General features: G+C 43.3%; 5 protein-coding genes across 8 annotated transcripts in view; 1 reads left to right on the top strand and 4 right to left on the bottom strand.

The window, feature by feature from the left end:
- SOS2 (SOS Ras/Rho guanine nucleotide exchange factor 2) overlaps positions 1 to 34,314 on the bottom strand; it is a 55,515-nt gene extending 21,201 nt beyond the window's left edge. Inside the window, exons 1-10 of one of the 2 annotated variants that reach the window (XM_074583577.1) lie at positions 34,264 to 34,314; positions 33,910 to 34,145; positions 21,013 to 21,138; positions 17,809 to 17,940; positions 15,800 to 15,964; positions 14,915 to 15,118; positions 13,252 to 13,395; positions 8,279 to 8,389; positions 6,279 to 6,377; positions 193 to 320 (exon numbers count right to left, since the gene is read on the bottom strand). In XM_074583577.1, coding sequence (XP_074439678.1) covers positions 193 to 320; positions 6,279 to 6,377; positions 8,279 to 8,389; positions 13,252 to 13,395; positions 14,915 to 15,118; positions 15,800 to 15,964; positions 17,809 to 17,940; positions 21,013 to 21,138; positions 33,910 to 33,996 — 1,196 coding nt within the window. In that variant the 5' untranslated portion in view covers positions 33,997 to 34,145; positions 34,264 to 34,314. Of the gene's footprint in view, positions 1 to 192; positions 321 to 6,278; positions 6,378 to 8,278; positions 8,390 to 13,251; positions 13,396 to 14,914; positions 15,119 to 15,799; positions 15,965 to 17,808; positions 17,941 to 21,012; positions 21,139 to 33,909 lie in introns of both variants that reach the window. The other variant, XM_074583575.1, reaches the window with a different exon arrangement.
- A 763-nt stretch (positions 34,315 to 35,077) lies between these two features.
- L2HGDH (L-2-hydroxyglutarate dehydrogenase) lies at positions 35,078 to 51,662 on the bottom strand. The gene is made up of 10 exons (XM_074583578.1): positions 51,352 to 51,662; positions 51,073 to 51,188; positions 48,747 to 48,898; positions 45,933 to 46,064; positions 43,595 to 43,757; positions 43,015 to 43,049; positions 42,171 to 42,338; positions 40,144 to 40,301; positions 38,781 to 38,912; positions 35,078 to 37,815 (listed from the first exon to the last, which is right to left on the bottom strand). Exons 1-10 carry the CDS (start codon positions 51,432 to 51,434, stop codon positions 37,620 to 37,622), a joined length of 1,335 nt encoding a protein of 444 aa, XP_074439679.1. The 5' UTR covers positions 51,435 to 51,662; the 3' UTR covers positions 35,078 to 37,619.
- Positions 51,211 to 55,790, top strand: DMAC2L (distal membrane arm assembly component 2 like). Its single transcript, XM_074583580.1, has 4 exons — positions 51,211 to 51,877; positions 52,986 to 53,194; positions 54,205 to 54,376; positions 55,207 to 55,790. Exons 1-4 carry the CDS (start codon positions 51,771 to 51,773, stop codon positions 55,319 to 55,321), a joined length of 603 nt encoding a protein of 200 aa, XP_074439681.1. The 5' UTR covers positions 51,211 to 51,770; the 3' UTR covers positions 55,322 to 55,790.
- Positions 55,791 to 55,934: 144 nt separating this feature from the next.
- CDKL1 (cyclin dependent kinase like 1) lies at positions 55,935 to 70,531 on the bottom strand. Its single transcript, XM_074583579.1, has 9 exons — positions 70,235 to 70,531; positions 66,505 to 66,626; positions 64,481 to 64,553; positions 62,064 to 62,154; positions 61,102 to 61,302; positions 59,316 to 59,398; positions 58,721 to 58,777; positions 57,929 to 58,084; positions 55,935 to 57,045 (listed from the first exon to the last, which is right to left on the bottom strand). Exons 1-9 carry the CDS (start codon positions 70,400 to 70,402, stop codon positions 56,938 to 56,940), a joined length of 1,059 nt encoding a protein of 352 aa, XP_074439680.1. The 5' UTR covers positions 70,403 to 70,531; the 3' UTR covers positions 55,935 to 56,937.
- Positions 70,532 to 75,724: 5,193 nt separating this feature from the next.
- On the bottom strand, positions 75,725 to 143,536 carry MAP4K5 (mitogen-activated protein kinase kinase kinase kinase 5). Of its 3 annotated transcripts, XM_074583573.1 has the most exons (33): positions 143,286 to 143,417; positions 142,780 to 142,983; positions 121,222 to 121,279; positions 107,905 to 107,995; positions 106,695 to 106,759; positions 105,797 to 105,852; positions 104,512 to 104,559; positions 104,375 to 104,417; positions 102,528 to 102,600; positions 101,462 to 101,593; positions 100,916 to 100,978; positions 99,530 to 99,611; positions 98,773 to 98,886; positions 98,358 to 98,436; positions 97,261 to 97,319; positions 96,164 to 96,228; positions 93,547 to 93,591; positions 92,608 to 92,650; positions 91,942 to 92,152; positions 90,970 to 91,067; positions 90,827 to 90,868; positions 90,122 to 90,206; positions 89,952 to 90,031; positions 86,518 to 86,578; positions 85,371 to 85,485; positions 85,177 to 85,235; positions 83,680 to 83,783; positions 83,104 to 83,281; positions 82,067 to 82,135; positions 81,308 to 81,400; positions 79,399 to 79,469; positions 78,603 to 78,658; positions 75,725 to 76,132 (listed from the first exon to the last, which is right to left on the bottom strand). In XM_074583573.1, the coding sequence occupies exons 2-33, from the start codon at positions 142,885 to 142,887 to the stop codon at positions 76,045 to 76,047; spliced, it is 2,634 nt and encodes an 877-aa protein (XP_074439674.1). In that variant the 5' UTR covers positions 142,888 to 142,983; positions 143,286 to 143,417; the 3' UTR covers positions 75,725 to 76,044. The 3 variants fall into 3 exon arrangements, 2 of the variants coding, with proteins under 2 accessions (XP_074439674.1, XP_074439675.1); XM_074583574.1 differs by lacking the exon at positions 93,547 to 93,591 and having other exon boundaries at positions 143,286 to 143,536; XR_012586588.1 differs by lacking the exon at positions 75,725 to 76,132 and having other exon boundaries at positions 79,399 to 79,559.
- Between the last annotated feature and the right edge of the window lie 200 nt (positions 143,537 to 143,736).

Raw genomic sequence — 143,736 nt, 5'->3', positions numbered from 1 at the left:
TATTCATAGACATGGACCGTGAAGGTTTTGGGCTGCTACTCCATTTACAATGAAAACTGGCATAAAGACATGCCTTGAAAAGGAAAATATGCACATTATCTAAAAAGAAAAAAAAATTACAATTCCTTCCACATCATTTATGTCCCTCTGTGCCACCTTTGGGAAACCAGGGGTAGTTCTGTGGATTATTACCCAGGCCGACGTCTTGGGGAGTGTTTGCTGTAAATGCGCTCCATGCTGCACTGCAGGTTCAGAAGGGCAGTAATAGCTTGTTTTAAGCACTCCCGATCCTCTTCGTCTTCACTGCATTCCTGCAATTGCTGTGACATAACAAACATTTTTCTTTCAGATTTGTCTAATTTATAGAAGGGGAGGAAGACTGACAAACGCTCTCACACACTTACCTACAGTACTTGGGGAAGTCAATGACTTCAAGTCAATGAAAGAGTTATTACTAGAAGCATGCTCAAAATTCGCTATGCATATAAAACCACTCACTGAAGACATTTGTCAGATATTCAGGAAAGTCAGTAGATACTCAACAGGAGAGAGCAGGAGGGAGTTTAGAAAGATAACCTTCTACCCTTTTACGGAGAGCCAATGCTAATTGTCAGACACTGTTTTTCCTGTTACCTTTTCAACAACGTCCTGTTTCACAACTGATTTTATTAAATAGTTTGGAGGTTTGAAATAGCTGAGAATTAAATGCTGCTTTATGTAACTACGTGTAGTATTCCTTCAATGAGTCAATTAATCTCAACATTTCAGAGCCAATTTGAAAGACAAAATGACCAAGATTCTCTCTTTCCTTCTTACCTATATTCTGCCATCTTCAGCAAACTCATCTATTTCATAAAGAAATATCAATTTTGCACAGTGCAAAAAAAAATAAAAATCTGAAATTCAAGATTTGCTACTAATAGCAAAATGTAAAGACAGTGAGAAACAGCGTATTTTCTTTTTATAAAGACTTGATCTGTCTCTACCACTAGGCAGAAACTTATTGAATTAGGAAATTCCACAGGCTTTCAGATCATCTCCTTACACTTGGCAGCAATACGCCTAGAGCAAAACCTATTCACAGAGTTCCTCTTTTTGGTTCTTGAAGGTGATCCCTCCTAAAATACCCCTGATATAAATAAAAGAGATTTTTCTTTTTAACCCCTTCCGTGTTCAAGATCCTATGAATTTTTTAAAAGAAAATTCAAGCAAATAGACTGCTGGGCAAAATCAAGACAATACGCCATGCAGTTTTGCATAAACTCTGTTTTACCTACATACTTTAAGAGAAATCTTACTTACAATCACTCAGCATGGCAGAAGCCTTCTTTTCCTTTCCCCACTACGTTCCCTCAGCAAGGATATGTAGCTTCCTCTAAAAGTAATTGAGAGAACAGGATTTGACCAGATTGGTCCACTCTCTTCATGGAATTTAAGTTACTAAAATTTTTCTTTTTCAGTGTCCAAACAACCTCCATCTTGTATATTAGAGAAATGAAAGTTTTATGGCCAAAAATTTCTGGGAAGTTTATGAGCTGAGGAACAGTACAGGGAAGGGAAAAATCTCTACCTCTCCGTAAACCCTTCTTTTCCTTACTATTGGCCACAGAAATGCATGGAACATAAAAATGGTGTGAAAAGATGACAAATGCAAAATCCTAAAGGTGGGAAAAGCTACTGAGTCTGATAAAATACTCTTTCTCTTCACATGTCCTGAGCAGAATTTCTTCCATCCCCTTTCCAAAGGGAGCTGCATTTGGCAATTAACACATCAAATGGCATGTTTTGCTTTTTTTGTTGTATTAAAAAAGAAAAAAACCTGACATTTGGATGTAATCCAATCCATTTCTACCCCTTAGTGAATAGATTCCTGAAGATCAGGTAGATTCCCTGAAGCATATCTCATTCTCTGTAATCTCTGGACTAACACCTGCTTTCCCAAAGGCCGGTTCTTAACAAACATCTTTCCGATTAAGCAGCAGATGCAAAAGCATAACACGCCAGACAGAAAAAATACGTAAACCTTTAGGAAATGGGGTCCCGCTTATGCCAGATGTATTTAAAATACCACTGATTATAAACTGAGAATATTAACTATTCAACTTATTGTACAGAAAACTGTCAGAAAAGAGTAATGAAGAACGCTGTTCACTTAAAAAAATTATATTGTGGTGATCCTGTAGAATACTGACCGGGGATTCTCTGTCAGTCAATGATTAGGTAACAGCGGAAAAGATCAAAAGGCAGAATTTCATGCGTTTCGGATTGCTTGATAACAACACAGCAAGTCACATGCAAGAATTAGGAATAATCTTCTGCCTGCAAGTGAGAGGAGGGATACACTCTATAGTCAGCAGAGGAAAGCCTTCTCGGGCTTGAACATGGACTTGATCAGACCTCTGCTTACGTGCCGGATTTTAATGACCTCCCTAACAGGCACCTTGCTCCGGATTTGGATGACTCCTTGAGTTCTTTGCACTGGCTTCAATGAATAATGTTTTCCTGGAATGCTGGTATCAACGGACACATTTATGAAAGCATACCTGGAGCTTGAACATCTGATGAAACATTAAACTCTCCTCCACACTGCCTGCATTAAGGTGTTCATGCTTGGAAATGTCAAGCATAGTGTTTTAAACCCAAATACACTGATCATCAATTAAGGATGTCACAATCAGAATATATTTAGATTACCTGACTGCAAGATCTAACAACTTCTTATTGCTACCACTGTTTTGTCCTTCAAGATAGTTTCATTTCTTTAGCGTGGCTTCCTTCAACCTTTGCTACCGTCATTCATTCTGACTCAAGGTACGGCAGGTCCATTTTCTGTCAGTGCTTGAACAAGCAAGCAACATTAAAGTGACATGGGGCCTGCCTCTGACTCAAGGTGTTCAAAGGCAGTTTCCTGGTGATCAATGAAAAGCTGCCAAACCAAAGAAATTCAACATGGGAGTCTCCAAACAACATCCAACCCTTTTGCCTCTTGCTGAGGCAAAGAGTCTCTGATGCAGATCCTGCATCAGGTTTTTGCACCAAGAAGAAAAATTCTGCAGCTTGGTTCTGTAAATCGTTATTTTATTTATCTCCCAGTTGAATAGGAAGGGCTTAGTAACCTTATTTGGGAGTAACAGTCTCAATCGTAGCTTCTCTCCCTACTGAAGCCACGAAAATAATGAGTATTCTGTTGCTTTTCTGCTTCCTTTTTCGCTAGGTCTTTTTCAACAAAGGTTCCTAGAGACAAACACAATGGTAACAGAGAAGCAGTACAACAGTTTATAATATATCAATATTGTTGAATAAATAGTTTCTTTATCCCTAAAAACACTCTGCTTTTTAAAAATCAGTGCATAAATTTAGGATGTTTTCTAAGTACAACATAAAATTAAAATTTTAAACCTGCAACTAAAGCGATCACAACAGAAGACTGTATTTACCATTATTCACTATAGAGTGCTATTTAAGATTTCATTTTACCATTTCTCGCTATAGAGTGCTATTTAAGATTTCTGCTCTGCTCAATCCTCACAAGGTTAGAAAGATTCAAGACAGCCAAGCATCAGCCTCTGCACCCGAATTCTAGTTCTACTCAGAAATCTTGTATACTGTGGATAAAGGTCAAATTTAATCATTTTCACTGCTAAAATTCCCTAGTTAAAAAAGGCATTGCCTAATATTATCTTTCATGCAGCAGCCTGCTGTGTTATCCAAGTTAAAAACAAATAAAAGAAACAACAAAGTGTTTCTGCACTATCTGCCAGACTTCATTCTTCAAAGACATGAGGAAATTTAAGACTGTGCATGTATAACCCGATCCTATCAATATTAACGGGAGTCAGGAGCAGACTCAGAGCCCCAAGAGACAGAAGACTCTTGCAGCATTACAGATTTAAGACAGGCCATCAAAACCAAATTGTCTTCTCTGTGCCATGGGTTAAAACATAAATAGTAACCGTCCTTTCCTGTCACTGAAGAAAAAACTACCAAGTTTGCATGCAAAGCATTTAATCTGAAGTTTTGAAAAAGCACAAAACCCTGCTCAATAAGGCATACATTTTAATGTTTCCCTAAAAAGCGGACAAACGCTACGCAGCTTGTAAAATCAGTTAAATGTTTAGATTCTCCCAAAGCTGCGGCATGTGATTTCAGTCTTTAATTTCACACTGATGCATTCCATTTCCCAGCTTTAAGACACAATGGGTCATTAATTAGCCTGACCTTCAGCATAATACAGGTCACTAATCCAATTATGTCTTCTAAACGTGAAAGAAGAACATTTTAAGAAGTTCCAGGGAATTATTGTATGCAACTGACCCTTACAGAAAGGGAATTTACACTATTTTGAAAGAGATGTATCCATGAAGCTATCAGTGCTCACTTCACAGCAAGGCTGGCAGAACCGCGCCGTATTTCTGCTGTCACCCTTCAGCTCTTTGACCAGTTTATTTTTTTTTGGAAAATGTCCTTATAGAAACGTAAGCTTTATGAAGGCAAATATTGAGACTACGGCAATGTAGTTTCTCTTCTCAATAGAGACAGTGCAGTAATCTAGAGAAAAGTTCACCGACCGTTAGGGTTGCTTTAGGTTGTTGGGTTTTTTTTAAGCTTTGTTAACTGTTTACTAAACTGAATGCTTAAATATTTGAAATTTATTGAGACCACTTGGATTTAAACCTTTCTACAAAATATTGGTAATCCATATATTGGAGATGTGTGGTTCACGAGTCAAAATTAATCATCCTTATTTTTACTTATCAAAATGAGGATATGCAAAAAAATCACAGTAGACATAATGAAACCAACTTAAAAAAAAGAAAAAAAAGGAGTATGTGTGTCAGATATTAACTACAGACCTCGTCTTAAAACAATTGCTATTTTTTGGCCTGAGATTCTTTTGAGAAAATTTTAGATTGTATTATACATAATTTCTATGTTGCAAAGTCTCCTTTTCTTCCTTCATATAAGTAAATCCTTTGAAATACAAAGCAAGACAATATAACAGACCTGTACCACAGCGCTAGTATCACTTTTTACATTGAGAACTCAAACCCGTCATTTGTGTTGGTATTTCAAAATGTCAGCTATAGCCACAGGATATTTCACCTGTTTAATTTACATATATCCCAGTTAGTTAATAATTCACTTACCCTCATAAGCATTACAAACTCTCCCAACACTGTGGGGCAAATAGAAGCCTTTTTTTACATTATCCCCAGCTACTGAAAAAAAGCTCTGATCTAAGTATTTTTCAAGACACTGCGCTTTCTACAGCAACGTTATTTTTTCTTTTTCAAGAATGATGATTATAGATCTCAGATGTTAAATTTCTGCTGACTGCTGGCCTCTCTTCTCATAACTCACAGCAAAAACATTTGCTTGTAAGCAAATAGATACAGGCTTAGTTACTTTTTGGCTTTTAGCTTTTATACCCAAGGGAAATATCTACTGATGTGAACCACCTTCCTAGTGCACGTCAGAATAAAATATGTGCGAGCGATCTGTGGTCAAACCAATAGAGGCTGTTCTAAAATAAGTAATGCCTCAACAGGCAGAACTGCTCATGAATACAGACTAGATGCCAACCTAAACAACTTGTATGGTAAGACCCCTGAAATACGTCCTACAGTAATAAATTTTTATCATCTGAATCAGAATTCCATAAAGCCTGACATTTCATCAATGTCATTTCTTAGACAGTAGAAAATAAGGAAATAATAGTGCTTATTTTCATTCCTCAATATGGAGAAAGTGTGGTATTCTATGAAAAATGGTATTTTTTTACCATATCTCTTCCATTTAGGATTCGGGACAAACGGTTGAACATTAAGAACAGTCTGACTCTGCTGAAAAGGAGATGCCTGCCCAAGCCCCAAAATAAGATCAGTTGAGCTACAACTGGAGTGTGACTTCAGACAGGGAATACTGATCTGAATTATGCTTAGATTTTTCTGAACGGACCAAAAAATTCAGAACTGGAAGAAAGAAGAAATTAGATTTGCATATTACATTTTAAACTATATTAGAACTCAAGTTCACTAAGGGTGTGTTTAATCAAATATAGTTACTTCAAGTGTTCATATCAGAGCAACAGAGGCTTTCGAAGATTTTCTTTTTTTACAGAATTTTACTTTTCAGACATACTAACCAGTGTCAAATTAACGTTTTCCTACCTTTTAATTCTCAGAAGCAGTAAGTAAAATCAAATCGCCTATGTAAAGCTCAGATTCTCCACATTAAGAAATGTTTTTGGCAGGAAAGAAGAATGTGGTTTCATTTACCTGTAGTAACTCAAAGTAGTGCAAACAATGATAGACTGGGATAAGCATGAGTCGTGGGAGGACGTATCGTACAGCTTCTTTAAACCCTTCAGCAGTAGACTGAAAAGGAAAAATAAACAGGATTATTTACACTGAAATACTCAAAATGGGACTGGCCAAGGCCCAAGGCCTTGAATTTAGCACTGCTTTGAGCAAGATGGCTGTGCCAGACACATCCAGGGTGTCCCCTGCTGATCTACATTACTCTATGCTTACATCTAGTAGTAAGGAAGACAATAGTTTGCAAAAACATTTTTGTCTAATGAGACTCTCTGTAAGACTCAGAGACGCATAAATGCTCTGACATAAAGCAAACAAAACCTGTGAACACCCTCTCCCAGGCACTGCAAGCATCCTTTTCCATCACCAGCTTCGCGTGGATTTTGATCCATACTCACCAGTGAACCCACAGCTCTGAAGACACCCCTAACCCCACAACAAATGTTGGCACAAATAGCCTCCTTAAAATGGTAACCAGTTGGACAGTCCATCTTTTTGCCAGAAATAGCAAATCAAATGTAAGAAGCTAGAGGACCAGGTTACCCACAAGCCATTTTATAAGCATCCTTAAATTCACGCAGAGGCACTCATATCGCAATCCCTAGCACCTTTATATTTCAGTGCTGCCGGCAGAACTCAATTAATAACATTAGTTCAAGGTGACAACACCTAAAAATAGTGCACTGTCTGTAGCTAAGCTGCACACCTTGTTCCCCAGTCAACAGCCACATCCCAGAATGCAGAAAATGCTTGAATATATTTTGAAAAAATCTCATACCCTTTTCCAAAATAACACATTTCACCCTGGGCCACAGTTTGCTGCAGAATTTAAAGGAAACACTGGAATGTTAAAGATCAGCCAGGACTCTCATAAAACCCATTAAACTTGTCACCAGCTTCCCTCTAACATCCTCTCGTCCCAATTATGTATTCTGTGCTTCAATTTACACCCAATACACCACAGAAATATGGAGGACTCATCAAGTACTGAAGAAGTTTGTATCTGTGTCTCCTCTCCCTCAGAAACTGAGAATCACAAGTTTGTGACATAAAGAATGAGTTAGAAATCTTTTTCCATTCCCGGCGGTTAATTAACACAATAATTCAGGTTGTAAGAGGTTTTCCAAAGGATGGTGAAATCCCTGCCATCTTCCGTATCAAGATGGATTGAACACAAACTGAATTACCTGATCTGCCTTTCGGAAATGATCTCTCCCTCCCATGCAAGATTTCTGGCTGCATCTCTCTGCAATTGCCAGAGACAGGTCATGGCCCAGAGCTTGGACCTCCGCCTTCGCTCCATAGCTTGGAGAAGAAGCGTGAAGGAACATCCCTAGGAAAGCCCAAACCTCCCTATGGTGAGGAGAGCCAGAAAAGAGGCCAGATTCACTGTCAAATGACTCAATTATCAATTTAATCTGCAACAGGGCTTTGGGCTTTAAATTTTCTAGGGTGGCAGGTAAAGGGCCTTACTTCATTCACCAAGTAGTATTTAAGAGTGAGATGATCCAGCTTATGAAGTGCTCAGAACACCAGTCTAATAGGTCTGCCACGCTGGCAGAAGGAAGCAATAAGAAATGGAAAAAAAACAAATCACAGATGGTCTTGCTGGATGGTCCTATTAAGAAATGACTCGAGAAAAACTGCCAGTCCCAGCCTCAATGCTGAACAAGAGGGCCTGGGATCTGTATGAAAGAAAATTAAAATATTATGCCTGGGTGCCTGTGTTTGGCATTAAAAGGCAAAACAGAAATAGCAGCAGCAAGTATGAGAAGTCACCCTCTATTCTCAAGCAAGAGAGCCTGATGTGAGGACAAAAAAAACACCGCAAAAGACTTATGGATGGGTCAGAGAGAATCTAGTGGATTTCTTCCTCAGTAGGAAGTAAAGAATTACTGACAAAATTCAAACCTTTGAAATATGAGAACTAAAGAATTCAGTTATTTCTCATTTGCACTCACCTGAAAGTGGAGAGCAACAGCAGGTTTTGCCATTAAGTTATTAAAATGCTCGTGAAATTGTGGAGAGAGAATGTCCTGGGACAAGGTTTCATATGGATCAAAGGCTTGCTCCTGAATAAAAACAGAGAATGATATACCTACATGAAGAATGCAAGACATTTCTGTCCCAGCTGGTACAATTAATTCCTTTAATAAGCTGATAGATACACAAGTGTAACTTTTCAAGAAAAGATCGATTTTGCAAAACAAATATTCAGTAAACCACAACCCGTTTTCACATCCAGATTTTAAACGCACACAACATTTTCTCAGCATTCCTCAGATCTCACCACACTTGTCACTAACACAAGCTTTATTTCACTGAAGTAGTGGGAAGGAAGAGAAATTCTTGCTTTCAGTCAACTGAATGGCAATTTACCTCCTTTCTGCCAATAAAAAATGGCACTTTGGAAAGAAGCGCAGGTAGAGATGAACTTCAGAGATTGTCAAAAGGAGGCATTGTTGTACCACTACTATTGCAGGGTACATCACATAAGAACGGTCGGTCATAAGCACTGGACTTCTGCACACTTTACTGGCCATGTTGGAAAGTTGGGGAGATATCTCACACCGGGACAAAACAGCGAGTCTGAAAGTCTTGGAGGAAACTCCTCTAAGGGCTTCAGGTGCAAAAATTACTACTCTAGATGGAGTATCTGGCTGTGATTCTCTATTATAAACTACAGCAGGATGGGATGAAAACCTGACTGTACATGAATCTCTGCAGGAATAATTTATTCCTGCTCATAGATTACCTGCTCCAGAGCCCGTCAGGCTGTTCCCCAGTCTCTGCAGATTCACTGGGCTGAATCACTCATGAATCACAGGGTTATCCGGTGCTGATGGCACCATGCCCAGAAAAAGCGCATACCTCTTTTCACCTTAACCCAGTCGTGCTTGTCAGAATACAGGCTGCAGAATTCCGGAGAACCAACCACCACAAGGGCTCGCTTGAACATTCAGGGTAAAAATTTCAAGTTTTCCATCTGCAGAGGGTCCAGGGGATTTCCTACCTTACTCACGGGGCAGATGCAATTAAAGTCTTTGTGGGGAGGAGAGGCACAGAATGCACTCGCTTTTCACATGCAAATTGTAATCATCACTCTCAACTCTCCTCATCAAGTTCTAATCATCGCTGTCCATTCGAATTAGATTGTATCTGGGAGGGGGGACCAGAGGAGGGGGAAGGTTTGGCAAGTCAGGAGCAGCAGCAGCTGAATAGAAAATGATCAGAGGCTCTCACTGAACAGGATGGTTTTAAGCAGAATCTGAATCCAGTTTACAGCCTGGTTGTTTTTTTTTTTTTTTTTTTTTTTTGTTTACTCCATGCCTGCCCACTACCTGCAAGAATACAATAAGGGGTCTTATTTTACAACATCCAAATTAAAGACAGGGAACAATAACACTGCATATACAGTTTCTCTTTGCCGTAACAGCCAAGCAAAACTGAACATAAACCTCTGCAGAAGCAGTAGGTCAGCCATGGGGTGTGGGTTCAGCTCACCCAGAGGTAGTAGGACGAAGGGAGAGATGGCAGCATCCTCCACATCACGGGACACGAGCTCTCAAAACTTCACCTTGCATACAAATCTACTGGGGGAGCCAGACCAATACATATTTATTCTGTGCCGTCTTTTTAAACTTTTAAGTGCATTTTAGAAGTGCTTTCAGTTTCTTCCATTCTGATTTGATCAGTATGGAGCTTTTGGTTTTGTTTTTTGAAGACAAGATTGAAACAAACCGCGTTAGCTATCTTCCCCAAGAGACTAATATAAAAAAAAGGGATTTTACACTTCATACAATGGCTAGAGTTAGAAAGGACCTTAAAGATCATCCAGTTCCAACCCCCCTGCCCTGGGCAGGGACACCTCCCACCAGACCAGGTTGCTCCAAGCCCCGTCCAGCCTGGCCTTGAACACCTCCAGGGATGGGGCAGCCACAGCTTCTCTGGGCAACCTGGGCCAGGGGCTCACCACCCTCATCATAAAGAATTTCCTCCTTATATACAGTCTAAATCCACCTTCTTTTAGTTTAAAGCCACTACAACTTGTCCTATGGCTCCCCTCCCTGATCCGGAGTCCCTCCCCAGCTTTCCTGGAGCCCCTTTAGGGACTGGAAGGTCTCCCCGGAGCCTTCTCTTCTCCAGGCTGAACCCCCCCAGCTCTCTCAGCCTGTCCTCCCAGCAGAGGGGCTCCAGCCCTCCCAGCATCTCCAGGGCCTCCTCTGGCCCCGCTCCAACAGCTCCGTGTCCTTCTGCTGTTGGTGCCCCAGTGCTGGAGGCAGCACTGCAGGGGGGTCTCCCCAGAGCGGAGCAGAATCCCCCCCTCGCCCTGCTGCCCACGCTGCTGGGGATGCAGCCCAGGCTGTGGGGGGCTTTCTGGGCCAGCACGCATTGCAAAAGTTACTGAAATATACAGACATTAACTTGATGCCCATGTAAGTTATCTTAATGCAGTGTATAGTTCTGGATTGGTGTTTGCATGTTTCAGCCTCTTTTGCTGTAGCGCTGGTTTCCACTTTTTGCCTTGTGGATACCTAAACCTTCTCCTATGGAAACACAAATACCAGCATAACAAATTTACGATCTACTGATAATAACCTTGTTTTATTAGCTGCCTTCTGAAGGTCACTTCCAAATAGGCTCAAAGACCCTCTGCCCTCGGTCCTGAGGCTCTCCCACCACTAGCTAAAGAGATTATTTAAGGCAATCAGTAAAACACACTGTAGTAGTTAAAACTGTATAAGTTACCACCAAGTAAAATTTTTTTTACCAGTGTATTAACAAATATCCATCTCCCACTCATCAAGTCTTTTAATTTCCTCCACACCAGGAAAAACAATGCTTTATTTTCCCCCTATATACTTCCTCATCTCAAAAACACTGCAATATTTATGTTAAAACCTTCCCAAGATCTGATGCAGAAAAACAGACAAAGCAGGAAGACTCCAGCTTGCAAGGGTTGTTTGTTTTTAATTATCCTTCCAAATAAGTCGAAGGACCTTTGTAATGGAAACACTAAGTGAACAAGCCTGGCAGTAAGATAGGCAGAGCAAATAAACACTTCACTTTCATATCTCTCTTTAATGATCCCTTTCGCAAATATACACAGAAAGATGATCTCAACATGCGAGATGATCAAATGAACAGCCTAGTTATTAAGCAGGTCTTGCTCCATATTAACGGAAATATTAAATTCAAATTTACTACCTGCATAAAAAGAAGGTTTGAAGAATGATCTGCTCTTCGTCTCCTACTTGAGTTTTTCAGTTAATGAAAATCAAGTGAGATTTTTACTCATTGAAAAGGATTTGGTTCCTTTAAAGCACAGGATGTCTAAAAGTAGCTTTTTCAATAAACTGAGATACGTATGTTTTCCAGGATAGTGCTGTACTATTTCAAATTTCAAGTCTTGTTTCAGTTTTAATATAATAGCTACTTACTTTAATTAATTGTTCAAATGCTTCTCCTTATCATTATATAAGCTACTATGCTTTAACAACTCATGAGCTAAGACCTAGTCAACTGGACTTTCCTACGGATATGTCACGTGAGTGGTTTATTGAAGTAGCTCCAGGAAAACTTTATCTTTACGGTACATTCATAAGTGAGTGGCTCATGGGCTGAAGAACCCGTATTCCTCACACCCACAAAAATGTAATCATTTTCCAAATGGTACTGGTGTGGTCATGCAATCCTCAGATTTTAAAAATTGAACATACGTAAAAGTGAAATGCAAGTTTTATTGGTTGTCATTTTCTTTACATAGAACATAATTTTAAGATAGAAACCATAAACTTCGCATTCACCATGTGGTTCATCTGAGATATTCTCTCTCTCTGTCAATCCAAAACATCTCATTTGATTTCCTCTGTGATACAGTCCATGTGGTTTATATGATCACCCTTACATTTTGGTTCAAAAAACTGGGCTCAATACACCTCTCAAGAAAAAGCAGACTCTATTTAAACATGTCCAAACTCAGCAAAAACTCCATGCCTACCATAGTACTTTGTTCCAAGAATTAGCTCCTCCAACAAAGGTGTGCTGTATTTCTAAGCTGAACTGTCCTGTTGCCTTTCAGATACTGCTTTTTTGCTGTGCACCTCTCTGCTGAATTCCAGAGTCACTTTGTACTCTATTTTCAGGTGTGAAAGTACCTATATACCGATCCTATTTTGACTAGACTGAGCTCTATCTCACTGTAAAGCACTTTCTCAAAAACTTTACTTTTATGACTCTCTTCTGTAGTTCTTCCTCCACTTCGATGTCCATTAAAAGAAAAAACAAACAAAAAACAAATGACAAAATAACTGTTAATAATGTTCCAGTATGAGCCACACCGAATTCATATGCAGTGTCTTCCCGTATTCCTACTCTTTAATATTGATTTTATAGGTCAATGGGTATCAATAGCACTTTTGCTACAATACTGAAGACCTTCTGTTCAGTTGCACGTCTGTTTTGATACTTCATTCCTTCCCAGACTCACTGCTTTGCAGAAACATTTCCCATTCCAGATGTGTAACAATGCATTTGGCTGAATTAAAGAACACATTTTGACTGAATTACCTCACTGTCCAGCGTAATGCAAGTCACTCATCTTGCAGATCTACGACCAACTGCTATGAATTTTGGGTAGCCCTGAGCTTGTTACCAACGCCTACAAAAACTAAGGCACCACTTTCTTTCAGTAAGCAATCCCAGGTAGTTACTTTTCAAATCCCCATCCCTACAGGGTAGAAAACACGCTTTAGTTTACCTACTGAAGAATGGGTAGGGAAGATCTGCGTTCAGAGCTTGTTAAAAGGACATTTTACAACTGCAGATTTATCGGAGATATCAGAGTCGTGACCAAAAGTATACTAAGAAAACAAAACAATCAGTGATTTAAAAAAACCCAAAACAATCCAACAAAAAAGACAAAACACCGTACCTCTGCAAGATCTTCAAAGCAGCTGCCAGCCAGAGGATGAGGACTACTTTCATCAGTCATTTCAACAGTATCCTCAATCAATCCTAAAAGCTTCACTGTCAGCTCATGAATATCTGAAATGTTGCTGAATATGACATCGATATCCTGCAAACATAAAACGTATCTTAGTAGCGTTCAGAATAATTGATTTTGCTTATGTAAATATGGGAGCATTTTTCGTGAAGTTTGAACCAAGAGGTAAATGGAGAGGAGCCAACAAAAAGCTAGGAAGAAAGTTAAATTACGTGGTCTTCCCAGGCCTGCGGGCTTGCCTGGGCACATCCAGCCTTGCACAGTTCTCACCCCAGCGAAAGCAGACACACCATCCTTCCCAGGCCGGAGCAGCGGCAGCCCTGGTACAGGCTGTTCAGGGCTTTGGAAAGAAACGCCTGGCCTTTTCAGCCACAACTCACAGCTGTTATTTTCCCCTCTGCTGATTCTTGTCTCTCAGGACGCAACAGGAAGGAGGCAATCTAAAGCAGCTCCAAGGTCAGATCCTCTAAACCACAGGTAAAACTCAAGCAGCTACTTGGCTACTTTAGCAGAATACTACCTGGGTACAGAGGAATAATCGGTAGCTTCCTTTTCCAAATGCTACTTTTAGATTTTTCAAATTCACACACCACAAACACACCCAACTAGGCAGCCCCTTCCAACGACCTGCATTCTTCTTCTGACCTCTCTGAAACACACTTCTTGGAAGCCTTCTCTGCCCCAACCTAGCACTGCGAGCTTGCTTGACCTCCTGCCAGCCCCGAGACCATGGCAGTCTCTTCGTGGGAACAAGCAATCTCAAAATTTCTCATACCCGTTCCCATACAACAAAAGAATATTCCTCAGCTCCAAACTACCGCTCCCTTCTCCTCCCATCATCTTCATGTGAATTCTGTCCTCACATTTCCACAGTTCTCCGATATCCTATCAGCTACTGAGGGGATCCTATCAGCTGTAATGGGAATGTCTCCTGCTGCCTCTCTTTTTAACCTGCTGGTATCACCTAAAAATCACAGTTCAGGTTCTGCTGCCCTGGTCCCCTTTCTCCTTCCTCCCACAGGATTCACTAATTTCTCATTATTACTTCTCTTACAAGAACTGTTTCCTTTTTAGACTCCAGCATCCTGAAAACGGAATCTGCCAGACATACAATTTCAATCGAATATTTCAATAATTTATCAAAGCATGATGCCCTTCACAGTCAGTCACGTATGCCAGAGAAACCAGAGCCAAGGGCTGTTGTACTTGTAGTTTCTGCAGACAGGGGTGCCCCAACTTCAAACGTCAATTCAAGCATTCGTCTGCATTCACTGTACATGCAGGTAGATAAATGTTAATTTTTACACTAAGCAAAAGCATAACTATTACCTACACGAGAAAAGGACTCCAGCTATTGCTGGCATCCGACAGGGAATAGTGCTGCTCTCCGAGTAAAGCTTAGTGGACACGATTCATACTATTAATGGCAATTCCTCCATTGTATTTCATATACAGTCAACACTCATTATGCACTGACATACAATAAATCAAATTTAATTCTATCTCCAACGCAGTGAATGTAATATTGATATGTTATGGCTGCTAATGGAGCAACTAGCGTTACACATCAATAACCTATTAAAGGACTTACATTAGGTGTGAACAGTTTTCTGTTTGATAGGAAAGCTTCCCGAAATACTTTTATTATCAGATTCAGCTCCCGCAGATATTGCCTTTCTTCTGCAATTTCGTTTCTCACTAGGTCATAGTAGTTGAGTTCCCCAGAAGAAGAGGGCTCGTCTTCACAGAGAGAAACCAAACCAATGTCATCCTGATCAAACATATCCATCAAAACCTAGCAAAGAAATTTTAAAAATTACATGCAAGCCTGATTTACACTTGGCTCACGCTCAGCTATTTCAATGTGTTCAGAGAAATCCTTTGAGTTTTTAATACAATACTTTCTGTGATCACTTTCACAAAGGAGTAATATTTAAACTTTGGCAGCAGAAGGCTGGATCAGTTGCCAAAGCCATTTTCCCCTTTATAAGTTAGTACGACCTAGAAAACAAGTTACAATTCATGCAGAACCAACTTTGAAAACAAGGCATCTTGCATAAGACTTTGACAAAACCCTCCTGATAAAGAGAAAATTCAACAAAAATGTTTCCCGTATTTATGAGGATGAAAACTAAATGTCTTTTCCGTATAATAAAGAAGGAAAGAGCTGTCGTGACGAAGTGACATTGGGACAACAGTTAACACAGCTGCGAAATAAAGGACAACATCATTTTCTGGCCTTCCATTGTTTTGTAAGTACTACCACTGTTCCAAAACTTAACAGGCTTAACTTAAGTCTTTACTGTGACAGGTCTGGCATGAAGAAGGAGAGAAGCTTCTGCATTTCAGTAATACCAGTGTCTTTCTCTCTCTCTCCTATCCTACTTTGGGTATATCTTCTAAAACCCCCCCCCCCACATTTCTAGTATCTACCTTTGTAACTGTCCAAATGAGTATTTTAATCCCAACTCCTTACCTTATCAGCACACATTGATACTTTAATGTCCTGCTGGGAGATCTCGAAGTGTCGTATATTGAAAACATAGTTTCCAGCCAGCTTTAAAATATCAGCTGAGATGTATTCCAAGACAGCCACAATATACAGAGAGACATGGTAATCTACCTTATAACCTAGGACCTCCTGCAAATTGAAAACAAGGGGGAAAAAGAATGCTATTTATTGCAGAAATTCATTCAGAATGACAACTAACACATTTAGTTTTCTACTGAAATTGATCTTGTCTGTGATGATAATTCACAGTAATGTAATAGGCCAGGCAAAGGACATCAAATGGAAATTTGACCACCTGCCTTAAAGGAAATGCTTGCAAATACTTCCTTGTGCTATTTTGTCATATACTGACAGATGAAAAGCTACAGAACTTTCAATAATCCTTCCTCTAAAAATGACGGTCCTAAAAATAGGGTTCCTTCAACGAAGGGACTTCACTGGAACCACTCTTGTACTTAAACTTTAGTCTATATTTATGCTTATTGCAGGACTCTGTCCCTAACCTGGACTCTTCAGAAAAGAGAATGCTTCATTTTGAATTGTACTTAATGGAAAAAGTTGTCTTTCGTGAAACTTCAGACTGTGTGTTCAACCTGTTATCTACTGTGATCCATTTTAGTTCATCCTTCACGGTTGGCTGAACAACTAAGCTATCTGCATCCTTGCATTACATAAAATAATTACACTTTAATAATTAAAGAAAAATAAGAAAAAAAACCCAACGAGGATAAGCGTTGCAAGTTCTTCTCGTGATACATGCTCCATGTTCTGCAGAGCATGCACCACATGGCCTCTTGTTTGTGACAGGACCATCAGGAATAAGTACAGGTTAAGTTCCTGCATTTGAATAAGGTAGTTTGTTCTTGTCATATTTTGATGCATCTTCTAAAAATCAGACTGTGTGCCTATGTGCACACACTTCTAAACCAGACTTCATAAAAGAAAGCCAGCGTTGCCTAGGAAGGTCTTATTTAATGCTGTTTTCTTTCCTAAGATCTCTTCCCCTCTCAGTAACTGTCACAAGCTGAGACATTGTATAAAAGAACAGAGTTACTACACCTGAAAAAGTGCTTTAATTTCTACTTATGCTTGAATAATGTTTTCTCAATGCAGCTGGAAACTCTGGTGCAACAATGCCACCACTGGAGAAAAGCATTTTTTAAGTCATGAATGAAAAGCAAAAGCAATAGAAAAAAGAAACACCATAAAAGTGCAGTGTTCGAATCAGCCGCAACCTACTGATTCAGCACTGATCTAAAAGTGATTAAACACTGATCTAAAAATGAGAGTACTGTTTTATCATTAATAAAACCAACTCTACAGGGGCAGGGTATGAATACATGCTTTCTGTGTGACACTAAAACCTGACTGCAAGCAAGGAGCTCTACACCTGTTATAAGGGACATGACATGTAAGAACTGAGATGGCCACTCTCCTCCTCAAAACCCACCCACCATAAACTCTGTATTTGGTCTCTTCTTACACCTTTGCAGATCTATTGATTTTAAAACCAAGGCATCGGTGACATTCAACAGTAACTGAGAGGACATCGATACACATCTTAGTTGACAGTATACAAGGAACAGGATCTACTTGTTCTCTCTTCTTCTATTTTGGCTTCTGCAGCATTTTGAAACAAATAAAGGCATCAAAACAGTGCTACTGAAGTAGGTAAGGTATTTGGGTTTGTTTGGGTTTTATTTATGTTAAAAACTAACTAGTCATATCTCAAAGTAGAGTGATACATTAACACACTACTCTAGAACGTGATGAATTTTGGTATCTACGTTTATTTACATACTACAATATATTCATCCTGTTCTATGGTGACTTTACTCTTTCAGCCAATATGAGAAACTTACCTCATTTCACACGAATTAAATTAAATAAATAAATACTTTAAAGGTTATGTTGGAGGGCTGGGGGCACGTGGTGGGCAGAAGCAGCAGTCATCAGGTTGTCAGTTTAAGTACCTTTAATAAAGGATGTATTTTGTCCACAGGTAGCAGGAGAGGGTTTCTTCTTTTTCGTTTCTCTATAGCAGACTGCGCATCAGCAATCGCCCACTTGTCTATTGGATGAGGAAATGTTTTTTGAACGCGATCCTGTCCAAACATAAAGAGTGCACTTAGATTAACCGCAGTAATCAAAGAGAAGTTTAAAGAAAATAAAACGGCAAATTACTTCCCCTGCAGTATAGACAATTATCCTCCTCCTCAGTGTTTGCAACATATTTTCCTAACTGTTCTCTCCTTTTTACCCAACTCAGCTTCACTCTTTTCAATAATCCCAAACAACCTCCCTTCCCTAAGCACGAAAAACTCCTTCAAATCTCCTAAAACAACTCCCGCTTTATGATCTTTGCATCACAAGAGCAGCAAGAAACCTCAGCTGTGGTATAAACAACATCAGGAAGTACTAAACAGTTTACAGTCTAAATGAAAAAAACAAGTCGGTATTGTTACTAGTTCATAAATGTCCAGAGTGTAACTTGTCCTGTATGAGATCAAGTTTATGGCAGAAACGAAAAAACAAGCGCAGGATTTTCTAACTAGGAGGAGGGCTGTGATTCACGAAAAAGGCTGGCTATAACACTTTGGACTCCACAAGCCCACACAGGAGCATCCTCCCCGCGCACCCAGTCACAGTGGCTGCAGTTTACAGCGCCCCAGTTTGTATGGTAATGCCACTTCAGGTCACTTTCATATAGATTCACATTTGGAGAGCTGCTATAGGAACAGGCAAGATGACCCCCACCACAGAATGAACTGCTCTGGGCAACAGCCCCCAACTAAACAAGTGCAAGACCCCAGTCCTGCTTTCCATGAAGTTCTCCAGGCTGCAGCCCCTGTGAGCTGGGAATTAAAACGCTGAAAGAACGAGTCTAAACTGAACTCTGATGACTGCTTCTTAAGTGACTTTGGAAAAACAGTTTTTTTAAGTCAGACAGCTCAGGGGGGAGTAGCGATCACCTCCTGCTGCAGCCCCACCACCGTGCCCTGGTATTGCCAGGGAGGCACAGCACGCTATGCAGTGCCATACCCAACCTCTGCTTCGGACCCGTAACCTGGCCACAATGAACGCTTACAGGAGAGATTTTATAGATGAGCTGAAGAACGAGATGAGAAAAAAGGTGAATTCTACGTGTCCCTTTGATAAAAAGATTTTTGCACGTATTCTGAAATTAAACGGGAGGCCTCAGGTCTTCTTAGAGGCAGGTTTTAAATATTTGCATGTGGCCGTTTAACGCTCAACTTTCCGCATCAGCTGTCTGTGCCAGGTACACGCGCGGTGACCTTCCCTCCTGGACAGCAGCCGAAAGCTCTGGGCTGGTTCACCAAAATGAACTTTCCCTGAGATTCTACTAGATCGCCCGCAAAATGGATGTACCGTGGCATTCAGCTGTCCCTCAACTTACCAGTGCACTCCACAAGTAACTCACGCCTTTCACCCTCGGAATTTGCTGGTTCCTGGTGTTTTCTTGGGAACAATTTGAAGGGCTTTTTCTATTTATAAAACCTTTATATTTTGAGATTTTAGACCTTGATCTTGCAAATACTTCAGTATAATGCTATGCGCAAACAGTTCCATTAACTCCAGGCTGTTATGTAAATATCTGCACGATAAACTTTAGAGATCACAGCTCTCGTGTTTTAGTCTCAACAGCTAAAAACAAGCTGAGGAGCAGAGCCAAAAGCCTTTCTTCGTGGATCTCAGATGCCTGCTGGCAGCGCAATCTCACCAACAACCCATAACACAAAACCGAATTCTACTTTTCCTGCTCTGGAAGAGTCTGAATTTATTCACCTACAGAAGAATAACGTTTTGGGGAACCCGTTACCACTATTTAGACCTAACTCTGTGTTTTTAAATTAAATAATTGTTATATTTCTAAGCACAACAATGTTTTATTATTCACAGCTTTAAAATGCCAGCTATATTTAAAATACAATACACAGGATTTACTGTCTGCTGTGACATTCATAACCACAATTCAGACAGTTGTGAGGTATCTCAGAAGTCTGCCCCTATGATATGCAGTTTTGCACATGTAATTTGTGGAGCATACAGATACCTGGTGAAAAGTATTAATTCATACGTACACAGGGCAATTTTATCATCTCCTGACTCAGAAGCAGACAACTATGGAGCTGGTGTGTAGAACAATCAGTGCTATCTCAAACCGTCCTGTGCACTGTAGGGTTTGATCAGCTGGGAACTGGAGAAAGAACATGGTATTTCTCAGCTCTACATCTAAAGTTCAAACCCAGACTCAAGGTACTAACAATTCTGAGAGCTATTAAGGGACTATTAAGTTTTGCTTTTATTTAGTCATGCTATACTCTTTACGCATCTGTATTACAAAATATATTAATCGGAAACCAAGATTAATAATTAATTAATTAACTCAATGTTGAATAAAGGGCGATTGCTGCATCTAATAAGAATCAAAAAACCCTCAGGCAATTATTTTGTAAATACATATATATTCTGTTTTTTATTTCCATGACACACACACAGAATATTAGACAAGGACTTCATTTTGGTTTAGGCTGAAAACCCTAGACATATAGATTGATGTAAAATTAATACTCTACAAAACTATAATGGGCCACAGCTACATGAAAGCACTTTCTCCCTCTAGACTGTATACTGAAGCGCACTCCATTAAAGCCCTCATTTTGTAACCGATGACACAAAAGCAGACAGCTGCAATAATACAAGAGCCTCAGTGAGTTCAATAAAGTTCCAGGAACATACAACTCTATTCCCTCAGCTGCACAATCCAGGCCTAACAACAGTAACCTTTCATTCCAATATTTACTTTTTTTTCCTGTATGTTTATGTCAAAGAGTAGGAAAACTTGCAACATCCTTACGTTCTTAAGTCCAAGGTGCATTCAAGTGGCAGAAAATCCTTCAAAGTATTCTGCATTTATAAAAATAATGCTGAAAGAAAAAATTCCCACAATTTCTATTCTGAAGCCCTGTACAGGAAAACGAGTTTCCGATTAAGTGTGCTTTCTGAAATCTGAATACTACATAATCTTTTAGCATTAACAGGCTCTGCTCTTCAGATTCACCTCGCTTTAACTTCGACCCGTGCTGCTCAAAATATCTTAGTTCGCCTTAGCGATTCTGTAAGCAAGTATTTGGTTTTCCAGTATCTAGTCTTACCTCTACGTCTTGGACAGTCCGTGGCTGAGCAATGCATAGTTTGTTTAGCAGCTGAAGTATCAACTCTTCAATGTAATAGAGGGAATCTTCTTTTGCTGAAAGGTTTGGGTGAACCTGTTGCTGAACCTGTCCAAAAGAATTAAAAGAATTAGGTTTTTTTCCCCCATTTAAAGCTGTACAGAAGGAAGAATCAGAAAAAAGCAGAGGCCCTCTGTACTGTTGTGCTGCAAATTCACACACTTCCAGTAATTTCCCACAAGTTTTCCTATGTGGTTAAGATGGCAATTCCTGCTTCTGCAAAGCTGGCGTCTCTATTCAATTAAAAACTACGTGTTTAGCCTTTATGGCAGCGAAGAAATTTCAAGCCAAGGCAGATTTCTGCCAACGATGCAGTGAAAACAATCACTGTTGGTAATTGTGCAGTTATTCATCCACAGAAAGAGTAACATACAGTTATGTTACTAACCCTACTAATGAGTGCTGGCTGACTGTGAACAGAGAAGCAGCATGGACCCACCAGAGGAACAGACTTAATAAGCAAGGACACCAGGATAAGAGAACTAACCAGTCTGGCAGGGAACTGAATTAATGAGCTGTTAAAACCTGTGGCAATAAAAAGCCACAGCCATGACACTGGAGGAGAGCTGGAACAACTCTTTGAGATGCCTCAGAAAACTATCTAGAACATGAAATGCTGTCTGAGGCATGAGAGAGAGAGATGTGAAATACTTAACACAGAGAGGGAGATCTAAAGAAAAGCACAAATCAAAACTCAGGAGTGTCAAGACTAGGAAACGCGCTGTGAGAAAAGCTGACTTCCACCTCCCTCTGACGCAAGGCAGGATAATGCCTTTTATCTCACTTCACGGAGATTAATCACAGTTTTCGTTTCCAGGGCTAAGCTAGACCAGACAACCTGAAACAGGCAACCTCAGCATGTGCCTGCACAAGCTAAAGGCCCACAACTAACTCACCCTGGTCCAACGTGGCTATTTTCCTATTAAAAATCCACCAAAACTGAACAACCCCACCTTAAAATAAAAAAAAAAACCAAAACAAAAGCACTCAAGAGTTACTCTATATACTCAGTTTTCCCTGGCAGCCTCTCAATCAGGAAAGCGCTAACTAGATCTTAAACTATAGCCAAAAGATTCCGAAGTAGTACAATCCAGGGAAATTCCCTGTTCTCCCCATACAAATTACATGTTAATCACCTCAAAAAAGTAATCTTACATACTTACATTGGCATTCCGTACGTGTTTTCACACACAAGACAAACAGATTGGTAGTTTCTTGGGGGACGACAATAACATCTTTGGATCAAATTCTGATCTTCTGAAATACAGGCTCTCCTCCCTCCAAAGACAACGGGCAAGTCCACAGACACCGGGGGACTCTGAGGGCTTCCTCCAAATTAAGTAACTAATAATTTCATAGCCATACCTTGGGGGCACTCTGTTTGCAGCCCTGCAGGCTTTTGTAAATCGTGCAAAAACAAGACCAACAAGGAAGTAAGGTGTCTGGCCGGCTTCCTTCCCTGCTGGCCACAGAGCACGGTGGGCAGAGCTGCCCGGGAGCCACAGCCACCACAAGGAGCTGCTGCTCCACCTCCTGCTGTGCCATGGCCTGAAAGAACTGGGGGAATGGGACTGCACTTTGCCCCCACACCTCCCCATGGGAGGGGAGGAAGAGCCAGGATGACCAACAGGTAGGGAGAAAAAGAGAAGATCCATGGAGGGGACCACTAGAAGGGGCTGCTGCTGTACACCTTCAACATCCTAGAAGCAGAGATGATGACTTGGATGGAGAAGTCCACCAACGTACTGCTTAAAGACGGGGGAGCACAGACAGGGACCACATGTACCAACAACGGGAATCCGAACGTCTCAGGGGAGTGGGAAGAGGGACACCCACTGAAAATGTGAAAACATACACTGGTGCTGATTGTATTGGAGTTGATAATTAAGGTATTACACAGCAGTGATGAAGACAGGCTGCCAATCATGGGGGCTCCTATGCGATACTCAAGGAGAGATGCCCTCCCAGGCAACAACACCCACTTCTAATGCTTCATTCTGCACTGGCATCCTTCCTCGAAAAGCAGATGTGAAGAAACACATTAATAAGGCTGTTGTACACTAAGAGAGAAGGGAATACACATTCTGCTTCTAATCCACCTGCCCAGTTTTGCTACAGAGTTTTTGTACACATCTTTATGTACTGTCTTCTGCACCTCAAGCATGAATACTTCTCAGCTTCATGTAACTGCTGCGCTGCTGATGTGTACACAAGATCGGGTACTACTGAAAGAAAGGAAAAACAAAACCAAAACAAACCCTCAAGAAAATCAAAACCAGTCCTTGAAAACTCTTACTTAAGTCTGCAGGTTTTCAACAATAGTCAGTGCATTTCATGTTCTTCCTGAACATAAGAGTTTAATTCACAAAACAATGGAGAACCAGGAAGCATCGAGTTAAGGTCCCGCCACGCTTCTCTTATACCAGCACTACTTCAGCAAAAGTGTTAGCTACCTAACTAGGAAATGCAATGAAATATTTCCCCCACAGTGAATCCTTAACGATGCTCCACAGAAATGACAAGAATGGGTGCTCTAAGATGAGAAAGGGAAGCTGTGCTCCCCTTAAGAGAAGATGGGGGACTCCAATTTACGGTTTCATATCACAGCCGTTCTCCTCCTCTTGGGAGGGTCGCTCATGTTAAAAACAGACATCACTGCCACAAAGAAAATTACTTCACTCCTAACTAACTTCAGTTCACAGGTCTAAACCGCTCATGCCATAATTTCCTCCACGTTCTCAAGAGCCAGTGTATATCTAACAAGGTTGAGGACAAGCAGAGGAGCACACAGCCCTCTTCAAACACTGGCAGAGAATCTCAGCCTCTTACAATGAACACAGATATAAGTACTGGAGTCAATTTTGCTTCGAAAGGAGCAAAACTGACAACAAACCCCAACGTTTCTTGGTTGAGACAACTCTTTCCAGAGGATTTAGAAATCAGCTTCCATCTGAAATGATAGTGCCTGCAGCATGGCAGAAAGGTCCCAGAGGTACTCATGCACTCCCTGGCTTTAAGAGAAGTTATTTTGACGTAAGTGCCATTACTGAGAAAAAACAATTTCATAGCAAGACACCGTTTTTCACAGTAAAACAAAAAGACAGTTATAAACACCGTGCACTGGCTGATCAAATCAGATGCTGCTGTACCAAGGACAGAACACTTACTTTTTACAGTATTCACCTAAATCCTGACTGAAAGGACTGCAAAAGCAAGGAGAGACTGATAAAACACGGAACGTACAGAAAAAAGTGAGAGGAATTATGAAGGACGTGTTTCTTATGGAAGGTACTTTCACTGATTTCAGGTTCAGACTGAAATATTTGAGCATAATGGTATTGCTTGAAGTCACTAAAGAGGGAGACTGAGATTAGCAGGACTAACTATTTTTTACTGTGTCATTCACATAGGATTATTCCTTCAACAGGTGTTCCAAGGAATAAAGATGAAATAACAGGCTGGAGTCCCATAAGCATCGCATTTAAATGTGGTCTTTAAGGCCTTTGCGGGGGACATGCTTAAATTTTAGAGTTCCTAAATGGCTCCTTCCCTTGCTCCTTCTCTTTACTTCTTCCTACTATCCCACCCCTCCAACACGAGCATATTTGATGAAAACCCAGCGGCAGCTTCACAGGAGCATCTCCATCTTATTTATGGCTGTAGCTTCAGGGCTCTCGGAGACCTCGGCCTCATCTGCACAAGTGGTGGCCCAAGAGAAGCCTAAAAAACCCCTTGAAGGTAAACTGAGATCTTCTCCTGTTTCCTTCCAAGAGGCCTGTCCTGCATCACGCCACAAAAGCTTCTAGAGAAAACAGGCAGCTGTAGAGATGAAGTCAAGCTGAAAATTCCTTCTCAGTGAGATTTTTATAGTCCTTACAGGCCCCTGGGAAGAAGTCTGTTAAGACAAGATGAGGTTGAAAATTCTTCAAGGAGATAAAGAGTATTAGGACTAGAAAAATCTGATCTTATTTTTTAGAACTAATATAAGGGCAAGCTTAATTTTGAACTGCAGGAGATCTGGCATAAAGTCTGAATATCAATAATATGGGGAAATTCAGAAATCCTAAGTATAAAAGCAATGGTCAAAGGGTTGTACCTGAAACTACAAAAAGCTGAGGAAAAAAATACTAGAGTCAGAACTGCAAGCAACTTCTTTTTAGCCTGTACTAAGGAGACAAACCAGCAATTTGGCTACACTGCCTAAGTATATTTTTACATAATACATGTATTTTGTCAGTAAAAACACATTCAGAAAGCTCCAGTTGTTCCACAGTAAGCATATGTGCAAAACAAGGGGTTGTTCATAAAATAAAATAAAAAAAAACAACAAAAAAAACCCCAAGCCCATGACATACACAGAGACTTTAGACAGCATATACCATCACAAACCTATAAATTCATATTCCTGAAGGACCAGATGACAATCTCCCACTCTTCTACTTATATTCAAAACTACATTTTCAGAAAAGAGAATTCCAGTATTACCTGATATTTCAGAACATGAAGTTTCTAATTTAAAAAATGCCACCACAAAATCTGTTAGCATGGTAATATAAGATTTCTAAGCCTACTATGTGAACAGGGTAGCTTAATAAATTGCATATTAGATTTGTAAACTGTTTACAACAGAAACTACTCATTCTCCTTTTCCCACAGCAACTGATTGTAACTTCAAAATGATTTATATTTTACTTGCCTCGTAAAAACACAGTTATACCAGATCAGCAGACAAGTAAAACTTTGCAAGGCTGTTTGTTTACTTGAGGAACAAAGCATATAAATTTGGGAGCAAGAAAAATAATTAGAACATGAAAGTTAAATATTTACTATCATGGGCTGGTTATGGTCTTGCCAACACTTGTCAGTATTTCCATGCACTGTGTTCAAGGTGACGAAAATAAATCACCGACAAAGAAAGCAGCACTAGGTTTGCCCCGTACCAAGATGTTGAGAGCCAGGAAGAAGAAATAAAATTAATCCAACAAACATCTCTTTTTAGGTTGGGATTTTATTCCCTCTTATCTTTTCTCCTCTAAAGATAACGCTGCCCATTAGAAACATAAAACATCTGCTCCAGAGGCATTTTTAACCCCTCATCTGGATGATGCTCCAGAGGAAGAGGGGAACCAGATGTAGTAACTTAAAGGCCTGTGATGCTCTTATTCAGTGAAAGGTGACAGCATCAATATTCTCCATTTCCAAGCATAATCACAGGCATTTAGAAAGAACGGCAAACATTTAAAGACTTGAAGCGACATCCCAAATAAAAATGTACTGACGACTTTTTAAAAATAACAGCGCTAATTTCTAACTTTATTTCCAGTACGGCAATTTCTAGAGGGCCCATCTTTCTGAAATCAAACTATAAATGCTGACAGAGGAACTGTATGAAGTTGTCTCTTAAGCAAACAGAACTTAATAACTTCTCTACGTACAGTATTTTAGCTTTTTCACTGCAATTCTAAACATCTGATGCATGGTTAGCAAGATAAAGTATTCTACAATGATGCTACAAAAAGCATCTCGGGTGCAGCTCATCCCTCAGCTGTCTGACCTCAACAACACCCACTGCTCTTAAGTGACTGCGTACAGGGGACATTAAACTGCCATCCTACACCACCACTTCAGTGTAAATACAACTTTTTTTCTGTCTCTAGCTATTTAACCACTATTCTCCTCTTAGCATATTCTAGTTGAGGGGAGGGTGAGTTAAAGGAGATCTGCGACGGGGGGTGCAGACAGGGATCTGCATTCTGAAATAGCACTGAAGACAGTCCAAAGATCTACTGGGAAGTCTGCTTGGGGTGGACAGAAAAAACACATTCAGAATGGCACAAATGCTGGTTGATAAACTGTAAATCAAACGCAGACCATCACTGCTCCCATCTTTTTCTGCAGTAAGCTGCAGCACACAACCCACCTCGCTGGCAGGCAGCGGAAGGGACGCGGGGATGGTGGCGAGGACAGCAGCAGTGATTTCAGGCTTCTGCTGAGGACCCCACAGATGGGTTTCCTCGAAGAGGAGGTTCTCTTGCAGGCAATTCTCCTCCATGTCTCACTTCTGCCCTGTCTGCTCTCACCTACATTTCATATGCTGTTTCTCACAGCATCTTCACAGTCTCTGCTCTTCTACCCAAAAAGCCCTTCTACAGCTGATTGTGTCCTTTTATAGGGAGTAAAGGAGAAACTAAAATGTGGGTACATGTATGTACACAAACACATATATTTTAATCTTAAAAACAGGTGGAAAGTTAAGTATTTGGATTTTATCCATCCATATAAAATGCCTTGTTTAAATCGAGATAAACCCTGCATGAGCTAGGCACAGCCTCTGCCCTGTGATATGGAAAGAAAACACCGTAGCCGGTGCCTTGATTGCTGTGCACACATCTTACTTTAACGGAACAGCTTCTAATTCTCCCCCAACCCTTCCAGACGCAGCCTCCCAGAGCTGCTCTGGGCTCTGCCCCCAGCACCCAAAGGCTCCTGCTCCCCCCTTTTTACATCATGCCTTTCCCAAGAACCACTGATCGCTTAGGTAGACTGAATTGTTCAAACAGACCCGTAACTTTTCAATTAGGTCTTTAGGAGATTTAAAAATAAAAATGAACTAACAAGCCACAGAGGCCAGCAGATTTTGGAGCTGCAGTGAGCTTTGAAATTATATTCTAAGTAAATGGATGCAATACGAAACAATAAATGGCGAAAAGCAAAGATAAAAAAAGGCCAAACCTTAAATTTGGAGACAGTGAAGACTGTCAGAGACATTTATTTGTGAACCAGACAGTCATTGAAATGACATTAAAAGATATGGGGAAGTGTCAGGAGAACGAAGAAGCCATAAATAAGGGAAAAAGATGTCCTTGGCACGTTTTCTGACATGACTAACCTGCTGAACTCAAGGAATGGCAGCACACAGCTCATCGGAAAAACCTGGCAGAAAGGGAATTGGTGAGGTAATTATAAAAGCAAATAACAGACTCAACAGCTTCTCCCGAGAAGATTAGATAATGCTTGCACTGCGCGAAGAGGAAAAGAGAGGTGAAAACCGAGGGGGAGCAGGAGAGGTGGTGAAGAGCAGACAAAAGGACGCTGCAAGAGGTGAGATGGGTCAGGGAACACGCGTGGAAGGGTGGGACAAGACGAGCAGCACGTGCTGCCCAGTTCTGCCGGCACCTGGCTCCCACCGCATGACCAGAGCCGAGGGAATAAGAGCATGGGAGGTGAATCATGGCAGCCCACGGTTCCGTTTGGTTCTTCTTCCCACGACTGGTTACCCCGGCAAGTCTTTAAGCCAACGCAAATGCTAATTTCCACATTCCATTGCAACAACACAGGTAGGAAGTGTTTCTTCTGCTCCCGCTGCCAAATGAAATTATACTGTTCCTACTACTTTTAAATGCCTCGGATTTACAACTACCTTCATTTCATGCCACTGGCTGAGAAAACTCCGCTATTACCATTGGCCAACTGCAGATTCCAGCGACAATATTTAAGCTCAACAGTCTAACAGGTTGGGGGGGGGGGAAGGCATGAAAAAATAGGATAAAGTAAAAGGAACAGTCCCTTCAGTTCCCAATGTTATTTATGATAGTGAATATTTATGTCAGAACAAAAAAACCCAACCCAGTCTACTTACTTATAAGGGACTAAAACCAACTTATAACAATACCCAGCTGCTACTGGGAATAAAAAAAGGCCTGGAGGAATCAGTCTACTGTTTACAGAAGGCTCGGTAATGTCCACTTCACAGGGACCTGCTATTCCTTTCCACACCTCCAGCCACCTCTTGATTGCAAACACAGTTTGTGAGGCAACAACCGGATCTGTGCCTCAAACCTGTACAGGTCTACGTATTTCACAGGTAATTAAGTATCACCAGCACTTCCTTTATTCACCGTTCTCCCAAGCTGAATGTCACAGAGGCATTCACGGTTGTAGGAACCGCGAATGTGCAAAGGTCTAGAGATCAAATAAACATATTTATTAGAAGCTAAATGACCTAACAGATGTCAAAACTAAATATCACTATTATTTTAAAACACCATAACAAGCAACTTTATAGTTGAAATTATAACTCATTAAATAATAATGCACGCTAATTAAACTGGAATGCATAAATAATAATCCATCATAATGACACTATAACGCATTAAATAATTCTAACCCAAGGGGGCCTGATCCTGCAATGGAGAACGTGTGGGCAAAGTGTCCTTGAGAGAGCAGTGAAGAAAATGGGCAGCCCCTGCACTTACCCTGACCTTACGCAAGAGCTGGGTCATTATACGTTAACTCCCATGTGTTTTAAAATATAGAGAAGCACCAAATTAACGTAAACTTCAAAAATGTCCACAAAATGGTCTTTTATATTTCTGTATGCAACATTTCCTAAGAATAAACCCTTTAGTCATGCTCTAGAAATCTGATGAGTAGTCCAGAGCAATAGTGGAATTGTTGTAGAAAATGCAAATAGTGCACAGTGCCACGATTACAGCAACATGCGTAGCGCCTGCAGAAATGTGAGCATTAACTGTTTGACAGCCTCTATTTGTAGATAATGGAGAAAACCAAAACAATAATACCTATGAGATGCTTGTGAATTTCATTTAGAAAAAATCAAAAAACAAAGCAACTGAATACACAGCTCTTGTTTACAGAAATATATTTTTAATTTGCCAGTGCATTTGTAAGAGCACACACAAACGATAATACACCCTAAAAATACAGAAGATTATAAAATAAATCCATATACACATGTCCAACACCACATTTGCTCACTATTTTCAAAAATACACACTAGTTCTATGGAGTCACCTGTCTCCTTCTGAAAACTCATTCCAAGTAATTGGAATAGAAGTTTATTCCCAGTAGCAATGTAAGATATTTGAGACATTTGAGACATTTTACATTAATGAAGTTTTCAATCACAATTCCCAAAAAGGTTTTATGCGATGCACGTCCAGCACATTAAAACATTAAAACCAGCAGTATGGCGGGAGTTACACACTCAGCTGCTACTACCGAGTTTCATGCATGATTTTCTTGGGCTCACCTGTAATCCCAGCCTAAGATTAATAGATATGACATCAAAGCACTGATATCAATCTGGAAAATCAATTCAGTTCTGGAAAGTTTCATCTGGAAGAAAGTTGACCGTCAGCAAGAACAAGCTTTGGCACCAGATCTGTGCTGGGAAACCCGGTTACAAAACTGAAATGCCAGCTTTAGAAACGGGTTTCATAATTTGACATCTTTCCCCACAAAGCGGCCATGGGGCCAGGAACAGCTGAAAAACAAACCCACCCAAAAAAGAGACACCTGGAGAAATTAAAAAGGGGGAGAGAGCAAACTCCCCAACACCATCTTCCCCTCCAGCACCCACCCACCAGTGGAGAAAATCCTCCACAGAGGGCTGCACGGGAGAAGGATCCGGCAGGCCGCGGAGGGGGCTGCAGCAAAGCCCCTCCAGAACAGCACGGCCCCGTCGAGCCCCAGCTCTAGCGTCGCTGCCAGTATCAACATCCCGAGGATGCAAACCCAAAGCCACCCTGCCAACGAGGCATTTGAAACGCATGTGATTCCTGCCAGAGCAGCTGCCTGCATGCTTCCAGAACTATTCAAAGAGACATTGTGATCCTTTAATAACTAAAGTCAGCTCTCAGATTAAAAGCCTTTATAAAGTTTACAGCACAGATCTGTTTGAAGCGATTTACTTGCTACAAACAGAGTTCAAGTAACTATAACCTAAGTGACCAGATAAAAATATTGTTTTCTTCTGATTCATTTACTTTGAGAGGACTTTTATAACGAGTTTCATTATACTCACTTCCTACTTAGGTTTCCAGAACAGCAACAGAAGTAAAATGTCTTGGAGTAAGGGCACGCTTATAATCTACCAGCTGGAAGAATGGCAATACATCAAACTGCTATAAAATTTTCAACTTACTAGATTCCAAGGTGCCAGTGCTAAGGATACGATGATATAAATGTAGGAAAAAAATATTTAAAAAAGCACCTAGTTTAATGATGTCTTGCTGTTTAGCTTTGTTTTTTCCTAAAAAGACTCAGGCTGGTAGGTATAATTTAACACACTCTACTAATCTTAAAGATGTATGACCGCTTAAATGCATACAGAATATTGTTCAAAAGACAGATGCTCATCTTTTTTTCACATATAAAAGTAAGAACTGATGTATTTTACCATTTTTTCCCCACTCACGATTTGTTAAGTGTCAGCTGCATAGAATTAAAGTAAATGCAAGGGTTTAAAAGTCGTTTGATAAAAAGAAGTGACCTTAAACTTGCTGAATGCATAATGAAAGAGACAAGAGCTCTTCAAAGCATGTTAGGGACTTAAAATTCAAGAAGCGAGGAAATACTATCTGTTGTTAGTGAACCGTACTGGCTCATTATCCAGCTCCACATCTTTCTGTGTTTTAGAATTAAGATTTCTCACACCTTAACATACGCAAGGAAAACATTTTTCTACTACCTGATTCTCTTCTTCCAAGAAGTGCTCATTAAAAGGAAAAAAAGCTTTCAAGAATGGGAAATAGAATACTATCTCTGCACTTGCAGCATAAACTACTGTGCTGAAACCCCAACTCAGAAGTTCAAAAAACTCTATTCCAGGCGTTTAACTGAGAAGTTTCTGAAGCTCAGAAAAGACTTTCTTTAAAATTTTCATTGTAAAAGCAGCCTGCTTGAAAATGTCACATCTAAACTGGCTGGCAAGCAGACTTCTAAACCTCTTCAGAACAAATTGCAAACTATTTGAAAACTGTGGTAACGTTTTATAAAATCTGAAATCAACAAAAAAACCTGGTGCTTTGGTGCATACTTTGGATTCAGTGCCACACTACTGCTCTCCTATAAATAACGGAAATGCTCTCATCTCAGTATCAAAGTGAAAATGCAAGATGTAAACAAAACCATCCATAAATTTTCTAAAATGTTCTGGTTCAAAAATCTCCAGTGTTTACATTAGGGCACTTGATCTTTTAAAGAATATATTAAAACTGACAGTATCTCCCTAACAGCCTGGCTGCAATAACTGGAACAATGATACAATTCTGTTTTGACTCACTGATACTGCGTGTTCGTAAAAGAAATGCACATTACAGTACGAATGCCTCATGCTAAAAGGTGGATACTACAGACAAGGAACTTTCCCAGGAAGAAAAAACCTGTCTATAGGCAACTACAAATTTTTACAGTTGCTGATATCAAGACTTTATTTCCTCTGTTTAGAAAAGTCCAAGTTCTTTTCACCAAAACCAAATGTACAGAGACAGAATCGGTAAGAGCAGCATTAATCCACCAACTTTTACACTATTTGTATGTTAGAATGATGAAAACACCTTTAAAGTTTTCTCTTTGGTCAAACTGATACAGCTATACCTCACGTCTGGGTGGATGCTGGTTGGCGTCAAGGTGCTGTTTTATGTCAAGCTCCAGTGATCGGGGAAAAGAGCAGCACGGCATTCTCTAAGCTTCCTGAGACCCACTGGAAAGCAACTACTAGGAGGAGGAGGAGGAGATTCAAGAGTAAAGAGTAGAAAATCCAGGATTCTTCAGACAGGCGATTAGTGTTTTTTATGCCGGCCACAAGACTACTTAGCTGCCTTCAGCAGCTTTTAATACAAGTGACACGGGGACCCAAAACAAATGCAAATCATTACCCCACACCATCACTAAATCTATTATTGGGAAAAAAAAAGACAAAACACCACTCAGATGAGTGCCTGCATTACTCGTATCACAGTACTGCCCAGCAGCAGAGATCCAGACCAGCATGCCATTAGGTTAAGAACTACAGAATCATGGAATGGTTTTGGGTTGGAAGGGACCTTAAAGACCACCTAGTTCCACCCCCTGCCCTGGGCAGGGACACCTCCCACTAGACCAGGCTGCTCCAAGCCCCGTCCAACCTGGCCCTGAACACCTCCAGGGATGGGGCAAATACATCATGGTCCTCAACCTCTGCAATGGTAACAAGCGACACACAGCAGAACACCATCACCCCCCCGTGCCCCACCAGCCTCAATGTACCCCCTCCCTCCGCTATCAGGGGTGTCCTACCTAAGGGCAATGGGCTGGGGACCACCCTCCTATGCAAAACACACCATAAAAAAGTAAATTCCTCCCCCAGGACAGGCTAGGCGGTTTCCCCACACAGTTTATCATCTCATTTATTCTACGACCAGTAGTTTCTCTCTCTCTTAAGAAAACACAGGCTGACTTTACGCTGCCCCACAGCGGGTCAGAAGCACTTTAACGCGGTGGGCATCAACGGGAGCCTGGCTGGGGAGGAGACAGCTGGAGAGCGGCGGCGGGGAGGGGATGGAAGGCCGCCCTTCCCCAGCACACCTCGGAAGCAGATCGCTAATACGATCGGCGGCCTTTTGGCAAGCGCCGGCAAAAGGGGGGAAGAAGGAGAAGCAGCCTCTGACAGGAGTCCGCACACCGGCACCTGGCAGCATCTCCACACAAAGAGGCACCGAGGGCACGACGGGCGCACCGGCACCCTCGGGAGGCGGGCCCGGCCAGCCTCCTGCGGGCGACCCTGCCTCAGCAGGGGGTCGCCATGAAGAACTCCGGAGGCCCCTTCCCGCCTCCGCCCCGCCGTGACGGGAGAAGAGACAGAACAGGGGGGGTCGCGCAGGGGCCAGAGGCCCCCGCTCTGCCCGAGGAGAAGGCAGTCGGGGGTAGCGGTGCGAGGTACCCGGAGAGAGGGGGCTGCGGGCGGGGAAGGGGCGCTCCCCGGGCGGCGTGAGGCGCAGGTGCCGCCCGTTTTCCCCCCGCCGCCGGCGGACTGACCTTGCGCAGGGCGGGCACGAAGAGCCCCCGCCATTTCGGGCCGTTCTCCTCGCCAAAGAACTCGTAGGGCTGCGGCGGCGGCTGCATGGCGGCTCCTCCGCATCGGGGCCGCCCGCCTCGCCGCTCCCCGCCGGCTACGGCGCCCGGGGCATGAGAGGAGGGGAGGAGGCGGAGGGGACGCTGAGGGGAAGGAGAAGCCGCTGCCGGCGCTCGTCCGGGCCGGGCCGCGCTGGGCTCTCGGCCGCCGCTGTCTGGCTCCTCACCCCCCCGCCCGGGCGGCCATCACATCCGGCGCGGGAGGGGCCGGGCTCCGGGCCGCCCGCCGGGCGCTGACGGGGCGGCGGGTGAGGCGGCCTCGGCCCCGCTCCGCTCCGCTGCGGCCCCGCTACCGCCGCCGCCCTCCGCGCGCATGCGCCGCCGCCGCCACCATGCTGCCCGCCCACCGCCGCGGCGCCCCCTGCCGGCCGCGCCCGGGCACAGCGGGCTCCCCACAGACAGAGCCCGGCTGCGGCTCATGAATTTACATTTTTGCATTCAAATCTCGATAACTTAAATGGAGGAAAAAAAAACAACAAAAAAAGTGCCTTTCTGCCAGCAGTCCCTTGTGATGACAGGCTTCCCGGAGGAGACGGGTGCTGGCAGAGGCCGTGGCAGCTCCTTTTGCGCTGTGGTCTCGGCCTTCCTGCTGCATCAGAGCCAACAAAATACCTAATTCTGTGGGAAGACACTTGTTCGTCAAACCCAAACTGTGAGGAAAAAGGAAAAGGGAATCCCGGGTGCAACTTCAGGGTAAGGGCAGTGAGATGGGCGAAGCCATAGTGCGATGCCCGCTCTGGAAGCCCATGTCCCCGCTGAGGTGAGCCCTCACCTGGCGCCATGTACCCACTGCCACAGCCCCCAAACGCCCGCGTTCCTCAGGAGGTGACACCCTGCTCCTCTCCAGCCAGCCTGAGCCACTCCAAGGTGCTGCAGTGGTGACCGGACTCACCAAAGTGCCCTGAAGGAGCTCGTTTTCCCAAGAGCAGCCATCCAGTAAGCCATGACGCGCGGCACTACATCATTTCTGTGCGATGTTTTAAAAAAATATGCGATACGCCATACTCTTCCCAGAATTTAGGACTGACCTTACAGGACACTTTGGGGGAAATAAATTGTGTTTGCCCAAAGCTGTCCTAATGCATTTATTCATAATTTCAAGAATTACCATTCTACATGCCATTACAGGTCCAGATCAGGCTTAAGACTAGTTCTGTCCGCTGCAGACATACCTGTGTGAGAAAAAGCTGTGAAGTGTGATAAGGATAGATAAGATACAGGTATTTTAGGAAGACAAGTTTGGTCATGTGTCATCCCCTCCCCTAAATAAAGTAACTCCTATTATATAGAGCTATATGCTGCCTAATTCAGATGAGAATTAGCAAACAGCAGTGAAACTTTTCTGTAAGTCGGGAAAAATACACAGACCTTACAGCAATTAAAAAACCCACTACCACTCTATTTTAATCATAAGAGAGAAAGGCACAGTTCTTAAGCCACTGAAGTGAATTAGACCCTTTTAGAAAATATATTCGTACATTTTCACACTTCACGGGCAACAAGATTTGTGTATGAAACTCCATTGTCGTAATTCCCTGAAGTTACTGCTTTAAAAACGGTTTATAACTATATCTGTAAAAATATAAATCTTTCACAGAATGCTACATAAGGATTCATAATTTAAAAGCCTCAGTTAAACTCTACCCCAAAATAATCGCCTCCTGAGAGTTAAAAGCACAGCAGGCTGCAGAGTTAAATGTGCTGACTTAAGATTCACCATAGTATATGACTGCTTTACATTTTAATGTTCTTTATTCTGTTAATACACGTTAGGGCCACACCTCGTGTGGGAGGAAGTTGCTTTTGCAATCCTTTTGTAGTATTTACTGTTGATAGGCAACACTTCTGGCAGGGAGTGAAGATATGATTGTTCCATTGTGAAGACAGAACTTTTACATAGCCGTATGGCATTTCAGCATTTGGAATATCTGAATCTCTGTCTAGTGTCATTGTGGCTAAGAATAACAACTAAAGCTTTTCTTTGAAGGGCTTATAACTTGAATTTCCAGGTTGCCCTTATACGGGAGTCACTTTTCTGGTAAAGTAGATGTCACCAGGGAAAAAAAAAAATGAAAAGAGAGGAAAAAAGAACAGTTTAAGCCCTTTCTCTCTTAGAAGTGGCTCAGCTCTGTACAGTAAAAATATCAGCTAGCACACCTGATCTCCTGTGCCAACACAGTCCCTCATGCATGTCAGAGGAGCACAGAAAGTAACTTTAAAAAAGAGTATGGCAAACTGCCTGGTAGCAAACTACCCACAATTATCTGTATTACCCAACATCCTGTGAACATCTGCTTTAAAAGTATTCTCAAGTACTCTGTCCCTGGGGCCACGTAATTCTTTTTGTAGCAATTATGCAGAACACACCGAGCTACTCGGTTAGCTCAGTACCAAACTTGTTTAACATCTCTCTCTAGTTTAAAACATGTTCTCCACACAGATTCTCTTCCAGGTGTACTGTTGATAAAACTTAAAATATCAACAAGGGCTCAGAAGAGGAACCAGCACTTTCCGAGCTCCCCTCTTGCCAGCCGTGTGGGAAATGGGCAGCCTTCCTGACTCACTGCTGTTTGGTCTCCAAGGGAAGCAGTATGCAACATGACTCAATAAAGACAGGTTTCTGTAGCTTCCCTCCCTTCACGTTTGCTTTTACAAAGACCATTTCCACTGGATTGCTCAACATGCTGTATGAAGAGGAGCTCCTTTTGCATTACCAGTATTCAAAGGAAAAAAATAGCCCCAAACCACCGAAGTAATTTCAGATCGGTGCTGACTTCCCAGATTTAAGTTAAATGAAAAATAAATGTTTATGTATATATTTTAATTTCAGCTCTATAAAAAAATAGAGATAGCGATCAGATAGACAGCATATCTGAACTGCCTATCTAAATTGACTTGGATTTGGTAATCCCTTGTTAGGCTTATTTTTCTCTGAAATACTCTACATTCATGTAGAAGGTTCTGAATATTCTTTTCAGCCTCTGATAAAGCCCTTAATTCCATATCAGCAGAACCCTTAATCAGGGCTTATCCTTCTATCTCCATTACTTTAATGTAAGCTAGGGGACTGCAGACTCCAATTTAAACGGAGTCAGAGAGAAAGCACACAGAGAGCCACCCCATGCTTGTGGTTTTTCACAGGATCGACAGCCTCTCCAGAGCGCGAGGAGGCGGCAACATTTAGAGCAGAGATGTGGGAAGCCCCTGTGGGCAACCCCACCACAGAGGCTCTTCCTGCTCCACCTAATGGCTCATTTTGCTTGGAGAGACCCTCACATTGTGCCTGGCACCAGCCCCTCCACAGGCTGTTTCTGCTCAGGTGGCCAAACCTTTACTGCAGACGGGGCTGTTTGCTTCTTTCTTGCAGATGACGGTACCGCACCAGGTCTTACCAGGCACCATAACTCCTTTATTCCTCAAGCTGAGAAGTTGTGGGCTGGCAAAGGCAAACATTTCAAATGCTGGTTTTGCGCTGCACAGCTATACCAGCACTGGTCTTGCAAGCAACACGTTGCCTGTTTTATCTTTGTCAATAAAGGCTGCAGAGTTCATTCAATGCAGACAAGCTGCTACACATATAAGAGGGGTAAAACTGCACTACACCCATCAATCATTCACAATTCAAATCTTCGCTTCACTTCATCTGCAATCATTTTTGCGATGGCAAGGGAGGAGGTAGCAGCAGGAGAAGGGGCGTTTCTGACATGAAGAATTCTGCTTCCAATATCTCCACTGCCTCCATCAAATACAAAGTCATCTACCAAATTTCCATCACTGTCCAATGCTTGAGCTCTCACTCCGGATGGACCCCTGCAAAATAGAGGAGCTCACCATTAGAAAGAAAATGTTTCCTGAAGTCAGAAAAATCAGTTGCGTTCTGATCTTGTGAAGGTGCCCAGGGAAACAGTAAGGAAGGCAGACTGTGGAGTCAAAGCCCAGTCAGGCTTTTGGGGGGAGCACAGGGAAAGTTTAATGCTTGTGAGGCAGAGTGGGAGATGTCTCACAGTCGTTAGTGTAAAACAAGGGCAGGTAGCCAAGCAGAAGATCTTCTGTATCTCTCCTGGTTATGAAGTTACTCTCCTCCCCACACACACTAACATGCCCTGTCTTTTCAGAAAGGAAACCCTTTGTTTTGAAATAGCAAACCTTGTCAAACATCAGTTTCATGCCAATGGTACACTGCCTCAGCTGGATAACTCCCTTTTACTGGGCTCCAGCTTTTCTTATTCTGGATTTTCTCCCTGCAAATTGTTGGACAGTTAAACCCACCTCCATGAACTTAAAGGCCTCATCTTTCCTCACAAGTCTCTTCAGTTCCTTGGCATTTCTAAACTCCTTTGAATTAGTTTCTCTCTCCACACACTAAGAAGCTGAATAAAATTTTATTGAGATGATTAAGTCAATATTCACTCAGTAGCAACCCACAGTCTGGATTCCCCTCTGAATTTCATTAGTGTTTTGCCTTCTTTATGAACTCAGATTATGTTCAGGCTACTGAATGTGCTGCTAAGATAAAGAAACTTTTTCTTTTTGGTGAATATGTCACAACTGTGAATTTCAGCCTAGGGAGAGTAGAAAGTCACACAAATATTTATCAAACTTGCCTATACACAAGCAAACACAATATAAAAGGCCTTCCTGTAGAAAGTATCTAAATGCTTCTATGCTTCGGTAGCATATTTTGGTGGAGGAAGGGAGTAAGCTAATGCTACATTTGCTACTGTTAAAAATAAGAGATTTAACAAGCCACTGGGTTTAACAAGATTTTTCTTTACCTGAGTACATCATTGATGGTGACCTCGGGGATGAACTTCTGAAGTTGCTCTACCTGTGCACTAAGGAAACACGCTCTGTAAATTTCACTCAGGCCGTAAGACAGGTTTCTCAGCACAAGCTTCCATAACCCACTGTAGAATGAAAAAATAATTGCAGTATAATAAATGCAGCCACCTCAAACTAACGCTAAGAAGGTAGCAAGTGTAACTGCATGGCAAAAATTCCCATTCCTAACATCAGTAATCCGACCATGACTTCTACTTGGGAAATACGTGTTTGTCCTTTCCTGCTTCAACAAACCTTGTTTACAGAGCTGTAGCATTTCATTTACATTCTTTCATTGAGAATTAACTCTCAACTCATCCTTCCTATGTCCAGGATTTTTCTCTGGGCCAGTCAAATGGCAAAAGACTGAAAACCCACAAGCATGCGGGCAGACTGACATGCTGCTTGAGACTTCTTTTCACAATCATTTTGAAAAGATCGTCCCACTCCCAAACCCCTCAGCTTTCAGTCAATGAATCTTGCTATGTCTTTGCAAATCTTGTTTGCTTGCCTTGCTTTCCTCAAGTCTTCCAGCATAAAAATCTACAGACAATGATCAAGATGCTTTCAAGTCTTGTCTTTAATAAACTGCATTAAGTTGAACTTTTTGCCAGAATTTTTTTTTCCCCAATTCCCTGACCTGTTTTGCAGCCTCTCCTTGGATCCTCCCCAATATTTTCACATTCTAATGTCTAATTTCTAAAATTGAGCACTTAGTAATGGTCTGTCTAGCCCTTCATAGAGGAGCAAGAATAAGAATTCTCTCGACTTCTACAGATATTCTGTTCGTTTCTGTTTGCAATTTTAGCAATGATTTCTAATTCCTCTGACATGCTTTCTAAGAGCTTCCCAGACTGCATTTGCAGCCCTTAACGTATTTTCCTTGCACTTTGACATTTTTTAAACGTATATTGATGGTCTGAGAAAGTTTAACACGGCAATTCAGACCACTCTGTGTTCTTTCTTCCAATCATCCTCTGCAAGTATTTTAATCACACTGTCTAGGTTGATTAAAACATTACACTGCATGGGACCAAAACCAATCCTGGAAGAGCTCCACTAGTAGCAGCATGGCTCACCAGCACCTTCCGATGAGCAGCCGCATTCTCAGACCAGCTGAGACATGTCTTGGTAGTTTATGAAAATTCAAATATTAGATCACATGAAGTCAAGTGCCTTGCAGAAGTCCACCCTTATCAGCACAACTGTCTTTAAACACACCAAAAACTTGGCAAAAGCAGACATTTGACAAGAACTAGCTTCCACGGAGTCCTAAGCTGACGTTTAAATAATGGCACTCAGCAGACAAAATATTACCTGTACGTTACAGCATCTAAAAAGTCTCCAGTGCTGAAGTCAAACAATCTGTAGCCCTCTCGCTTAAAGGCTAGTACTGCATTAGGACCAAGCCAAACACTGCCGTCCATTCTTGGTGTGAAATGAAATCCCAGAAAAGGGAATCGAGGATTGGGAACCTAAAGGGGGATACAACAGTTATTACAGCTGTTACAAACCAGATCAGAGAAAACAGCCACACAACCACTCCAGACAACAAACTTCTCCAGGAAACATAGAAAACTTTTGTGAGGAAGAAAGTACAGACATTTACAGGTTATTGCGTGAGAGAGTGAATAAAACAAACCAAAACACAGTAAAGGAGTTGTCCTCCCAATAAATGGAAATAACTATTTTTAATGAAAAAAGGAACTAAATTTACCATTTTATTTCCAATCACCACAACAAAATTCGAGTCATATAACCATACAATTGGCCCCCACGCTGGTTTTTCTGCTTGTCAATTGTGCAGTTGTAGCACATAACTAATTTAAAACACTGAAGAATGGAGCAGGGCCAAGTAAGGCTGCATCTTAGGTAAAAGCAAAACAAACAACAGGGAAAAAAAAAGTACACATGATTTCTCAGGATATAAATCAACCCACAACAAAACCAACGACACACTAATGCTATTCACCAGTAGTAATTATACTGTAATAAAATAGGTTAGGAAATATTAGGAAAACCTCACCATTCCTGTATTGCTCAAAACAACATGCAGTTAGCAAGCCTGATTAATGCGAACTATAAGTATCTGCAGTTTCTTTTTTGTTTGCGAATGGAATACAGTGTAATTGTGTGCAAAGGCTGAAACAGAAATAAGCTGTCTATACACAGATACAAGTATTAAATAAGCACACCTCCACATGCGCTGGCACTTCAAGATCTTTAGCTATTTAGAAAAGATGACTACAGAGGTGACTGTTACAGTCTGAAAATAAGCAAGTATATTTCTCAAAACCCAGTATTGTTATAACTAAAAAATGCTTTAAGATATGTTCCTTTTCTGTATTCAGTGCACTGATGTTTCTGTGAAAAATATGCCTTTAATACGTTCGAAGCTTAGGGCAACCACTTCACAAACTACATTGACTTTCCAGTAACATATCACTAAGAGTCGTGCAATTTTCTAATCTTATTACTATATTTGTCCATAACAAAAAAATTCAAAGGGTACAAGCTATCCTCACACAGCCATGAAACAAGGTGAAAGGTAAATTCCAGCCAGTTGCTCCCTCCCATCCCAAGACAGGAGCCTGAGTCATTCCCAGGTGAGACGAGGTCACACAAACACCCGATGCCCAGGGTTCCACAGTTTCCCTAGGGTGACCTGCTCCAGTGTTTACCAGGCAAATCTAAGTTCATATTCAGAAAGGTGGTATTTCAATGCATTGCACAAATTAACTAAAATGCTGCCCTAAGAATTCTTTCTTCCTTGCTAACTTCACTTTCTGTCTAGTTTGCTCCTCTTCATCACGCTATTTGTCCATATTAGATGTCAGAAAACTTGTCCTTTTCCTCCCGTGTCTATTTTTTGTCATATAAAGTAAAGCTAATTCAAAGATGAGGTTGAGAGGCAAATATCTAAATCCGAGCTTTGGGTATTAGCACCCAAGATTAAACCCTGCATCTAAGTAATTAATTATTTACTGTCATCCCTCACTGACTTCTGAATCTTGTCTACAGATTTATTTTATAACATGAAGAAAGAAGCCAGGCTTTTGCAGGCATGTGCCTGTAATTCTAAATGTTTCATTCTTTCCCTACTAAAAAAAAAACAAAAACACCAAAAAAATCCCCCTGGAATTAATTTCTCACATGGTTGTTCTACCTGTTCCTCAAGAATTAACAAAACCAAGCTGTCCTGTTATAAAGCAACTGAATCTACATCCACATTGTGCATCACTATCTGCAGTCTAACAGAAATAACCACGTAATATTGCCCTTATTTCGGTAGTTTTTGCAGTTCTTAAGAGTACACTGTGAAAGACAAACAAGAGAGTACATACCGGATAAATATTTCCTTTAACCATATAGCACTTTTCAGGTTTTAGCACCAAATAATCTCCACGGAAGGGCACAATACGAGGTTCAGGACTGCAGCCACTGATCTCAGACAGTCGGTCTGAGTAAAGTCCTGCACAGGTCACAATGTGCCGACAGTAGATTTCCTCACCCTGTGGAAAAAAAAAAAACAGAACAAAACAAAACACACAACATACAAAAATTTAACATATCTACCAAAAAAACACTTGTCACCTACAAGCGTCCCCCCCCGCCCTGCCTTCAAAGGAGAGTCCAGATATTCTCTCCTGAAGGTAGAAAGGCTACAACTAAATTTCCTGTGCAGCGTTAACTGACCTGCAGGAATGACAACAGTATATGCACCTGCTTTACTAAATTAGCTTGTGGCTTTCTGATTATAAAATGATTCTAGATACCTCCTTATCATTTTTATAGATGCTGAAGACCAAAAGCAAACATGAAAACAGGTGTTTCTCACCAAATGAGTACGTCATAAAAGGAGTGCTTGGAAACAACAAGCATAAGAACGTGCAAATAAAGAAGATAAGGGACATATACAGTCAAACATAAGTCAGGCAGCAGAAAGAGAAAGTTACACTTTCATTATTATTCCCAGTACACAGTAAAATCTGAACATGCTGATTGCTAAGAATTGATTGCAGTTGTTTTATAAAAGCAGTCCTAGATAACAGTGATTACATTACTGACGACCAGCACTTCACCCTTTTTTTAGAGAGCTGATTAATCCACCAGGTCCCAAAAAAAACATCTGAAGAAAAGGAGCAACAGCTTCCTATTAAGCAGTTAAATCTTCAACTTAGTTCTTACCTTTGAGTTCCTAACAACGACTGGGTATTTCAGTCCTGTAATAGAATTAGACAATAGAAGGACATAATGGAATATGTAACAGGAATATGTAAACTGACAGAACAAGCAACTTGTCACAATTAAGGGTTCCTCCACTGGAAGATCTCCAAGCTATGGAGCAACTACTGCTAACATAACTGATATTGTTGGACATTAACTGTATTTAGGAATTAATAGGGTTTTTTTGAATTCTTTCATATGTGTACCAGCACAGATCCAACCTGCCTTCCAGGATAAAGAAAAAGCATTATCACAAGAATACACACGCAATATTCAGCTAAATCTGATTTTAATAGGAGAGAACAGCCTACTTTCTTTCTTTTACTGTCATTTTCTTCCATCAGCATTAAATGTTTCAGCCGATCGGTGACCTGCCTGAGAAAAAAAAGTGAGCTTGCTCGATACTCTAATGTAATTTTGCCTTTTGTCTCTTCACTATGAGACAGAAAGGTTCAGGAATGTGATTTCAGTTAAAGCAAATGTGTTTTGAGCAAGATCTTTGCCAGGACTGTAGTAAATGGAGGGCAAAAAATTGCCTTACCATCTTCACTTTCTGAAGAACTTTCTTTAGCCATCTCCATGTTTGTAACTTCAAAATCAGTCAAGATCATCCCACCTGCTTCCTGGAAGTCTTCAGCATAGGACTGGGCCACTTGCTTGTAATTCACAATGCCAGTATATGGAGAATCGAGGGCCATCAGACCCTGTAACAGTATTAAGATACAGGAGGAGAATAGTGAATGCTGTATGTGGACTTTGGTCTTCAATACAGAGAATATTTCACCTGGAATAATGTACATTGCTGTTGAGAAGGGAGTAAAGTTGTCTCTTCATGCCTGGCTGCTCGTTCCTAGTGCCTCCATGTGCCAGCTTCAGCATTCGTGTTTGCTGACAACAAATATGGCGAAAACTACTTACGGTGGATTAAGCGATCGACTAACCACAGCATAAACGTGTCTTCTTGACACAGCGCTTAATGACAGAACAGGTTACTTAACCTTGGCTTCAGCTAATATATGTACTTATTTTCCACCATGCACTATACAGTTCCACCTTCAAATGCTCATTTGGGAGTTCTACCTGATGCATGGCTGTTGCCAATGCCTCCTGCCAGGCTAAAAGCTGTCATCTCTACACTTACTGCACTGTACATCAAAGAGGAAAGTCTCTTGTGAGTTAGACAACAGCCTACACTTCTCCTAGCAGAAAGCAAGGTTCAAGTCCAGCATGTAGCTAGAATTGTTAAAGTTTCTCAGAGATGTTTTATGTCTTTATACCAAAAAGGCTCAGTTTCTCACATAATTTTTATCATCCTGATGGCACGACAATATTTACCTAGTTCCAGCTATAAATGAAGGGTAGTAGGACTGCTTTATCTCAGAGAGATGCTACAAGTGTAACTACAGTAAAAGACTGTCAGTCACTCAGATACTACAACAGCAGGGGCCATTTTCATGCCCAAAACAACCAGACTGGTTGGCAAAACTGTGTCTTACACAGAACCTTCCTCTCCACTTGAGATACAGTGCAATGTTTTATAACGCTACTCAAGTTCCCTTCACTTAGGAGGAAAGGACTCAGCTCAGGAAATCAAAGCAACTGTAGTTAAGACCCATCTGAATCTGCTCATTTGCAGAAGGAAACGCTCAGCTGGATCTTGAACACGCAAAGAATGTTATAGGGAGCGGACACAAAATGTTTACAAGAAATAAAGATAAAAAAGATTCCTCTCCAGAAAACTTTTGTCTGTGCCTACAATCACTCGTAAGCAATGAGTCCTGTAGCTACACCAATAGCAAGCTGCCAGATGAAACAGTATCGGGAATTTACATCCAGATTTTCCTCTCAATCAAAGATATATTAAACAACAACAGATCTGGATTCCATAAACTACTCTCATTTCTCCTGCTGTGAAAATAAACAGGCTGAGAAGTGCTACATAACAATCACATGTGTAGGAAGCAACTGGATTGAAACTGGCTCCATCCAAGTCCGCACTTACAGCTGGGAAGGAATTTTCATTGCTGCACTATCAAGCTTTATTGTAAGTTAAATAACTGCAGTGGGAAGGAGCAGAATCACCTCAGCATGAACTCAGATATAGCAACTCTAACTTGGGCAAAGCAAAATCTGCTTATCAACCACAAAAACATACAAGCAAGCACCTGCAAGGAGAAGGGGGGAAAAAAAAAAGATTAAAAAAATAAATCACTCCTTGTCATTGGTGGGAGGACTGTTTTTTTGTTTTGGAGTGTATACATCAGGGAGGACACAACTGCGTAAAACTAGGAAAAGGATGAAGCTTGAACAACTTGTAGGCTCTGTCCATTTGCCTATAAATTCAGTTCTACGCAGGGACTATGGGACTCCTACTCTGACTCAAATAATTCCAATTCCTTTCGTAGGCTGCGAGTGAAACACATTACCTGCTCTCTAATTTGTGAATGACAGCCCTTACGAAACAGCCAGCACATCATTGGCAATTAGTGCAGCAGCTCTTTAGGACTTCAGTACACAGAGCGCTGACAAACTATGAACTGAGGAGCACGGGAATGAGAACAGGTGAGCAGGAGAAACCTGAGGTGAAAGCGTCACCAAGAAAGATTCTGCAGGGTCACCTTATGTTGTGTTAGACCTGGTCTGATGTGTATGTAATGGCAAAGGCATATGAAGGAGTAGGCTGAGCTAAAAAGTTCCAGAAAGAAACAAATTTATTTTTGTTGGCAATTATATTTCTTCTGGGTTTTCAGTCTCTTTTGAACTTGTCAACCATGCAAATTACCTCAAGGCCAGAAACATATTTATGTTACATGAAAAAAATAATATCACCTGAGAGACTGAGGTCTTACATGCCAAATAAAAATAAGTGAATCCCTTACCCTGCAGAAGGGCTCTTTCGCTTGTATTTCTTTTGCTCCAATCAGTTTCAGACCTCGGACGTTGTTCTGCAGCCCTCTTTCATACAGAGCTTTGAGTCTTGGAATTTCATCTTGTTCCACAGCTACAATTAGCTTCAGAAAAGATAACAAGGCACACCAGTGAGCAAAACATACAAAGTCAGTTCAGGTTTGGCACCAAGCCCAAGCAAGCAGCAGGGAATGAGTGAGTAGTAAATTATAATTCAAGGTGGGAAAAAATGTGGTTTGTGCCATTAGTGGCACAAGATTCTATAAATACCTACTATTACTAAGAAAGCACTAATATATTAAGGAGAGCGAAAAACAAATGCTAAACTGTAGTTTAAGTTACTATCAATGGATAATATTTGCTAAAAGTACCATGAGACTACAAATCTGAATGTCAAAGAAGAGAATATGACTTTAAAGAGCCACTAGGATGCTTCCAACAATAAAACTGAACTTAACCCAGGATGTACAGATCTCAAACAGTCTCAATACAAGAGTAAGGAGGTGTTCTGACATGGTGTCTAAACTGAATTGCACCAGCTTCACTTCATTTCACCATGTAGTTAGCTCACAACTATCACAAGAGATCTATCCAGACTGTGAATTGTCTGTGCCAAGTTCGCATGGACCATACACCTGCAAGGCCCAGCTCAGGTCTGCCAACACAGGCATCTTTGCACTGAGAAGGCACTAACGTGTTTGAGGCACCATCCCTGGAGATATTTAAAAGACAGGTAGACATAGTGCTTAGAGATATGGTTTAGTGATGGGTTTTGTCAGACTTAGGTTGATGGTTGGTCTCAATGATCTGAAAGGTTCCTTCCAACCTAGGCAATTCTATGGTTCTAAGGTCTCCAAGCCTGGGGCTGCTTTATGTAAAACAAGCTGTAAAGCCTCAACATCGTCTCCCCTGGAATAAACGCTGCTGGGGAAGGCGATCCAGAAGTACACAAATCCAGTGTCAGCAAAGGACCAACAATGCTGCTGGGCCAGTGCTAGCCCCGCCCAAGCTCAAACTGGCTCCCACAGAGCAAGTCTGCTGGTTTGGTGCTTTGAGTTGAGAGCAGGCTTGTAACTTCAGGTATATCGCTGAGCAAATCCACAGTGCCATCTTGTGACGAGCGCTGCAGCAGAGGGAGCTCAGCACGAACACGGCGCTGTGTGCAGCCAGGCCAGGACAACCGCCACCAGCCCTGGTGCAGGGCCCATCGACACTGCCATGTCCAGGGATCTCTGCTCTGCGCCCCAGAGCTGGGAGAGATCTGCACCCAGCTCCCAGGGGGTGCTGAGCTACGGGACCTTGACGGGGCGCTTCTCACATCAGCATTGCACTTTTAAGAGAAAGGCTCAGGCTGTCCAGGAGATTTATGAGCAGCCTGGAAAGGGGCAGGGAGGTGAGAAAGTCCAATGATGGTTTAAAGTGACTCAAGGTGTTTCAGACAAGAGGTGACTGTAAAGATCGGCAGAGGGACCTTCTGAGGTGAATGAGGGACTAATAAAAAGGCAGATGAAATTCAGTGCAGGTAAATGTGGAATGATGACGACAGAAAAAGCAGTTGCAGCCTCACGTATAAAATGATGGAATCCAAGTTCAAAGTTATCACTCAGGATCAAGATCTTGGGGTTAGGATAGACAATCCTATGGAAACATCAGCTCAATGCCTAGTGACAGCTGAAAAGCCCTAAGTTGAATGTTAGGAGCAACCAGGAAAAGGACACAGGGTAACAGAGAGAACTCTACTATTTCATGGCAAAAATCCAGAGTCTGACCACACCTCAAATGCTGTGCACAGTTCTCGTCCTCATCTTGTATCAAAGATGTGTTAAACTAGAAACGGCTCAAAGAACAAAGACAGGGTGGAGAAAGTAATGAAAAAGCTTCTCTAAGATGAATGTCTGAGCAGACTAAGACTCACCATCTGGAAGAGATGACTTTGGGGGAGATGGGGACATAATGGGAGATGGGGACATGTGCAACATGGAGAATGAGCACACAACTGTTCACCGCCTCTTCTAACAGAAGGGCTACAGACCATCAGATGAAGCTTATAGGAGCCAGTTTCAAAATGACATAACTCTTCACGCAGTGGGTTGTTCATCTCTGCAACTGCTCATCAAAGGATGCTCTGATGCAAAAGGTTTTAATTGAAAAATACTTGGAAGAGAAATCCACTACAGACAAAACAGATCAGGCTCAGAAAACAACCTGAGCTGAAAATAGTTGGAAGCTGGGAGAATTAATAATTTGCTTGTCCTATTTTCATTCCTTCTGGGCCTCTGTTTTATAGACACTTCCAGAAACAGGATATGGGGTTGAGCAGACCCCAAGCTGAATCAGTACAGCCACTCTTCTGTCCTCAGCATTTCAGGTTGAGTTAGCTGGATGTCACATGGCATAAATGCATGTAGCCAGGTGACACCTGGAGCTGTTTTCAAGTCATGGAATCTTTCTGGAGCCCGATACGCCAAGCAGCATGGCATGCACATACTGAGAGCCTTAGCGTGTCTTGGAATTACACAAGTTCCCCTCCATGGGGCCTGGCTTCCACCATTTATCTGGGTTTAGCCCCCAGATAAGGAGAATTATTATTAATACAGAAAAGGAACTGATTTGAGTTGCTGGAAAGAAGAAAACAAAGAGACACATTCATCCTGAGGGTTGTAAGTGTTGCAGAAACTCATCTCTTGGGAGAAAGACCGCAAGTGGGCCTGTGCTATACATTGTAACATACATTATATAGTCTCAGTTTCCAAAGGTAAAGTCAGAACACAGAGCAGTTCCTGTACCTTCCCACACTGTTTATATGGTATTCCCTTCTGGTCACAGTACTCGTAGCAGAGGGCTGCACCCTGCACACACAGCTTGGCTTTCAGAGATCCGGGTTTGTAGTAAATCCCACTGTGAATCACACCACTGTTATGTCCACTCTGGTGATGAGCTAAATAGAAAGAAAAATACATTATTAAAATACACGTTCCCGCAATTGGTTCGTACTTTAATTGCTTTGGCTGTCAGAAGAGCGAGCAATTTGAGGTCTGACCCTAAATCTGCGTTACAACAAGAGATGCTTAAATAGGGTAACTGCACAGCAAACAGAATTCCTCCCTTGGTCTCAAAAGCCTAGAAAAATACTGACATAGCAAGACCCAGTTAATAATAAACCATCACAGCTCGCAATGTGTTGAATCTACAGGGGAAAGAAAAAAAAAAAAAGTCACAAGTTTTTCCTCCAAGAGCTACAACTGGAGGCCAATCAACCAAAATTTTTTACATGGTAAAATTATTTTTAAGATACTCAATTTTTAAAATGAAAGGCATCCTTAAAGGGCTCATCTAACATAATGTCTGTGCAATCTTCCATTTCTTTGGACATGCTGGCAAGGCCTGGTAGACTTTTCGAGTATTTGTGAACTGGATCAAGTTGCTATTTCCTCCTTGTAACTAAGTAAAATAGAGGTGAAAAGTATCACAAACATTTTCATTGAAGTAATTTGTGCAGGTTCTGCCTCTTAAAATATTGACTCCCAAAGGTCATTCCTGCTTTGCACTCACACGCCTGTTAAGGACGTCCTGCAGGTCTCATCTTGGGGATAAAAAGCCACTTCATATCACACATGCAACATCTCAAGAGCAATGTGTAACCTGGCTGGTGGAGCTATTTAAAGCGAGACCTTGGGCTGACAGGTCTTATTTTGAGTTATCTGCTGACGTGATCGCTTGGGGTTGCTCCTACCTCCCCTGAGTGACTGGGTATCTGCATGAGAAGACTATGATGAACCTGTGCTCGTACTTGAGAGAATCAGAAAACCTTTCAAACAATGAAGCAAGAGGGCTCGTTCTTTCTTATTTCAAAGCCCAGGTGCAGAGTGGCTCAAGATTTCCCGTGTCCTGTGTAAGCAGGCAACGCTGGGCACTGTGTCATTTTACCCTGGCTAATGCTGGGTCAGCATCTCACAATAATTTCCCAGTGATCCCTGTGTTAGCTCTTTGCCTTCAACCTGCCATGCAAATCACGGCACCTTGCACAGCCTATACAGCGATATGCAGAAACACAAGGCAAATGGCTGTGGTTTACAGTTCTGGCAATTAATTGCCAGGTATAGACTTTGCCCAGACCAGCAGCTCCCAGACATTTTCAAGCAGCTCTACTTCCCGGCCCTCCCTCTCTACCCACCAGCCATTACCATTTGCTGTTCACTCTTCTCCTCATGCCCCACCAAAAAGCCACCCTGGCACCATTTCTTAGCTGATCCTCTGCCTCCTGCTCCATGTGGCACTAAACCAGACCTGTCCTTGCCCCTCTGCAACCTGCACTGCTCCTTACTCGAGTCGTTCACCCTCCTTGTCCTTTTCCCCAAAATCCTAGCCCAGTAAGACCTGCCGCTTTCAATCAATGAAGCAGCAATGTTCAGTCTTTCTTAACTTAAAGTCCCAACCTGAAGTCCCAGCAGTGAAGCACAGGCTGTTGACAGCTCTGCTTCTCCACTGAAGGGCATGTCCTTGGGCGAAGGGAGGATGAAATCCCCTGTCAGGGCAAAACCAGGAACGAGGATGCTCTTCCCAGGGGGAATCACAGAATGGTTTGGGTTGGAAGGGACCTTAAAGATCACCCAGTGCCACCCCCTGCCCTGGGCAGGGACACCTCCCACCAGACCAGGTTCCTCCAAGCCCCATCCAGCCTGGCCTTGAACCCCTCCAGGGATGGGGCAGCCACAGCTTCTCTGGGCAACCTGGGCCAGGGGCTCACCACCCTCACAGCCAAGGATTTCTCCCTCAGATCTCATCTAAATCTCCCCTCTATCAGTTTGAAGCCATTACCCCTTGTCCTATCACTACATGCCCTTGGGAAAAGTCCCTCTCCAGCTTTCTTGTAGGCTTTAGGTACTGGAAGGGGCTCTAAGGTCTCCCTGGAGCTCTCTCTTCTCCTGCTCCAGCAACGAGGACAGATGCTCTCCCACAGCTGCCCGTCCACCCAAAACCTGAGCTTCCCTTTACACGTAGGTTCATGAAATACTGAGGCTTTGGTGAGTATCTGTGCCAGTGAAGACTTCTGACAGACGGGCACCAGGTGACCCCAAGCACAGGGCTGAGGAAGCCGCACCGGCACCATACCTAGCTCCTTCTCCTTCTCCAGCACAGCGAAGGCGAGCGAGGGGTGCCGCCGGACGAGCTCCCGGGCCGAGGCCAGCCCCACGATTCCCGCGCCCACCACCGCCACGTCGAACGTGCTGCACAGACAGACAGACAGACAGACACGGGCCGTGAGCTCGCCCCGATCCTGAGGGCAGGGCGACGGCTCGGCCCGGCCCCCCATGGCCACCCTCCCGCCGTGAGGGGGCCGGGGCCGGGGCCGGGGCCGGGCCGTCCGCCGCTCCCGGCCCGCCGCCTCACCTACGCTGGCGGCGCTGGGCCTGCCATAGCTCTGCAGCCCCGCCGCCCGCCGCCCGCTGCCGCCGCAGCGCCGCCGCCGCCATCTTGGGGGCGGTGATTACACGGCGGGACGGGCTCCTCCTCCGCGTCCCCTCCGCCGCCGCGGCGGTGAGGGCCGGGCCGGGCCGGGTCCCTTCGTCTGCTCTTTGCTTGGGGGCAGCCCCGCGGGAGGCGATTCCGGGAGGGCGGCGGCGGGGCGAACCCTGAGGCGGCGCCGGAGCCTCCCCTCAGGGCGCTGATCGCCGGGGCTTCCCCTGTCAGCCCTCCCGCCTGCTGGGCTGACAGAGCGGGTTAGGCCTTGAGGGGAGGCCGGGTACGGGCCGCCCGACCTACCACTGCCGCTCCGAATAACATCGCCCTGTCTCCTTTGCTTCAAGAACATGGTGCTGTGGGGAAGGCTCATGCATCCGGTGTGCAGCCTAAGCGAGGTGCCGCCGCCGGGCGCCCGCAGACGCTTCTGGGGATGGCTGAACGCCGTCTTCAACAAGTAAGAGTGATGGGATGTGCACAAGTCAATTAACGGGCCCCACAGACCCACGGCGCGGTTTGTGAAGCAGGGAGCGTTACGTCCCAGGGGTGGAGAGAAGGTTTTCTATTATATTTTTTATTATCAGTGCACTTCTTCCCCCCAGAGTGGATGTGGATGCTTGGCAGGGGTCATTCTTTGCCCGTTTCCAGTGACAAGGCTGTGACCTTCCAGAGGGAGGTGTGTGCTTTGCTCCCTCCCCGACACAAGCTGGCCGTGGGGATTCTCTACCTAAATGCCAGTCTTCCTTTGCCCCCCGACTGCATTTAAGCCAGCAGCCCAACCAGGCTGCCTTTATTTACTCAGAAAAGCATGTAACCAGCCCATCCTTTACAATGGGATTCAGCCACACAAGGGTTTCACGTTTACTTCTAGAAGGATAAAGCCTTTCTCTCTGAAACTCTTTCTTTGCCCATAACTTCTGCCAGTAGCTAATAGTTTTGCCTTACATCTTTCTAGCTCTGTGGTGTAGCGGCTCACTATAATGGGGCGGGAAGCTCAACCAGACACGAGTCTCTTCCAGGTCTCTGCTTCTGTCTTCAGCATTCCTCACCAGACTAAGAAAGATATCCTTGTCCTGAAGGGACCCAAGGATTTTAGCTAATTGCTGAAGTGCGTCTTTTTGAAAAGTTGTGATCGTTGAGGAAAAAAAGACTTCAGGAATGACATATGTGTGACAAGCAATTAGAGGTTTTTATATAATCGGTGTTTGGGAGTTGCTGTGAACAAATAAAATTTGAAAAAACAAATTTTCAGTTGTAGAGCTTTACTTTAGGCAGAGAAAGGTGTTTTTTATCTCTCCTTACAGCCATGGAAGGAAACAAAACAGAAGGGTTAAGTCGTCTTTCTTTTTTTACTAAAAGAATCTGCCATTTAAAATTAGTTAAAAGAAACTCACGTCAGACTGATTAAGAACCAGCACAATCCAAATAATTCCAGTAAATCCTATTCTTACTTTCCTGACATCTTATGCACCTAACGAAGTATGTGTTGGGCAGTAGTGTTATCGTAAAGACAATAAATCTGACACGTTATGGAAAGTGTGTGAATGCTGTTTCTGTCTTGGCAGGGTGGACTACGAACGTATAAAGGCTGTTGGCCCTGACAGGGCGGCTTCAGAGTGGCTGTTGCGATGCGGTGCCCTGGTGCGCTATCAAGGCTTTCAGAAGTGGCAGCAGGACTACAACGGCCTCCCAACGGGGCCCCTGGGGAAATACAAGATAGAAGCAATTAATGCCACGGACTCTTGCATCATGTACAGAGGATTTGACTATTTGGGTAACGTAGACACAGCTGTGCACAGATTATACCGAATGGTCTTAGTTCTTTCAGTTGCATCAAAATATGAATAACTGGGTCATTTTCTCATTCCTTAGTAAGATATAGAGAAATCTTTTGAAGTCTTTTTTTTTTTTTCCTTTTATTTTTTTCCACAGAATGGTTTGGGTTGGAAGGGACCCTAAAGACCATCTTGTTCCAACCCCCTGCCATGGTCAGGGACACCTCCCACTAGACCAGGTTGCTCAAAGCCCCGTCCAGCCTGGCCTTGAACACCTCTTTTTTCTTTTTTCCTTAAAGTGGCTTTAGAAATATTCATCAGTTGATGAAGATTTTGCTGGAGGTGTGCTGTGAAGCAGAAAGAGATTGGGAACTTCATCAGCCCTTACCTGAAGTGACAGTAGTGCTAAGGAAGTGCGACAAAGATTTGCTATTTCGTTGAGTTCATAGTTAAGTAGTTGGTAGCAAGAAAGCACTACTTTAAGTATTCTTTTTCTTCTAAACCAAGTGATGGTTTTGGTGCTTGTGAAGTCATAATACTGCTTGTTCTCCAGGCATTTATGATGTTTTCAAAGAAAAAAAAAGGCAAGCTCTCAGTTTCTTGCCAAAAAAAAAAAAAGAGATTTAAAAGTGTTTCAGGTCTCCTTTGAATAACAAAAAACACAATGGGAAAGAGACCTTTTTTTTTTTTTTATTGGCAGGGGACCTGGAATTTTCTGCGTTATTGTGTTCCTAATTCACAGTCATTGTTTATCTCCCAAACTTGCAGAATTATTTTTGTTACTTGCCCATGTCAAAGCTCTTAGAATCTCACCAAAAGGGTACAAACCCTGGAATGTTCATACACTTGAAGTAATGTAAAGGGACTTCGGAGCTTCATTGTGCGTTACGGCCCCACTGTGTCGAGGAGCCTGTTGCTGTGTGGTTTTGGAGGCAGTTGCTAAACTGAGAACAACCAGTACAGGTTGGTCCTGGTATTCTGAAGCAAATACTCATTTTTCTCTTTCCAGATGGTCTTGAACACGTTACTGAAATCAAGCTGCAGAAGTGTATTTACATACAGGACGAGTGTCTGCGGAGGCTCAGCGAGACGAAGAATCTCCAGAAGAGTCTCCTCCAGCTGCAGATCATTTCCTGTGGGAACGTCACAGACAAAGGCATCATCGCGCTTCACAAGTTGACGTACGTGAGCTGCTGAGCTCTCCTGGCTGTTACCCCCCCCGCTGTTTGGGGGTTGCGTTGACTGGAGGGGCCGAAATCTGAATGTTTTGGGGCTTGGGGACCGAGCAGGGGTGGCACTACCACTGCAGAAAACATTTCTTCAAGCGTGGTTGAAGGCGGTGTTGTGGATAGCTCTGAAAAGACGCGTGGAGTAACATTTACATATTAATCAGCCTTTTTAGGCTGGCGTCAGGGAGTCGTGCAGCTGAGGACACCAGTGTCCCCCGCTGCAGCGAATCCATAGTTGTGCTTCTGCCTGCTGAGCTGAGCACAGCATCTCCCCTTTACGCTTGAGTAACTTACGCAGCGCTGATTGCTGCACCAAGTAGAGCAGGACACGTGCTTGCTGCCAACACACAACCTTTGAACGTGTGCAGCTTCCTTTCACCTTGGCACACGAGGTGGGTTTCGCTTGAGGAGAAGTAATTAACAGTCACCTTGGTTTCTCCTCCTGATCCCCCCGCTGCAGTTCCGTTCCAGGGCAGGCTTTGACGGTGTCCTGTCACATTTGTTGTCCTTCTACACCTCACGCTGCTCCCATCGCTTGGTTGTCTCCTGCTCACTGTGGCCATAAAGGTCTTGGGGCAGGTCTTTTTAAGCTGTGTAGAAGGACTGAACTTATGGCTGAGCTAAAAACCTTAAGCAGCGACTTCAGAAAAAAACCCTACCTTCCATTAGAACCAGTTACCTTTTAAAATACCCAAAATAACTGTGGTGGAATGATCCATTGTCTAATTTCTGTGTCAACAGTTAAATAGTAGTTGCTGACTTTTCTTTTTAAATATTTATAGGAACCTGGAATATTTGTATCTGAGTGACCTCCCTGGAATAAGAGAGAAAGAAACTACTGTTCGCGTCCTTCAGCAGGCACTGCCAAACCTCGAGTTGGAGCTGGATTTAGAATAAGCACCGCGGCACATAATTGAGATGCATTTGATTTCATGGTATTTATCATATGTTGCATAAATTAAGTTGTGGACGCTACTGCTGTATTTCCAGGTATGGATATAAGCCCGGATCTCCCCTTCCAGCTTTAAAAGCTGTATGCAATCTTTTGATAAATTATGCAATTAAGTTTTATTAAACTTAAACTATATGGTGAATCAACAACAGAGAAGGGAGGCTTCTGTGCACAGTTGTTTCCTGGTTTTATAGGAAGCTGTTAATACATCAATTAGAAGTTTTCCAATATTTTATCGCACAGAAGTTCTTGGGCAAAACGACAGTGGGAAGAGCATTGGTGTTGTGAAACAGCAGCGCTGTGCACTTCTGCGTGGTGTCGATGCTGTGGGAACGAGAGCGGTTTACTCGGAGAATCTCGCCCAGTCAGTGGGTGAGGATTTAATAAAATGGCTTATGGGCCTTTTTTCTGCTCTTCACGCTTCCACTGGTGTTTGCTTGTTTTAAACAGAGTGATCTACAGACATCACAACTGCTTCGTCTGTTGTTGAACACAGAACAGTAGTGGGAAAAGAAAACAGTTTTGCTCTAGGTTTCAAGTAGAAAGAGGATGTTCCTTGCCCAGTCGTGAAACTTTATGCAGTGAAACAGATCCAGTAAATTGGAAAAATAAGCTACATTTCTTTTATTCAAAATCAACACAATATTACATCCTGAGATTACACAAAACCCAAGAATCGTTCTAATACACATGCTTAGGTAGGATTCCTGCCTGTGTCTGGCCAATGTTATAAATTATATTCATGAATTATGTTTGATAAAAACAATTTCTGTAACATTAGGGCAAGTGACTTCACTAGTGACAGAAACAGCGAGTAAAAACAACCTCATAGTGCAAGGAAGAAACAGGCAGGAGAAACTCTGAAAAGACTAAAGAAACAACAGGTTTTACTATTAAAATGTTCTCCTGGTAACGCTGCCTCTTGGGCCCTCCATGAAGTCTAAGCCCTTACCGGTACTTTTGGTACTTTGGGGTCTATAAATGCAGTACAAAACAGACATCGCTTAAAGCAGTGCTGTTCCCGCAGGTTTATAACCAACCAGAGCAGTCAGTAGCCTCTCACCAGGCTCGGCTCCACAAACAGGTACGTTGGATATACGTGTGCGGTTCCTTGCGGGCTCGGTGGCCTCGCCCCAGCCCGAAGCAGCACTGCTGTCTGGGCGCAGCGGGACTCGGAGTTATTTGGCGAGGTCGCAGTTCTTCTGCCAAGTCTGAAATACAGGTGATGGACGGGCAAGAGTTTTTCAATTCACACTGTAAACACTGGGTTGCAGCAATGCTGAACCAGTATACGATCACAAACCAGTGTACAATCACAAACTGGTACGCAATCACAAATTAAAGCAAAACAAATATATTTTCCTTTGTACACAGAACGCTAACACGAGCTTGGAGTTCTCTCTGTGCATCACGTTCCTTCCATCAGTGACCCAGAATACACTACCGACCACTTTTGTGTATGTCATAACATGTATTAATTTAGTTTTCCACCACGTATCCTCCTTTTATAAATTCTGAATGTCTTGAACTTTGAATAAATAGTTTGTAACCTGCCATCCGGTTAGATGTTAGGGAAATGGTAGTTTGACTTCTGTGTTTTGCAGCAGTACTTCTTGCTGTCCAAAGCTGGCAGAACATTGCTACTGGTTAGCTGAGGCAGGTACTGTAACTAAAGGAAAAGTTACAAAGTGGGGATTTGTTTGAAATGAGAACAAAGCATGCATTTCACATTTCAAATGGAATATAAGGGTTAAAACTGTTCATACTGTAAGCCTGTACTTTTCAAACTAAGAGTCATGGGGTTCCACAACTGGACTGCAACCAGGGCAGCTCGTTAACGGTATTCCTCCCAGTCACCCAGGGCAAGAAAAACATTACCGTTATATCCTACATCATAGAAATGGAAGAGGCGAGTCAGTTTGATCCAGGGATTTCTATGCTGTAGCCGTTCTCCATCCTACATCTCCGACATCCCTGCATGTCAGCAGCCCAGTGTTACAGCTGTCACGGGGAATGTGGCTCACAGGAAGGAAGAGCTGCAGAGTGGCCTGTGCCAGGAGGCTGGGCTGGGAGCCGGCGGGCAGCTGCCCAGAGTGAAACGGCAGGGAGACATGCGCTTCGCAACTCCAGTTGCAGAGACTCCCAGTGCACTGTGTAATGTCTGGAACTGAGTGAGGGACCACATCCCATGAGCAGTTACAAATGGAACTGGGCATTTTGGCCATCTCCATAATTTGGGATTAGAAAGCACCGAAAAGATCCCTGAGATTCCCTGAATTAAAGCAGCCATGCAAGCCCATCCGGTTTGTCCAGCCACCCTGCTAGTCTTTGTCAGGAATGCGCATCCCTGGATAAACCCAACTGCTTCTCCCCAGTGACTCCTTAGCCAGGAGGTGCGTTTTCTCCTCGGCCTAAAATTAAGCTCGGTCCAAGGCAGGAGGTCTCTCACTGTTAACCTGCCAGCGTGAGCCCACCTCCTGGCAGCCAACAGAGGCCCAGCCCCCTCCTTACCGAACGTTACTGAACATTAAATACTACAATGAAAAGGTTACCCCTGCCACGTGCTTCCGAGTCAGCCGGCCTGGTTTCCGAGCCATTTTTTCATGTTCTTTCCCCAGATCCGCTGCCTCCCTCATGCTGTCAAAATAGGGATGCTGCAGCAGCTGCTCACACGTCTGCCTCTCGGCAGGGTCCATCCGAAGGCAACCCTTGGAAAAGATGAAGTAAAGGATCACACAAAACACTTGCTGAACAGGTCAGCACAATTCCAGCCACTCACCACAGCCAACAAGTACTCGCACAGATACGTGTGTTAATCTTTTTTTTTAATGAATTGTAGAGTCTGGCTTTTCAGAGTCAGCACGAAGCTTGCAAAGCAGCTAATACTGAACAATTGCCACAAGGCGGTAATAGAAATTGTGGTTAAAGGGGCAGTTACAAGTGCACGGTGTAGCAAACCAGCAAGCCTCCAAAACCAGTTACGCCCGTAACTTTCATTTGAACAACTTTTTAAACAGAGGAATCCAGAATGGCACTAGCTGTGCTGTTCCAGTGTCCAGTGCAGCCAATACTGTTCACAGCTTCTTTTTAATGTCTCCATCCTCACCGTTTCCATTCCGTGCATCTTAATATGGGAACAATGTTTTCCACCTCCATGGTAAAGATGAGTAGATTAGAGAAGAGTGGATTAAAAATCCTCTCCAAATCCCCTCCAGTTCTATTTTTCAATGAATCTCTGATAATTCAGTAGCCAACTCTCAAAGCATTTACCAGCTGAGAAGCAAAACAGGCTGCATTTGCTAGGTCTCAGTGCAGAGCTCCTCCACTGGCTGTGGTTTTCTTACCTTCATGAGAGCTAAAGCAGAGTATGAAATACCAGGGAATTTCATTTCTAACAGCTCCTGGAGGGGAAAAAAAAAAAGAAGTGTGTTTCCTCATATTAGCAAGCTTGTTATTCATCAGGGTACAGAGAACCAGCTTTCCCCAGCAACACAACCTGTACCTCGCAAAATGCATCTGTCACTTTGCGTGCTCAGAGGGGAGCTGCCTGGCACTACTGAGGAGGGGTAGGTTGGCTGCTGTGCCACCAGAAGCGGGGAGAAGGAGCAGAGATTCAGCATTTGTTTGACAGCTTTTACACGGGGTATCGGTTAAAACGTCATGAGAGGGGTTCATCCACCTCCAAGTAACGTTCTAGTGTACATCGGCAAAGTAGAGGGCAAAGCTTTTGGATAGGGAAGAAACGCTGCACAGCACAGGACTGGTCAAGCTGAGCAAGCGAGGCTTTTCCAGCTGTAATTCCAAAGCAGCCAGTGCATGTGCTCTGGGTGAAAAGAAGCAGGAACATTTCTCTGTGCAAACACCCTGTCTCCTTAGGGCTGCAGACAGACGGCTAGTTAGCCTGTGGCTCGGGGAAGCGTGTCTGGAGGGAGCTCTTACCATGCTCTCCGGGTCAGGAATTCTCACCCCGCTGAAGAACTGGTTGGTGCTGAACACTTGCTGGTGCCTGGGAATAAGATCCCCTTTCACCAAGAATAAAAAAAAAAAAAAAAGGTAGGATTAATTTGCTGTTTCTACAGCGCCTGCATTAAACAAGCTTGTATCCTCAAACACGGCTGACACCATCTGAGAGAACACCGAAAGAGATGGAGTACCACCAAGGGAGCCGACGAAATGTTCTTTGGTGAAAACTAACATCCATCTAGGACACCAGTGGTCCCACAGCCGCGTGACTGTGCCACACAGCTCCAGCTGCCCGCAGTCACAACTGCCCAGGGCCTCATGCTGTAAATAGCTCAAAGAAATTCAGCCGGTGGGAGCAGTTTTTGGAGCAGGAGTACCCAGCTGTGGTGCCTCTTCCAGCCTCTTCTGTGCAGCAGAACAGCTTTTATGAACGGGGACCACTATAGCTGGGGGCCTTGAAAAATACCTATTTCTATATACCTCCCTGTGCCGAATGCCTAGATACTATCACTGCGTTATTTGGGTAACTGCACATTTGGATTGGCACTAGCAAAAACACCCCTTTGCAGAAGACCAGGGAATGAGGTGGGCAAGGCACGAAGGTGCACAAACTCGTCTGCCCTGTGCCAGCACCTGCACCTCCCCTGGGCGCTGGGAGAACTCAAGAGCAGCGTGTGGGTGAGTGGGGGCACGTGTCCCAGCACCATAGTGGAGGGCGCTGTGCAAACACCTACCAGCACCCAAAACTCCAGCCCTGCCCCAGCACCCAGCTTCAGCCAGGGACCCTTCCCAATGTGTTAAGGCGGGATCAGCAGCTGACTCCCCTGCTTACACCGGACACGCCGGACAAACAGACAAACTTTGGAACAGACAAACTTCAATGTTCACACTCTTTCTCAAGTGCACAGCCAAGGCACCGGCAATGTTTACGAGACCTCCAAAGCTGTGATGAACTAGATCCAACTATTTGTTATCTAGAGGCAAGGACCACTTTGCTTGAAACCAAACCCTGAGAAATACCTGGATCTTTCAGACTTTTACACAAAGCATTCCCAGTCCTTTCTGATACAGGCACCTCATCCTTGTGTCTGTGTGGAGATGGCTGAAGATGTGGAGAGGACAGCAGCACAGGTGAGTGTTTCTGTGTCTCCTGCGGGGCTGGCCCTGTGCTCCCCACACCCTGGTAGTCACCAAGCCACCCCAAAGGACCAGGAGGGGCATCCAGTGGTCACTTAACACATCCCACATCTTTCTTAAACTGCCCAGCACCTGACCCAGCTTGCCAGAGGCCACCACTGCTCAAGAGAGCGGAAGGACGGTTTCAGGCAGTTTGCCTGATCCTGCTTACCTGGCCCTGTCCATTGGGAGCCTTTTAGCCACAGCCTGGCACTGCTGGCTCGTACAAGCTGAAACCAATTCTGCCCCACGGATCGTTTTCTGAAGAACAGTCACCACCCACATGGATGCCAACTTTGTTTCCCCAGATCCTGCCAGGACCTGAAGCAGCATCTGTTACTCAAACTACGCGATCTCCTAACAAGATGTCCCTGTCTAAGTCACGCCAGGAAAACCCATCTCCCTTTTAAGAAGAGCAACACCTCAAATAAGCCAGCACCTACTAAAGGGAGGAATCCACGGGGTAAATTCACCTCCTGGCTAATCCCGATTCCCACCACAGAGGAAACTCCTGCTGGGCAAGCTCTAGTCCTGCCAAAGGCATGGGGAAGGCCGGGGCTCTGACCAGAACAGAGGGGACACTTACCCAGGGTTCTCCGGATGAGGTACAGCTGGTCGACATCAGACTTGCCAGGCCACAGGGGGACCCCGGAGAGCAGCTCTGCAAAGACACAGCCTATCGCCCACACGTCCACGGGAGGGCCATACTGGGTGTCTCCCACAAGTAACTCCGGAGAGCGGTACCACCTGGTAGCCACATAGTCTGTGTAATAGTCACTCGGACCAGCTAGGTTGGGGTCAGGAAGGAGAGAAACAAAGAGGAATGTGGGATCAGAAAGATGCAAATGAGCTACCATCAGTTGTTACACATGTTGGGGCACCTCCTGGGCAGGCAATAGCTACAGGAACAGGATGAGTCACTGGCCACTAGCAGAACCCAACTTTTGAAACACTTAATATTTGGCAAAAATCAAGAACACATTTTTCTCAAAATTAAAATATGCAAAGCTCCACAGCAGGGCCCTGCATCAGCCAGTGGTCAGTTCTCAAAGCCCACGTGATTTGTCTGAACAAGAGCTAAAAAAAAACAGATCGGGGGTTTATTTACAATGGAAAATGTGAAGCCATTGTTTGCAGAGACAGTGCTTTCTGCCAGAGGGGCTCCTCCTGCCAGGGAACTCCAGCTGTGTCTCCAGCATTGCATAAGCAAGGACTGGCAGCTCCAAGATGCCCAAGGCCAACTTCCATCTACCAGCGCCAGCACCACCAGCAGCGCAGCTGCACCAGCAGGGAGCTCAGATGGAGTTTGTTTACAGAGGCACTTGGCATCACGGAGTCTGGGTCATCTCCCTATAAGCTGGTTTGGGGATCTCTACCCTGCCTTTAGCAGAGCTTCACTGTGAAAACACGCCAGTCTTTACCCAGGATGATTTACATGTGCATCAGACAAAGACAATGAGTCTTTACTGGTGTTTGAAAGCCTGATCCTACACTTCATTTGAGCTTTCACATATTAACAATCCATGTAAGTAGCAAGTCCGCACTCACTCAGTATGCGAGCAAATCCAAAGTCACAAAGTTTGATGATGGAGTGCTTTGTTATCAGGATGTTTTCTGGCTTTACATCTCGGTGGATGCACTGGACACAGAAAAAACCAAGGTTAGAGGCAAGACTTTAACCTGGCCCTCAGATAAAGGACCTCTTAATTCAGTCACATACCCCTTGCACATTGTGCCATGAATGTTAAGCAGGCAATCATTCCTGCTGAAAGAGAAGATGAAAGGATTTCTTAGCAGCAGCCAAAGCCACATCCTGCTGCGCAGGATGGTTTCCCTGCCTATACCCCACCTTCGGGATGAGACACTGTGCAGGTGCCCAGCTTCAGCTGCATAGCTCTGTGTCACTTGGACAACACCGAGCCAGCCCCCCAGCACCAGTTGGGAATCAGCCGGCAGGAGGGGCGAGGTTTGCACAGCAAGGATTGTTGTTAACCTGGCGCTCTGCAAATGCAACTCACTTGATACAGCTGTGTGTTACACACTCCTAATAAGGGCCTGCGTTTTATGAATATGTGGGAAGATCCCAATGAGAGGTGCTTTTGTGCCCAGGGCCCCCTGGGATCAGTTCTTAGACCAAGTCCATGTACTGTATTTACTGGCAATCTAGTGGACAAGCAAATGATTTTGCTGGCAAAGCTCACCGATGAGACGAAGGCTATGGTTTAGATGTGGGACTTTATCTACCCTTGTAGATGCCAGAGTATGCCTGGCATTCCCTCTAATCAGCACAGGTGAGACACGCACAGAGCGCTGTGTCCAGCTTTGGGATCCTCAGGAGAAGGAAGATGGGCTCATACTGGAGTGACTCCAGTGAAGTGCCACTAAAATGATTAAGGGAATCGGGTATCTGACATCCAAGGAGAGGATGAGGGAGCTGTGACCATCATTCAACCTGGAGAAGAGAAGGCTCAGGGAGGATCTTATCGATCTGCATAAATACCAGATGGGAAGAAGTAAAGAAGACTGAGCGAGGCTCTGCTCCATGGTGTCCAGTGAAAGGACCAGAGGCAATGGGCACAAACTGAACACACAGGAAATTCCATTTAAACGGAAACAATTTTCTTTTTTTTTTTTACTATGCGGGTGGCCAAACACCTGAACAGGCTGTCCAAAGAGTCTGTGGAGCCTCCATCCTTGGAGAGATTCAAACCCTGACTGGAAAAGCTTCTGAGTGACCTGCTCTAGCTGACCCAGATTGAGTGGGAGGGCTGGTTAGATGATCTCCAGAGGTCTCTTCCAATATCAGCAATTCTGTGATTCTTGGGACATCACCTTGCTTGCTGAAGATTCACACCAATTGAATTTGGGCTTTGCTAAGAGTTTCTGCTGACCAAACTAGCAGAGACCTTCATTTCTTCTGCCTATATATGGAAGGTGTGCTCTACTGAAATCACCAGGGTCTGGCTCACATTGTCCCTTCCCTACCATCGCCTCAGCACAAACACCTCGGACTTTTCCTAGCTAGGCTGGTGGTAAATTATTGTGTCTCCTCCTGAGGACTGAAATGCTGCTTGTTAAACCAGTGTCATGGAGTTCCAAAAAGGGCAGCTGCATAAAACTTCATTACCTGTGATCTACAGCAGGTCGAACTGCAGCATCTCATTGTTCCCTCTGCTTTAAAAATCCATTAAATCTTTCAGACTGAGAAGGGGAACAGAAAAAAGAAGCAAAACAACAAATCCTGGAAGCAGGACAGCCCTATGGCCAAGTTCCTGTGGCTCAGCTGGACATAATTCTCCCAGCAAAGACAAAACACCCATTCCAGAGCAATCTCCTGCCTCACTCTTAAATCTCACACATTGGCAGATAAACAATTACAGCTAAGCCTGCCTAAAGAACTTCTCCGAAAGGCTCCTTTCCTTCCCTGCTTCTTAACACATCCCCACCGCTTTCTACAAAACACCTATCAATCATGCACACAACTCACACCTCCCTCCAGAAAGCAGAGAAGGGGTTGTAAAACTGGTTTATTGTATCTAATTTTTGAAACCTTTTAACTGGTGTCATGATTCAATGCCTATGATTATCAACAGAAGGACTTTCTGTGAAATCAGCAGCAGTTTGCTCAGCTCTCAGCTGATTAGATGTTAAGCCAGTTTTCTAAGCATCAGTTGTAATGCATGGCACAGGGAACACACAAGGATATATTCCTGTTCAGCCTGGAAGCTTGTCTAAGGTCATTAGTGCAAATCATTCCTTGACAGAAAACCCAAGGGACCTGTGTGATAGTAAATGCAGCTGTTATGGGTATACACTAATATTTCAGATATATGTTTCCCTTGAAAACAGGAAATTTCATCTGACTTCATCCCATGAAAGCTCTGTAATCAGGAAAATGGCAACAGAATCTCCTTCTCCTCCAAGGCCATGTTACTGCAATCGTTAGTGCTGTTTAGGGGACTTACATTGTGTTTATGGCAGAAGTTCACAGCTTGGAGGGTCTGCCAGGTTATGCTCTTCACTAGATGCTCCGGTACCCTGTTTTAAAAAAGCACATTTTTATTTTGGTCATTAAAAAGAACTTCACTATTACAGGAAAAAGGAAGAGGATGCCTTTGAGTGCTAACATTGTACAGTGATATGTGAGCAAAACTGTCACGAACCAAGTCAGAAAACTCAGAGAAAAAACACTAGGTACGTTTTCTTGCTATAAGTAAGTTAGAAGAAATACATAATAACCCTCGGTTTGTTGATCTTCCACTGCAGGGAACCGGTCATGCTGCGCTGCTAATGGTGGTGGCTGTTTGTACCTCTTCCCATGTTTCAGAGCTGAGGCTGAGCCTGCACCTCCCTGGAATCCTCTCCTGTGAGGTTACCCTCCAAGCATCACAGGAGGATCAAAGGGAACATCAACACCACTTCCAAATCCAGTCAATGCAACAAGATACAAGAATTTATGGCAGTTAAGAGCACGCCAGAGTGTCCGGTACCACTCACTCACAGCCAGCATGAGGGCTGCAAATTGGTGACCGCACATCAGGGCGTGCAAGTCCGTGTCAAATCCCATCTTGCGGCTGTGTTTAGCATCCATGCTTCCTGGCAATCCTCCTGAGATGTCAGCAGGCATTTCTGCCTCTGCAGCTGCTCAGGGAGTTGGAGGTGGTGGAGTATCCGTGGGATAGGTGCATGCTCCGAGTTGTAATGCTGTCATGTCATTGATTGTCCAGAGTGGAGAGGTGATCAAAATGGGACAGGGAAGGATGTTCCTACAAGAGTATAAAGCACTACTTTGGTTTGCATCTCCTCTCCTTCCCTCCAATGGCTGGCAAACACTTCAGAGAAAGAAAACCTGTTAAAGATCCAGCCTCCTCTCCTCTCTTTCCCACCTATCTTAATCCTGACCACAAAAGACTTGACCATCTGCTGTAGCAAAGATCAAAATCAAAGTACGCAACCAGGCGTTACATGTTTGTTCACACTGAAGTTGTTCTGATGAATGGGAAGCAAATATGAAGTATTTTCTTCAGAGGGTTATTCATCCTTTCTTCAGATTCCAGGTGAACGGGTTCAAACTAGGGTGAAAGCTGCTCACCAGCTCACAAAGCCATTTGCTATCAGCATGCTCCATTCTCCTTCTAGAGCTCCACATCAGAGAGAAAAAAGAATAACAGGCTCTTGTTTACTCAACTCCCAATTAGTCTCCTGCAGGCAATTCATTTAGCTCCAGGCCTGTAAAATGATTTATGAACTTCTGCTTAGCATTTCCACAGCACCAAGTCACTGTGAATAATTAGGGACAATGTATTTAGTGGGAGTGTCATTTGTAATGTGCCAAAAGAACAAACACTTTCCTGGACAATGTTCCTTCTGCCCGTGTAGCTCACACTTTGTGCAAGCGCCTGTTTAAAGAAGAGGGTATCTGACCAGAGAGGTGCAGGCATAGCTCCTGGTGACTCCTGCCAGCCAACACAAGGCTACAAGTCATTGGTCTATCATACAAGTCATCAGTGACCTCACTACAGACTGCATGTATGTTCTGGGTGCTCAATGACATTGCCCCAGTGCCTGGGTCTGCGCAGCCTTCCACAGTGACGTGCAACACACCTGGGGAGCTGCAGGAAGGAGGGCTGTGTGCCCCCAGCCCACTTGCCCACCTCCCCCAGCAGCCCTAACCTCTTCACAGCAAGACGCAAGTCGCTCCCAAGCCACTCGGGTTTGCTGCCGAGCCAGCCAAAGATCACGCAAACGCTCAGGCTCAGCGCTCCAGTCTCCTTGGTGAGCAGCACTGTGCAGGAGCGCACGCAGGCTCATACGCAATTCTTTTGGACGTCATTGCTAAACCACAGTAACGGAGCAAGTCCTGGGCACTGGGCTGAGAAACTTCTCCTGTAATTAATGAAATTCCTCTGAAAACTCTGCAGAGCAGCAATGACATGGACACCCCCTGACTCCTTTGCTCAAAGCTCCCAGTTAGAGGCAGACCACTCACCCCCGGGGGTGCTTGTCCAGCTCATGGAGAACTGTGTGGTCACAGTATTCGAAGACCAGATGCAGCCTCCGCTTCCTCCTGAACACTTCCAGCAGGTTCACCAGGTTGGGGTGTTTCAGTTGCTGTAACACAACAGATGGACTGGTTAGTTTCTGCCGGGGGAGTGGGGTAAAGGTCAGGGGGGCGGTGTTTTTACCCACAAGGGTCTCAATTCCTTGAGCTGAAAACTTTTATACAAGAAGCAGCGGCTCAGCTGCAGCTCAGCCTGTGGTGCAGTTATTTTAGGAACTGACCGTGGGCAACAAGTCAGCTTGGCTTCAGCAAGTGCCTCTTAGAAAAGATGCTCATAGATAAAGAATTCATCACGGAGCCCACAGCTATCCGGCAGTGCCTTTCATTGTATGCATCCAACTTTTGACTGGACCACAATGAAAAGCAGCTCTCCCTGGAGAACAGCTTGGGAAATCACAGACGCTAAGAGCCTGTAGCAGGCAAACATACATTTAGGAGAAACAAAGACCTCCTCTGATAAGCGTAAGTAAAGCACACCGTCTCAGCTTCACCAGCTTATTGTCAGAATCTGGATGGTTAATTATGAGAATTTTTATTGCTGCTTCTCCCTCTTCCTCTCAATCCGCTTCATGTGCTCATACCACGGCTTCCTCTCCCGGGCAGCTCAGACAGCTTCTTACCACACGTGAAGCCTCAGCGCAGTGGGGTTATTCAAATGCACCCTGCAAAAGGTCAGGGTGGATGTTACTGCAGCTTCTCATTTCCTATTCTTTTGCCCACATTTTGGAGGAGGGCTGGGAGAAGGTTGGGGAGACAACATCCTTCTGGAAACAGCACGCACTGAGGGCTCTACACACGGACTCGCTCTGTTTTCACATTATTTCCAGCCTTTCCTATAGAATCGGGACCACGCAGGGTGTTTCAAGACTCTGCCTACCGCCCTGCTCTCCAACCCCACCTCCCATGGCTCCTGGCCATAAAAAGCCCTTTGTCTACAAGGTATTTGTGTGTAGAATAATAATTTATCGGGCCCTACATTTTTTACTGATGAAACACAATCTCACTACATCTTTGACAAATACTTAGTTGTTGCCTAAGCCAGGAAATACCTCAAACAAACAAACAACCAACCTGTTACTATTTACAGAGAAAAAGTTGAAAAGAGAGTCAAGCAGGTCTGCACTTGTTAAAATCAACAGCGCCGCGACACAGATCCTGCCGTGGCTCTAGCTGCAGTGGTGTTGGCATTGGACCCTTCAGGATGATGCATTTACATTACAAGGGACTTCTACAATGATTTATTTTCCTTTTCAGATCTTTAATATCATCTAAATCTTAATGCATCTCCAGCATTGGTTACTAAAACGATACAGCTATGTGTCACCTGTTTGCATCAGACAGGAGAAAAACTTAGGCTGCTTCTCCTCAAAATCTAACTGAAAAATAAACATGCTTTTTTCCAAGCTGATGGCTCCTCTAGGATGGCATCCAGGCTTATTTTGCCTCTTTTCGCAGCAGGTAGCGAATCAGGCCTTCACATTCCTTTGACAATAACATTTAGACCACTTACTTTATATAAATGCTCAATAAACTACAAGCCGACAGCACAAAGAGATTTTGGGAAAAGAAATACCAGAAATCCTGTAACCTGCTGAAATCTTGCACTTTGTTGCAAATCTGAGAGTTACTCGGTTCCTAGCAAGCAAATTAAGGTAACTCCATGGAAATGAACACGGAGTGCAACAAGTCTCAACTGCTGCTATGCAAATACCAACAGGCAGTAAAGTCTGGGAATGTCTTGCAGAAATCAGACTACGAATTTGGGAAAGAAGTTTTAAATAAAACAAAAGATCTTTCTCTGCAGATTTCTGTAGGGTTCTGTTAACTCCAAAATCCCAAATCATTGACTGTCTACAAGAATGTATTGTGTCTAGTCTGAATGACATGTTTTTTGTTAAAAGGAGTCCTATTGGAAGCCATTATTTAAAAATTTATAATAAACCAACATGCTGTTAACATGGTTCTTTAATCAGTTCAATGTTTTAAAGCTATAGCTCTTCTGCAAGGAAAAGAGAAAGCTGAAGATGGGGAGATGATGGAGGTGTATAAAATTGTGAGTATCCTGGGGAAACTGAAAAGGGAACAACTCTCTCCACTTCTCAGAACACACAACTGAGGGTACGGTATGCCATCACCCAGCAGCAAGTTTATAACAAATAAAAGGAAATATTTTTTCACACAATACATTCCTAAAGCTGTGGCACTCGCTGCCTCAGGAAGCTATGGAGACCAAATGAATACACCAGTTCAAAAAGAGATGGGACAAGCTCCCAACATAGTACGAGCGTCTGCTAAGCATGAAGCAATGGGTACAACCTCTGGCCCTAGAAACTTTGCCCAGAAGCTGGGTGTGTGAAAGGAAACCTTACCCCATCCTCTCCTCCTTTCTCCTGGGTTTCTCCTCATTTCTGCATGCTTAATGGACCTCGGCTGTGACTCACTGCAAATGTTCCCGTGCTTTTATTTCATCAGGAAAATAAAAACAGAGGCTGAATGAGTGACTCATTTCTATGTGAGGACGAGCTCTCAGACAGAAGTCAAGAAAGGATCAGCAAAGACAAGGTGTTGCCACGGTTCACAGGTGCTGGTGAACCATTTGCACTTCCACATGCAAACACCTCTGAGCCTACACAGCCCCGGCATTCAATACATGGCTGGATCCCGCCTGCATGTCAAGCTCCGACGCTGCAGATCCCCCAAACCAGGGGGCTCAGAAAGGGCATTTTAAGGAGGAACTGGGGCAGATTTATGAAGCAGGGAGCTAGGAGAACTGCACCCCATGGCTGTCCCCCACCTCGTGCTATTTTTTTGCTCGTGAGCTTTACACCAGCTCCAACAGTCCTCCTCTCCGGAGGGAATCCCCTGGACACAGAGGCAGCTGCTGCAACAAGCGGTGCCGACCATGTACTATGGGCAGAGCTGTGCCTGTGCCAGGCAGGACGCTGCTGACTCCATGGGGGGACAGAGAATGGATCAATCCCTCTCCAGAGGGCACAGGGATGACTTGGTTGATGCTCCTCCACCACTCACAGGGAAGACGGCAGGCACCCAGCACCTTAGCTCCCACCTGCACCAGAGTCTTTGAAGCGTGACAGCATCACCTCTGTCCTGAGGCATGTCCATCCCCTCCCAAACGGGTCAGACTTTCACTGGCACTGGCTTCCTCCCAGAGAAACTGACTGATTTTGGCTCTTTATGTACCGCTCCCCCATGCCCCATCTCGTGATGGCTGCCCTCACGCCCCATCTCCCCACAGCTGCCCTCGTGCCCCATGTCCTCGCCTCCCGCCTCACGACACCCCATCTCCTCATGGCTGCCCTCATGCCCCATGTCCTCGCTTCCCCCCTCACGACACCCCATCTCCCCCCCACAGGTGTCCTCATGCCCCATGTCCTCGCTTCCTCCCTCACGACGCCCCATCTCCCCACAGCTGCCCTTGTGCCCCATGTCCTCGCTTCCCCCCTCATGACACCCCGTCTCCGCATGGCTGCCCTCACGCCCCGTCTCCTCACGACGCCCCCTCCCCTGACAGCCCCCTCCGGCCTCTCCAGCCCCCCCGGCCGCGGCACCGGGCTCGCAATGGCGGGGCAGAGCCCGCAGGCGCCACAGCGGCCGCAGAGAGGGGCGCGGGGAGCCAGCGGGGCCGCCCGCCGCCCACCTTCAGCATGCGGATCTCCCGCAGGGCGATCTTCCTGATCACCGGGTCCTCCTCGGACTCCAGGAACTTCTTAATGGCCACGATCTGGCCGGTGTCCTTGTTGCGGCACTTGAAGACGACGCCGTAGGAGCCTTCCCCGACCTTGCCCAGCTTCTCGTACCGCTCCATGGCGCGGGGCCGCCCCGCAGCAGCTCCCTCGCCTCAGCTCCTGGCCCCGGCCCCGGCTCCGGCGGGGCCGGGGCGGGCCCTCGGGGGGGTCTCCCCGGCGGGGGACGGCCTTTGCCAGGCTCTGTCGCCGGGAGGCTGAGGGGAGCGCCCTCCCTAGGGCGGAGGAGGAGGAGGAGCCGCCCCCGGGGACCCCAAAACCAGCCGGGGCGGCCCCCAGAGAGGGAGGGGGGGGACCCATGGCCTCTCGCGGGGCCACACGCAGCTGGCCCCCGGGCTTGGTGTCCGCCAGCACTGTTTTGTCTCTACCCCTTTCCAGGGCCCTGCTTCTCCATGGCGGGGGTCTCTTGTTTTTCCCACCTGGAACCTGCTGCATTTCATACAATCACAGAATGGTTTGGGTTGGAAGGGACCTTAAAGACCATCCAGTGCCACCCCCTGCCCTGGGCAGGGAAACCTCCCACCAGCCCAGGTTGCTCCAAGCCCCGTCCAGCCTGGCCTTGAACACCTCCAGGGATGGGGCAGCCACAGCTTCTCTGGGCAACCTGGGCCAGGGGCTCACCACCCTCATAGCCAAGAATTTCTTCCTCAGATCTCACCTACATCTCCCCTCTTCCAGTTTAATACTATTCCCCCTCGTCCCATGGCTCCCCTCCCTGATCCAGAGTCCCTCCCCAGCTTTCCTGGAGCCCCTTTAGGGACTGGAAGGGGCTGGAAGGGGCTGGAAGGTCTCCCCAGAGCCTTCTCTTCTCCAGGCTGAACCCCCCCAGCTCTCTCAGCCTGCCCTCACAGCAGAGGGGCTCCAGCCCTCCCAGCATCTCTGGGGCCTCCTCTGGCCCCACTCCAACAGCTCCGTGTCCTTCAGCTGTTGGTGCCCCAGCGCTGGAGGCAGCACTGCAGGGGGGTCTCCCCAGAACAGAGCAGATGGGTAGAATCCTGCCCCTCGCCTTGCTGCCCACGCTGCTGGGGATGCAGCTTAGATTTCCCTTGAATGTCTCCCCCTTGTACAGTTCAAGCACCTGAAGCGTCTGCCACCTGATGAGCTTCCACTAGAAGCTAGACCTTTTGAGTGAGCGTTTCCATCTCTTACCTTCGCATACCCTTGCCTTGTGCACTTGTTTAGGTCCTTGGCTCCTTAGACATTTCTTCATCCCCTGACGAAGATGGCCTTTTATGGTGGCAATTGCTTCCACTTGTAAATTTGGGGATCTGTGTAGACACCTTACTCCATCTTATGCCTCCTCCCTCCCCAGTCCTTTCCTGGGCTGCTTCCTGAATTCTACTCAGGACAAAAGATCCAGTATTTTTTTTCTTCCTAAGCCACATCCATCGTGGAGTAGTCGTCTCCTCACATTCTAGCTGCCACATACGCTGTCTCTTTTTGATTCGTTCTCTGCATACTTAAAAAATTGAGAAGGTGAAGACTATTCTTACAAAAAATGTGGGTTTTTTGTAGAACTGTCCTGTGGCTGAGAGCTCTATCAAGACTCACAATGAAAGTACCCAACAAACACCGTGAGCCAACTCAACTCTCAACAGCGTTTCTGAGGAAGGCTTTGGATGCAGCTGGCCCCGGGACCTGCAGAGCTGCCTCAGAGAGGTCCAAGGACTATGCCACTGAGGAAGCTCCTCAGATGAGAAGTCAAGCAGCAGGTCAGTCCCCAATCCAAATTGCTTTCCCAGATAACGCATACAGGCCAACGCCAAGATTCACCCACAGGGGGAACAATTTTCTGCAGAGGAATATTTATCTGTATTCATTTATCAGTAACTGACAGTTTTTTGTGTTGTCCAAAGGCACATTCACAACCTCTTTTCTTTCTACCTCAGCACATCCCTGAAGATCCGGGGTGCAGATGGACCAAGGGCTGAACCACCTGCAGTGCAGAGGCGGCCAACGTGCAAGGGCAAGGCTTGTATAAACTGCTCTAGATCCTGCTGAGAGTGAGCCATGGCCAGGGGTGGTCAAAGGCTCACGTTCACATTTTCTTATTTTAAGCAACCCTCCTTCCGAGCCCACCAGTCCCCTTGCTATCTATCTGCCTGATTAACGAGGAAGCCTCTGGTTTTCAAGCCAGCCAACTCACACGTGGTTCCGTGGAGACTCCAGGTGACTGGCAGCAGGGCTGTGCTGGAGCAGCATGAGGCTGGGAAGAGTTTGCCATTGCTACTCTGATTTCTCATTCCTGCGCTACCTCCAGACCTCCCTTTCCTCCAGTCGATCCACCGTACGTGGAAGACATCGTGTGGCTCCCAGGCAGGCTGTAGGATTGAGAAGAGCGGCCAGCCCTGGATCAGGCCCTTCCCAACGACTGCCATAAAACCTGGAGACCGGTTTACTTCTTTCGAGAAGGTGTTGTTCCCCCGGCAAGTCTACCACACCACATCGAGGTATCAAATAAAGCATAGTTTATTTGGCATAGACTGAAATGAACTGCAACAGGAATTTACGTAGAACAAAGCCTAGTTACACAAACTGGAACAAGTGCAGTTAGAGTCTCAGTTATAATCTAATGACTAAACAAGGTAAAGTACATTTCAGAGAGTCCCCCAGTCTTGTCCTTTTCATTTAGAGATACAGTGGCTCACCGATGCGTTGTACCTTTCATCTTTTAAAGAGATGTCATCACAATTACAGTTGTGTTTTTTTTAGTTACAATGAATTTGGTTAGGAAATCAAAAGAGACTAATCCACAGGCTGCTCTTCAAAGAGCACTGGGAGCCTGTTTTAAGGCTTTCAAGTTGAATATATGAACCTTGTGCATCAAATAACTAATACTTTGGTATCTGTCAAAAGAGTAATGAGGGGGTGAGCAAGCTTTTGCTTTATGAACTCCAAAACCACACACTATGCTTTCTCAACCCTGGTTGAAACGTCACAAAAACATACAGAGAGATACAGACAATACCAGACTAACTTAAACAGTCTAACAAATACAAATTATAATACTCAGAGTCACCGAGACTGGCCGGTTCAGCTATAAAACATGCAAATCCGTTGTGCCATACTCCGCTAAGAGTAACGAGTGAGGTTTTACACTAGGAAACAGTATCTTGCAGATCATGCGAAAAATGTCACTGTCTATAAAACCAGACCAGACTAAGCATTTCAGAATATGCCATTAGAAATGCTTTAACAGCTAAAAAAAGTTTGATTAAATGAGGACTCTCCTAGATTCACTTTTTAAGATTCAGCAAATCACCAGTCATTCATGTCATTCAAAGGAAAAAATACTTTCAGTTCGTTACTTCTGCATGGCAGTGTCATGACCTAACAGTTATTTACTCCAGTTATTCCCCATAAATATTCATATTTTATTTACAGATTTCTCCATTCTTCAAGAGATCTTCTTTAAATGTTTTCAAAGATGATGCCAAAATTATGTTTGCAGTGGATGAGGTAAATTAAGTGGAAGCATTTGCTCTACGACATCTACACCTGGTGCTTCACTTGTCTTCCATTTTTGTTTTAAAGTCTTTGGAGATTAGGAGTTACACCATTTGAGGGTTAATCACCGATCACTGTTACCTATGAAGAAGTAATTTCAGTTCTAGAGAACCTGATTTCTTTAAAACACAAAAATTACACGTCCCTCTTTTAACACTGCTGATCCAATTACAGCTGACGTGAACGGATTTTTAATTTTTACCTGTACACTTACTATTTATTAAACTTTGATACAGTTTCAGAACTGAAAAGCTTGGCTTGATTTAAATATCAAGTCAAGAACAAGAATTAGTTTTGAATGACAATGCTAAGTGGATAAAATGCTAAATTGCGCACAGGTCTATTTTACCTTCCAGACCTTCAGAACGAGATAAAACTCTGGCTGTACCTAGTAACGAAGAGACGTTACTGAGTCATCACGTGTGCCGAGTTAATTCCCTCAATGTTAAATTATGAATCGCGTAGTCTGATGCCTAAAGCAGACAAACCCAGCGCCCCATTCCTCGGGTTGCGAGTTAAGATCAAACCACGCTGGCTCTCCGTCAGACAGGCCAGGCCGTTGTGCCACACTTACCTTTAACCGCTTCACTCAAAGGGCGTGTGAAGCTTCTAACCTGTCTTTCCTAGGGGAGGAGATCACAGAAATTGAATAGGCAGCAGTAACCTGTAGGATTTAATTTCAAAACCCCTTAATTCAAATGCTAATGCACTGCTACTGTATCTGCCTACGGACTGCGTTAACTCACAACAAAGCTAGCAGGTTAATGTGAGGTAGTAAAACCAGATGCTATCCTGTAGTCAGTCTGTATTTATATTTAATGGTACCTCAAGAATTTTAATTAATGAGGAAGACAAAAGGAACCGATGTGACTCTTTAATGGAGAAATAAAAAGAAAAATGCAGGTGACAAAATAGGGAAAGGGAAAAAAAGTGATCGAAAGCTTTTAATATAGGATACTGGTTCTTATCATATTTATTTATACTACACAGCTGGGGAAATAACCATGTCAATAACCATTTCCAAACGACTGTCTGACTGACACCAGTTGGATGGCTGTACAAACGCAAAAGCTCGTTAAGCTCAATTAGCGCAATGGGCTCCCCTCTGGAATAGTATAAATAAACTACACGTCATGGGCAGTTTGATACATGATACTTTCATTCATTAAGGATGACGACCAGGTACAATTTCCATTTCACGTCACAAGGCTTATCCCTAATTTATGAAAATAAAGCATATATATATTTTGTACATTTTTATATATATATAAATATATATATATATATAAAAAAAATACACACTGCCGGTCAAGTTAACCCACATGCGCACATGCACACACACACACGTATATTGTACACACCCACCCAGTAGCAACATGTCTGATATCAATATTATATTTTGTGTACACACACCCTACATCTAGTAAATAAGAAAATCCCTTTTATGGCAATTCTGCAGGCAGAAAAATTAATACAAAATACTTTGTTGTACAAAACTGCATTTTTACAAGATCAACCAATGTTGTAACATATCCCTCAATAATGCACTACATCCCTACAAGGAAAAAAAGAATAATCAAATCTTTATACAACTGTAAAAAAAAAAAAAAAAAAAAAAAAAAAAGTAAGCTGCTCTGCAACCTTCCTTCGCTAAAAGTTAGATACATTACACCATTCTAGCAGCAGATTAATAAATAAGGATTAAATAGTCTATTATACAAAGCCATACTGAATGGCAGACTTAAAACCAAAAAGCTTTGCAGATACTTTCACTTCCTACACAAATCTTTTTTATTAAGAATAAGACTCAGTATAAAACAGGGAAACAGCCAGTACTATATCTACATCTACGGAATATAAGGAAAACCCAAGGGAAGTAAAACATTTAACAGTTTATGGCACCTTTACTGCAAAACATTTTTTTAAAGGCTCTGTTTCCCTATAACTAATGAGTAAAGGGCTATTTATCTCATAGCTTTTATTAAGCAAACTCGATATAACTAACCACACAGTGGCAAGAGACAGAACCAGCTGTTCCCAGCTGCAAAAATGTATTGATTTCCACTTGAAAACAACATCTTTTAGGTGTCAAGAAAAGAAACAGTAAGTCACAGTCCTGCTTGTACGGAGTTTCCTAATGCTTCTTCACTCCTCGTGTGGCAAATTGACTCTGTTATTTGCGTTAGGTTACTGTTGCTTAGTAACTATTTTCATGTCCAGCCAAGATGTAGAGATTGCTGTGTGCGGTCGGGTTTTCCGTCGGCCTGCTTTCTAACACTACCACTCTGCAATCAAACACAAACAGAATCCAAAATGGTTAGCGGCAAAACGCGAAACACGTGGTATAACTACTGAGGAGGCACAAGCCTGTTGCTCACAGGTTTCTACACATTGGAGGGATGTAGGTTCTCCTAAATATCTGTGGTATTTTATTCTTTAAATCAGTTACCTCATTTTCCAGCGCCACTTCCGATAAAAACCCTGAAGTGGAATATACAAGGAACAGAGGACTAGAAGCAGCTTCTTGAAACAGAATCTGCCCCTCTCGACCACAGGCACGTGCAATGTGTTGCAAACCTCTTCCCAACTGACTTCCTCCACCTTGAAATAAGCTACGTCCTCTGCTTTTACTGGAAGTTTTCTCAGAGCCAGTCTTGTGAGGAGACGCAACCCTCCTATCTGCAGCCTGAATATATTTATACCTCCTACGTCTTGCGATAAGCATCAGCCACTAACCTAAACAGTTCTCCTCCCTTCTAAATATTTATCAGCCGCTGGGTTCGTAAGGAACACTCAACCCCATCTCAGCCTTTCTCCTGATGGATCATGTTCCTGTAGCTCCTCCAGGAAACCTATCCCTCCTGTCCTGGCATGCTGACCACTGTCTTCTACACATCTGTCCCATGCTGAACCCTGATAATCATCTCACAGCTGATACGGTTGGGCCTTTGACCTCCCCTCTCCCTTCCAACTGCGCAGCTCCTGCATTTCCCTGCACCAGTTCCTAGGACAGTATCCAGTAATTTTTAAGATTAAACTTCACTCTGCTTTTTGTTTTCTACCTCTGTATCAAATAAGCCAAGTGTGCCACATGGATTCTGAGATTTCTCAAAGGGAGCCTGTTTCAGGGTTACTATTGCATGCCCTCTCCTCCCATGTCAAAGAGTTTTCGAAGGAAATTTCAGTCTCTGTCCCTGATCTTCACTTCTGCGCCTCAGCAATTCTTAAGTAATCCAACCCAAAAAGGTGCTACCACACCTCATTCACTTGAATGGCAGAAAAGACATGTACCAATGGCTCCATTGGTACAGAGACGGAAAAATACAAAACGAAGGATCTGGCAGTTCAGTGAGATCAAAATGGAAGACAATGGCTTCTCTGCAAAAGCACATGCAGCAGAAGGACTTCAACCTTATCTCCAACCCCAAAAAGGGCTTTGTACTAACTTGTTATTCAGATATGTGTGTCTTCTATAAGCAAGCTGAAGTGAGATGCTGCTTCCCATCTCTCTGTGTGTTTAGGATGCTTCTGTATTCACCAGCCCAATACAGAAATACAAACCATTTAAAGGTACCAATTCCCGTACGCATGAAAGATTCGGTGATGGTGGCACAGCACCTACCTGGACTAACACATACGGCATCTGTACCACAGTGGACCTTAGCAAAAGCTCATTCTTGCAATAAAATGCCCCCTGCTCTGCTGGAAGTAACAGGTAAGGAAAATCCCACTGCCTGTCTACACAAGGGGGATAACATTGAAGAGGCAGAGTATGCATTGCCAGAGGTTGCACTGTGTTTATATTTTTGAGATCCTGGAGTCAGCAGTGGCAAGGATCCTCAATTCCAATGGCAGTGCCCAAGTACAGAGGGTCCTTGGTGACTCAGGTGCAAAGCAAAGGCTTCAGCTGTTTCTTGTACAGGCTACCCCAACTCTTCAAAAGAGCCAGCACGCTCCCGCCCTCTGTCTGGACTGGGGATCCAAGAATGTGAGTACATGAAATTACGGATTACTTACAGAAAGCGAGGCAGAGCCAGGCTTCCCAAAGGCCAAATGAGGGAGCAGAAGATCAGGGATTAGAACTGATTTCTTGACTTATTGTTATCTACTTCTACATTTAGGACTCTGGCTATCTGAGAAACCACATGTACACATGTCCAAATCCAGAGACCGGGGCAGCTTCTGCTAAGGATTCAAACCTGGAGGCAGCTGCCACTCTCCCCAGCCCCTGTAGCTGAAATGAATCAGCTCAAAGTTATGGGCAATGGGTGACTTCAGACACGGTGCATTAAAACCTGTATGTGATCTAGTTTGCTCTAGGTTTCCAGACCTCAAGGTCCAGATTAACAAAGATTATTTTTAAGTAACTAGCTGCCAAGATAATTCACCGCTTCACCAGGAAAACCCAAGCCAGAAGCAGGCTTTTCCAGAAGTGCACTGGGCACCCTGCCTACCACGAGCCAAAGGCAGGTCCCATCTCTCCCTATCACTTATCTCCTCACCCGGTTTCTCTGTACGCTCATGTTTGTGTTCACACTTCTTAAGTGGGGGAGGTCACAGGGGCTCTTACTAATCATTTTGGACGCAGATGTAGTCACTAATTAAATTTTGGCTATTGCAGGCAGAAACAGTGTTACCGCCTCCCCCAGGACTGCCTACAGACAGATCAGTGGTGGGCTGGAAGCCAGTTTCAGCTGGAAGCTAGAAAGCTGGTTTAAATAAAGTAAAAGGTTAATATTTCTTCAAGGCGATTACCTGTCTGATCCCAGTAAGCGGAAAACCCTGGTTTCATCTGATATCTCTTGGGTAACCTGTAGAAAAATGGAGACATTTAGGTTGATTTCAGTGGCAAAGTGATACTCGCTGGTCTGAGTTAGAAGGAAAAAAGATCAGTCTCTTCAAAAATTCAAATACAGTTTAGTGCAAACTGTAGGACTGAATCAGATAAATTGATGCCAAGCAAAAAAGTTTTAAATTTCATAAAATACAACTTATTTTAAATAATTTTTGTATTGTAGACTATCTGGATGACTTGGTGGCACAGATGGAGTATGCTGATCAAATCTTTGTCAGCAGAGACCGAGTAGCTTTCCCTGCATTTTCACAGAGGATGCCATCAAAAAGGGCAGTGTTCTTTTTGAAACAAGGACACTACTTCAAAAGGGACACAAAAAAAAAAGAGAGAAAAGAAAGGAAAGGAAAAAGTGTATCTTTTTTTTTTTTTTTAAGGGATGCTACCAACTCGAGCTTTTCATCCAAGATCCAAGAAACCCAAATGCTGCTTCCACCAGATGTGTACCAGCTCTGTGCAGAACCAGTTTAGGAGTTTCTGACTGATGTTCTTGGAAACAGAGCTGGCTAAAAGCATGCGTGCGCCTTACCAAGAGCAACACAAGAGGGGAAGTCAGAGGAAAGCAAGCAGCAAGCTGAAGCAATGACAACACGGAGCACAAGTGTTATCGCTAGGGAAGCGGCTAGAGGGGCCAAAGGATCAAGTGGTAAATAAGGAACAGGAAGAAATTAAAGCTGGAGAGACCAAGAGATTACTTACTTCATCTGACTTAAAGCTTTTGCCCTGCATGCCGTGTTTCCAGAAGGCCAGCACACTGTCTTGAAGGCACACTGCCATGGAGAAACACAAAATCAGACCAGAATGGGGTTTATCTCAACCAGAGAAACCTGGGTTTCTCACCAGCAGCGATAATGGGAAGCCTGTGGCGAAAGTACGTGGTGAGACTTGGACTCCTGGCAGAAGAACCGAACTCCAAAATCACTGCAGAAAAACTGGATTGAAATGACTATTTGGATCTGAGTTGCACATTACTTTCCAAAGTGCAATTCAAAACATACCACTCAGACATTCCCTCTTTGCCAAGACAAGATAGGCATCTCTGGTTTTTCCTTTTCTCCCTCTCACTTCTATTCTCTGGATCTTTGTTTTCCTAATGCTCCTGGAGAAAACACCAGGAAGTGTATAGACATGCTGCCAACCAAAACACCGCGGGCTGCTGGAAATTATAGATCATGTGAGCTATTATATTTACTTCAAAATAGACGTATGAAAAATGGGAGGAGTCTTCCATTCAGGGCCAAAGAGAGAACACAGAAAGCTACCAGCTCTGAATGATTTAATTACCAGACTGCTGAAAATAACGGATGAAGAGCCTGGTGTTCTTTTAGCAGTGTCACAGAAACATATTTTACATAGTGTTTTATTTTCCGAAATCCTACTTGTCTTCCTTTACTATTCCTTTGAGTCACGCTTTGTATCTGCTCAGTATTAGCTATGTTCTAAACACACAGAACACAGGCATCCAGCAGAATCTTAGGAGCAATGTTTGTCACAACAGCCTTAGACTAATCTTCACCTGCTACTCCCCTCTCCACCCTGCAATCAGAGAACAGAGTTGTTTAATACCCTGAATTCCCAAGAGACCACTCGCAGTGTAAAGAACCCCTCACATTATTCAATGCCAGCTGGTAAGCGCAAGACTTCAGGATAAATACTTCTGTCTATGAATTCCTTCAGAGTTCAAGGAAAAGGCAATGGTCGAGTCACGTTCTGCGTGTGTCAGCAGGAGACACTGTATAGTACAAGTACAGCAGTTAATCAGAACATGTCAGAATTTAGGGAAGAATCACAGGCCTGATTAAAAATATCTTCCTTCAGGACGGGTCTGACATATCTAACTAGAGCTGTTGTATAAAAGAATGCGCAGTGCTTTACCAACTGCTGTTAAGATACAAAATAGCTATGTCAAGAATCTTCTAAAGGGAAGATGCCTGAAAAACCCAGAAGTGCAAGTTGTACAGAAGCTAACAAAAGCAAGTTGTGTCTTTACTGATTTTGACTCCAGAAAGAAGTTCAGTTTCGGAGATATGGAATTATTAAACTTAAGTTAATTAGATACTTCTGAGAGCTTATTACAGCAGAAATACTTGCTTGACAATTACAATTCAAGTTCTGGAAGCAAGGCTCCTGTCCCCTAGTAGTCTAACAGCAGCCTGTCCGCTACGAATTAGAATCACATACTATTACTCTGTTAAAAAAATGCATGTGCTACCACTTCAAAGAAAATCTTAGCTTTTAGAAGACTAACACAAATTTATATATTTCTAAAACATTTTTTCCTCCCCAAAGGTTTTTCTCAGTGCTATGGAAATGACCAGAAACTAGGCAGCCCTTTTTTCAACTAAATCATGGTACATCTTACTTACAAATCAGAAATGACGTCAGATGGAAACATGCGCAGACTGGAGCCACTATCTGGCAACTGCCTTACTTTCTTCAGCGCGTCAGTGGAGACAAAGAAACAGCTCACAGTATCCCGACACACGCAATTTTTAAGTGTCAGGCCCACTGGGTGCGCTAGACCAGTCTAGATTATTAAAAACCCTTCGACACTCATCCCTCTAAGTTCTTAAGTCCTTGAGAGACAACAGAGAAGCAAATCACTTACCCACTGACTCAATGCAGAAATCAAAGCTCAGCTCGGAGGCCAGTTTCTTGCTTGATTTCAATTTCCCTTGTAAATTCACAATTTTCACAAATTCTCAAGAAAAACAGAAAAACAAGTATTAAAACCCACTGCTGATTACTGACAGCTTTACATGTGAAATACTAATTTCATCTTTCAGGCACAAAGAAACCTAGTATCTACAGTACTTGGCTAAAACGAATCCAAGAGCACCCTTCTGTCAAAATAAATATAGAAAACCTTCTTAGAGACTTCATATGTTTTTAGTTTCTACCGGCAGCCTTCCTGCAAATAACAAACAGGGCAGAAATGCCAATTCAACATAAAGGTTGGAAATTTCGGCAGATTAAGTCATTGCAATGTTCCCATTGAGGTATTAACCTCTGACGCGTGAGAGTTATGGTTACAATTACTGTGCATAATGGAGTGTTAGCTATTTGTCGTGATAGCTTATACAACAGGCAAACGTCACTTTTTTCCAGTAAATTTTGAAAATTTCTGATGGGCATGTATTTGAATTCTGATCTGTAATGCTGCATTACATTTCATTTTGAAAAGAAACAAGAATGATACACACACGAAGAGGGAAAGTGGAATCACAAGAGGCAAAATTAAAAACTACTTACCTGAAGCGCGTCGGGAAATATTACAACACAAATTAGTAACGAAGGGAGAAAAATTAACTTGTGGTACAATTAACATCAACAGTGTAGTAAGTTGTGCAATAGATGTGTTACTTACTGTCCAGGCAGACTAGGACAGTGTCCCTTTCCAGCTGTGTTACATGAATGGCATCTAACTGCTGATTGCCTTGTGGGAAAGAAAACAGATTATTTTATATCCCATCATAAGACTGAGCTCAGCCTCCCCTCAACCTCTCATCAATTGCTACGGCCTTTTCAGTATGCTACGAGCCTTTTGCAATCTAAAACATTTGCTACTCTTAAATTTTTTTAAGGCTATATGATCCCAGAATGTTCTGTGAGGAGTACAGGGCCTAAGAACAAACCCATCAGTTTAAAGCGTGTATTTAATATGAAAGCACTACTGTTTATTGCCATAAAATACACTTTATGTTATAGTTCAGCACAGCTTCCTTCACGAAGAGGCACAATAATGAACAAAAGGAATCATCAAGGGAATCTTCACTCCTAAAAAAAATGTTCTTTTCCCATAAAACCACATCTGGAAAGATTATTGTGCTAATATTAAGCTAGGTTTGATAGTTTCTCTTGTTTTTTATTAATGAAGTTCTTGGTACAGCTGCTAAAAAGCAGTATCTAAATTTGAAAAAGTATATCCACAAAACCAGCAGAGAAAAGCATCTGCAAGATATCAACTAGCTTTTTGAAGATAAAACAAAATCTTCTGCTTATTAATAGCCAGCTGAAGATGACAAACCTCCCCCAAGGGCTGCAGGGCAGACAAGAAGGGATTTATGTGAGTCTTTACACAGGAAAGAAGGGGAAGGAGGAGTAAGACCGACGCCGGGGAAAAGTATGCAACCACAAATGAGAACCCAATCAGCAGGGTCTGCATTAGTACTTAAGGACATTTATAAAATAAAAGACGTGCCTAAAAATGAAGTCTTTTAAGAAAGATAGTTTATACTGAAGTTGGCGGGTCACCCCAAGAATGGGATCAGCTTCAATATACTTTAGGTAGAAAAGCCACATCGTTTTGCCTGTCCCTAAAGGGCTTCCAAATGACTTTTGTGGAAGGGATATCTAACAGTCACCAGGCAATAAAACGTCTGCGAGACGGACCGACAGTCTTACCTGCACCAATTTCTGTAAACCACGAAGAAGCAGAGTTCAAGTTGATTGTCTCAAACTGAACTACCTGATTTGGTTCGTTACCCTTACTGATAGCTACACAGACCATCGGGTACTCCTGCTCTGGGATCACCAGCATTTCAAACACATTCAAAGGGCTTGGCAAAGGAAAATCAAAGTGCTGGAAAAAACATAACAAGGCATTTGTAAAGTTTCCTTTTACCTTGGAAAGACGCAGCCTAAAATAACATGCACAAAGTATAGAAGATATAGAAGAATTTTTCACTGCTACTACGAGTGCTTTTTTAAGACAGCATGAGCTTTTTTTAAGATGACATTATGTTGCCCAGAGGTATACGCTAGTCTGTTACGGCTAGTGCTGGGCTTGATCCAGCACTTGACTGACTCCAGTCACAAGATTTTCTTAGTCAAAATGTGTCAAGCCAGATTTTCAAGCGCTCAGAACTCACAAATGGGACTGGACTGGGATGTACTTTCCATTACAAATTCTGGAAAGGCTATTTCAACAACTGTATAATGATTAAGATTAAATGTTCTAAACTAATATGAAATACTTACCTTTATTAACATGAATTTCTGCATTGGCTCATACCACTGTAGTAGGACAATTCCAGACTGCAATGCACCACACAGGTATTTATGTCCCGTGTATGGATTTCGTACTATATAAAATAAACAAAACCAGGAAAAAAAAAACCAAAAACCTTTTTAAGTCCAGGAAGTTCTATGCATACTTGAAGAAAAACCCTGCAGCTATCTTTACAAATAATTTAAGAAATAGCATCAGTTTCACACTGCTAATTGCCTTCTGGCTTGCCATTTAAATATCCACAGTGATTAATATTGTGCTACATTCCAGCCAAATTCAATTATACTTATAATTAATAGCCACTGTCATTCTTTGAGTCCCAGTAAAGAAGCCACATGCTGAGTGGCCAGAAAAGCTGCAACACCTTCTTCTTGGGGCTGCGTGGGAAGGGGAGCGAAAGGTCCAGGTCAAGTTATGATTTAAATAAAAAACAATTCCCAGGCAGTCAAGACGGCCCGTAACTTCTTGTGAGCTTTGACAGCTACAGCAATACTACGATGAAGGGTTTGGGCTTTGTTTTTTTTAATGCAATAATATGAGGAAAGGTTTGGAGTCTGTGTTTTTTAAGCTCAGTGGGACACAAGACCAGCCTGACTTCAGGAATCATTTGTAAATATGCCCACTGTAGACACTTCTTATGAGCTAAATAGCACATCCAAGTTTGCAACTAGGTACTTTATACTCCGTGTAAGCATTTTTAAGAGAGTAAAGGTAGAATTTCACACAGCACTAGGGCCAGTTTTTAAAAGGACATGTTTTCTGTAGAAAGCCCAAGCCCTTCTGCAAGTCAGTGACACCAAAGATGAATCTGTAACTTTGCAAGCTTTAACTCTTTTGTGTGCACTTAGAACTTGAGCGATGGCTTCACTCCTCCCCAGCCTGACGTAATTTTTACTCATGTCCAGCCTTTTCTTTGTGGAAAATATTCTTTTCAAGTCACCCTTACTAAAAATTGGATCTAGGTCAAAGCTTGAGCCAAAGTGACAAAGCAGAAAAGGTGTTTGTGAATGTGCAACAGGCCTGGGACTCTGTAACGAGCGTTATGCTGGCAAGCAGGATCACAGCTGGTGCGAGTAGCCTGAAGCCAGCAGTCCCCAACATCGATTTATTCACCAAAAGCTCCAGTCTGGGCATCGGCAGCTCTCAAAGGGAGCGTGTGACACCCGTCAGCTGCATGCTGGTGGCGTCGCCAGGGTTTCCCTGTGCAGCGTGCTCTAGGCCGTAGCGTTTCTAGGTTAAGAGCTCATATAAAAAAATGCTTTTTCTCTGATTAACATAAAGACCCCCACATTAATTAAAAGGAAAGCTATGCACCAGTTAGGTACAGCATTAAGAAATAATGCATTCATACTGTTTTCTGAACAATGAACTAACTACTAAGTTTATTAAAAAGAAATGAGTTTAAGACATGCCATGCCCAACGACAAAGGCCAGGAAAAAAATTGCCAAGCGGAACGCCCACTCACCTATACAGCATTTGTGGCATCCTTTTGTGTCAGGGATTTTTGTCGTTAAGGCAAACTTCCTGGAATAACAATTATAAATAAAAGAATCAACAAGAGATGCTGAAAGGCCCTTCATGCTACCAATTCAACAGCACAAACTGTATTTATGGGAATTTTCACTTGTTAATAACTGGCTGTAAGTGAAAGATTTGTACCTTGGTAATATTTTGTCAGGAAACCTATGGGTCTGAATATGAGCAGCTAATCCTGTTTTTTTGGCTTGTTCAAACAAAGCTATTAAATTATGGGAGTAGAGCTGGAATGTTTTCCCTGTAAGAGAGAAAAGCACAATTGACATCGCACCCATGCCTCCAGCAGAGAACTGCACATTTTAAAAAAATGTACATATGGAAAATTACCTTCTAGAGAAACGGAGCACGTGTGTCAGATATTTCAAGTCCAGTTATGAAGAAAAATAAAATAAGACAACAATAATAATGCATATAGAGAAAACACGGCATTCAACTCAAAGTTCATTGCAGTAACACTAAAGCAGCTCTGAAATTAGTTTTATGTAAACATTTTTAGAAGGCTGTAATTATACAACAACAATTAACTATATCGGGACATTATCTATAAATCAACAGAGTGGTGTTACACAAACCCCTGTATGCTTAAAGGCACGGTCCTACAATTAGCCTGCATGCCACAGTGCCTCTGTTTCCTATCTAGAATGTCCTATTTCAGGACAATTTGATGAAAAAACTTTTTTTTTTTTTTTTAAATTAGTCTGCTGCATCAGCAGTGGTGTGCAGCTACCTCATTCTCCTTCAAATTGAAAGTGCTTTTGTTTAAGGGTGGATTTATTTTCTAAATCTGGTTCACGTGAGATTGATGCCAGGCTATGATACACCGAGAGTGATCAAACACTGCAGCCACATTTTGATAATGCACCTGTGATAATCCTCCCCTAATTTTGTTCCGACACATGAAAGCTGTCCTTATTCCGCCTCTCCAAGCTCAGGACCAAAGAAGAGGACACTCTCTAGATTCTCTACACACTTTCAGTCAAATCGCAGCCTTGGCAGAGGCAACTCTTGTTTGACGAATACCAAGTTTTACCAAACTAACTAAAAATAAATAAATAAATTAAAAATATGGCAGGACACTGCAGACAAGCAGCTCTACTATTTGTAATTGGCCAGTTTTCTCTTTGAAAGTCTTCCACATCAGAACACTCTTGAAGCAAGGCTTCCTATACAAACACAATATACAGTTTTCTACTTTGGTACAATCAAAATACATGTACTGAATTATGACTTTATTTATAATTTTATAAGTTTTCCCTCTATTTATACATACCTGACAAGGACATTAAGGTGTTATTGATAACATACAGCCAGGTGCACTTTCGGGGAAATAACTGAAAAAAGAAAACATTGCCATTAACAGAAACACGCAGGAATTTCCAAGCATGGTTTTCTCTGCCCGCTCCACCTCCACCACCATTCCTGCAGGGATCAACACTGGAGAAAGTCACAGCTGCAACTACAGTTTCCCTTTAATTCATTTTCTCTAGTTGAAATAGCTTTCATTCCTTCCCTCTTCTACCCCTGAAACTTTAAAAATTCAATTTTTCTTTCTTTTTTAATTAGCAGCACAGACCCAAAGTGGCAAGACTGGAATACCATGTAAAGATATAGCTTGCTCAGGAATGCCAGCCAGAGAAAGAAAGAGAAACATTATTACAGAAACCTATTAAAACCCACAAAAGTCAGAAGAGAGGGGAAAAAAGGCATTAGTATTTTCTGAGCAACTTGAATTACCACTAAATCCTGTATTTTGTGGGACTTACCTGCCTGGCTATTTGTCTTAGCACACTGCTTTGTACACAGACTGTTCATGGAAGGCTTTGGGACTTATTTTTGTTTCAGAGAACAGGGAAGAAGTTACTCATGGGGCACCTAGTCTAGATTTGAGAAGATTTTAAAGAAGAACTTCTTGACAACCTGAAGTGAATTTTGATAAATGCGACGGCAAATAACAGCATTCAGAAGCCTTAACAAAGGAAAGGGTAAGGACAACAGAATAAGGATGATTTTGTTAAAAAAAAAAAAAAAAAAAAGACAAGACTAAATATATTGAAAAATCTCCATAGGTAAGGTCCTCCCTCAAGAAAAAATTTCAAATAAGAAAAAAAGGAGTTCAAAGGATTAAACTGTTTATAAAGGAAACTATTAATAAAAGACAACAACAGACTGGTTCACTGAGGGAAGCTGTTGTAAAACCCAGCAGAAGATGCTTGACACAAGGCTCTACAAAAGAATGACTGTACTAGTTCTTGCAAATGTCCATCTAACTTAATAGATGTTTCCAACAGTCACCATAAAGTGACATAATTTCTCCTAAAAGTGGTGAAAACATGGAAAAAAATGCGTATAATACTGCCCCTAATACTCTGCCAGGCACCAAGTCCTTGAGCTCAGAAACCCGCTGAATCAGATACGGGCTTTATGCATTTAGTGAGCTTCAATGGATTTGTCCTCCATAAATTTGTCCAGTCTCCCCTCTGAACTCAGGTAACTCTTAGCATTTGCAGCTCCCCATAGCAAAAAGTCCCAAAGCCAGTTATCCGCTGTTTATTTTTAATTTGGCTCCCACTAGCTTCATTTAATGGCCCCATAGAAGAGAAGGGGAACAGCACAGTTAATAGCATTGGGGTAGAAACTTGTGCTAGAATCAGAAAAAGAACTCACTACGCACTCTTTTAACTAGATATACTCGTGTCAGCAGGTCCCCATAAAGTTTACTTTACAGTAAGTAAGAACCGGTCCAAACCCAAAGGTCTCAGTAATGACTATCTTCAAGAACTGATGGAAGACGAACAAGAAGGACAAACACAGTACCTATGCCAAATAAAAAGGGTGGTGGGAATTGCAAAATAGTCTGCCTGACTGGATATCCAGAGCAGCACAGGAACAAGCCACGTACTTTTTAATTACCAAGGGATACCAAGAGCAGCCAGCGCAGACTTTTGCAGAACAGGCTGTATTTGAACATCTGAATTTCCTTCTTTAACAGAATAACTGCCCTGCTGGGGGCAGTGAAACAGTAAGATGTGAAACACGTGTAAAGGACCTTGTCCTGCCTGCCATTTCCATGTGCAAAATAAGAAAATATGGGGTAGAAAAAATTTCAGAAAGAAACCATACAGCTGTCTGGACATAAAACCAGAGTATCTATCAGCGATTTGCTATTTAACAGAAGGAAAAACCAGTCTGTAGATATAATCTATATATAGATATAGTGTCTTTGCGTCTGGTTCTATTTAGTATTTTCACTGAAAAGCTAACAATGGAATAAAAGTATACTTCTGAAATTGGGAGATACTGACCTTGGAGAGACCGCAAGCACTTTGGAAGATGCGATCCGCATTAGAAGTTGGAGAAACAGTTAAAAATGTGCATTTGGTGGGGAGAAATCATGAAATGAATAAAAATGAATAAGGAAACAAGTGGTGCGGCAGATGCACAGTGGTAAATCCTCTGGGGTTTGAAGTGGGTCACACCTGACCTCTGCCAACTGAGAACACTCTCACAGAAAGGGAAACTTTCATTTGGGGTGCACCGAATATTCCCTCTACCTAGCACTGGCATATCTGACCTTTCAATAGGATAGAAAAAAGCATGTGGAGGAATCCAGAGAAGACTGTTACGTGAAATAATTTAGGAAAATATACAAGGAATGAGATTACTTTCACTAACGGAGTAAAGAGAAAATTGAGGTAAGGCTGCCAGAGGGTCTCCAACAGCCACCACAATTTTTAGAAATTTATTAGAAAAGTGTTTGTTCCCCCTATCTGCTGAGGCTACAAAGAGATAAGCAACTTCATATTCAACGCTCCCCTGTTGCATTCTAGTGCACCCTCAGCTCTCTTAACTTGAAAGGATCTTCTCGCTGTATTGAATTCAAAATTCACAATTCTTACCATCACGCCCTTTATAATCTTCTCTCGCTTTTGCCCATGCCAGACTACCCCCCTCCATGACTTGCTGAACTGCTTCCCTTTTTCTTTTGCCCCTCAAGTTTTGTCCTCTAGCACGATGCTCCCAGAAAGAGAGGACTTCCTCCTCTTGAGCACAGATCTCTGTGCAATGCCCTTGCTGTGAAATCATCTATCTCTTGCTATTACTCACAGATACACGCACGTTGCCACCTCCGCTTTCTGACCTGTGCTGTGTCTTAACTGAATTCAATGCTTTTTACATGCCTGAAGTGCCTTTGTGAACTGCTTCAGAAACCTACAGGTATACATCTGCCAACACTTTACTTCCAAGAATACTCTGCCACTCCTGACTCTAAAAAAAGCAAATGTAACAATACCACGATTGCATGAAGCAGCTTTGGAAAGGGTTGGAGAGCCCAAGAAAATACCCAAGAAGGTGGTAACAATGCCAGCCAAATTAAATGGCTGAGGGCTTTGGTAGCATCCAGTGGAGAAGCAATATGCCATCTAGTGGAGATAAAACGGAGAGAGAAAGGGCACGTAATTCACTGTCTCCAGACAAGAAAGATGTTTTAGTGGAGAACTCCCCTGAAAGCAATGCTACTGGAGCAGCAACCAAAAGTTCAGGTAGGCAGGGGAACTATTAATTTTCAGACTTCCATTGCTGGCTTTGATGTGAATCAGATTACGCCCCAAAGCCTGGTATCCTATCTGGCCCCTCTAATATCACACTTTCTTGCTTCATAATATCCCCATATCTATTCTGTGTGTTCAATACACCAAAAATCACCTGTTCCATTGTTGCTTCGTGAAGTTCATTCAAATTCAAAGTATAGATACCTTCTTCCGTGCCAAAGATAATGTACTGATCTAAAAATTTAAGAGAAATTGATTATTTCACAAGCTCATTACCACTTTGGCAACAGGCAGGTTTAAAATACACACCTAAAATAACTTTACCTTTAGTATCTGGATGTATCCACGATGTTGCACAATTAATCTTCAAAGGACAACCATCAAAGACTTTGGAAAAACATGCTCCCATCTAAAAAACACCAAAACTGCAACCTGAAACAAGTTTACAGTATAAAGTGTTCATCTTCTGGCACTTGGCCACTTTACTGCACACCACCGTTGCTCTCTCTTTTCAGACAAGTTACTCTAGTATGCCTTGATGCAAAACGTTAAAGCCCCAAAAGCTACACTGCAGCCTTCTAAACCTTACTGTAGACTTCATATGCAATAATAAGTAACACAAAGAGGGATCAGAACGATATGAACAATTTTAAGTACCTCCTGGATAAGAACAATATGAAGTGCTTAAATAAATGGCATATGAAGGGAAAACAAGCAGAAATGTTGAAGTAATAACCCTTTCTCACACCACTACCCCCTTTCCCCCTTTCTCTTTACGAAGCAGGGACGACCATTGGAGATCACAACTCACAGAGCCAGTGAAGTCTCCAACCCATCACATCCCAACTGAACGGTGAAAGGAAGTTTTTAAGAAAAGGAAACGAATACTGCAGATTCAGTACACAGTAAGTAACTGGCTATGAGATGCAGAAAGTCATCCCAGTTTATTCTAGCATAAACCCTCTGACACTAGAGAGATGTCATGACACCAGGCTTCCAATAACTCCTACTGCAAATGAGATTTCTTACCAGCACCTTCGGCGTTGGTGGTAAACCATTGATTGCCGGCTTCTGTGGGAAGAAAGAAAGATCATAAAATACCTCCCATGCACTGATATAAAACCAGATAGCTAACATGACAGCGAAATCAGACTGAGACTCACAATACTTACAGGAAAATCTCTTTTCTCTTTTTTACGTGGCAGTTGAGGGATTTGTCCAGACCCTTCTGCATTTTCTTCAATGAGTTTCAGCATGCCATCCCCATTTCCTGAAAAGAAGCCCAGATGCATTTTGTAGCTCACTTGACACAGTGAAATAGAAAATATTTTGTTATCCTGTTCTCTCATCTTTCTTCCACCTAGCAGGAGTGCATTAGTGAGCTCTGAAAATTCCATATACACATCTCAGGTAGCTGAACCCTTCCAAGGACAGCTGGCCACTCTTCTGCATGCTAAGCTATGTGGTTTTAATAAAGGCTTTTCATTATCCAAACAGTCCCTGGGCCAAACATAACTGAGAAAAAAGCTGTGGCAAGGTCCTCGCAGATGATCCTCCCCGCACATTCGTTGTTTTTACACTATTCAGCAGGCTTTCAGTACCTAAAGGGGGTCTAATAGGAGAGATGGGGAGGGACTCTGGATCAGGGAGGGGAACCATAGGATGAGGGGTAATCCTCTCATCCTTTCAGTTTTAAACTGAAACAGGGGAGATTTAGATGAGATATTAGGAGGAAATTCTTGGCTGTGAGGGTGAGCCCCTGGCCCAGGTTGCCCAGAGAAGCTGTGGCTGCCCCATCCCTGGAGGGGTTCAAGGCCAGGTTGGACGGGGCTTGGAGCAACCTGGTCTGGTGGGAGGTGTCCCTGCGCAGGGCAGGGTGGTGGAATGAGATGACCTTTAAGGTCCCTTCCAACCCAAACCATTCTATGATTCCTGCAAGCAACACAGGAACGGTATTGACTGTCTGAGTGTCCTTGTTTTAGGAACCACCACGGGTCACGGCTCTAATAAGAACCAGCGCACATGGAGAAAGGACAGCTGCACCCTGTGATCAGCTTGTATTAAAAAAATTACCTACCGAAAACAGCTGACTAGAACAAATTTAATTTTACATGATAAAAGTCACCTTTAGGAAATTTATTTACCTAAGTCACTGTATCTAGCCGTGAGCAATCCAGGGCTACTGATGCTGCTGGTCATACCAACGGGGGAGGAATCAGCCTGAGGCCCACAAACAGGGATACTTTGTCTCCTGTGAGCTGGTGGGGCTCTGTTCTGCGAGTCTGGGAAATGTTTTATCGTCTGACATTTCTCATCATCTGGGAGGTTTTCCTCAGGATAACTGTTTATTCTTGGCTGCAACAAACCAAAGAGGTGAAGGTTACCTGGGAAATGGCGACTTCAGACAAGTTTAATTCAAGTCAGACTGCTTCTATGTAAAAAATAATAAAATCAGCTTTTGAAAAGAGACATTTGACAGCAGAATAATTTAAGAGGTACTCCTTCTCTGATGGAAAAATCACAGCAGCAGACAGAATGCTGCACAAGAGGACATCCCACGCAGCATGCTCTCTTTAGAGGGAAAATCCCGACAAGTCACTTTGTCCAGGGCAGCATACGAGGCCAGGAGTCCCCAGAGGCTGGGACCATACAGACTGCAAGTCAGCATAAAATACGAAGCTGCCCGAAGTCTGCAAGCAAATGGTATTTATCAGAATTTATAACCTGCTGAGAGCATCAGACAGAAGCGCTGCAGAAGCTGCACAAGTGGGGTTTGCTGCCTAAAACTCTTAAAAACCACCATCTCTTACCTTTGGAGGTAGCGGAGGTGGCCCTGCTCGCTTTAGTGTTGATCTGCAATGAAAAGGCGCAGTAGCCGTCTTAGTTAAACCAACATAAAGCGAATTACTTGACAACACAGACAATAAATAAGACGAGCTGAACGGATAGAAAAGACAGATCACAGCTTTGCATGAACAGGGTTAAACTAGAAGTCCAAGAGTGGGGAAAAAAGCACGTTAATCTTGTTAGAAGTGTTGTTTTTTGATCAGCTCATATTCTTTCACAAATACTAGTGTTATAGAGCATTCTGTGGTGAAGGGTATTTGAAATTAGCTAATAAATATATGCTCAGGGACTAGTTCTTTGAAGGTGCCCCTTCCACTGCTTGCATTTTACTTTTGCGCTTGTTTTTTTTTTCCTAGAAAACTCTTCCCGACAGTGAAAATGCTGCATTTCTGGATCATCCAGTAGATCATGTCACAGAGCAATGTCCTCCCATCATTCTTCACAACTGCAGCTGAACTTTGGGACAACCAACAAAGAGGTTCACCTCCCTTCGCTACAGTTTCCAGCTTTTGCTCTGGACCAGACAAACGTTTGGGCACCAGAGGAGCTGCACAAACCCCACCAGAGCTCTGCAGGAATATCTGCACCGGGCCTGGCTCGTGATCGATGGATTAATCAACACCAAATCTGCTTTAAAGCATTAGGCACTTCCATATGCACTCTGAGATAACCTCAGGAAGGAGAGGAAAGGAAGAAAGCATTGCTTTGCAGACGTTCTCCTGATGATCACATAAACAGTTCAAGCGTGCATTAGACCTTTGAGCGCAACCAGCCCTCACTTATTTATGAGCGGCAAAGCTGCCTGCAGCATTTTAAAGGAAAGAGGTTTTGCCAGAATGCTGCTTGCTTTAGCGAGAGCCGCATGGAGTAAACACAACTGTACACGAAGGAGGTCCACTCACTCTTCAACATCTTCACTCCCATCGCCAAATTTTGTAAGCAGTCCCCTAGGTAAAATGTTTATAAAATTAAGAGTTCTGCTCTAAGGTCGACACGTGCAACTAAAATGATCGTTGACGTCATTTAGTTTCATAAGAAGCATCCCCCAACCCTTTTCCAAACAAAGTACTTCTCTCTTAAGCACTGCATTAAGTCCTTTTTCTTTTATTACGGTCCTTTCCTTCCCCTCACCTCCCAACAATCATTGAAGCTCTCTTCCATACCAGATACCATCAACTCATCTTTCATTTCCCTACCTGGTATTTTAAATATTGTTGAAATGCCTAGTAACAGTATAATATAAAAGAAGGGGGGGGGGGGAAGAGATGAGAATAGAGGAAGTTACTGGGGACAAATGGAGAAAAGCCTTTACAAAGGGAAGTTTCCTCCTTTAGCACACTAAAGATACAGACTGTTTCCCACCACAGTGGGAATTTTTGTTTCAAAGCCACCCCAGGGTCAAAAAAGAAATTGTGACTAGGAGATCAAAGCAGGACTGAAAATATCACCCTCAAACAAACAAACAAAACCTGATAAAATTTTGCTAAATGGCCATTTTCAAGCTCCGTCTTTAAAAAAAAAAAAATAAAAAAAATCTATCTGCATTAAATAAACAAAAAGAATATCTGAACCACAAATCTAAACCCATTAAAATGCACATGACACACCATGTCATCCCCTGAGGAACGACCACGGGAGTAACGAACAGGAAAAGAAAAGCATATCATACAAGAACTAATCCAGCCAAATTTGGATTACTATAAAATTTCCCTGCAAGTTACTGCTGAAGGAAAAGTGGCAGACAGTTGCCAACAGGAACTACTCAAAAATTTAAAAAAATCCAACCATCAACAAAAAACCCCACCTCCATAATAAAGAAAATGTGTAAAAAAGTAATTTTTAAATGCCACAATAGGCATAAGAAAAACCAAGAAATAAGTTCAACCGTCAGGTACACATTCTGGTATTCCCCTTTCCAGGCAAGTAATTCCTGAGTCAGAGACATCAATCGCCATTCACTCTGATAAAAGCCAAAGGGCATGAAAAGCAAGGACCCCCCCCCGCACACATCCTCTCTCTACGTCCCTGGTATTACTCAGAATTCCTGGGACAGAGGAGTTATGCGTTTCCTGTTTATCTTTTCAAACTGGAAGTGGTTTCCAAGTAAGCAGCACGGATTTACCATCCAGAAACCTTATGCCTGTCCTCCTTTCAATACTAAATCTGTATCTATTTACCCACTTATAGCCCTAGTAGGATTTGCTACGGCTACATTCGTTCTGCTTTTAATACAGCCTGGTACAGACAATCTTAATAATGCTACAGGAACAGAAAGGAATCAGTAAGTCACTCTGCCGGGAGGAGCTTCCCTCCCTCCCTGTCTCCTCGACCCCGCAGATTCCAGCTGTCGGCAGAAAAGCCAGCGCTCACGAGAAAGGCTTTCAATCCACGGCTCATGGGGGTCACACAAACAAACCCAGAGAGGAAGGAAAGCGGTCGCTGTCGTTACTGGGCAGGGAGAGGCCAGGCCTAAAAAGCCACCCCGAACTTTTACTACAACGAGAGTGAGAACAGAAAACCAGGTTGAACTTAAAAAGACCCAAAAACTGGCAATCTCCGTGACACGGCCAGCTTTCCAGGGGGCTGGAATGTCAGCTGACAGCTTATGCAAGACTTTATCTGCAAAAAAGCCAAAGAAATTAATTGTCTGCTACTCAGTTCCAAATAAAGATGGGCAACAGGCTCTTTTAGCTGAGCAATTATTTCAAGCAAAATACCATCTTTCCCTACATATGCGCATCTGTCAGTATTACTAGATTTCCATATTCTTTGCTGCAAATTCAAAGATTGCCTTTAAAGGCAGAATCCAGTAGTTTGCAGCAAAAGGAAGCCACATACCTATTAAATTCATTCCTAACCTGGACAGAGTTGCACTCCCTTACTTCAGGCCTGCTTTATCCCAGGAGAAATCAGTTATAGCCATATCTTTACCTAAAACATTTCACCCCAGAACACTACAGGACTGTGTTATAGATTACACTGACCAGACACCACGGCAGAAGCAGTCATGCTGTCCTACTGAACTTGGTAAAACTAAATCTTCAGAATTGGTTTCTCCTTCCCGTTCTTGCAAGGACCCAACTTCAGGGCCACGAAACGCTTTGCCACAGGATGTCACAACCCCAGCCGCGGCTCAGAGGAGACGTGCACGGTCGGTGCAGGACCCTGCACGCAGCCCTTGCACGGTTACCAGCTCTGCTTCAGAAAACTGACTTTTGGCTGTGTATTTCGGTGTGCCAGCCATACATTTACACTTCATTTTCTATCTACCAATAGGGAGTTACAACAAATTTAAAGCAAACTACTGCTTGTGGTTAAAAGCAATTAAAACCCATTCCCCAAGAGAATGATCAACAACTGCAGAAAGAGGACTGCACATTGGGTAAAATCTCCTTTAACTTTATGAATATTAAAGTGGATTAAGGCTTTTGGTTTGATTTTCCACCACAGTTCAATTTTTATTTCAGTGTATTTTCATACTAAGCCACAGAAATAAAAGTTTTTAAGTTCTGTACTTACTTGCTGCTTCCACCGTCAACAAAAGGATTCCAATGCGAAGCAAAGTCAGTGCCAGCTGCCACGACCTGAAGATGAAGAAATTTTCATTTTCTTTCCCTGCTCTCAAACTGAAGTACCTTATCTACAGCACATAAAGAGGCCTGGGAGACTCCCAAGCCCAGCAGAATGACCCATAAAATAAAATTCCAAAGTTAAATAATTTACAATCTAATTATAAAGCAGGTATTGAAAAGCTATCTTCCTCTTTTTAGGCTCAGACTTAAAAGCAGCATCTAGAAATGGTATAACACCAGTACAAAGTGGCAATAAGTAACACGAAGGCAATAATTTATGGTGAAAACTCATATTTTCCATTCAGGGCACTTCCAAGACATTTTTCCAGCAAGAGAATATACTGCACCCACCTCCAAACTCATCTGAGATGCCATCAGCAGAGGCTGGGAGCGTTCCTGTCACTAGACATGGCACTGAGGGGACCTCACTGGTACCAACACGTACAGATCTCATCAGTCACGTTCAAAAAAAGTGAACCCGTACCTACCTGGTGAACTGGAGCACAGCTGGAAAAAACAGGAATGGGATTTTTCTGCCGTGCTGAGCACTAACGTCTCCAAATCCAAATTAACGGCAGCTGTTGCTGTTCACAACACTTATTAAAAAATGGAGCCCTTGTGTACACAGGCACATACTAATCCCAAAGAACGTTAATTAGCTGATCTGCAGTAAACTGCTGAGGGCTGGAACAAACAGCAGCAGCTCACAGGGGGCAAAACCGGCTGCGCGCGAGCTGGACGCCTTCCAAGGAACAAGCAGCAAACAAACCCCGATGATGGGAAGATCAGGGGCTCAAATGCAGAACGGCCTCTTCACATTATCAAATTAATTGGCACATGTTGTTTTCTTCGTCTGAGCATGACTCTCTGCACAAGGCATGGGGGAGCAATTCATTTTCTTAAAAATGTGGCAATTGTCTGGGGGACCAAGAGTGGTCTTCTCAGGACTTTATATTTCAGACACATGTTACTTAGAGTTGAACCACAAAACAATGAAGACACTATGATTTTAATAAATGAAGGAAAAAACAAACTTGTCCCTACCATTTCATCCCGGGCTTCTGTTTCTTTCCTTAGAGGGGGCTCAAACTGCAGCTTATCGACTACAAAACATATAATTTTCAAATTTAATACACACAACATTACACTAGTCCTCTTTCAGTGCTTGCTACAGCAAAACGCATGTCATAACAGATCTAAATATCATGTACTCCACACTTAATTTACCTACAGAATATGACTGTCACTTAAATATCAGTGTTATTGTCTAAATGCTTGAATTTGCAAATGTGAAGCCCACAACAAAGAAACCGACCAGAAGTAAATACCAAGTCATCATATGAAAGCACACTAAAACATAACTAGGTAACCACATGTTACTTTTAATGCATGTGAAACAGAAGCAAGAGGCTTTTTAACAGCAAGCTTCCGAAAAGTGTGATGTACGTGACACAGAAGAGCGGCGAGCATTCACACTACAAAAGGCATTTGTCCAAATCTGGAGAAAGGCCGTTTCTACCCTCAAAATTTGAACTTAGATCCAACTGAGTAGTGTATTAATATTGGTTTTAAAAGGAAAGAAAAGGTTATACTAAAAGAAAATGCATTCTGTTGACACGCAGCCTGGTCAGGAGAGCTACTGCAATCCCAAGCACTCCATCAGGGTCAAGAAAACGTTTCACTTATGAATTGAAACAATGTGCAGACAAACACAAAATGCTGTTTTTCACACCCTGACACTGAACATACTCATGTGAAAAGATGCCCTTCCAGTTATCAACTTGCTCTTATTTTTTTACGTTTGCAGGTTATTAGTGGTTTTGCTGTTTTAAGTACGGCTGCATGGTCTGACAGAAACCAGAGAGCTGAAAGGCTGTTGCTGGTCACGCAAGGTTTCCACATAAACATTACGATGCAGCAATGAGAAGGAATGAAACAGCAGAAAAATATGCAAGTTTTAATTTTGGTTTTGGAAAAATATTATTGAAGATTCATGTGCATGTCCTGTTTCTTCTGTTTCTTAACTGTGCCAACAGCAGAAGAGACTTTCCAGAGTACACAACAAAAGAACGACACCGACACCCTCCGTTGGTCGAAGCAAACCAACACCACAAAATGGGCAAAGCATATTGGGAACTTACAGTTTATCTCCGATGCTGTTCGTTCTGCCCTAATGTTCCTGTTCGTAGAACGAATCGTATGGCGGATAACGGCGTGAGGCTGCAAGGGTTATAAAGGGAAAAGCTGAGCAAGGTCCCGTGGCTTTCTGTCGGATCTCAATCAACAATCAAACCAACGGGGAGAAGGAATAGCTGTTGCAGTCACACACTGTGACGTGCAGCGCCTCATCCTAGCCTTGCGCAGGATCCTTCTATACAGCGACGGCGTAAGGGTGACAAGCACTGTGGCAATATTTCCTGGCTTCTCCTGCATGGTAGCTCTAAAAATGGAACTCTAAAACATTGGGGCAGTGCCCCTGTCAAGCTGCAATCTCACGTTCTCAAAGCAAAGTAGGGTATTTAAACCGTAATTTACCTAAATAAAAGATGCTCTCACCTCGAAATCATCGTCATCAACTTCATAGTGCGTATGGTTGTCAGGATTATTAACTTTGTCCAACAGCTCAACTGCTAAAGATCTTGAAAGACCAGGCTGCCCTACAAAGCTATGCTAGAACCACAAAAAAGAACAAGTTATAATATGCAACTGACACCAACTTCCATTAATAAACATCCAATATTGAACGTTACTGGATTTTGCCTGCTTTCTAGGGGCTTGAGTATTTCTTTAATGACTCCTTAATGGCTAGATGTTATAACCCCTCCATAAGCATGGAAACGCCACACTTTCGGCCAGTTGTAAATTGGAAATTAAACTCCAAGTCAAACAAACAGTTACACCGTAACTTCATTTTTTAACATGAGTAGTTCAGTCATGTTTAGGAAGGCAGAAATAGAAACACGAACAACTGTCAAATGCATCCATTTCCTATTTGGGTGACAGGAAGGGTCCACATCTCTGCAGCTATGCCCAAGAGGCTAAGACACCCACGGCCAGAAAGCACAAGGCTGAAGACAGAGCACGAGGCCAATTTCTGCAATTTTTCCTACCAAAAATTGTATAAAAATCTTGATACTGAGCAAAATCTTGCTACTTTCTGCAGATGACCAGTGTCTCTTCACTTCAGATTTCACCACCCGTGTTGTAAGATCAGAGAAAGAAAATTGTTCCAGTTTGGTTTCCTATTGATCTGTTGCTCACTTGGATGCAAGAGATCTCTTCTTGATGTCATTAAATGTCCCAAGTCACTTACAGAAAGGAGTCTGTCTGCTGTCGGCCTCTTCTTTGGATTTTTTGTAAGTGCTATTTTGACAAAATTATGGAATGTTGATGACCTTGAAGAAATAAAAGGGTTTATGTTTAATTTTTCAAGAAGGTTGGGTTTTTTTATTTTAACACAGTTACTAAACAGATTACAAAAGAGTGTGCTAAATTAGAATGTTGTCCTAGTACCTAATCTCAGGTTTGAATAATTGCATTACCAAGTTAACAAGACAGGGAAAAACCCATTTGATTCATAGAACTTGCATGGAAAACATTTTGTTATGGAACATAACTAAACACGTAAGGTGCTATTTCAACTTTTTCTGGTTTCAATTGTTGTGGAATTAGGCACCAGCAAAAAAACCCTGTGAATTATGTACCCAGTAAGCCCCCAAGATCCGGGCAAATGTACCAATTCCACTGCTCTTGGCTACAGGGAGGAAAATAAAATAAAGTTCTAGACGCAGACTCAACTTACTCTTTAAAATACTTTGTTGTTATTTTCAAAACAACTTAGGTGATTGTGTTATACAACCTCTTTTTAGATCTGAATTACGACTTGATGTCACGGACCTACAATTTTTCAAGCATTTTTCTGCCGAGTGCGTTTGTGTTAGTATGCCTCTCTGGGGACAGCACCAGCCCAAGGCCGCTTGCCTTCAAATCACGTTAGAAAACACATTTCCTCTTCTAGTCATAGCATCTGAGAAGGCGGCATTGGAGAAATGAAGCGCATTGGCTGGGGTTACACTGAGCTTAGTGTTTTCTCCCTTCCTTTAGCACACATCTGCCCAATCAAACACCTCACGGTAAAAGGATTTTACAGCAGCATCGTGAGCAAAAAATCCCGCATCTCGGAATTGTTTTGAGTCTCAGAAATAAAATAAGTAAATAAATAAGCGTAGTACAAAATGCTGCAGGCACTAGGAAGGTATCACACAGGGTAAAGAAATCAGGAAAGGCTTGAACAATTACCTGTCCCACTGACAGTGGCAAATACCCTATAATAGGAATTAAGGGGAAAGGATAAAAATAATTTTTCTTCCTAGAAGATACAAAAAGAGGACTGAAGAAGGGAGATTAGATTTCCCTCTGGATCACTGGCAGGGATCAACACACACAGGCAGGGCTGTCCTGGCCCATACTGCTGTTTTTTTGTCATGTCAGATGATGTCTGCTGCTGGACCTTAACTCTCAAGTTTGCTTTCAGACACCTATAAAAAACAACTAGTTGTTTCTCAGCGAAACCGCCTCTCAGGTTCCTGAGTTTAAAACCAGCACATGTCATTTTTCACTACCTCCCTTCTTCAATAATGACAAATAGCTTTTTCACATTATCTACAAAATATTTAACAAAGGAAAGAGTTTAACCTACCATTTTGCTTTTTCCTTTAGCTTTGGTGGTTGAAAATTGCTTTTTGACATTAAAAACAAAGCCCTAAAGGTAAAGGAAGAATAATATTATTATATAGTAAAAACGCCAGTTCATTTCATTTCAATATCTAAACACTTTAAATTAATACTTTACAGTAAGAAATATACTGATGAAACTGGATTACAGTCTGTACCGCGTTAGAAGACAGACACAGTAAACCTGTCGATTTTCTTATCTTTAAATAAAATCTTTTTATCGTCATGTATAATCCTGTCAAAGATGAGGCTACGGCTTCTCTAGTGCTTTACTACAGCTTTTCTTAATCACACTGTTGACACCACAGAGCGGTTTTTTAAAAAATTAAAAATGTCAATGATAATTTCAATTCTGAATGTAAGTCTGGAGCTTCAGACTGATGTCTTAAAAAGAGACACAGGTAGGTGTTTGATGAAGGAACCCTAGTGTGAGTGTCTAAGGTTTGAGCTATGGAGAAGTTAAACTGTATCTGGTGGGACTGAAGACGGGCGAGCTCCCCAGCCAGCAGACCTCATCGGGTGAAGATCAAACATGGGCGGCTGAAGCTCTGCAAGTTCAATCGCTGTTATGCCAACGGCCCAGATATCGCAGAGCTGGTTATATCCACCGTTCTTTTCCACCGCTGCAACTTCTGGGGCCATCCTTTAAAAGCAAAGGCATCGTTCAATGAGAGCATCAGCCGCTTCTGAATCGGTGCCTGCACGCGGGAGGCACAAAGCACTTCACATAACCCTAGAGCAGAACCCTCCCAAAGAGCATAACTCTGGGAACAGCCTGACGTCCCCCTCCCAAAATCAGGACACCCGGCACTAGGGGAGCAGAGCAGCACACGGGGTACGCGTTCTGCCTGAGGTCATGGGCAACGCTAGGAATAGAACCAGTCTCATGATTCCTGGTGAAATGCTTTAACGACCAGATAATCTTCCTGCCCTCAGTTCTCCTCCTCCAACAGGATAAAGAGGGCAGCGAACAATTAAAAGCCATTGTCTGGATTAAGCTGTACGTACACGGTCAGTCTCTACTAAGAATACCGCCCTGGGCATCTCAACTGCATCACAGTAATGCCAGAAACCAACAGCAGTTAAATTTGCATCCATAACCCACCTTAAGTTTTACAATGATACATTTGCATATTAAGTGCTGTCTTGTACAGACATTAATCAGTAGAGATGATTAAAAGATAGGTTAAAATCTGTTTTCCTTCACAATTCTTTCTGCACAGAAATCGCAAAGACGTTGTTTAGTTTATTCGCTAAAAGCATAAGAAGCTACTGAGAAACTGAAGGACCACTAGGTATCCAGCAAAAAGGGAGAATGTTCTGCATTAACAAACTTGGGAAAAACAGCAATCCTGCCTCAAATATCAGGTAGCTTTTGTTACAGCAACAGATCAGTTACAATCAGTGCTGCCCAGACTTATACCCTTTGGGTATTTTACTTGGAAGAAAGAGAATTTATGCATTTGCCATATATTTAAAAATATGTGTGTATACTTCAGCGTGTGTATTTCAGAATTCTTGGCATAAATGCAGACCTAGCTTTGCAAACAATCACAGCAATCAAAGTAGTTTATTACCAGTAAGGGGTACCAATAAATGATTTCCTCTTCGCAATGGTGGCTGTTATTTTTGCTGCTACACCAAAGTCAGCTGGAAAATTAAATTATCACAGACTTAGACATTTCATTTTAAGACCTGAGTTCTACTCTAGGAAGTATCGTATTATGAAGGAACAATGACATTTCTCATCCAAATTGAAAATTAATTCAACAGTTAAAGATTAATAATGAGATCAGATGATGTCTTCACTTCAATTTTCAAATTGAAAAGATGAGTTCCTGCTAACAGCGCACTCACGATCCTGCTCCTCTCCTAGCTATTTTTCCATCTCACAATACAGCAACCTCCTGACAAAATTTAGTGGATATTCAATTTAATATTCAAGAGGAAAAACAGCATCATGCTTTGGAAACGATACTATTTCTGTGTTGCTTATGGAGGAACTGCAGGGGACCATCTGTTCTCATTTCTGGAGACTCTGTCTAGAGGACAATAATCCCTTGCTCCCTGAGCTGCAGATAATCGGGTGGTCTTGCAGAGCCAAAAATCGTTTAAGTCCTTTTTATTTTTATTGCATTGGTAGTATGATAGCTGGAGGATAACTGTGGGCAAATCTAACTAGCTTAGCAGGCAAAAGGAATGTATCAGTGCATAACCCAAGTTTAATGCATTTAGTGAAAGCTCCTATGAGTTTCAAGGTTTTACTCTTCCCCCCCCGCACCGCTTCTTCTTTAAAAAGCCGTACTTTCCTAGCACAGCACTCCTGGTTCACCACAGGGGAGTAAACGTGTTGAACCACACAGTTTTTCTGCAGAGCAGTGATGCAGCTAATGCACAGCTGCCCCGGTTCCAACAGCGGACACAGTAAGATGACTGAGCATCCCATTCCTTCTCCTGGGATGTCTGCTCCCTGCTTCCTGCAGAGCCCTAACTACACATGGACTTCTGTGAAGTCAGGCAGCAGATCAGGGTTTTGAAGGCAAAACACTCGGATAACAAGAGATTCAGCCTGTTTGTGCTGCCCTAAATGCAAAGCGTCGCTGGAGGAAGCCAGTAATACAGATCTCTCCTGAGTTTTCATCTGTAGACCTCAGAGTGCTTGCAAAAGGAGGAGAGTTTCCTCTTCTGGGCGTTGCCATGTTGGGCATGGAAATGCCCAACATCATACGCTAAGCTAGAGGTACAGCCAGGATCAGACCCTGCATTTCCACAGGCTGCCAGGCTCAGAACGCTGTCTCGCACAGTGGATCCCTGGAGGCTCCGAGGGAGAACAGCCATTCTGGCCAGGAACAAACATGTTGATAGCCAGGTAACCCCGACCTGACAAATTCCAGGGAAACCCGGGAGGCTTCAAGCCTTGTTGGTTGAAAATAAGAAATTATCTGTAACTTCTCGATAGAATGCAAACTCGTTTCATACACACACAAGCCCATGGATAAACACTTTCTATCATCAACTATGGCCCCAAATAAGAACAAGAACATCCTACATTGCATCCTACATGCCACTGAGAACAGAATCTAATAAGACTGCAACAATACAGGACATCTGCTGTATTATACTTTATCTTTTGTAGCAAGCTTAATCTTTGCTACGCTGCATGTACTGCTGAGCATGTACTGCTCAATACAAAACAAAGCCTTACAAAAGCTGAATATTCTTCTTGGGAGGCCCGGTCTCTACATTCCGGTTTTGGGTTTGGTTTTTTTTTTTTCCTGTTTTAATGGAATGATAAAAGTAAAAGGCAACTTGCTAAATCAAAGTCTCACAGCCGGTACTGTAGTTTTTGACTACAAATAAATAAGTTTTGACAAATAAAAACATTTCTGTTTGCTTTCTGTCTTATTAAATTCACGTAACTTACCTAATTTGACATCTCCGTGGTCTGTTAGTAGAATATTTGCACCCTAAAACATAATAAATAGAAAGTTAAAATGCTTTATCAGGAATATTTTTTTGCACCAGAAAGTTTAAGGTAAGTTTCTCAAAGTTCCAAGTTACCTTTATATCTCTATGCATTTTGCCCTTCATATGCAAATAAGCAAGACCCTGGAAATAAGAGAGACACAAATGCGTCATTTTCCATTTGTTAACATACTACAAAGCCCGTCCCATTCAATAAATTTAAATTACTCCATGTATTTTATTTGAAAGTGGAGAAATTTGAGATTTGCAGATAAAAGGTATGCTGGATTCTGTTCCTCATGTCTCCCAGCTCCACTCAATACACGCGAAGACTTGCTGAAGCCAGCCCTGGCGTAACATTTTACATAGATGCGTGTGTATTTTCAAAACAAACCTCAAGATACCTTTTCCCTCTACTAAAATTAACTCTGTTTTTGAAGTCCCGAAGGTTTCAACAAGCAGGTGTTTAGCCTTCAAGCTGCCCTTCCAGCGATACGAGTCCCCGCAGTAAGAAGAGATCAGGAACAGAACTGCCAAGCAGTTGATGGGTCTACACCCCCGCCTCCAGCACTGACCAGTTCAGCCACCACTTCAGGGAAAGGTGTGCAGGCCCGTGAGTCTCTCGTGTAATTATTCATGGACACACAGAGCGGGGAAAGAAAAGTTCCTTTAAGAAACACGTTGCCTGCATCGCCTCACCTTGCATTTCGACAGTTATTAGCAATCACAAAATGAAAGAGAATTTCAGTCATCTGGTTGCAGTATTTTTTTCCTCTACAAATTATTAGGATTTACTGCCACAGATCAAGCAGGCAGTTTAAAGTGCGCCTTTTTTTTTTTCTTCCCTCTATTACTCAGCTACTTACCCTTGCTTACTAGGTATTAGCTGGTTTCTGTGATGAGATTCAAAAGTTTGTCCTAATCGACTGCTGCACTGAATCACTGTTACAACAGTGGATGAAACCAGCCCAGGCAACACTGTGGTCACAACCTGTGCAGATCTGTCTGCCACAGTGTCCCTGAAACCCAGAGGTTCACCGAAGAAACGGGAGCGGCACTGAGGTTCCGTATTTTGGTCCCACGGTGGGATCCACAGACATGTCCACTCTTGTGCAAACTCCTTTGCAAATCACAGCACAGAAGCAGCGCTGCTCTGACGATGATTTTAAGCAAATATTTGCACTGCATGACTGGAGTTTCTCACTAATTTTTATTTCCAATCTGGAAACTAACAGATTAACCCTGGTTAATTGGTTTCGCTAGATTCCCAGTGCTTACAAGTATAAGTGGTGGTACTGCAGCGCTTTCTGAAATCACCTTCCGTATCTACTTTCTATACATGGAGCAAACACTTTATCATACACCCGCAGGAGTACAGTACCTGTAAAGTTTCTCTGCATACATATGCAATTTGTAACTCTGACAGAGGTCCTGTTACTGAAAACAAAGATTAAAAAGTGTGTCAGTCTACAATATACAACACATAAGTAACACTGGGAAGCAGCCAAAAAGTGGTATCCTCCATGCAAAAGTTAAAGACCAGTTTTACATGAGCCGTATTTTACATTGAGCTGAGAAGAGGGTTCTGTTTGCTTGTTTTACAGCGAGGCTTCAGTAAAGAAGAACCAGCACAATAACAGAAGACAACACTCACAGCAAGAAGAAAACCTGTTTTCACAGAAATCTAATTACCATTTTACAAGTGACTTTGTAGTAACGTAATATCCTATGCTGTGAGGAAGGTAAAACACAATAAAAGTGACTTCTGCTTTTTTTTTTAATATTAGAAATGGCAATGTTCTATACTAGGGGCCTATGGGTCTTAGAATTGTTTTAAAGCTATTGGTACCAACCGGCTGAAAAATAAAGCAGAAAAAGCTCTGATATTCAAAAAAATCCATGTTATCATTGAAAGGCAGAGCAAGTCCCCAGACTGCCCTTCCAACAACTCCAATAAATCCTTCTACAGAATCCACAACTCTAGATGAAACCCCACAGGGGAAAATAATAATAAAGGAGTGGTACGGTACCACACAGAAGCAGGAATAAAAGTATTTTTTGACAGGGTATTAGCCCAAAAGTGACGGTCATCATATTTGAGAAGTGCTCTCAACAAAACCTGTTGACTGTAGTTAAAACCCACTATTCATGCCCTACGAAAAAACATGTGCATTGCCCAGCCAGTACCAACCCTTCCCTTTTAGTTTGCTTATTATTTATTTTTCTTCTTTGCAGAAAGCTTCCCAAAGGTACGAATGTTAAAATAAGTTTCAAAGTACCGTGGTAAATGTCTTGGAGGGATCCCCCACCGCAGTATTCCATGCATATCCACAGCTTTTCACGGCTATCAAAAGAAAATTAAAACACAGGCATCAGAAGCTGGTTGATTTGTATACACAACTGAGTTAATCGTGATTATTTATATTATTTTCTATTGGTCTTGATCACCCTTTCTTAAAATTACACTCTCTGAAATGTGATTAGCAGTTATTCATACTCTCAATATAAACTCTTATCAAAATGAAAATTTTATGCCAAAGTCACTGAACAAGTCTTTAAATGTTATCAGCCCTAAAAGATGTCATGTTAACCTTCGAACTGCAATAAAGAACTTGTAGAAGAAACACCTGAGGTTTACCTGCTATCAGCAAGATGACACTACAAACCACACTAAACTCAGTTTCAATCTTAAATTGAAATTGCCTAGTTATATCTAAAAAACTCTTTGGCCTCCAAAAGGGGTACTGGAGATTTAGAAATTCAGCGGGTTTTTTCCAGTTGAAGTCCTTTTATTACTTAAAAAATACATCCCTCCAAGAAATCTAACAATGAAGCCTTCTAGAAAAAGACCACGCAGGCGAAGTGGTGATAAATGATCCCACAGAGGCAACTGATAAATGACAGAGTTCCAGAGAAATGGAAAATATTCCCCAGCTTTCTGTACAAGGTTTAAGGTGTGCACCTGAAGATGCAGCCAGCTGGCATCACCTCCTTGCTGCCTCTCAGTACGTTGTGTCTGTGACACCAGAATTATGAAAAACGTTGCTACCAGCAGCTCAGATTTGGTGTTTTGCTCTTACAACTCACTGGCCACGCTTCCACAGCACACAAGACTACCATTAAATAAAATATCTCAAGGCAATTCTGCTTTAGATAGATAATGAGCTAGTTTTATATTAGAACCAATAAACGTTTAAAATCTGCCCTGCAAGTGAGTAGGATTGGATGTGTTGCAAGAGTTCTGTAGGGGAAAAGTTTCTTTCTGTTCCTAGTGATAAAAATATTCCAGCCTTTTGGCCAGCAGAGAAAACAAAGTATTAGTCACTTTTCTTTTTTTTTTTTTTTTTTTAATTTTTTTTTTTTAAAGCTGACTGGGAACTGAAGGGAATTCAACATAGAGAAGAATACTGAGAGGATATAAGCACCAAACCAGACTGAGCACTGTCTTGCGAAAGAACCAGAAACGCACATATAAAAAGTGGAGTTTACCTGAGATAGCTCCCAAAATAGGCGACGATGTTGCAATGTTTGCATTCTTTAACCATATATATTTCTTGCTGTATCAATGAAAAGTCGTCTCCTGAAAAAGAGGAAGCAGCCATGGTTATATCTGGTCAGTTTGCATTCTTTATTACGTGCTTTGGGTGAGGCACAAATACTTCTTGAAGACCAAGGGGAGCAGGAGCAAACTCCGGAGCAGCCCTGGACTGCCATGGGACCGCCCCAGCTGGAGCAGGTCCAGCTTTACTGGGACACGCTGCTCATAGAACAAGGATCCCAGCAACAGAAGGGGGAAAAAAAAAAAAAAAAAAAAATCACTGTAAGCTAATTCCAGAGTCTGAAATAAGAAGAGATCACATACCGTAGGCTCTTTATTAAAAGTATTTTGTTTCAAACCGGCTCTGATGGAGCATATGGCCTTGCACACCCACTCAGCCACTGCTGACTCAGAAGAGAAGCAGAGAGTCCTCAACACATGTTTTGAGGGCATTTCTGGATGAGGACAGCTACAGAGGCACATTTGCACATCCTAAACATCCTTTGCAAAAAATAAAAAAATTCTACTGAAAAACATATTACGACCAGACCAACAGGCTAGTACGTTTCTGCCACTTTAATTTAAAAGGGTAAAAGCTGTCGTAAATTAAAAAAATAATAATTTTACAGATGCAATGAAGCAAACTAAAATATCCAAGAGCTGGGAAAATCACTGGTATGCTTTTATTAAATCCCACTGAGAGAATTTCCAAAGGGAGAGTATTCTCCCTGGAATCCAGAGCTCAGACACCGCAGTTCTGGGTCCCTGGAGCTCCGGGCAGCTGATGCCCAGCCCAGCGCTGGGGCTGCTACAGAGGCAGGAGCAACCCGAACCCCAGCAATGATATATCAAATAACACCAGCACAGCCCGACAGCTTTCCTCTGAAGGGCAGCATCACAAAAATCAGACTATTAGGCCATCCTAGACGCGTGCCTGCTTTGTGATCATGCATACATACACATTACTACCTTTATTCTTCCTGTGGCATGAGCAAAACCTCTGTAACAGCTTGCAAGAGATGAAAGACTCAAATTTAGATAAAGGTTTTAGATAAAATGCTGCTCCAGACAATGTGGCAGGTACCATGTTCTCTCAAGGAAAAAAATCGCATTCTATGTTTACTTTTCTTGAAGTTTCATTAGTAAAAGTCGTCTCATACAATCAAAGTCAGGGATGTGCAACCCAGGAAAAATGGACTGCTTTGTACTGCACTCCTTAATTCCTATGATTTTGACAAGTCCAAGAGGTCTCAAGCACTGTCGTAAATTCTCTTTGGATTCTCCACGTGTTTATTTAACGAGTAACAGCGTAGCTAATATTTTTAATAACCTCTCTAAAAACCCAATGCTTTTATTTGCTGTGCTTTGAAGCAACTTCCCTGAGTGAGGATGTCACTGTGGCCGGCAGGACCCGCAGCAGCCAGTACTGATGTACTGGTCCCATGGCATCTCCCAGCCCTCTGGAAACCCTGGCTCCCCATACACACACCGGTACGTAGCTGCTGTTTACAGATATAGCCAAAAAAGGGCCAATTTAGTTTAACAACTTCCAAACGATCATAATCTTTATGTCCCGATGATTACCAGTCTCGTACTTAAGAAAATAACTACAAAATACAAAGACAGAAGAGAACACACGCTTGTATGAGCACATCCCTGACTGATTTCAGTAAATCCTCAAGGGCTTCTTGAAGTTGAATTGTACAGAGAAACACTTCATTGGGGCAGGAAAACATTAGGAGAAGAGTTTGAAATGTCAAGAGTCTTCTTTTAAACATTAGTATTTTTTTTTAATCATGAAAAAAGGAAAGGGCAACGCGATTTCCATAAATTTAGCACAGATTTCACACTGTGCTTGATTTATGGGTTACCTTTCAGCTACAGCTTTGCTTAAATTCATGCACCCTGCCTATAAATGATTACTATGAACAAAGGATTTCTGAGTTTGAATTGGATGGATTCATTCCTCCCATCGACAAACTTCCTAAGGGGAACTGTTGAATGCTCACAGATAACTGCAGCATTTTAAAACTACAGAAGTTTTTTCAAAGTCAAGTCTAAGCAAGTTTGAAGGCAAAAGCCTCCCGCCCCACACCGAAGAAGGTACTGTCTGTCGCTAACGCTACTAGCTCTCCATGAGTTCAGGGGACCGAATGCCAAAGAAAACACCCTCTTCTTAAACAGACATCTTCAAATCAAGAAATCTTTGGAATGACAGAGGCAGCATTTCAGAACAGCTGGATACTGTCACGTGTGAAAATGGTGATCAAGAACCACCCCCGTAACAGCAAAAACTCACAGGCAGCAGCCGGAATTGCCCGTCGGTAGCACGTCAATTGGGCTGCTTAGTTGGAGCAACAGCAATGTCTGTTCTAGAAACCCTGACTAATGGGAAAAAATTGAAGGAAATACGGCGATTTGGGCTAGAAAAAGACTGATGGGAGAAAAGATAACAACCTCCATGCACATAAAAGATATCAGGGAAGGGGGGAGAAGGGATAATCCATTCTCCAGTTTTATGATAGGACAATTAGCAATGGGCTTAAAGAGCCTTAACCTACATTCCCTGTACAGATGAAACGCTTTTCCTACCAGAGTAACATCGCAGCACCGAACTTGAAGGGATGGGATGCTGTGAAATTTCCCACCAGTGGAAAAAAAAAAAAATGAAGAAAACACTGAACAAGTACCCATCAGGAGTGACTTAGGCTCATCTTGCCTGTAGTAGAGGGAGACAGAAAAGATGACTTCTTAATTTGCAATTAATAAATGAAAAATCTATGCAAGAAATGGGGTTACCTACAGAAAAAGGAAAAAAAACGAAAGGATTTGGAAGAGGAAAGGGGGGTGCAGGCTGAATACAGCCAGGGAGCTGGTAGAAAAGTAGCAGGAGGAGAAGTATCCATGAGAAAAGTTTGGCTAAAATATGTAGAAAATGATTCTGAAAGATCAGACACAGAGATAGGAGAGAAGATGTATAGTCGTTCGAAGACGACAAGAATGAATTCAAAACAAAGGAATTCAGAGTTTCCAGGCAGCTGGAGTATTAATCTTGGCAAGAGATGCTGGAATAGGGCAAAAATTAAATATCCTTGGATAGCATGAAAAAAAAAAAAAGATGACAGTAAGACACAGAATTTGTAGAAAATACTTCATTGAGAGGGAGACAGCAAGAAAGAAAAGAATTAGATCAAAGGTGACAATATATCCATACAAAGAGATTTTCATCTGTTTCAGTCATCAGAGATTGCTTGATGCTAAATAACACGGAATTGGAAAAATGTACTTTTTGTCTACTCACATGTTTGCAATTATGGGTTATGTGGCATGCTGAGCAAAAACATCGCTGAGGGAGCTGCTGTAAATCAGCGGAGCAGCGTGGTGACTCACTGCAGCTTGCTACTATTATCTAATTTTACCTCTGCAGCGAGACGCACAGGACAGAAGGGAGCGGTACAATGGAATATTCTCCTCCGATGGCAGCCCGCGGCCGAGGCCGCTCCGCTTGGCACAACCAGCTGCTTGTTCTCCAGCGCAGCTGGCAGGGAGGAGACTGCTGACACTCGCACCCATATCATCGTGTGATGCAATCGCATCAGATTTCAGAAGCTAAGCAAAGTAAGGCCTGGTAAATTCAAAATAAATCCATATTTAAGCTGGAGATCATTCAGAAAACCGATGGCCCGTTAACACTAGTGAATTATTTGCAGACACTCCTCCTCACCTACGTGGAACTGGCACGTATGGATGTCCTGCCGAGTTGTCCTAGATGAAAAGCATGGGTATGCTGGATCCACACCCCCAACTCTGCAGCATGGGAAGGATCCAATGGCTCTAGTGCCTACCACACAGCGTTACTAGGTCTCCTGAGCATGCCTGACCTTGATGGTTTTTAAGCAAGTTTACTCCTGGTCATATTTTCATGTGCTCCACCAACTGCTTTGAGTGGTCCCATCCTGCAAAAAGATGCAGGGTCACTTCTCACAACTCCTCCTGGATCAGCTGTGAAGCCCTTTGTTGTCCAGAGGGCTCCCCTGGGAAGAAATTCATAGTTGCTGTTTTAAATTGGTTTATTCTGCATTACTTCAGTGCTGTATCACGGGGCTGATGCTGTGCGGGAACAGAGGGAGGGACAGGCAGGCAGCGTCCAGGGCTCGCACGCAACAGGGAGGAGGGAACTGACGGCATTTGGAGATATGCACGGTGTCACCAAAGGGTGGGACACAAGCACTTATTAAGAGGCCAGATCTTCAAGGTGCCAGCCAGCAATCCTGCCCCAAGCTAGTGCCCTCAACACGCAGTCCTCACGGGCTCCAACACGTCAGGCTGCCTGGAGGAGGTGTGACGTGCACTCCAAAGCCTACCTGCCAAGCCAGGCAGCTTCACTGTAGACACTTTGCAGACCTGGGATTTTTAACACTATAATTAACATTTGTTATTTAGAAGTGAGATGAAGTTTAGCAACGGGACCGGGTGGATACTGCTGTATGGGATGCTGAAGGATGGCATAACCCTGCTCTCCATCACCGCTGAGCAGGAACGCTCTCACCGTATTCATACAACTCATACAACCAAGAGACGTCCACCTTCAGAGTTAGCAGAAGCAAACATCGCCTCTGCTGGGACCATTCCTCAATTGTTTTTTATTTCAACAACCTGAGTTTCAGAACAAGGAGAGAGAGCCCCACAGGAGCGACAACTTTGCAGAAACCATTTGCCGCAGTTTACAATCTCCACAGCTGAGAAATATTCACAGGTCATCAGCTCCCCTGCGTTGATTTCCAGACATCCCCATGCTCCCCAGTTCTCAATCACTCACTCCAAAACACTTTGCTGAACCTCACGAGGGTTCAATCTCTGCTGACGAAAGGGACGGTTTTCCCAATATACAGCCTTTTGTTTAGATTGGAGTTTGCTGCCAGTCTTTCACCTCCACCCTTGTTAATTTTAACTCCTGAAACATTTTTCCAATCCCCATTTAGATACCTTGACGTGCAACACACCTGAACAACAGCCCCAAAATACTTTTGGGAGAGTGGAGAGGGTGCAAGGCATTACTGCAGCATCCCATCCCATAGTTACGACACATACAAAACTGCTTTCTTCACCACCCTGAAGACCTGCACTGCTCTTTACTGACCATCTTTAAAAATGGAGAACAATCCTTTTAAAGTTTCACATCTTTAAGAAGGAGAATAATTTAAACCGCACTCAAGCATCTGAGCTGTTTTAGCCATACCTCTTTTCTTGGGATTCAAGGAAACCTGCAGTCCGACAGAAAGAATTTAAATTCCCCAAACGTGAAGCTCAGAAACTTGATTCCAAGCAGGAAACAGTTATTTGGAAACAATGATGTTTCCACCAGCAAATTTTCCTGCCAGGCATCTAGCTGCCAACTGCTAACCACTGATGGTACTGATTATCTCTCCACTGATATAGAATATTACTGATGGCAATGTGCTGCCACAGCAGCTCCAGCCCTGCATTAAGTAGCACACAAGTGTTTGGAGTGACTGGTTGAACACCAGAAACGCTTCCCCGTGTGTGTTCTCTTCTGTCCTGCTTGGATCCTCTTTATGAGCAGCCGTGTCAACATACAATCCACATTCCTTTTCCTTAAGAGTTTCGTCTCTTTTCCTCTCTCCTATTTAATTACTGTCGTACATCTCAGCCTTTCACAATCCCATTTCTACTCTCCCTTCTCACCACTGCCACCTCACTATTGCTGGTTTTCCTCATGGACTTTGTCAAATGATGTGTCCTCCTAATTCACCCTGTCATAACCTGCCTTCACCCCAAACGTCGCGCTCTGCACTACCTTCCAACTAAAATGTGTGATCACTCACCTTCTTTCCTGCTCCTAATACCTCCTTCCCCCACCACAACCCCTTCTGCTGACCTTCTTCACCCAAAAAACTCTGTGTTGTAAGTGAAAGCTTACACTACACGGAAACATGAGCTCACTCACTCTGGATGCAGACATTTCGGCAAGAAGAACAGCAGATTATAAATGCATTATAAGCATGCAAAGTAAAATTAGACCAGATTTCAATAAGTTAAATAGAATTAAAACACTGGGCAATGTACATTAGAAGACCATGCTGTCTGTGTTTCACTTTGTATACGCTCCACAGGCAGGCTGAGCAGCTGTGCCAGCCCGCGGCAGTACCACTAAGGACATGGCACGGCACAAGGCGATGTCCAGGCTTTAAGGGCTCCGTCACACTTGGAAACTCAGGCGGTCAGCCCTTGGTAACTCCTAGACAGATGCAGTGATGGTGTAACAAGCCGCACACCCACCTCCCCCAAAAAACCGGCATTGGTGTCCCCCAGGCTATGGTGATGCCAGTCTGATGCCACGGGAGGTGGCAGCCAGCAAAGCAGCACAGAAATCAGAACCAAGGGCTTCTGGCAGTGACTGACCAGCTGCTGCTCAGTGAACAAAGTCTGCGTCTATTTAAACTGTCACGCACAAAGGACACGATCCCAAGCCCGACCAGGTTACGCACCACAAGGCAGTGAAGGTGTAAGCAGTACCGAGAAGTTATTTTCATATTTCTTCAACCCCAGGCGCTGCCAACAACAGTTCAACCCCTGCAGGTTTAGTTTAAATAAGCCTCAGGCTTGTTATTCTCCATAGCTCATAGTATCCCCAGGGAATTTAGTATACAGAGAATAAGGCTGCATTGCCAAAATACCCTTCTTCAGACCCAAAATGCCCTGGACTCTGCTGTGCTGTGGTCGTGGTCCAGAGAGGACAAACCTCTGTCACAGCCTGACAGCCCTGTGGCTGTGTTCCTATGTGGAATATCAACCTCCACATCTGAACCCTGAGATACGAAACAAACATAATGAACCAGACCTGGCTCTGAATGTACTGAGCACTGTACTACTCACCTCTGGATGACTATTTCCCCTCGTACAAAATCCCTTGAACAGTTCCAACTCCAGTTTAAGACCCAACCTGAAATAGGTAACTGGCTACTTCTGGCCTTTCCAGTTATCTCAGATGGAAAACACAAACATTGCACCAAACTAAAACCAGCAATGAGATTCTTCTGTAACCTTGCAAAAGATATAGGGCACCACAGATTACCCTCAGCCCTCTGAGCTTCAAAGGTGTCCAAAGGCATTATTTATCATTACAGCAGTATTTACAACAGACGTTAATATATTTTAAAATACTTTGTTTATTACACTTTCCCAGGAAGAAAGGTCTGGGGCAGAAAACTACACTGGCAAATAGTTACCTCTTTGTATTGACTCCCCTCTCAATTCATCTGCTAAACCCATAGAAGGAAGTGGCTTTAGTGTTTCAGATGGTTTTGGCTTCTATGCTGCTGAGTACAGTTGGATTAGTTTCTGAAATAGAATTGGCTCCCAAATTATTTGAAGCATTTGTACTCAGTGAATGCTGGGAAATGTCATTAGCGTGCCATAATACTTTTGCCTAATGCTCTCCAAAGTCTATGCCAAAAAAAAGTGAAAAACACTGTCTATTTTGATTTTAGCAGCACAGCTTAACTAACTGTGGTAGCAGATCTAGTGTGCTGCCCAAAAATTCAAATAAATTAATGACAGTAACCTTCTAAGCAGAGAGTTTATTTCCTTTGTCTGGAAAACCGACAAAGGAAGGTAAGAGCAGATGAAATAATATATGTATCTATGTTGGGGTCTCGGCTGCAAGTCGGAGTCTCTTTGCCTCCGAACTCACTCGCTACCTGCGGCAGACAAGGGAGTCACACGAACAAACCACAATTCATCCCCGCCCGCCATTTCAGCAGTTTTGCTCGGTCTCCCAAAATACTGCCATCTTATTGTGTGCAGTTTCTTGCAGCTTTAATTCAACACATTCCTCACCTCCTCTGGGGCACTCTTTGCTTCAGAGCCTTTTGTCTTCTGCTCCCAATTTCCCCGTCCATGTATTAATCAAGTGTCGAGTTTGGAGCTCTTATTTTTCCATCTGCTAATTAATTCCCATCTATGAGCCACCTCCTCCTCCTCTCCAGAAGATGGTGTATATAAATCACAGGCTTATTTCTCTGGTGACTAAGTTACGAAATTTATTACAAGTCTTTTTCTAGTTGTGCCCTGTGGTCTGACAGGAGCTCGTGCTGGTGCTCGGAGGGGCTGCACTCCATGGGGGACCACCACGGCTGCAACAGCTTCTGACACTGGCCTGGTCCAGGAATTGATGGTGCTCTGCAGGTACAGTCCTACAAAGCTATTCAAAACCCTTCAAATTAGCCAGAACATTGAAGGGGGGAGCAGATGAATTATTATTTTTTTTAATCTGGAAGATTTTCAACAGCGATGTCTTCCTGCAAAGACAGCTATGGTCCAGCCGCCCTGCAGAGGCAGTGGACATCCCAGAGAACTAAAAATAAATAAATGAATAAACAAATGCTGTGAGCTCTCCTTAAAAACAAAACAAGCCCCCTACAAGATCTCCGCCAAGAGGCCGTGGGTGTACATGCTATGGATGGAGATCAGGCTGGCAACATTGAAAAGAAGATGTATATTTAAGAAAAAACAAACAAACCAACCCTGGAAGGAGTCACTTCCCTATGGCAAGTTGGACCAACAACATAATGAAACATGTAAGACATGGTCATCAGCGCTAATTAAAATGGGGTTCTCAGTAGTGCTGACTTTGGGCCAGAGTCTTGTAGTGTTTAAGCAGCACCAAGCAAAGGCAGGGGCTGCTCGGCCTCTGACAGCTCCTGCTCTTCCCTCGGCTCTAAGGGCAGAGGATTCGGCTTCTCTTCAGTTCAGTTGTCAAAGCAGCTCTTCAAATTCACAATAAAACCACACCTACTTCATATGGATCAGGTGCAGCGACACGATCGCTTGAGGAAGTCTTTCTCTACATTAGGAGCAAAGTAATACTGTCCTTTTTTCTGTCCTTAAAGAATTGCCCTGCCCCATCGTAGACCTGCTGGGAGTTAAACCTAGCGGTGGTTTTCTGCCCCCGGCACCACTGCCCCAAACACTGGCCACAACCTTTCACACGCTGCCGAGCAAGGACTGAGGGATCCCCGCTGTGGTTTCTACTGCATTTAACTTTGCCTCATTAGTCTTATCGTTGCAATCCACATACATATTAAAACCAGCCTTGGTTTGCTAAGGAAAGGTTAGTAGTCGCAGTCACCCAAAGACAGCAGTTTTAGCTTCTCCCCTGAGCCTCCCCATGCTTTTACCTTCAACCTTCAAAAACATCTCTTTGGCTGCACAGTGAATTGGATCGCAGAACCAAAAAGAATTAAAAATTAACCCTGCCCTGAGTCAGGTACGGGGCTCTTCAGTCCTGCATCCCATCTCCAACAGAGGACGGCCAGGAAGTATTTGAGAATAGACCACACAGGGATGCTTCCCCCAACCACCCTCCCCACCTCCAGAGATTTACGGCTCAGAAAAACGTCTCAGTCATAGATGGGATCTTTGTATTTAATAATCTTTCATGTATTTTTCTCTGACATAACTTTGTACAGTTGCTTTTTGCACCTATGTAAACACAACTTAATACAATGAGGAGCTTCACAGATCTTGCAGAGAAAACCACATTTCCGTGTTGCTTGGAGCCTGCCATCTGCTCGCTGCACCCACTGCCTCCAAACCCGCCCCCGGCTCAGTCCTCTCATCTGCTGTCACCTACATTAAATTCTATGATTCTAAATGAATTCACCAAAATGAAATTCTATGAGTCTTTGAAATGCACACTCGAGTCCAAGGGACGCGGTAGCATGGGGATGGGACGAAGCCAGCAGGGCCAAGAGAACTATTCTGCTCCGTTGCCATGTACTGCCTTTCAGTTGATAAAAGCAACCCCCAAACAAGAGGAAAACCAAATAATCACAGAGTAATAAGACAGTTCGCTCTGAAGGGTTTACCACCTAATGAGATCAAACAGCTGAGGACTGAAAGGACCGCCTGAAGGAGTGGAGATGGCTTGCAGAGGTCATGCTGGTGGGAGTTAAGGCCATGCCCGAGGTTTTGCCCATTGACCATTGCTCTCTAGGTCATACGATCACTAATTCTGCTGTGAGTAGGCAGGTTCAGAAATTCAGGACATTTACGTAATAGAGACTGAGCCAAAGCCACTGACATCTGAACTGTGTTGTGTGCACGAAGTTGGCTTTGCAGAAGACCTTGCTGACCCTAGAAGATGAGAGCTCCAAGGGAAGCGGTGGCAGCACCAGCATGGCCTGCCTTGTTTACCTGCACTGGTATGCTTCAGTGGAAACTTCCAAGAAAGAAGGAAAAGAAGGAAAGAAGGAAAAGCTAAAGCATCAAGCCAAGCCTTTCTTTTAATTTATTCACTGGATTTTTTCAAATTTTTCCAACTGAAAAAGATGTTCAGATTTCAGGAATTTTTAACTGTTTGAAAAAAAAAAAAAAGAGATAATCACTTGGGAATGAGGGGCTAGGCTCATGGGAAATCTTACATCAAGCAGTTCAGAGGATAAAATACTTTTCTTGCTTGTGGGAAACCCCAAATTCATTTTTCCGTGATCAGTTTACAAAAGAGACTAGCATCACCCTGAACACCAGACAAGTCACTCTCACATGCTGTCTAAATCAATTCATGTTTAATTTATACTAGAAACAAAAAAGTGTATGAAAAGTTTCAGCGGAAATCCTTCAAACCACCTTGGAACGCCTTACAGGTCAGTAGGGAAACCAACACCCCACAGGGAGAGAGAGCAACTGCTGGGCTTCATTGTAAATAAGACAAAGATGGACCTGAGCGCCTCTTCCCCTATATTCTCTAACCACGCGATAGATGGGGACTCCCGCTCTCTTCCTCTCCGACTTCACAACCGGCACTTCAGTCTCCCTGATAACCTACTCAAGAGGAAGAAAACATGGGTGGGGTGAAGCCATCAAGCGTTCCATTTTAGAGATGTTCCCAGCCCTTTTCCCCTCATCCCATTTTTATTTTGATGAGTTAACCCAAATTCATCCATAGTTGCTTGACCATTTCAAAATGGCTGAAACAGCCAAAAAAAAAAAAAATATTGAGAGATTCCATGCAAGATTGTTACCTTTTAACAAACGTTAAGGAATTTTTGGAAGACAAAAATCCTCAACCATAAAGACATTATCATTCTTCCCTCAAAGTTTTCAGCTGGGATTTCACAACCAAGAAATATGGGGTGAGACGTACGCACTAAGCACTGATCCTCCTGTCAAAGGTTTGAAAATTATTATTCAAAGGTAACAGACATGTTGGAAAAATTTAGCTGGCCTAAAAGTTTAGTATTTACCAGCTGACTTCTATGAAAAATGAATATATCTACTGCTATTTAAAAAAGTCTTCTCCGAAACTTTATTCCTATGGCTAAAATAAATATTTAAAAGCATTTGGTTTCTAAGACTGACAATGCGATCACTATATATACCACTGGTCATGGGGTCCTCAATGGGAAAGGTACAGGTGCTTAAGGTGGTCAGCTGTCTTGGGTAAACATTGTAAAATTTGAGAAATTCTGCTAGCCCAGATTTAACAGAAAGCTGGAGGAACTACAAAATACAACAGCAGGATGGACAGAGCCATCTCTCAGAGCCCAGATCCTGAGGGATGCACATTTGGAGAGACCAGGAGGAGAGAGAGCAGCCTTTCTGCTTATCAAGGACATACAGACATCAGCAAACCCTTTGCGTTTAAGAATCCATGACGCCTCTCAACCGGAGTGACTGAACAGAAACCAGTGACGACAAGCAAATGAGACAAGAAAGGAAGAAAGAGGAAGATAGCACATCCACCTCACTTGCTAGCAATGTACTGACACTATGAGCTCCCCATCAAAACTAGAGTTTTTTTAACACATGCAGTCAGCAGCTGGTGTTCAGGGACTGGAGACATTTCAGTGCTGGTCATCAAAACCTCAAATCACAGAAGACAGGCTGATAGGGACATCCAGAGGTCTCTGGACCAGCCTTCTGGTCCAAGCCGGGACAACTGCAGAGTCAAGTGACATTGCTCAAGGCCTTGCCCAGCCATCTGCAGAAAATCTTCAAAGACAGAGATCCCACCACCTTCCTGGGCCCTACCTCAGAGCACAAACACCCTCCTTGTGAGGAATTTTCCCTGCATCCAACTGGACTCTTCCTTGGTACAGACTACACCGGCCGGCTCTCACCACTTCCCTGGGCACTCCTGATGACAGTCTGGCTCCAGCTCCTCTGCCAGTCCACCATGGAGATCCCTCTTCAGCCTCCTTGTCCCCAGACTAAAAACCACTCAGTTCTGCCAGCCTCTCCTACATCATGGGTCTTTCCAGATTTTCCTCCATTTTTCCTGCCTAAAGAGTCTCTGCAGCACTCCAGCCATGGAATACAACTGATTGTGCCTCCATAAATCCTAGTACTTTCTTAATTGTCCCTTAACTGCCTCATGGGCTACAGGTGGCAGTCCACGAGCACTGGCCAAACCCACGTTCACAGGACCCTGAACAGGCACAGCACAGCAGCTCAGGGAAACCACAACCACAGAGAGACTAACGTGGCAAAGAGACACCAAAGAGGACTTTGCTAAGGAGGGATACGAAAGGTATGCCAGTGACCAAGTAGCGAGAGATTACTTTTTCAAACAAATACAAGATCCTCAAGTGGGACTGAGTTATGACTGAGGAGATAAACAGCTCCTCTCTTTTCCACTCAGGACACAATTTCTGATTTTAACTCCCTGTGCGGGACTCAGATTAGGCTTCAGCTCAGCAAGTCTCTTGGGCAGCAAGTGAGCCTCTCCTGCCTCTCCTGCTTTTAGGAGGAGTGGCAGAAAATGCATGGGGAAATGACAGTATGAGCCACGCTCTTTCCTCAGCACACATTAGAAAAAAAAAAAAAAGACAGCACATTAAAAAGCAGAGGGCTCTTATTTTTCCCAGTGCACCTTTGGTGAGCATAGCTTCACTGCCTGTTCCCTTCCCCCTTTCAACTCACACAGCCTTCCAGCTCCCTACTGCCTCACAGCTCACAATTTACCATCAGTCCTTAACCTTCTCTTTGCACTAACACCACACTGTAACTGCGATGTCTTTTTATACAACGATCGATAAGGCAGATAAGAACAAAGAAGGAAACAGTGAGCAGGACACAGCCAAAAGTAATGGTACATCCTGCAGTGCTTCCTGTCATCTAACCGCTGAAACTACAAAAAAAATCCAAACACTTCTTTTGTCTGGGGCTTCACAGCCGTGTGAAAATAAACATATGGAAAAAATGAAAATGCAATTCAAAAATACAGAAGAGAATGTAAAACTTACCAGGCTCTAACTTGATTATTTTTACAGCAGCCAGTTCTCCTGTATGAAGATTTCTAGCCTGCAATAAAAGAGTTAAGACATTTTTAATTATACTGCAAAGGCATCTCACGGAGTCTTACAAACTGTGAAAAGATATGCTATGGTTTCACGTGTTACAAATTCGGCACAGTGCAACTAGCTGAGAGCAACCTGGGTGAGGACTATCTGGTTTTGGTATTAGCACAGCATCAACCTAGTTGGAGTTGTGAAGTGTTACTGGCAGTTCCTTTCGAGACTTCAAAAAACCCCAGCTATCTGCCAGCAAATGAGAGTTCATGGACTCTCAAACACCGTTTTTAAGGGTTGTTGAAACTAAGAAGTTTCTGCCATCCGCGCTTGCTGGGCTGGTACAAAAGCATCATGCTGCAATGCGGATTGTGGGAGCGTGGAGCGTGCAGTGCTCAACCACCCGTCTCACGGTGCTAAACCTCAGCGTGCTCCGACAGCGGGACTGATGAGACACAGCTCCCCGCGAACAACTTAACTCTGAAAATAAACTCCTTCCAGAAGACCCTGACAGAAACAAGTGCTCCCCACGACCCTCAAGACGACGACGGAGTAGGGAGCTCCAATTAAGTTATAAACCTCACACTGAGAATTCAGTGCTGGAGGGAAACGTTACAGGAACCTCAGATATAGAAAGTTTTAAGACGGGATTTCATTAACAGTGTTAACTCTAGGAAAATGAGCTCTAAATCACTCAGGCACCATCACCAGAGCTAAGCTATATTATTTTTGACACACAACCTGATCCAATTAGGTACTGTGGCATTCTACTTTTGCTGATCAACCCCACTGTTTCATTCTTATCCTAGCAAACTTGCAGAGTCTTCTGAATATACGAAATCTGGTTAAAAGGTAGATTATAGAAAAATCGAGGGAAAACTGGCTTAGGTGGGCAGATTCGGGCAGTTACTTAAGATGAGGATGCAAAGCAAATTTGCCCCTGTGGACCGAACTGAAGGAAGCCACTGCAGAACAAAACACTCCTTCTCTTGCTTAGGGACAAGAAGTTGTCTTAACTTAAGAACAGGTAAAGCAAGAACTTGAAAGATGAACCCCTCAGTTTTGTCAACGCTTAGTCAAGCTTCCAAATCAGGAAAGACTTTCCAGCCAGGGAAAAAACCCCAATCAACAATAATTAGCCTTTCAAAGTCCTGTAGTGCTTGGCCAAGAGACGGGTGTAAAAATGCAGGCCAAGGACACAAATATGACTCAAGTGATGTCAAAGAGAACCTGTACAGCTGTACAACAGAACCAAACATCTGAAGCCAACAGACCAAATCACTGAACACAGAAAGAGATAGTTATCTGCTAACCACAAAGGAAACCTTTACCACTTCTTAAAGTACCTTCCTACCAGAGGTGTTTTTAGACCACGGGAAAATCACTGGTATCCTTCAACATCCAGAAGGAGCATGCATCCAAGCATGGACAAAGGATTAGGACCTCTCTGGTACTCTTACACCTAATAATACCATCACGAAACACAGATGTTCCCGTAGGAGACCAAGCACACATCCTGGTGAAGACAGGAAGCCTGCACTATCCATACTTCTATGCACAAGCGGCGAAGCTCTTCAGATAAAGGAGACTGCATGGTTTCCAGAAGATCAGCTTAATTTCTAAAGTACAAAAAAGATCATATTCCTTACCAATATTCCTTTTCCATATAAGCAATAACTGCCACTGCTACTGTTACGCTGAAGCCTGAAGGAATGGAGGTAGTCTGCCAAAGGTCTTTGGTACGCAGACTGCTTGGCAGGGACTCGAAGACTGAGGCCAGAGGAGATCACTGCAATTACTGGCTCTCAGCTGTCACACACGATAGGCCACAGAGCTTCACAAAATTGTGCCCTGCTGCTATCCAATATTACCATTAAGTTTTTGCATATAATCTACAGCCTGGACAGGGACTATTTCGGGTTTCAACCATCAAACCTTGTCTCCTGGAACGCGAAGCTCTCCACCGGGTTGGTATTTATGAACTAAACACAGCAAGTTATCCGAGCCACTCACCCCAAGACCTGTTTTCTGGTTCTACAGTTTAATCTTCCAACCAAACACATTCTCGAGTTGATGACACCAGGACGACGCACGCTACATAACTCCTATTGTGCCAACACCAACGGCAAAAATGCTGAGTATTACCTGATCCTCAATATCCTTGTTTGGATGCTCACAGATACAGGAACCATGTTGGATCTTCAGTCTAGACAATCATATCAAAAGCATACAGCAAATTACCCAAACTGCTTCCCAAGAGATGTCACCCACCCGCAAATGCAACTGATGGCTTTTGTTCCTTCATCTTGGATTGCAACAGCTTTACACGGCGGGACACATCTCTCTCTGCTGTCACTCTTGTTTTTTAATCTTTTCCCTTCCACACCTTTCTGTCAGCTGAAAACTTGATCAATAATGAATTACTGTTACCTTGCACATCATGAAAAATGTAAGAAGGCGAGGGCTAAAAACTGGTTCTCCATGGTACACGCCTAGATAGGAAAACTGTCAAATAAGGATTCCTCAAATCATTGAGACATGTTAGTTAAAGAAATTCTCAGCTCATTTCCTATGGGTGACTGCAGTTTGCATCGTTCCACCTCTTAAAAAAGGATTGTGTAATATCAAGGAAGTCATAAAGGAATGCACTACGTTAACGTTGCTGGCTTTGTGAATCAAACCTCAAATTCTACTACAAATTCTATTTCACAAAAATATCATTTCTCCATAATTTCCCTGATGTGAAGAACTAGCTAATAAGCTATCAATTTGTCTTATTGATATACTTCTTCACTGGAGAGAGGGAAACTGAAGTAGGTCTAAGAAACTATAGTTCTCCTAGTGATCTTATTTACATTTTTAAAACCTAACAACAAAATACCTGCCTCCCTTCTGTCCCCTGAAATTTCCTCAGTATTTCAAGTCTTAATTCAAAATTAGCTGAAACCAAGCAGAGGCCAGGGGAGCTGTTGTCCCCTGCACGGCCAGAAATCCAGACCTGCCAATTGACAAGTAGAGCTGCTGTTCAGCATCTCATGAGCTATTATTGACATAGCAAGTTATCATTTATATGCATTTATCACATAAAGATGACATATCTATCATGAACTTTGATGATCTCTTCTGAATTCTAATAGTTCTAATATTTCATTCTAATGGAAGATGGATGTTAGATTATCATGTTAGATTTCTTATTGTCCTTAATTCTGCTGGCCTTGATTCATTCAATATGTAAGGAAGTCTCCTAAGAACTCATCTTGACACTAAAAGTTAAAAGACTCAAGCTCAGCGTCTACACAGCTCCCTCCTGCGCTGGAGCTCTCGTCCCCACCAGCAACGTGATCCGATTCCCACGCGACAGAAGTGGAGCCGGACTTCCCCGACACACCAGGAAAACTACTGTAAGACTTTCCCCAAGAGGAAGACAGAGCTTTTGCTATCTGTTGGTATTGATGTCAATTTTATTTGATAAGACTCAGAACTGAAAATTATGTTCCGCATCACTCAGAATGAAAATTAAAATGATAGGATTTTGGCAGAAGGACTACAAAGTTCTGACAGAAAACTTGACCTACACAAGAATGGGACCAGAACAACAGTATAATTGAATGAGGTGAGCCACACAGTCAAATTTATTTTGCTCAATGTCATATACAGAGTATAATTACTGAGAAAGAAGAGCTAGGTAGTAGTCTTTTGGTCATCTCTTCTTCAGCTGTCCTACAGAAGACTACAGGACGAGTGACAGCATCCCACTGAGCACAGCTCTTCCAGAGTATTTTAGTAGCTAAATATCAATACTACAGAACATCACACAGCATTTGTGTTCAAAACAAAACAAAACACAAGTACTCCTCTTTTTTTGAGTATCCCGTTGCATAGTTGTAGCAACCTATGAGGTTAGATGTCACTAGTTTAATGTGACAATAATCATTACACTTTTTTCTCCAGTGTATGACAACACCAACCAACGCAACCCAGACTCCCCCAAGCATACACATAGCTGTACCAGTGCAGACTAAAGGCTCCTTTAAACCCATGGTCCTGTCTCAAACAACAGATGCTTCAGAGAGTGGTTAAAAGCTGAGCAAGAAAATGGTGACACTTCTTTGATGCGCTCTCCCAGCAACCGAATCAGGCTCTACACGGTGCCTGCTGCAACAAAGACCAGCTGCAGACGGAGCCTGCGTTAGGATGTCAATCCAGGAGCAACACACCTTCTTCCAACCTAGGCACAACATCAGTGGTGTGTCCCAACGCCACGCTCGAAAAGGATAGGTGCGCTATTAGTAGGACTGGGGTTCTGGGGAGTTGGGAGAGTTTTGTGATACTGCACACAAAAAATCATCAGGTTTTCCCAGTGAGATTTAACTTTCTTCTCAGAGCTGCATCAAAAAGCTGTTGTGGGACAGTGGAACCCAACGTGACACCCCTGGCAATCCCTGTGTACAATGTTTCCCACTGCACACCCAAACAATGTACATGAGAAAACACATTTTGGGTAGGACACTTTCTGTAGCTAATGACCAGAAATAACACAGAGAACTGGTTTCAGAACCAGTTATGCACTCTGCAGTTTTGTTTTATTTATTTTTGAGAGTGCAAACCAAACAATTTGCTCCAGGGGGTCCACAGTACTAAGCCATGTGAAACGGTCAAAAAATTGAAGAATCATTTCAATTGGATATCTGAATGCGAGTTTATGTGCTCGGTCTCCTTGTCTGGCCACTTTCTCCTTCAACACTGAGGAAGAGAAGGGGAAGATTCAGACAGTAATATCACTCTCACAGCCTCTAAATGAGTATTTTCAGTTTCCATGGCAAAATCCCCTCCTCACCCCAATGTCGCTGTCTGATCTCCAGCCTTGGATCAACAGCCCAATTCACCAGAAGAGCCATTTGTTTGACCGTGTCTTCATTTAATTTAATCATAATTGCAGCTCCTGCAGCAACCCTCCCGTGCATCCCCATCTTATTCAGCCCTTGCCAAGCTTCACTCATCAGCGACCGTGACATTTTGCTGTCTCAAATGCTGCCTGCTTCTCCTCAGTTACTGTATGTATCTTCAAAAGGTACCCTGACCTCCTGCCCAGCGACTGAAATCGAAGTTTCTCATCTGCTTTCTAGTTTCTGACCTCTTACACTTTATAACTTTTAACCTGCTCTATGTGGTTTTGAAATTCCCATTACACTGCATCATTCTTTCCACAACTCACAGCATCACCACACAGACCCTTGAATTCACCTACCTACGTCTCTGAACTCACATTTACCACTACTTAGAGCTCTCAGCCAACTAAGGTGACCCAAAAAAAGGTCTCTCACCTGGGCTGCTCTAAATCCATGAAAACAGATTCCTTTCTTACATGCAGGAGGCACAGTATTTTAGTTGTGATCAAAAAAGAGAATCCAAAACATTATGGGCATTAGGGGAATAAAGAAAGTTATCTGATACAGAAGACCTGATACAAACAAAGGCTACTGCATATACGTACCAGAAGGCAGGAACACAGAGACCTTGAAACAGAGGATGGGGTCTTGAAGATACCATCACAACCAGCCCGGTAAAACTTCAGCAAGCAACTGCCACAGCTTGGCACAACCACCAGACCCTTCAGCAGCACTTCATCTGGGAGGTTTGCTACATGAGGATTTGGGTTTCACTACTTGTCGTATCCCTCTCCCATACGATACAAACGGTCCTATGAACATGCCACATTCCTGTACATAACCCCATGTCAATATTTTTATCTTACACTCAAACTGGTCAAACATAGAGACGAGGCATTTCTGCGACGGAAGGACTTATTTCCCAAGATGAGGCCCTCGATTCCTCGCTGCTGTTCCCAGCACACAAGGAGAAACCCTCAAGACCAACTCTGGGGTCCTGAGGTCTCCCATTACACTGCGGCCTCAACAGAGACCTGTCGTGAAGGCCAGCAAGTCCTCAAGGGGCCTCGGTAACTCGAACACAACAATAACTTCAGGGAGTTTCATCACTTGCTTTGGTTTTTTTTGTGAACACACAAACAAACATCCATAAAAATCAGCACCCAAGAGGCAATATTAAGAAATCCAAGCGGAACTGCCAGACTGGATTAGGTTTCTGATCTGACCGGTTTACCATTTATCCCTCAAGTCGGCAGCAACTGATGTGTTGGAGAAAAATTCCCTCTCGGTGGATGGCGACCTGCTGGTCTGTAACAGAATTTGAATTATGTCCTAATGCAGAAGTTCAAACAACCATTCCTAGTGTTTATCATAATTAACTGTACAATTTTTCTTACTCTTATGATTTACATAAATCAGTCTGTCAGCTTTAAAAAATGCTCTGCAAATACAGCTGTAAAACTACCAGGCAGCTAAAGCAAGAACAGCAACACTGGACATGCTTTTAATGAATGGAAGGAGAGGCTTGTACTTGTGAAACACCACCTCTTCACCAGCTGAGTTGAACACCCAGACTGTAGAGCTGGGTATTCCAGTTTTGGGCCCCCCACTACAAGAAAGACATTGAGGTGCTGGAGCTCATCCAGAGAAGGGCAACGGAGCTGGTGAGGGGTCTGGAGCACAAGTCTTGTGAGGAGCGGCTGAGGGAGCTGGGGGTGTTCAGCCTGGAGAAAAGGAGGCTGAGGGGAGACCTTCTCGCTCTCTACAGCTCCCTGAAAGGAGTGGGTAGCCAGGGGGGGTCAGTCTCTTCTCCCAAGGAACGGGCGATAGGACAAGACGAAACAGCCTCAAGTTGCGCCAGGGGAGGTTTAGGATGGATATTAGGAAAAAATTCTCCACCAAAAGGGTTGTCAAACACTGGAACAGTCTGCCCAGGGAAGTGGTGGACTCACCATCCCTGGAGGTATTTAAAGCCGGGCAGACGTGGTGCTGAGGGACACGGGTTAGTGGTTTTGTCAGAGTTAGGTTGGTGGTTGGACTTGATGATCTGAAAGGTCCCTTCCAACCCAGACAATTCTATGATTCTATTCTATGATTCTAAAAGTCAATACATAACCAGAAAGCTTCTCAGAAAACCCAGCTCAAACGTAACAAGGGTTAATCTCCACTATGCGAGCCTAGAATTGCCAGCCTTCACAAGAGAAGGATACCACTACCTTTTGCGGTCCTGTACGGGAGAATCTCTGCAGAGCTTGATTCTGGAGCTGCACTCCAGCCAAAAATCATAGCTCCCATTGAGTGCATTCCAGTTTTAGAGTGAGTAGGGAGCATGCTGGTTCTTGCCCCACCACCAGGCAGCACACCCTATAAGCACCCTCTGAAAACTCACAGAAATAGTATATGACCCATGTATTTTTTTTCCTGCATTCCCCTGTATCTTATCTCCTAGATGGGTGCATGTACCAAACCCATGCAGGTGTAATTACTGCAGTTCTGTGGGGCTCCCCCACACACTTTTCTTTTATATAAAACAAAACAAGCAAAAACAACCCAAAATGCCCCACGGCCCCATCCTGAGAAAACCTAAATGGAGAACTGGACTGAATAAAGTGCTCAGTGCTGAGAGCATCTCCCTAACAGACGCTGGACACATTTTTCTCCTTCACACAGGAAGGTTGATGGATGGATTAAAAATGTAGGAGAAGGAACAAAAGATTAAAGCTTTAAAAAAAAAAAAAAAAAAGCAGGCCGATTCTGTGAAATATTAATGCAAATCTTACTGAATGGGCTGAGATTTGTGCCAGACAGAAACAACTGTCTCTCCCTTCTCCAACAACCACCTCCTGAGGTGTGCCAGGAGCAGATGTCCAGCTAGTCTTTGCTGCTGGAAAAAGACATCTAATTTCTGATTTTCAGGGCTCTTGCTCTTTTAGGAGGCAGAAACACCCAGAGGCAATTGTTCACCCTGCAGTCTTCCAGCTGGATTTCTGAGACGGAGAGCAGGACGACGCTCCTTTAGAGAGAAAGGCTTTCAGAAACCATGTCCTTAAGAGAGACTTTACAGAGTTATTACACTAAAAGAGAACAATCTCTTACAACCACCACCGTTACTACTTTTCAGAATAAACGAAAAATAATGATTCACATGCTAATTTTACTTTTTGTATTTCTGAATTTCCTGCGTCAGCTAGTTTACACTGCAGCAGCACTCCCAAGATAGCCATCACTTTGGATATCAGAGCTGACTACTGTACAAAGACAAACATTGATTTTGTGGGTGCTCTCCAGATGGACACTGCCACTCCTCCTTCAAGCCAGGAACGTGCATCGGTACAAAGCGGGAGGCAAATTTCACAGCTGTCACTCCCCATTTCCACATTTACAGCACTTGCAGTTTCCCTTATTGAAAGGGCAGAACCCGGAACACACTAAAGTACCAGGGTTTAAAAAAAATCCACATTAAAACCTGAAACCCAGTGCAGTAAGACCTGCGGCTGGCACTCCTAAGCACAGCTATAATGCAAATAAGGCTTAAACGTATTTACTTTTACTGGCAGTTGGTGAAATTTAGATAGTGTATCTCTTGCAGAAAAAATTGGGAGGAGGGGAACCTACCTTTCACTCACAGACTTCAGACACGTTCTTACTCAAGGCCAATTAACTCAAGCAATAAGGGATTAAAAGCTCATTAAAGATATTAGGCCAACTCCTTTTATTCCAGCACAGAAAACCAGACTAAGGATTTGTATAAACGAAGTGGCTTTAGAGATCTCAGCAGCCACTGAATCTCATTCATAGCAGTAACTACTGAAGGACAAAGACCTATGGCAATAAGGGTAAAAATAATAACAAAGCAAAGATCAGCACACGTCTTAACAACATTTATTTAAGAAAAAAAAATAACAAAAGAAGTCAGCTATATGCTTCCAAGCAGAGGTTGGTTATTCTGCTATGAAATTTTCTTGGCAGGTCATCATTTGCAAAATATTTGGCATGATCCTTCTGAAATTGAAAAGATAAAGCTAGAAACTGACCCTGACCACAAAAGCACTATTTAGCAACTAATGCAGCATAAGAGAGACAAACAAATACCAGGAGAGAAAAAAAAAAAGCCCAATTTTGACTCATTTGGAGCAGATCACTGGCAAGAACCGAAACAGAAAAGAATCTCTTCAAGTTACAAGTACATGCATTAGATTGTTTTGAAAGTCTATTAGAAATAGCTCACTTTCCTGAGGAATAATATACATTTTTTAATGTAAGATCACACAACTCAAAGAATGCCAATGAAGCTGCTAATATACTTAAGATCGAGTAGATGCCAAACAGCTTTACTGGCCAGGCTATAAAATAGGGGCAGGGAGGAACCCAAACCAACAACAACAACAAAAAAAAAACAACCTAAAAACCTTCACACATATTATTTAACTACAAAAAGAGAAGGATTTTAAAAGGGTTAATTCACCAAAACATACAAAGAATAAATGAACAGTTTTATTTTATTCTCATGCTGAATTCATTGATCACAACACAGGAAAACACCCCACAGAATTATGCACTACAAATTCAAGTAACATTAAAAAATTACATATTTTATCAGCTGCAGGGGAATTTATTTATTCATTAGAGATGAAAGAACTGAGATGCATCAACCAAAATACCTGACAAGTACCTACGTCTCTTCTTTTCACTGAAAATAAAATATATCAGTGCGAGTTGATCAGATACAGCACTCAGTCTCCGAACATCCCTACCAAGTCCAGACAGCACTATTAACCCCACTTCATGCAAAAGGAAGACACCAACATTTTTAATTGCAGGGAGGCTATGACGAACTTATGATTAGTTGTACATAACAAGGATGGAACCACTAAGCAACACGTCATAGTCACGCAGGAAATCCATGGCTGGGGTCCAAAGCACTGGACTGCGCTTTCCCATCACAACAAGGAATATGGCTTTCTAGGCAGGCAGGAAGAAGTCTCTAAAGGAAAAGGCAATGGCTTTTTTTTTTTTTTTTTTTTTTAAATTAAGCCACTTGTGTTGCATTAAAGAATTTTAAGACCATCATTTTACTTTTTTGACAACGAAGCAATTTTTTACTGCTTTGCGTTGTAACCATGAGTTGACTGACAGTAAGATGTGTCCCCTCTGAAAGGGGGAGCTAAGGAATCGCTGCTGGTATTTTAAAGAGGAGAAGAAACTTCAATTCTGAGATTGCATCTCTTACACCATCGCTATCTGCATGCAACTTCCTAAAACACCAGAAATACCTTCAGACCTACTTTCAGACTAGTCAGACTGAAATATCCAAGTGTATGCATTTTGCTGGGGGTTTTGTTTGTTTTATTGGAGTTATTTTGCCTAGAATTGCAGCCCTCCGTGCTGTAACCGAGCCGTGTCTGCAAGCTCTTTTTGAGCTATGGAATTTTTTTGGCAAACCCCTCTATCTTTCCACATCACACACAAGCTCTTCTGCAGTACCAAGCCTTCCAAACCCAGGATACAAACCTATATCCACTCCTTATTGTAATTTATTTGAGAGAACTCTGAGAGGTGCAGGTGAAAAATGTCGCTTTCAGTAGAAAAATCTAACTCCAACAAAGCTGTTCAGCAATTGCCTCCTTAAAATTTCAATTCCTCAGAGACAAACTCAGTTACAAAACCAAAAGGAACAAGCCATGACATTGTCTTCATGAATAAAATAGGTCTGGGTGCTTTGTTCTTTGTTGTTGTTATTGTTAAATAAAACAGCGACCAGAATAGAAAGAATGAATAAAAAAGCAGCCGTGTAAATCAAAGAAGTTAAAAGAAAACTAGTTAAAAATAGGAGCAGGGAGATTCTTCTTCTGTAAACTTTGTTTTGCACCTGTACTGTATCAATCGTTACCTTCTTGGGATGGAAGATGGTCAAGACATAATGATTTCCCCTCCATTTCATTTGTGTATGTGTGTATACATACCGCAGTCTGCCTGACATCTGACTACTGGGACAGTACCACTGTTCAGCTGTTTCTATGTTTCTACTAGAATAACACCCAACATTTATTTACAACCTTAATTTTATATCTTATGGTGATGAAATGGAGATCAGTAGTATTTCTAATTCAGTAAGCAATTCTAAACCACAGCCTGGAATTCTGTTGAAATAAACAGAAATTGCATTTTGGTAATTTTTTTAATGAGGAAAATTTGAACTTTTAAATGGGCTAGATAAATGAGCAAGGTTAAGTATACAGTATGTTTTGCACTTACACTGATTAAGTAAAAGAGGAAATATGCTGCCATTTCATTACAGATGATATCTTTCACTATTTTACAGCTCTTATCCTCTCACACCCTACTTTTAACCAGAATGGAGGAGAGAAAAGAACCTTTTTTTCTTTTTAATTTTTTTCTCAATTTTGGCTGATCCACACATTTAAATGATGTAACTTGAAAAGAAGAAAAAAAAAGTTTTTCTCCAGCTTAATCTACAGTTGTCAAACACCAGTTTCACTTCAGTTTCAAGCCCTTGGCCTGTGACTTCCCCACTTTACTGGTTCAACTTTCTTTAAAACATGGACTGAAAACATGTTGCTCAAACAATATTCATGCTACAGAAATTGTAGCATTACAGTAAATTAGGCCTGATGATTTAACTGACATTTTAATGATACAGGTTTGGGTTTTTTTCTTTTTGATTTTAATATACTAGAAAACATCTTCCATCTTCTCTTATTCCTCTGTTGAGGATAACATGGACAAGATTTCCTTAACATATACAAGATTTCCTCTTAGCATGAATTTATAACACCTGAGGGCTAATTCAGTTGCCCCATGCATTCAGTCCTCAGCATCCCGGTTGTCCTAAGAACTGCTATATTGGGAGGTTTGATGATCTGCACACCCACTTAGCAGAAAGGAGCAAGTGATAGGATCTTCCAGAAGTAAAACACTGACCTGTGGGGTTTTTTTTCTGATGTAAGACAGCAGCCAAAATCCAGGAAAGGAATGCAAAAGTAGTCCTGTAAATCAAAATAGATTCTAGCCACATCCTTCAGTAGAAACCCTAAGCTGTCACACTTAGGGTCACCCTAAGCTTCCACCCTAAGCTGTAGAAACCCTAAGCAGTACATATTACATGTACAATAAGGTCTCTGCAAGTATATTCCACCTGCAGGAAGATTAAGATCCCATCATTGCCCTTCCCTGCACACAAACAGCAGAGACTGAATTCACATAACCAAAGGGCAACCGCACAGGGATCACGTGCAAATTCCACTTCAAGCTTCGGAATGCTTCCTGTAGCTAAAGAAAACGATATGCAGGGATGAAGTAATGAAAGCAGAAACCATGAGAGAGTAGGAGGGCCAAGGCTGTAACGTCGAATGAACTCAACGTCCAGAGACCTCAAATAAAGCTGATAAGGGAAATAGCCTGGCACCACGCCTCTCAGGGCAAACCCAGCGCTGCTGCCTGGTTGGAAGGCTGTATCTCACTTTCCACACACTGCCTGAAGCACCAAGGCTCCGAGAAACAGAGGCAACACCTGCTTCACCTCTTACAGAATTTCATCATATCATACTTCCATGGAGAAAAGCCACAGCCTGCCTGTCCTCCTCCTCCACCCCTACAGGACCTGACTGCTGCTCAAGCCAGCACAGTCAGTCCATGCTCAAGGCATCCCACTGCAGGATTTAGACAAACCTCAACACCCACAGAATGAGAAAAAGGAAAAATTTACATTCTTGTATCCTAAACAGGCGGTCGGTTGTGACTGCTGAAGAGATGGCAGATCATAAAATGTTCTCAAGATCTCCCTACCCACCCTCCTAAGTCCCTTTGTTCCACGCTGCACACACGCCCCACCCCCCCACCCCCCCCCGCCGAGTTTGATATCATGAGCCAAATTTAAAAACAAACTCTCTAGACAGGAACTGTTTGGCAAAGTTTTAAAGGCACTATGTTAATCAAAAAGCTACTCTTGCCTCTTCACAATTAACCAAGAAGCAGGGGCTCAGAACTCAAGCAGCGCTTTAAATTTAAACAGAGACACGCCTGACAAAAGGAAACAGCGCTATCAGAAAATGCTTATCCTGTCCAAATACTGACCCAGACACCTCCTAAATATCATGCGGGAGAAGGTATTTTGACCACGCAGATAAATGCCGTCCAGCCTCAGAAACGCTTGCCCCTCGGTAGCTGCTAAGGCTACACAAGCGATGCCCACACAGCTGAGCCAGCGCGGTTCCTTCCTGCCACATGTCCTACCGACAATGTCCTCCCCTGCAGAAGAAATCCTCGTATCGAGGCAGGGGGCATTTAAAATGGCAACGCTTCTTTCACAAAACCAGTTGTAAATGAAAAGAGATCTCAGCCGTTTAAAGGAATCAATCATTATATTTAAATTAACAGCTCCCCTCTGACAGACAATACAAATGTGAACACCTGCAAGGAATACATCAAATACTCTCCCTTACCCCACTGTGGACCGAGGGCATCAAAAGCAATTTCAGCTGCTGTTTTTAAACTCCTCGTAAATATAACACAAATACTCAAAGCTGTGAATCACTGAAGAGCAGTGAACAGTCATCAGGCATTGCTTCCTGTCAAATTTTAATTCTTTAAGTTTTATCAAGTCAAAGTACATCTATAAAAGATGGTATGGCCCCACCTTTATTCTTTCTACCAACCATGTTTACATTTCCGTGCCTGTGCAAGAGACTTTACCCCTTATCTTCCCTTAAGATTAATGACTAAATCTCCCAAACATTTTTGGTAGTCTGATAATTATAATTCAACTATTATCTTGCATGTCTGTACATTAAACAGCAAGTTAAGGCAAATGTAACACAACTCTATATTGCTTCAATAGCAATGATCAGCAAACAGCCATACACACAGCTGCTAAAAAAAACAAGAATACAGCTTCTTGGGGTGGACCATCACATTAAACGTAAGAAGAAATGATGCCTTTATTGCTGCCCAGGAAAGAGCTACATAAAGAAAGCTCAAGACCAATTTCTTACCAATAAACTCACAGAATCCCCCTGCAATGACCTCTTCACTCTCTGAAGAGAAACAGCACTTGCCTTTCTGGACCGTCTCAAAACTCACATTTCAATGGGCTATAAATCCAGCTGTTCACACTAACCTGAAAATATGTTTCATTCAGCTTTCTGGACATGCCCAGTCAAATCTTCCTCATCTCTATGAAAACACGAACCTTCTACACACCATATTCATGCAGAAGACACAAAAATAAGACTTGGGAGAAGAGTAACGCCAACATGCCAAGATATCAAATATGGCATTAAAGTTCAGTAAATGCAGCAGTTCTGGCCACCAGGACTGCGGGTCAGCTCAAAGCTTGGAGGGATATCCCTGACTGCATCTTGCAGGATCTTTTCACTATCTTCAGGAGCAGAGAAGTCAGCAGAAACACATATAGCAATGCACAGGACAGCAGACTAGGGAAAAGTACTGGAAGAGGCTAAGGCTTTGGAACAAAAGCCTTGGCACTTCTTATTCTCCCTCTTTTCCAACAAATTTCAGATTTTTTACTGCCTGCTCTTGATGTACTGACCAGCGTCTGCTCAAACCATATCCAATTTTTCAGCCAAGCCACTCTTGAACAGATTCCCTAAATGAGAAAAGGGAAAGGGGGTGGGAGATGCACGACAAATAATGCTGTCTGGTGCTGCCTGTGTAAACATGCTCTCCTGTCCAGCAAACCACAGCCTGGAGAAAAACGTGGTGGTACATAATATCAAAACCCCTTCATTATAATTATTCAGATTGAGTTAACCCGTCAGAAAGATTACTCTAATTGGTGAGGCCAAATGGTAAGTTCAGATAAACGATCTCTGGCATGTCTCTTCCATAGGTATACTTGGCAAGGAGATTTGGGGAAGGTCTGGTGGAATAAAGTGTCTTCTGCTATTTTTCAACTACTGCCAGCGTCAGGTCTACCTTATTTACCTACTCCCATTAAAAGCAAGGTAGCATCTGTTTCTGTAGACGACAAACGCAAAATCTTGAACAAAATACCCTGCCATTCTCATGGACTTTTTATTAGAATCCCAGAATGCACTCAGGAACTCCAAAATTGCCATAAAGCACAAATCAGAGGTTGCTGCATCCACCAAACCTTGCCAAGTGCTCTTATTGCTAGGAAGCCTTCAGAAATCAGGGAAGAACTATTCCAACTTCTTCAAGAAATATAAAATCTGAAATCCTAACAAATGGCCAAGTATGAGAAGGTGGTCTTGGCAATCTAAATTGCAAGTCATCGGGGTTGCCTGGAGTTGAAGGACAACTTTTACGAATATGGAGACCTACCCATTTTGCATTGTTCTCAAATGGAATCACCTTGGGTTGATGCTGCCATTTCCAGCCGTAACCCAGAAGCCAGGTGCCAAACACAAATAAAGGTAGCAAGCATATTTGTTTTTGCAGCTGCAGAGCGGATGGACAGTTGCTGGTGTCAGCAAAATAAGCTGGCCAACTCAGTTACGGCCTTGCTAACAGGAAGAGCTATTCTCTCTGACGTGGATGATATGCGCACTTCTACCATGCACCTCAGCTGATGGAACTGGGAATCACTCAGGCACCTCATGCTATAAATCTTGGACGCGTTCAACGTTACACAAATGCATTGGAAATGAAAATGATCACTGCATCTTCTGGTGACAAAGATGAAGTAGATACCGGTATGCAAATGTTCTGATCTTCGATCTGTTCTTCCTTCTCAGAGATTTCCTCTGCTGCTGGGGGGGTGGCTGGTGTGTGTGTTTCAAAGGGGATGCACAAACTGCACTATCCACTCCTCTGAATGGATATCTCGCGTTGAAACAGAACTCTGGGGTGGAAGGCAGAAAAGACATGGCTCATGTAAAGCACCTCTCGTGTTAGAGACTGGTCTCCAAAAACGTGTGTAACATGCAGGGAACAAAAGAACACGCTCTGGTTAACTCCTTCCTGTGCAAGTCTGCAGGATGCCTCAGCCTCCCTCACTGATTGTACCACAGATAAATGAGAAATAACAAAACCATCTACCCAGCAGAATGTCTCCTGAAGGACGAGTACTAGACAGTATACCACAGCTGAGGACTATGTCAGAGACAAGGCTGGTACCAATAGGACATTAAACTCAACAGGCTCTTGGTTCCTCCTTGGCTTAAGAGACCCTGGCTCCAGCCTTGGTATTTGCTGATGGCAGCACACTGAGAAGTTGCTACCACTCTTTTCTTGGGCTCCTCCGAGGACCTAATCCAGGAGGACAACTCTCTTCAAAAGAGCTGGAAAAGAAATCAGACTTTATTTTTAAGATTTCAGAGACTACCTGCTTGTGAAAGTAAGTGACAGGGAGAAGCAGACATAGGGAGAAACATTCTATTCCCACCACATAACCTACCATTAACAGAAAACATGAGCAAAGGAGGTAATATTTAATGCCAAACAGCTTTGAATGTTCTGCGACAAAGACCAAACGCTTAATAAGAAAAAAAAGATTACAAATGGAAAAGCAAGGGCTTCCCCCCAACTCCTGAATATCCTAACAGAAAGTGTCAATAAGCCGCTGAGTATCTTAGTTCTCAGAAATAAATATATATATATATATATATATCCTACTGACTGCATCCTTCAAGAAAAGCGTGCAATTTCCCAGAAGAGAAACTCAACAGCAACAAGAAGAAGCTCAACAGCGCTGGTTCGATGCCATTCTAAACACCCTTCGTATGGAAAACCAAGAGTACGCAGAGTTCAGGCATGGCTACAGCAAACACTTCTAACCAGAAGGCTTTGATCTGGAGAGGAAGAGTGGAATCCCCCAATGTGGCAGATGTTTTATGGTAATTTATATGCGTAAGCAACGTATATTCACCAGGGACAGAAGTGCTGAATCAGGGATGGCCAATCCAATTGGCGTGCAGCTGCCAAAACATATTTGTATGAAGTTGAGAGTACGTGATTAAAAACTGTCATAGCCATAATTGTACTCCGTCTGGTATTAAAACAAAGCCTCAATACTCCATTCTTAACCTGTTGACTTTAAGTAGTTGAATGCTTTAACCAGTAAATTCTCATGATCTGCGAAATTAAGACTGACGTTAAGAATTATTTTCCAAATATCAAATGCAGGTTCTCAACGGCTTTTGACTGCACCAGGAATTCTACTCCAGAGCTCTGAGAACAAGGCACTGGCCACACATGCACGGCTGAAACCTGACTCAAGCTGGACAGAGTCCCACTTTTATGGCAACCTTTAAAAAAAAAAAAAAATTTTTTTAAAACCATATTTGAGTAACAGAGTCTGTCTGCCACGATCCAATTTCATTGCTCACTATTCTCCTGCAGCAGTGATCAGTGTCAAACCAGTACAGGTTTCTTCTAAGTTAATGCCTTTACCTGGTACAGAAGATGATAAAAAATCCAAAGAGAATAAGAAAGACTGAGCAGGTGACTCAAGAAGGAATGTCATTTCCATGATATTTAATAAAAATCCATTTCTTGTTTACAGATAGTTTCTGCTATTAATTTGGTACATTTCTCTCCCCCTGTGCTTACTTCTACAGAAAGCTACTGTAGCACTGTTCACAATCCTGCTTGGAAAATCCCAAACAAGACGGCTTTAGAATTGCTGCACAAGATCATATTTGATCATCGCTGCACAGTGAGGACAGACATCCAGCTATTCATCCCGCAAAGGCAGCCTGCAGGGGGGTGCTGGGCTGAGAAAATACATGATCTTTCAGCTCAGCTGCCAAACAAGAGCATTCAAAAAGACAGTCTGCATAAGCCATCCTTTTGTTCCCCTTCTCCAAAATCGAAGATTAGTTAAAACTCTGTTTGGGACGCTTGCATTAAAAAACACAAGCCCTGTACAGCTGGGGGAGAAGGAGACAGAGGAGGTAGTACTGAGGGGAAGTCTTTTGCTCCCCTGTAGTTAACAGGCTGATGGTGAAAGCACTCCCACATGTAGGCTTTAAATTCCTTTTTATGTGCAAAGGGTGGTGACCCCATATCTCTCACCATGACACAGGGTGTTATTTCCCCTAAACCTCTCCACCAAACCTATTTTGAGTCATTAATAAATACTCAAATAAAAAGTCCATGCAAGAAATCCCAGTAAGATACAGCTGAAGTAAATTATCACCCTAATACACTACTTGTTTTCTAAGTCCCTTCAGGACACTGACATCTACAAATACGTATCACCTAACGACTTGATGTTCTGATGCAACCAAACCGCTCAAGCTAACCAAAACAGGCTAGTCTTACACTATCCCAAGTACTTCCGGAAAATACCATCGACTGCAGAAACACATACTTACACAGCTGACGATGTGAACTTGGTATCAAAACTGCCTTATACAAATGAGACTACAAGGCCTTACAGAAAAGCTGCAGGTTCACCGACAGGTCACGCTGGCATGAAAACCCATCCTGGGAAACATCTAACCACGCTATGGGAGTTTACCTGGGATGGGATCTGATGGGCCACTTCCTAGTGCTGGAGATTACATTCCACTTACAGTTTCTAGCAGCTTTTTGAATTTTCTGCCCTAAGACACTGGTCAACTGGATGTTTCTGCATTAACATACCCCCCCCAATGTCTATTTCAGCTTGACCCCGCAGATGCATGCACAAACCTATATCATTTTAAAATACTGCTTTGAGACTTTCATGTATATGAACAAGGAGGGCAAACAGAAATCTTGCCAGAAAAGCCAAATTAAAACCTCACTCCTGTATACCTCACTTTGGCATTGTTAAGGGATACAATGCCGAGGATGCTAACCAGTTGACAGAGAGTGGGGACAAAAAAAAACAACATACTGTCAGCAAATTATTAAGTTCCAGTGAGTACCCAATCTTCATTATTACAGCCTCTTTCAAAACTCAGTAATTTAAGATAGCTTGATACGATGCTTTGAGAAATAAATTATTCCAATTAGAATAGAATTGGCTTAACTGTCATATCCTCTGTTAAGAAGAAAAAAAGCTTTCCCAACACAGATGAGACAACTAATGTGTTAGGACTGTAATGGAAATTGTACTTCCAAGACTGGTAGACCCAAACTTGGACCTACTTTGACATGCTGTGAATAGGTAAGAGAATCATTTATTTATGGATGGTTTCTCCCCCACCCTGAAATGCACTTTGGGGGAAAAATAATTATTAAAACAACATCAACAATCCAGTACTTACGAGCAACCCTACAATCAGCCATTGTGTGCCATGTGACAGACGAGAAAAAGCCCCACAAACACTAAGAAAACACATTTCAGTTTTAAGCTTCCATAGTAGTAATGAAAAGCAAAGTGGGTAGATTTTTAGAAAGGCCTTAAATATTCTTCTGTAACCTAATAGCGAACACAAATATTTGCTTAACCTCCGCCTTCAACATCCAAAAAAGAACCAATTACTCTAAAAGCTACCAAATGCCCCAAAAAGAATTTGAGGCATGAACCACTGCCACCAAAAAGCATCTGAGGAAGAGGCAGATCTCCCACAGTCAGAAAGGCTGCCTCATTTAGACATCCTAAAAACAACTGTGCTGGAGACGCTGGTGACTCATTATTAGCGATGGAGCAGAGAAACCACTTGAAGAGGTGAGAGGAAAATTCCATTTTAATTTAAGAGCGCTCTCTAGCAAACCTTGCCCGAGCTCTGCAATGTTACAACAATTGGATATTCACTAAGAAATGCATTTTATAAACACTACTGACAGTCCTCAGCAAGCACAAGATGTGCCATGTGTGCTAAGAAGAGATTTACCATGGACCAAGAAAAATAAAAGCACAATGTTTATACATTAAGTCCTTTAAAGAAAAAAGGTTTACCTTAGTCACTTTTAAAATTAATGTCAATTACTTTAAAAAATAAGTTTGCTTTGCATATTTGTCATAACAGCCAGTGCCATCCAACTCAGTATTGCCTCAATACAGTTCCTCCCTGTTGCAGGGCTTTATAAAAACAAAGAGCAAACCAATGACCTAGAAACAAATGTAGGCTCTCAAACTACTTTAAACTCATTAACTTTATACTTGCTTTAGACTCATAACAATGTCTAAAAAGACTGCCAAAGACTTTGATTTAAATTCACCAAGTTGCACTACGAGAAGGTTTGGGTTTATTCCTATCTGAAATGGTTTCAGGAACAGAAGGCACATTTTTCATAACCCAAAGAATGGAGGGAGGAGGGCAGGGCTGTGAGGTTGGTTGTTTTTTTTTTTTTTTTAAAGGGGATATGTTTACATGGCAGAGAGCAGAGCCATGCATTCAAACCAGCTCCGGAACCGGAAGCTGTATGACATGTCAGCACAGCTCTCCGCTAATTACCAGGATAACGAGAAGCAGAATATTTCTTTTTCCACAAAGAGCAAAGGGATGACACAAAAATACTCCTCTGCAATGCAACTAGTTATTTCTCATTGTGCTGCCCTCCCTGTACTATGCAGGCATACTCAGACAAAGTAGCTCAAGGTGTGTTGAGTTCCTGATTTATGAAACCTGAAAGGTCCTTTTAAAGGATTTAGCGCTAGATTCCCTAGCAAAGAAGTGATCTGTGCACAGCACTCTAGGAGAGGTAAAAAAAAAAAAAAAAAAGAAAAGAAAAAGGACAGTAAATATGCACCAAGAAAACTTTTAAAAATAACTCCCCCAGGCCATAAGTAACCATTTCAAAGGGGTGGTGGGAATAGGATCCATCTACAAAACTTCAATTTGAACATTAGCGAAGAGCCCTCCCCCAGCCTGAGCAATTACTGCCGCCTTTCATGTGGCAGAGTAACACACCTTTTCTTGTAAGGTTGGCTGCGTCAGGTCTATTTTAAACACAACAGCATTACAAAGTAAAATATCACAGCCACTCTTCCCATGCAGCTGAAAATGCAGATTGCCAAACACAAGCCAAAAACTTTAAGGCTTCTTTTATAAGCAACCCAAGCCTTCAAACTGCTGAGCATCCCTGACACTTGGGGAAGGGGCTCCCAGAGAAGCACACAGAGAGGAATGCGCTATGCCTGCGGTGCTGAGGGACACGGTTTAGTGGTGGACTTGGCAGAGCTAAGTTGATGGCTGGACTCGATGATCTTAAAGGTCTTTTCCAACCTAAACGATTCTATGATTCCATGCTCATACCATCCCATTTCCCATGGCCGTGGCTCTGGTGATGTGAGCACCGTTTCAAGAGCATCTACCGGACTTGCAGCACTAACTGTACCGCGAGCTGTAACTCCGTTCCAGCTTCTGAAGAGCTTTAATCTGCTTCTGCCTTTTGCAAGCTATTATTAACCTCACGGATAAACTTGCACCCTTTTAATCAGGTGCTTTAACTGATGCGTTCTGGAAACAGGTACATCAAACAAACATCCTCTGCCTTCTCCAGCAGTAACACGGGAAGTATCATTCACCAGTTCAAACCTCTAAGAAATCAGTGAGGGGACTGGTAAAACGGCCCCTTCGCCCACACTGCAAGCCAATTCATTTTAAATAGAAGTGTTAGACGGGGAGGGGAACCTCACGCCTTGCCAGGGCTGCCCCCAGGTTTGCAAGAACCACCGTCTCCCAGCCCGTCCCTTGTCGCCCCGAGCCCGGCCCCGCCGTGAGGGGACCCCCGGAGCGGCGCTCACCTTGTAGACATCGCCGTAGGTGCCGCTGCCCACCCGCTGGATCAGCTCGTAGTCCTGCTGCGGGTTCCGCCTCAGGATATCCCCGCTCGGCCGCGCCGCCGGCTCCATCTCCGGCCACCCGCCGAGGGAAGGGCAGCAGCGGCCGCTTTCCTCCTCGCCCCGCCGGCCGGGGATGCTCCTAACGCGGCAGCCGGCCCATGGCTCCTGCGGCGGAAAGCGCCTGCTGAGGGGGGGTAGCTCCCGGGGCGGCCTCCGGGCCGCGGCCGCCGAGACAAAGGCGGGTAGCCGGCGGTTGCCACGGCAGTTGGCGGCCCGGCGGCGGTGGGCAGCGCCCGGGGCAACGGGGAAAGGACGAACCCGGCGGGGAGCAACGGCCCCGAGCGCTGTGGGGAGGGAGGTCCCGTCCCGCCGGCGCTGAGGAGGCGCCGCGGCCCGCCCGCCGCCGGCCGGGGCAGCCGCCGGCCCGCCCGCAGCCAGGCCCGCAGCAAGGCCGGGCCGGCTCCTACCTGCGCGCCCACAGCCCTTTGTCCCGCCGCAGAGGGAGAGCCGCCGCCGCCTCCTCCCACCGCGGCCCCGCGCTCCTCCCCGGCTCCGCCGCGGCCCCGGCCCCCCACGCACGCACCGCCCGGCCAAGCCGGGACGGGACGGGTCGGGTCGGGACGGGTCGGGACGGCACGGCAGCGGGGCCTCCGCGACGCCGCAGCGCCACAGCGCGGCCAACAGCACCGGCACCGCCGCGGCCCTTCCTCCCCTCTTCCCTCTCCTCCCCTCCTCTCCCTCCTGCCCGCCCGCTTCCCTCCCTCCGCCCCTCAGCAGCCGGCAGCACGGCCGGAGCCCGCAGGCCGCTCTCCCCCGGCGGCGGGGGGGGTCTCCGTGCCCGGTAGGGACAGAAGCAGGGGTGCGGCTGGGCCGCGGTGGGGCTGGAGGCCTCACTGCCCGGCCTGAAGGTGCCCACCG

The sequence above is a fragment of the Larus michahellis genome, chromosome 4 (genome assembly GCF_964199755.1).
Source record: "Larus michahellis chromosome 4, bLarMic1.1, whole genome shotgun sequence".
In the NCBI taxonomy this organism is placed as follows: Eukaryota; Metazoa; Chordata; class Aves; order Charadriiformes; family Laridae; genus Larus; species Larus michahellis.
This window is presented reverse-complemented; position numbering and strand designations above follow the sequence as displayed.

Bases quoted from the DNA above. Each gene is read 5' to 3' on its own strand.
- CDKL1 (XM_074583579.1), bottom strand. From the start codon at position 70,402: ATGGAGCGGTACGAGAAGCTGGGCAAGGTCGGGGAAGGCTCCTACGGC. The intron at 62,155-64,480 runs GTAAGTCCCCTA...TTCTGTGTCCAG, and splicing joins ACTTCTGCCATAAACACAAT to TGCATCCACCGAGATGTAAA. The intron at 58,778-59,315 runs GTAAGAGCTCCC...TTTCCCCTCCAG, and splicing joins TTCCTGACCCGGAGAGCATG to GAGCTGTTAGAAATGAAATT.
- L2HGDH (XM_074583578.1), bottom strand. From the start codon at position 51,434: ATGGCGGCGGCGGCGCTGCGGCGGCAGCGGGCGGCGGGCGGCGGGGCT. The intron at 46,065-48,746 runs GTACAGGAACTG...TCTTTTCTGAAG, and splicing joins CATATAAACAGTGTGGGAAG to CTAATTGTAGCTGTGGAACA. The intron at 43,050-43,594 runs GTAAGGCAATTT...ATTCTATTACAG, and splicing joins TTCTTCAGAAAGTGAAGATG to GACTGAAATACCCAGTCGTT.
- DMAC2L (XM_074583580.1), top strand. From the start codon at position 51,771: ATGGTGCTGTGGGGAAGGCTCATGCATCCGGTGTGCAGCCTAAGCGAG. The intron at 53,195-54,204 runs GTAACGTAGACA...TTCTCTTTCCAG, and splicing joins CAGAGGATTTGACTATTTGG to ATGGTCTTGAACACGTTACT. The intron at 54,377-55,206 runs GTACGTGAGCTG...AAATATTTATAG, and splicing joins ATCGCGCTTCACAAGTTGAC to GAACCTGGAATATTTGTATC.
- MAP4K5 (XM_074583573.1), bottom strand. From the start codon at position 142,887: ATGGAGCCGGCGGCGCGGCCGAGCGGGGATATCCTGAGGCGGAACCCG. The intron at 96,229-97,260 runs GTAGGGACAAGT...CTTCATCTTCAG, and splicing joins CAGAAGCCCGGGATGAAATG to GTCGTGGCAGCTGGCACTGA. The intron at 85,486-86,517 runs GTATGTATAAAT...TCTCTCTTACAG, and splicing joins CACCTTAATGTCCTTGTCAG to GGAAAACATTCCAGCTCTAC.